Below are 144,179 nucleotides of genomic sequence, written 5' to 3'. Positions count from 1 at the left end.
AAGAAACACACGAAGAAGAAAAAAAGGCAAAAAAAAAAAGGTGTGCACAAGATGTCTTTGAGGGAAGTTTCCAGAAACTGTCATATGGCACTTATACTCACATTGGATTGGCCAAAAGTTAATCTCATATTATACAAAACTGTAAGAGATTACAGAAAATGTATCTTTCTCTGCTCTACCTAGACATTATCCTAGAGTATTTATTAACACAGAGACCTATGAAACCAATGTCCAAAAGTCAAAGTGGACACAAACCTAGTTCTTTACCTTTGAGTGGAAATACAAATTCTGTATTAAATGTCTCTCTCGTTTTTGGTCCTGGCAATCAAATCTAAATTGAAGCTAAAATAAAGGGAAAAGCATTATACTCTGTTGTTATGGTAACTGGAATGGTTGAAATGTATTTATCATTTTCACAGCATAAATGATACATTTCTAACCACGTATTTTTAAAAATTGCTGTAGGGGTTGCTTAACAGTCCAAGTATGAAGAAATATTTGCATCCCTGTTGGCAAAATCGTAGCTTTTACTAATTTGACACAATTTTAGCAGCTCTGTAATTTATTTAATTTAATTAATTTTTTATCTTGTTTTCACAGTGGGTAATTGGAAACAATATTTAAAAGTCTAAACATGAGAAATTTAAATTTGAGCTACTTATAATTTTCATTTGTAATTTACTAACAGAATACATAAGTTATTTCACTGGATATGAAACATCTTGAAGAGAACACGGCCAACTACAATGTCACTAGGGATTTAAAGTAACGTAATCCACCGATTAAGGTTATGTTCATATAGGTCACAAAATGTTGCAGTCCATATATTTGGTAAAACAACATTTTGATTATGACATGTGAGTATGGATAAATGAATATGAAGTTGTAAAAGATAAATCAAGTTTTAAACTTCTGACCACAGTTGAAACTTCCATATTTTAAAAGCAAAATTTTAAATATTTAGTTTTTGATAAATGTACTATGGTTGTATAAGATGTTAACATTAGAGAAAACTGAGTGAAAGATAGATAGGAACTCTCTGTACTTTACAACTCTTGTAAAATCTCATATTATTTAAGAAAAAGTGTTTTTTTAAATGTCCAGAGTTAAAATATATTACAAATGTTTATTCGAAGTTTAATAGGTGTTATAATAATCCTATATATAGACAGAAAGTAATAATATTGTAATAATATAGTAATAATATTACGTATAGACAGAAAGTGAAAACAGTTTGACTAAAACTGTTAAGTCGTTCACATTCAGCCTTATCAACTTTACCTCAAGTTGGTTCATATCACTTCCCATCTTAGACACGTGGTTACTCTCAACTTTGAAGCAAATAGCGGGAGCATTACACATCAAGGATTCACCACATGTCAGGAAATTATAAAGCCCCATGACCTGTGAGCTCCTGTGCCCGGATGCCTTAGAGAAAGCACATCCTATATTCATGAACAGCGATTTCTGGCTTTGAAAGGCAACTGTGCAAGGAGTCATCTCAGCAATTCATTAAAATGTTAAAAAGCAAACACACTAATTCAGCTTTCTTCATAACCCAAGTTTTTCCCTACTTTCTTTTTCACAATGAAAGCTGCCACCGTTTTCCCAGATGCCCAAGAGAAAAAATTAACTCAGAAATGTATTTTTGTTGCTGAGATACAGGTCTGTTGTTTATATGAAACCCCTCTTTTCCATTGCATCTTTCAGTTCAGCTTGCTTTCAGTCTGGACCATTTGGCATCTGCTCCCACATAGTCTCTACCTTTTATTGTTATTCGCACGATTCATTCCATGAAGCACCATCAGCTCTTTCTAGTGCAGATCACTATCTCTGGGTTTTCTAGAATGTATCCCTCCCAAACACACATACACACAAGCATACTCAGAGATTTTAAGAAAATACAAAACTCCAGTATTCAGTTGTACTCAACAAATCAAAAGCATATTTTACTCCAAGCTATGAACTAAACACTTTTATTCACACAAAAAGTAAGATGAAATATCTGCACTTGTGAATACAGTAGGGGAATTGATGACCTAACACTATACTCTTTCCTCTATTGTTCAAATTTTGTATATTTTTTTGTCGTTGTTGTTAACCCTCACCCTAGGATATTTTCTCCATGGATTTTTAGAGAGAGTGGAAGGGAGGGAGGGAAGAGGAAGGAGGGGGAGGGAGAGAGAGAGAGAAACATTGATGTGAGAGACACATCAACTAGTTGTCTCCTACACATGCCCCCGCTGGTCCGGGGATCCAACCTGCAACCCAGGTACATGCCCTTGACCAGGAATCAAACCAGAGACCCTTTGGTGGGTGGGCTGATGCTCAAGCCACTGAGCCACACTGGCCAGGGCAGATTTAGAGAATTTTGAGGAAGGCAATTCAAAGTATGGCAGGATCAGGGATATAGACTCTTTCATAGAAGGAAAAACTTACCCCCTGCCCGCCCCCCCCCAATCAGGGCTAACAGGAAGAAGCTGAGCAAAGTGTAAAATATTCTTCCCAGTTTTACCCATTGTTTAAATTGTCCCATCTCCCCTGGGGCTGAGTAAGGGTTAGGGAAGAAATTCAGGCAATTTAGTGAAAATCCCTCCTTATGAAAACCCCAAAAATGTGGGGAGACTGTTTGTCCCTAGCAGTAGAGATAGCAACCTTTTCCTTCACCACCACCATGAAATTTAGAAAGTTTATGCACTTCTACTGTTACCTGCTAACACCTTGGTCCCTGTTATCTGACGTGAATCTCAATGCAATGCGTTTATGATGAAGTGTTTTTTCACCCTCCCCCTTTCAAATTCATGTCCGCTTTTGATGATCTTACAAATAATACTGAAAGAACTGGTTTACTTAAATTATAATTCTAGCTCCCTCACTACCCGTTTGAAGGTACAAATGCCTCAGTTGTGCATACTCACCTCCCATGTCCACAGAGAGGGTGATGCGTGTGAAAAGGTGCCTAATTAAAAACCACCCAGAGAGGCTAAATCCTACTTTTTCCCTGCTTTGAGACCTCTCTTTTAGGCCTGGTTTCAGCTACGAACCTCCCCTGGCATGTGAGAGGAGGGTAGCCTTCAAACTGAAGTTTGGGGAGCTGTCCTTTCCCGCGACATAACTCCCCTTTCTCCTTTGGATCTGAGCCACAGAACCCACAAACAGGGGCCTCCGCAGGCCCTCATATTGTCTAGGGAACAAATTGTGGACCGTAAAATACCCAGTGCCGTTTAAGTGTATACACATGCACAGCAGCTCAATGGGCTTTTCACTGGATTAACAACACGCTGTTACGCTGTGATACTGGCAGAAGGACCTGCCACTTCAAAGCAGGGGACATTAGTGCTGGAAAACGAGGGGCAGTAGCTCTAGGTTATGCCCACGATCCTTTTGTGAATATGTTGTCTGCTTCAGGCCTAAAGCAGAACAAAAGAAGGTGTGGAAAGCAACAGGACCCCGGAGCCCGGCCTGTGTCCTTCGCCTCAGACTGTGCCCTTTGTGGCTCCGGTTCCTTGTCTGCAAGGCGAATGTCATCACGAATACCCGCCACAATTCAGGGCACTGAATGAAGTTAATTGAAAGCACTTAGGTCACAGCCTGAGCCGTAATGAGATATCGATAAGCACTTATTACTGGGGTTAGCGATTCTTACTTTCATTTGGGTGATGTAATAATAGTATTTATAACTTACATACTCATAGGATTAATATAAGAAAAAAAGATTTTTCATAAAATAGTCCAAGGTGCTAAAAGATACTGACATTAAAGTAGTAAAATTGTCATTTAACTTGTGTTTATTTGACATCAGCCTCCCGGACATTTCAGTGAGTTTAGTGCAGTGATCCTCCAAGTCTGGTTCCTGGTCCAGCAGCGGCACCATCGCATGGGGAATGAGTTAGAAATGCACATTCTCGGGCCCCAGCCCACGTCTACTAAGAATCACCAATTTAGTGCAGTTAGAGGAAAATCAACCAAAACACTTTACTTGTAATAATCATTTGGGGGGAAAAGAAATCTAATATCAATAAACACTTCACCTATAAATGTTTCTTAGGAAATCAGATCTAACTTTATTGTTATAAAGGTGTAAGTGTTTTCACAGTGCATTTCCTGTATTGTGTTCTATATTTAGGAAAATGGCCATCTCTGGTCCCTAATGTACACCCAGGATCAGCCAATTTTCTACCCATGTCTTTTTCACACCCCTTTCCACCTGGACCCCTCGCCTCCTGCCCTGCACTCACAGAGCCCTTTGCCCTGGAGCCCTTGGCCTGCTTTGCTTTACCTGCCATGCAGTTAAGCTCACCAAACAGTCCTCTTGTCTTTCCCAGCCCTAAGAGCTGGAAGGTTCCCTCCACTGCTGCTAGGGAATCCAGAGAAACTCAGTAGCATCACCCCAAAGTCAAGTTTCTGTAATGGATGGAAGATTCTCTATCTTAGCCATCCGCGGTGACTCTGTGGCCATGCTGTTCCTTCTGCCTACAACAGTATTTCTTCACATTTTTACATCTTTTCAGTAGATTCGCTGTTTAAATATCACTTTCTCAGGAGTCCTTCTCTGACCAACTCATCAAAAATAGCCACTGTCCTCCCTCCAGGAGCTCTCCAGTCCAGTTCTCTGCTTTATTTACTTTTAAGTTAATTACTTCTTTCTTATATCACACAGCATTTTTTTATGGACTGCCTCTGACACTAGATTGTAAATAGGTCTTTGCTCCAAACCAGTACATGGCATGTAAGAGACATACAGTGAACACCAGCATTCTAACTTAACACTTTGAAATGCCTTTTTCTGCAAAAATAGTATATTTGCAGTGCTTACAGGCATTTGACAAAGCACTGGGTAGAAAAGTAATAGGATATATTTCCTGCATTGAAAGAGTGTGCAGCAGAATAGTCAGGTTTAGTAACAGAAAAGTATACACAGTGGCTTGTGGATTCTAAGGCCAAATTCTCAGATCAGTAAAAGTTTTTAATTGGGGATGATAAAATTTGAATCTATTTTAAAACTCCTAAATATGTTTTCAAAAGGCAATAAACATTCATATGTTCTATAAATATCATAAGTAGCATGCTTTACTCAAATTAGTTCAGACATTTTCATATTTTCAATAGCAAAATAGATTTGTCCCATTTATTCTTTCTTTTAAACAAAAAGTTTATTAAGTTAAAAGCGTTACCAAATATGTCTTCCATCTTTTTGTTGAAGTCCCTTAACATCCTCACAGACTTCCAACATAAAAATCAGAAAACCATTTTGACTTTTCCTTAACTTCTCACATCCAAGCTATCCTTAAATAGCTATCCTTAAATCACATCCATAGTATCTCCTTTGTTTCTCAAGTCTATTCTCTCCCTTTACATTCCCACTGCCAGTGCCTTCTCTTTTCTTTCTAGACAATTATAACAACTTCCTAATTGGTTTCCCTGAATGTTATCTTATCCCCCGGAACATCTACCAGATATATCAGAATGTGCTCTGTAAACACAATGAATCAGATTACATTTCTATCTTGTCTGAACCCTTTATCATTCTCCATGTCACTAGAACAATCATACATTCTAGTTTGTCCACATTTGGACAACCCAGTTTTACACCTGCTTTCTTAGTGTGATTATTTATAGTTCCCCCTTTTGCTTTTACAAATGCCTGGTTTGAATAATAAATTATATAATTACCCTTTTCATTGCCTTCATTATTTAGTTCTAATTCTGTAATTTTACATACAAAACCTTCAGGTATAATGAGTCCTTCGTTTAAGAGGGGCAAGATTGACCTCACACCCTGATTCCTCTGCTGGGAAATTGGAGTGCATCCAATTCATGGATTGCGTCTTAAACATATTTGTACTTCTAATATTCAATACCACATCTGGCATTGAATAGGCACTTAATGATGATTATTGAATTTTGAATAGTTGCATTTAAAATTAAAGTGTTTGTTATTAATGGCAGTCTACGTTTATCATCCTTAGATGATTGGGTTTTTGACATTCTTTTTAACATGTTAATTTACTCCTCCCACAAACTTCTATTGGCCACCTAATACATACAAGTTGACCAATGATCTGGCAATGCTTGAAGCCAGAGAAACTGAAAAAAGAGACATAAAACCAAATAAGAGCACAAGTGTTACAAGAAGATGCTGGAATTCGATTTAAGGCACTGTGAAGGCACAAAGAACAAGCGATCAAGTGTGAGGGGATGGAGAGGAAAGAACGGCTTTATGAAAGAAATGACTTGCGCTGCTGGGATATGAGCAGTTGTTTCTCTGACAGACAATTTGGAGGAGGCTCTAACAGGCGTGGGCATGAAGGTATGACACTTCTGTGCACATTTAGGAAGGTGTCACTGTTCGGTAGACCTGGAGTAGGACATAAGAGAAGCTAGACAACTGCATAGAGCTCAAGGCCCGGAGAGGATTATGGCCTGTCCCTGTAAACAATGGTGATTCTTGATGAGGGTCAGAAGAGGAAAGAGCATGAGTTGTATAGACATTTAGAAAGATCGGCCTGGTCTCAGTGTGGTGGACGTATTGGAGGAGGGAAGTATTTGTGCTTGTGCCACAAAGATTATTTCAGAGGTCCAGAAAAGTAAAAAAGGAGTGTGAATTTAGACTCTGCTATGGAAAATGGGAGATAACCAATGATGGGCAAATATTAAGGAAGTAGAGTTGAAGACTTACTGACTAACTAGATATGAAGAACGAATTAACCATAGGATAAATTACAGGTGTTCATTTGGGGGAGTTTGATGTTGATGCTGCAATTCACCAAAATAAGAACATCAAGATGAGAATCGAGTTTTAAAGGAGTAAAGAATAGAGAAAGAGGAGCCTATAAAGAAGACTATCAAGAAGTAGTTGTAAAAATGTTGTAAAAATTTAGTATTGGAAGACTTCAAATGATAGAGGATCATCAATCATCACAGAAGCGGCAGACCAGTCTAGGATTGTAAGGGCTGAAAAGAATAAGAAATATATTCATTTATAGGCATCTGACTTAAGTAATGCCTTTGTCAAAACCATGGCAAACTGTGTAAATTTTATTCGGTTACACCTGCGTTTATTGGCATTCTAGGTTTTAGGTCTGGACAAGGAATTGAGACCGCTGACATGCATAAGACCAAGCTCTGCCCCAAGGAAGTACTTACAGCTCCAGAAGGGCCAGGCTCACATGTAAGCCAAGGTAGCCACTTTATTGAGCAGTCTCACCTTGACTGAACATAAATGGAAAGCTTTTAAAACTTTTCTTTATTGCCTTTGACCATACCATATGCACTTTCTCTTTCCCATCTCTTAACAGAATATGGGTAAAAATGATAAGCTTCAGCTATTAAATTTAGTCCAGGGGACTAGCCAGATGTTGTTCTGTTTTTACAATTCCCTGAAGAGAGATGCTGAGTTGCTGAACATATGCCCTGGATCCACTCCTAATCCAATTACATAAGGCCAGGGTGCAACTGGAAAGGGCACAAAGCCGTTCATGGGGGGAGGCTATGGACAAAGCAAAGTCTCTTCTATGGGGTGTAAATAGAAAGGAAATGGTGAGGCCACTTTCAGACAAGGAGAGGAGAAACTTTAGACAAATGAAGAACTTGGGCTTAAGTGCAGGTTTAAGGAAATTCATTGTATGTTGTTCTGGGGACTCCAAATTACTGGGTTTTGCTTTTTTAATTTTTGGCGCATAAATTGCAAGGATAATGGAATGGCAGTCAATGTCGGGGGAAAGGCACCAAGTTATGCTCTAAATTTTCATTTCTCATTTTAAAATTATGCTTGATTTTATTTATGAAGACTTATTTATTTATCATGAAGACGGAATCTATTAACAGGCAGAATAAGTAACTATCTACAGAGTATAATAGGAGAGTATGTTCTAATGGTGGCTGTTAGAGAGGGTTTAATTGCCAAAGAAAACCTAGGGGACCCAAAATGATAATACTTACACATTAGGTTTTATTGCCAGAAAATGATACAACATAGCAACCACATTAAAGTAAGTAAAGCATCGGAACCAAAGATCGTCTCCCAACAAGGGGTCCAGAGAGGTCAGCTGTGGACTCTTACCTTCATCCCTCTGAACCAGGAGGTGAAAACAAACAGGGAGCATGAGTCACTCTAACTCAAAGAAGAAATTTTATATAAACACTGCCCAATAATGGCTAATTCCAGTGATCTTGGAATTGGCCTTACCTGGGCTAGAGTAAGAGATCTACCTGCATGCCTGATACCTGGTCAGGCATGAAGCATACTGATTAATAGTGTTGCTCTATAACCATGAGTCTGAGGTAAGTTCCAGAGGGGTTTTTATTAGCTTCAGACTTGTTTGTTACTAACTGTGTGATTAATGATTTCCACCTAGTCTCAGTGAGACTCCTGGAAACTTATACCACTGGGGATCATTACCTAAAAGAATATGCCTACGTGACCAGCAGAGTAGAAGAAACCCAGCCTAATTTCCATTTTATATGCAGAGGAATTCTGTGCACATGTAGAGCTTTCCAAATGCAAGTGAGAAAGTAGACAGCCCATAAGAAGGGAGAACAGGAGCCTACATCTGACCTCTATGCACCCCTTATTAAGGAGATGGTCTTTGGCTTTGATGCATTTACTTACTTTAATGTTTTGCTATCTTGTATCACTTCCCTACAATAAAACATAAATTTGTAAAGATTGTCATTTTGGGTACTATAAGAATTTTCTGACAGCTAGAGTTGGTGATAATATTGAATTTAGCTGTAGTGGCAAGTTTTTCACTTTTCTAAATAAACATGCGTGTGCCTATGTTACCTGACAGGTCATAAACTTTCCAATAATGTGCCAATATTTCAGGTTGGTTGATAAACTGGTCTGGACTGGTCCAAATCTTAAAAGCATAATATACTGGAGGGTCAGTGTGAATTAGATATGGGGCTTGGGGAAGAAGGTGTTTGGAGATGGAGAAGAGACGCTTTCTGATGATCCTGGGTGCTGACACCACCATGAAGGTGTTGAGCCAGTAGTCTTACAAGGAGTTATTACTTTAGGGGAAAACAAAGTCCTACTTTAACCACTGGAAATGTTATTTTTCTTTCTTGTCAACATTCCGTGTTGGCTGAGAACCTTTCTGGAAGTGGCCATTTGTCATTTTGATCACTTAAAATCTAGCCTTAAATCTAGCATTATGAATTCAGTGCTTTTACAGCTAGTTCCTCTAAACTCAGCATACTCCCTGAATAGAAACTGCCTAGTTCTTTGTCCTGTGGGAATTCCTCATATTTTAGGTAAACACTGAGTATTAATGCATGTCAAATTTCCTTTTGCCCTGTTGAGATTGTCAACACCTGCTAGCTCTAAAAGTTAAATGTTAAATCAGGTGAAAACACTGCAATTTTTAAAAAATTTCAGTGTCAAAGGATTGAAGACATAGTTTGAGAATTTTAAAAGTTCAAGTGTTTTGTCAATAAATAATAAAGAGTAATTTATTGTTTTAAAAAACAGCCACAAAGAATGTGTGAGACAACAAAGCATTCAAGTGATAACTCTGTGAAATTACTAAAATGAGTTCAGAGAAACATAAGAACTACATATTAATATACTTGATGTTTATGAAGAGGGTATGAGCTAAAATTTTTCTCAGAAATTTATACTAAAAATGTTTGCTCAGACACAAATGAGAATTTAATTTGGTATTCTTAATTAAAATCATGTACTTTAATTCAGACTATGCCAATTAAAAAGTGAAATGGATCTACTGTGAGACTGGCCATTTAAAAAATTAATATAGGTGATGAAAATGGCTGTTGTTGTGAATTCCTACTGATCACTGAGTTGACCATAAATACATGTACATATGTATCTTTATATGTGTATATGCAGTTCGGGCAGCTTGCAGCCAGCTTGTGAATTGCAGCACCTTATCTTCCCCCACCAAGGACACTTGAAAGCAAGTGGTTTATACTCTCCTTCCTAACCAGAGACTACAGAGCTTAAATCACCCTGGCCTAGGAAAACAAAGACCCAATTAATGCCATTTGTGCCAGCTAAACCCAAGGACAGAGGAAGTTGGGGAACAAATAGCAAAAACTGCATTAAAAGCAGAACGATGTAAGATAAAAGTAAAACAGTAAAAAGACCAAAGAATAATCCCCAACCCCCACATACACTCATTTTAATGCATCAGCATATTAAAAATGCACCTGGAAAGCTGATGAATACTCTACTGAAACCCTCCCCTAAGATTCTTGCCTGCAGGAAAAAAAACACCCAGAAGGATAAAAAGCCCTCAGGACTTTTTATTTCTAAGGGTCCCCAGGAGACTTGCAGCCAGGGGAGCAGTGGGCAGCAGTAGCTCACCCCAGGCTCAGCCCCTGATCTTCTCTCCAAGGCTCCCTTTTCTCTGACTTCCCAGTGAGCTAAAGCAGCCCCGCCCAGGCTCACTTCTTCCCTGTAACATTTCTAGAATGCCTAAGCAGAGCACTGCCGAGGCTCTGCCCTATTGTTTCTGCTGCCCGAATTTCTCCCTTTGTTTCACTGTCCCCAGCTATAATAAATGTACTCTCAAACCCATCTGGACTCGTGTTGCGAGCTCTTTCCTACACACTACAGGACTCACACACTACAGGCCAGCCTGGGGCAGACCTGCTCTGGGCTGGCCCCTGTCCAGTAACATAATAACCTGAAAGCTTTGCTTATTCAATCTTTTTTTTTTTTTAATGTTCTTAAGATAAACATTTTGTAAACTATAATTTTATTTTCTTTAGTTCAACCATCTTTTATTCAAATCACTGAGCATGTCAATAACGTGTTAGGAAAACAGGGACAATAGTAGGTTTTTCAACAGAGAGAATTTAATATAAGAATTGGTTAAATTATGCTGAAGGACTGAAAATGACATAATGGGAGAAAACAAAGATTACTAAGTATGAGAAGCAGGTATCACCCCCTAAAATGGAGCAACCAAGGCCAAAGGTTGGGGTTATCAGAACCTAGTATCTTAAACCAGGACTCCTTTAGAGTTGGCATTCGTACTTCTGAGGAGAGGGTGCTACCAGGCTCCTGCTGGCATCTCAGGAGCCCAGGGCTCCAATCAGGCCCATGAGGAAGGGGCACTGCCTGGGTGGCTGGTGCTGATAACTCAGAAGCCCAGGGTAGAGTCCCACATCGTTGGGCCTCAGACAGCTGAAGAGAGAGTGCTGCCTTCTTGGTCCTGGAAACCCTGACAGCTGCAACAAGGTGGTTTCTGGAAATACAGAAGACAGCTAGAGGCTGGATCCAACTGCTGCTGGCCTGGAGGAAGACGCTGGAGCTGGAGTCAAGTAACCATGGCAATATCAACCATTAGATAGAAGGATCAAGTTTCATCCCCACGGCCCTCCACCAGGCCTGGGAGGTGCTCAGCGGGCAGAATACAACAAAGCCACCTGGGAAGGAACGTGGCTTGTGGATCCTAGCCGCAGTACCAGAGAGAAAGGAAAAAGAGGACTTGGACTTAGGGGCACTAGCTTCGTAATTGGCACAGTGACATGGAGTAAGCTCAGAAAAATATTTCTCATCATTTTTCCAGCAAATTCACATATTCAGATACTGAGTGCTTATTTTGTGATCAACCATCAACAAAGAATTGAATATCTGGTGTTGATGAACAGCAGATTAATATCTTAGTGTAATTTCCAATTCATTTTAAATGTCTTGCTTTAAATACAGAGAACTGTTAAATCATCATCACCAGTTCTATTGATTACTCAAATATGAGAATGTAGTTGTAAAGCTGGCATTAATTCTGGTAAATTATTATCTTTTATCAAAACTTTAAATATTCATTGATAATCTGTATCTTTTCTTTTAGGACTCTATAAAATAAAAAAATACTATTATTATAAATTATTAGTAATAAATTCTTATTATCTACTGCGGATATGCTCTGCTGTGGTGTTTGTTCATGCAGCAGTATCCTGTATTTTGAATCTGCCCAATGCTGAAATCAAGCTCCTCTATTTACTGTGTACATTGATGGAAAGTGTGACAGTAATTTGATTATAAATATTGTTTTTAGTATATAAGGAGACTACCTTCATGTTGCCAAAATTTTCCTGCTTCTGTAATCATCTCTATTTCTGGTGCTCTTTTTTAGCACCTATGAGGCTGCATTTATTTTAAAGTTTCACTTGAATCACCATTTTGTCACTGAGTATACAGACACAACAGGACACAAAGCACATTCTATTGCAGTTGTAAAGGCAGGAAATTTGAGGAATATGGTATAAAACTAACATGGTAACCAGAGAAGTCTAATTTTTCCCAAAGGATCCATGAACCTACTGGATTGAAGCTCTCAAGTTTTCATTTTCTTTGCAGGGTCCCCAATAGTTATGTCTTTGAACAATGTTTCTGCTATGATTGATAGTTTCAGAACCGAGTCTAAGAAATAAACAATCTAACATCCATCATAATAAAAATGGAGAAAGATGAGTGAGTTTCTCAAACTTGTCCTTTCTCATTCTGGTAAGTTCCTTCACCCTACAAAAAATCAATAATTCTCCTGTCTGGATAAATTGGTTTCATTAATAGGAGAGTAAGAATAATAAAGTTAGTAAAGGTGAAACCTGTGTGTAAGAAAAGGGAAAGAATTAAAGTGCCTAAACAAACCTATTCTAATGAAAATACCAAACAGTGAAACTAGAACGATACAATGATAGTTAAAATAACATTTTGAATATTTTCACAAATGCAGCAATCTGTATTTAGGAAGCTTTTGGAGCAATTGCCAGGTTCTAAAAGTAAGTACTGTTCAGACCAGTGCAGAACCCTAGCACTGACAGGAGTCTCTTGGGTAAGTAGACTATTTCCTTCAATAGGAAACAATGAAACCAAAGGATAAGCTGAGTCCTATAAACTGGAGATCAGTGGGTGAAGAAGTGTTTGGGGAACTCTTGGGTGCACATTCCAGGCACTGGGGATATAAAGAAATGTGTGGCTCTCAACTCTTCAGTTAATAGCCATCGATTTGAACTGAATATTTTAGGAACACACTGGTCCACCATCAGAATCTCAAGACCCAGAAAAATACATTTAAAAGACTAGTCCCTTAGAATATAAGCGGTGTTCTCTATTGTCTACACCCTCTTTAACAGTCAACATGCACACTTTGTACTGAATTGTCTGGGCAGTTTAGAATGGGAAGGCCTATAGAGTAAGAAGTTCAGGAATTAATAGTGGATGCTTATGATCTTCCAGTTGGTTATAATAAGGGTGGTAAAATCAGAAAACACATTTTTTATAACCTTATTATAATTCAGTTCTTTAAAATCTCAGCCTTAAGCTTTATTATACCAATGCTTTTTTAGGTTAACTTCCCCACTCTTACTTTTTTCAAAGAATGAGAGCTGAAATGGTAACAGTCATGTAGTACTGGTGAGTCTGGTTTCAGAGCCTTAAGTTGAAGCTTAAGTAGAACTTTATTTCTAGCTGTGCATATTTATCTTATATATTCATAGTACCAGCTTTTGTTCTGTACCCCCAGGTATTGTTCTCCACCCTATGACACCCTGAGTACAAAACAAGCACTTTTAAAGGAGAGGATACGATGGTGGTAATTCTATGTACTTTATTTCATGGTGTATTTCATTATGAGAGAGTGGACAAAGGAATTGGTATATCTGGTAAAAATATGGCCTCCACATCATCCATGGGGTGATAGTGGTTGGTTAATCTTAGGCCAGTCACATTTCTTCTACAAGCTTCAGACTCCCTGGACAAAGCTCATTGTCCAGTTTTTATTTGAAATTTTAACTATTACACCACAGAGTGGGTGGCTTAAACAACAGAAATTTACTTCTCATTTTCCTGGGACTAGAAGTCCAAGATCAAGGTGTCACCATGGTTGGCTTTATTGTCACATCTCATCTCCTTGGCTTGTAGATGGTCATCTTCTTCCAGTGCCTTCGGCTTGTCTTCCTGTGTGTGTCTGTATCCTGATCTTTTCTTCTTATATGGGCACCAGTTGTACTGGATTAAGCTCACCTCCGTGACCTTATTTATACTTAATTACCTCTTTAAAGATGCTATCTCCAGAGAGAGTTATATTTGGAGATGCTGGAAGTTAGGACTTCAACATAAGAATGTGAGAGGGACACAATTCAGCTCATAACGCTTGGGATGTTAACTCCACTGGTTATTTGTGTCTTGGTAAATGAATTTCTACTACTTACCAAGACCAATATTTTATGAAGAAAAGTCATAAGAAATAAGAGGAAAATACTGAAAGAAAGAAAGAATAAGATGAAAGAGGGAAGTAAAAACCCTGGCTAAATGAGAGGCCCTTTAGTTATGTGCAGCTTCTAATTTCTATCATCTGTGTATTCAGAGAGATTTCTGTATGGCTCTTCACCTTCATCAGGGGTCTCAATATGTCAATCAGAAAATGCAATTCACACGTGGGAAATTGTCTCATAATGCCCTCTCTAAATCCATAGAAACAAATTAATTTGCATATTTGGCAAGTGTTCAAAAGCTTTAACACTATTTCAACACTGACAGAATCATTTGAAAGGATTTTAGATGAGATTGTCATATTATTACTGGCTCTCATTAGCAGTCTAAAAAGTATAACATTTTTTCTATGCAATTAAGCTCTATTTGGAAAGTGTTAAATTCACCCCCCTCCCCCCCAGGGAGAAAGAAAAATGTAGAAGAAATCTTGAGAAGTAGGACTAGAGTGATCATGAGGGTATAATTCATCTAGGCCATAACCAATGCTTTAATAGAGAAAAATATTCTTTATAAAATAATTCCATGGATGTTGCTAGCTAATTATTATAAGCAGGAATCAATAGAATACATATTCTACAATGTTTTCTTGTTTGGGTAGGAATGAAAGAGCACACTCATTTCTCTGTTAGGGACCAGTGACACCGTATAGATGTTTCTCCTTGGAGATCAATTTCTGAGATGCTGAACCACAAGGGAGAGAAGCACATGCCCTGTTTCACTACTTCTCTCTTTCTCTGCCACTCTGCTAGGTGGATTTCAGGCCATGATAGTACAAGATGCCGGAAGGCCTCTACTCTTCGGATAAGTCTCTCTGTACCATTGCAAGATACATCCTGTAGCTTTGTGGTAAAAATAGGGGAACATCACCACTTCCAATATTCTCAGCCAAGGTTCTAAACTTCCTGAAGTAAAGCACTGTATTTTAAACACACTTATGCTATACAACTCTTTTAACTACATATGTATATATGGTTATTAATGAAATATTGTACACATTAAAATGAAGTTGTAAGCTCATTCACTATTTCAGATGTTGACAGCCAAGATGTTCCCGGAGGTACTGATGCAATCTGATCAATGTTTTTTGAAATTATTCTAGGAGAACTGCCTTTAATGACAGAGAAGGGAAGATAATTATTTTAAACAGAAGAAATTTTAGTGATTTCAAATATTTTCATCTCTCATTTAACTTTGGGTCTTCAAATTTGTTCCAAATGCTCACACTTGCTTAGATTTCTATTTGGACATATGATGGTGTCTACCATATGCTATAAATGGTGGAACTCTACCTCTTTCAACCTTACGTCTTGATGCCAATCACTTATTGAGAGTTGTAATTTTAAAGACAATAAAATTGAATGTTTTTAAACAGATTATTTTGAGAAATAAGTAATAAATACAAGATACATTTGGGCCAATTCTTCCTTTCTTTTAGAGTCTTTTTGATGTTTGACTTTTGTTTTGGTGTTTTACTACTTGACTAAAAGTTTTTATAACCTGACTCTCTTTATCCGATAGTAGCTTTTCTGTGTCCAGAACTAAATCCATCCTTTACTTCTGCAAGCAATATTTTGTCATAGTCAGCACTTGTTGCAGGAAAAGAGCAGTAAAATAATTATTCTTCTTGGTTTTCCCCCTAAAATATGCTTTAAAAGTTAAGTAGAATCAGTTCTTTCAGATATCATCATAATAATTACTTACATACATTAGCTCAATACATTTTTAAAAATTTATGAGGTAGATATAGCTAATCTCTCTCTTTTTTAAATGTATCTTTATTGTTGAGAGTGTTACAGGTGTCCCATTTTCCCCCCCATTGACCCCCTCCACCTTGCTTCACCCTCTCCTCAAGGCCTTCACCCCATTATTGTCTGTTTTCATGGGTTATGCATATATGCTTATAACTTCTTTGGTTAATCTCTTTCCACGACCCACTCCTCTTCCCTCTTCTCTCTTCTCTCTTCTCTCTTCTCTCTTCTCTCTTCTCTCTTCTCTCTTCTCTCTTCTCTCTTCTCTCTTCTCTCTTCTCTCTTCTCTCTTCTCTCTTCCCTCTTCCCTCTTCTCTCTTCCCTCTTCCCTCTTCCCTCTTCCCTCTTCCTTCTGACATAAAACAGTCTGTTGCATTCTTCAGTGTCTTTGGGTCTATTTTGTTTGTCAGTTTCTTTTGTTCATTAGCTTCTTCTTAAAGACTCTTCAACATTTCATATAATACTGGTTTGGTGGTGATGAACTCTTTTAGCTTTTTCTTATCTGTGAAGCTCTTTATCTGACCTTCAATTCTAAATGATAGCTTTGATGGGTAGAGTATTCTTGGTCGTAGGTCCATGTTTTTCACCACTTTGAATATTTCTAGCCACTCCCTTCTGTCCTGCAAAGGTCCTGTTGAGAAATCAGCTGACTGTTGTATGGGTGCTCCCTTGTAGGTAACTAAGTGTTTTTCTCTTGCTGCTTTTAAGATTCTTTGTCTTTAACCTTTGGCATTTTAATTATGATGTGTCTTGGTGTGGGCTTCTTTTGGTTCCTCTGTGCTTTCTGGACTTGTATGTCTATTTCTTTCACCAGGTAAGGGAAGTTTTCTGTCATTATTTTTTCAAATAGGTTTTCAATTTCTTGCTCTCTTTCTTCTCCTTTTGGTACCCCCATAATACAAAATGTTGGGCTGCTTGAAGTTGTCTCAGAGACTACTTACACTATCTTCATATTTCTGGATTCTTTTTCCTTTTTGCTCTTCTGGTTGGGTGTTTTTTGTTTCCTCATGTTCCAATTGCTGATTTGATTCTCGGCGTCCTCCACTACTGATTTCCTATAAATTACTCTTCATTTCAGTTAGTGTAGCCTTCATTTCTGACTGGTTCTTGTTTATGTCATTGATGATCTCACTAGTTTCCTTAAAATTCTTACTAAGATAGTTTACATTTTCATTAAGTTCTGTGAGCATCCTTATAACTATTGTTTTGAACTCTGTATCTATTAGCTTGCTTGGTTCCATTTCATTTAGTTCTTTTTCTGGAGATTTCCTCTGTTCTTTCATTTGTGACATCTTTCTTTGCCTCTGCATTTTGACTTCCTGGTGTTTGTTTCTATGTATTAGGTAGAGCTGCTATGTCTCCTGGAATTTTTAGAGTGGCTTTGTGTAGTAGGTGTCCTGTAGGGCCCAGTGGCTCAGCCTCCCCAGTCACCTGAGCTGGGCCTTCTAGGTGCTCCGCTGTGTGGGCTGTGTGCATTGTCCTGTTGTAGTTGAGCCTTGGTTGCTGTTGGCATCACTGGGAGGAATTGACACCTAGGCCAATTGGCTGTGAGGACCAGCTATAACTACAGCTGAAGGGTTGCTGTGCTGAAGAAACCCCTGTGGAGCAGGATTTACTTCAGTGGGGCTTTGGTGTTCACTGAGTCTGCCCCTTGAGTGTGTCACTCATGGATGTGGTAGGGTTGTAATCCAGCGTAGTTGAAGCTGACCACTGGGTGCACTGTCTCTGGGGCCTCCCAGAAGGTCCAAAGTCAGCCTCTGCCTATGCCTTGCCCAAGGCCACCCAGCATGAGCTATACAGCAATATATAGGTTGCTTCTGCTTGTGTTGGACTTGGAAGTGTCCAGGAGAGGCCAAGCTATGAACCAAGGCAGGCTGCCACTAGGGCCAGGCATGGGGCCACTTATTGAGAGGTATGGGCCACACTGAGACCAGCTGCTGCTTGTTTGAAAGATTTTAGGAAAGTCCGAAGCATGAAGCTAGAGAGGCCACTTGCACAGAAAAGGCACTGGAAATGGCTTGGATGAGCTTTCAAGTAGGGAGGGGAGGGGTCTTAGGGATTCACTAGGGTGGGGCGAAATGTGTGAGCTGGGGTTGGTGAAGATTCAGAAAAGGCACCTGCTGGCTCTGTGGAGGGGGGCTCATCAGAGGAAGAATGGCCTCTACCAGCTCTTCTTTCTGGGAGAAAGCTGCCCCACCAATTCTTGGCCTGATTCCAGGCAAGTTAGTTGCTCTCTGAATGTCCCAGTTTCCTTTCCAGCTGCTGCCCCAGAGCTGGCGCTCAGAGAGTGTGTGCATCTGAGTAAGTCTGTGCACTGGCCCCTTAAGAGGAACACCAAGGACTCCAGTAGCCTCTGTGTCACTCAGCCACAATCTCTTCTGGCTTTTACAGCCCAAAGTTGTGGGGATTTCTTCCCCCAGCACTGGAACCCTAGGCTGGGGGGCCTGATGTGGGGCTGGGACCCCTCGCTCCTCCGGGAAACCTCCACCACCGAGATATCCCTCCTGGTTTTAAACCATTACACCTGGGTGTGGGACTGCAGCTGTGATCCTATGATTCTGTCCAGATTCTTCCCAGATTCCACCCCCCCCAGATTCCACCCCTCCTCCCAATCTCGATGCTTCTTCAATTTCCTAATTGTAGGACTTTTGTTCAGCTACATTTCAGGTGGTTCTGAATGATGGTTTCTCTGTATTTTAGTTGTAATTTTGATGTGGTTGTGGGAAGTGGTGGGTACTGCAGTTACCTACAGTCCCATCGTGTTGTCTCTAATCTCTATTTCTGAAAGAGCAGAGAGAAAGTGGAGAAAAGGTCAAGTGTAGGTATTTACAGTTGTATTGTGTGTTGTTTATGGAGAAAGAGTATGGAAAAAACATGCTTTGTCATTTACTAGTTGTGTCACATATCACATAAGGAATAAGTGGCCATAGATAAGTACTTGATCAGAAAGTTTTGCATGCACTGATAAAAACATTTTATGGCACATTCAGGAGCATTCTTCAAATTGCATAAACTAGCAAAAATACATTTATTTGAATATATAACATTTTCTTAAGATATATTTCTAGATGTGAAATTGCTTAGTCAAAAGGTAGTGGGCGTAGTGAATGATTTTGATATATATTTTTTAATTGTCTTTTAGAAAAGTAATTTTTAATACGAGAGTCAACAGGCTATCACATGTTGCTGGGCATACTGATATTTTACAGGAGTATCTTGTTTTATTTCACCCCACTTTACTGTGCTTCATAGGTGTTGTATTTTTCACAAAATGAAGGTAATACCCGCCAGCAGCAAATGGATTACGACTCATTTTATTATAATGCTTGATTTATTGCTATGGTCTGGAATTAAACCTGCAATATCTCTGAGGTATGCCTGTACTTGCTTTATTCCAGTTCCTGGAATTAAACCTGCAGTATGTCCTAGTTATGCCTATATTTGTGTTTTTTCCTTTTTCTTATATGTATTTACTTACTTTTTAAAAATTAGCATGTACTATTTGTGTAACAAAAATAAAGGAGATTAATATTTATTATTTTGGCCAGTCCTGTCTGACTGTTCTTTTTACACTTTAAATGTTCCCTAGAGGTTAAGACCATAATCCAAGATGATTAAGGAGATTGAATTCTCATTTAATTGATTGCTGATACTCACACAGAGAAAAACTAAGCCAGTAAACACAGGGCTGTCTTACATTTGAAAAGACTTAGCAAATCCTTTCACTACTCTTCTTTCATCTGTATTATAGGTTTATGTGTGTATTATAGTCTTTTGTCTGTATCTTAATGATCTTGTAGGTACATCTATAAATGTAAGTGACAAAACCATAAAAATCCTGGTAGAAAACATAGGCAGTAAAGTCACAGACATCTCACATAGTGGAATTTTCACCAATACATCTCATAGGGCAAGAGAAAAAAAGGAAAAAATAAACAAATGGGACTACATCAAACTAAAAAGTTTCTGCACAACAAAAGAAATCATCCTTGAAATACAAAGGAACCTCATGGTATGGGAGAACATATTTGTTAAGGATGTATCTGATAAGGGGATAATTTCCAAAATATACAAAGAACTCATACAACTCAACAAGAGGAAGACAAACATCCCAATTAAAAAATGGGCAAAGGACCTGAATAGACACTTCTTCATAGTGGACATACAGATGGCCAAGAGACATGAGAAAATGCTCGTCGATAATCATCAGAGAGATGCAAATTAAAACCACAATGAGATATCACTTCACACCTGTAGGAATGGCTGCCATCAACAAATCAACAAATGACATGTGCTGGCGAGGGTATGGAGAAAGGGGAACCCTGGTACACTGCTGGTGGGAATGCAGACTGGTGCAGCCACTATGGAAAGCAGTATGGAGTTTCCTCAAATGATTAAAAATTGACCTGCCTTTTGACCCAGTGTTCCTACTTCTAGGAATATATCCTAAGAATCCTGAAACACCAATCAGAAAGAATAAATGCACCCCTATGTTCATAGCAGCACAATTTACAATAGCTAAGATGTAGAAACATCTCAAGTGCCCATCAGTAGATGAGTGGATCAAAAAGCTGTGGGACATTTACACCATGGGATACAACGCAGCTGTAAAGAAGAAGGATCTTGTACCATTTGGGACAGCATGGATGGACCTGAAGAATATTATACTAAGCAAAATAAGCCAGTCAGAGAAAGACAAACATCACGTGATCTCACTTATATGTGGAATCTAAAGAACATAGTAAACTGATGAACAAGACAGATTCAGTGACATAGAATCATTGAACAGTCTGATGAATCTCAGAGGGAAGGCGGGGGTGGGTGGGTGGGGAGAGCTTAACCAAAGAATTTATATGCATAGTTCCTTATTTGAAAATTAGCAACACAATTTGAGTAACATCATTGATTTTCTATATGAATTAGTTTGGTTTTTTTTTATCACATTATGTGAAGACATTTAAACACTACTTTTTCTTTGTTATAAATGTATTTAAAGACATATTTGTAAGACATTAAGTAAATTTCCCACAGACATTGGAGATCTGCATATTCAACTACATCTATTTCTGAACTTTAAATATTGATAATATAAAATACAAATTTACAACTTTTTTTGACCATTCTCAAAGGCTTAATAGCCACTACTATAAAAAAAAAAATCCTTTGTGGTTAACCTGATTACTTGTAGTTTCTCTTTATCCTGATAAAAAACTCAAAACATCTTTTAGTCCAACAGAAAATTTAACTGGAGTTTAAATAGGAGTAGACTGAAAAAAGAATCAGAGAAACTTAAGGAAAGAGGAAAGATAATGGTTTATCATAGAGAAGTTAATTTAAGGGGAACTCAATATTTAAATATTTATGAAGAATAATTAGACTGAATATATAGGCAAGCTCTTGTCCCATTCTTGTGAAGATAATTAAAGAGAAATTGAACTCAATAGATTGTTATAAAATTTAAAAATAAAAATAAATTAAAAATAGATATTGATTGTCTACATGATACAATATAGCATTTTATAGGAAAATGACATGATGAATTTGTATTTATTAACAGGGATATATTTCAATATTAAAGTATTTATTAACTAACCATTAAGAAGTAATTTCTTCTCTGAATAATTTCCTTTTCTTAATCTCTTAATAATAAGGTGGCATAACAAGCTTTCCAACATTAATAATATGCTTTCTAAATAGTGTTGAAGATAATTTCTTAAATGCAACTTCATGCTCTAAAATTATCTATAGACGGAAATATATTAGATGCCTGGATAATTTTGATATTATATAAAACATGCTCATGTTATTAAATTGTCATGATTTCTCTATTTACAAAGGCATTAAAATTTTAGTTCAAAATATTACACAAAACATTATAAATTCCCTTGAAATGATTTTTTATCAATTTATTTTTCTGTCTTTCTGAACACAAATGCAATTAAAAGTAGAATTAGACCTGTCACTGTTTTATCAGTCTGTCCATTCTTCACTAGCCTGGAACATTAGAGGCTGGGTTTATCTCTGAATTGGATATTCGATCTGAAGTCTTTCAGAGCTGCTGTCAGGACAAGTCTGGCAAACTTGGAACACCCTTTGTTACATCATTTTATTTTTCTACCTTGGCAAATAAACAGAATTCATAAAGAGGTCTGCCAATGCCCCTTTAAAGAACCTAGGTTCCAAGAATGTAAAACTGTTAATATAAAAAGAATGCTAATTCTATCACTGTCCCTATATTTCTTGAGGCTACTGATGTAAGCTGCAGTGAGTGATGTTACTGAAATCCACACATTAGAGAGAAAAAGGAATCTTTTGCATATTTTACATTAGTGACCCCTATCAGTGCTTCTTGAATGTCCCCACTCTATCTCCTCACAAATTCCATCCCTGGTTGGAAATTTTTTACCTACCATAGGAAGCCAAAATTATTGATGAAGCGGCATCAGGTACCTTAGGCAGGTTTGGGGTGGGATGGGAGGTTGGGAAGGGCTGGGAATGTGGTTAAAAACTACTGCAATGAGGAAAGTATTTTCTAGGACACCCTAAAACATGGGGGCTAGATAATAATAATAACTACATGTATTGAGAGATCCCACTGTGCTTGTTCTTTGCTAAAAACATATTGTTTATTCACTAAAACCATATTATTTATTTTTTATAACAATCACACACAAGTAGAATAGTATCCCCATTTTATAAACGAGAAAATTAGAGTGGCTACCATCAATAAGTCAACACACAAGTGTTGATGAGGGTGTGGAGAAAAGGGAACCCTCATGCACAGTTGGTGAAGACACTTTGAAAAACAGTATGGATGTTTCTCCAAAAATTAAAAATAGAACTACCTTATGACCTAGCAATTCCACTTCTGGGTATTTATTTAAAAAAATTCCAAAACACTAATTTGAAAAGATATATGAATCCCTATGTACATTGCAGCATTATTTACAACAACCAAGATATGGAAGCAACCTAAGTGTCTATCAATAGATGATTGGTTAAAGAAGAGGTGGTACATATATACAGTTAAATATTACTCGGCCATAAAAAAGAATGAAATCTTACCATTTACAACAATGGGGATGGACCTAGAGGGTATTGTGCTAAGTGAAATAAATCAGACAGACAAAGACCATATGATTTCACTTATTTGTGAAATTTAAAAAACAAAATAAATCAACAAACAGAAACAGTCAATGAGATTAAATTTTAAAGTTATACTTAGAGAGTTAAGAATTTACTCATGGCCATGCTTTTAATCAATGATGAAAAAATTTATTAATTTTCAGTTCCCTTCTTTGTTCTTGAGTAGTTCTGCCTCCTTAAGAATACAGAGCTAAGAGACTACAGGTAGAACATAAGCAGTGTCACTATTAATAGCATCAGTAATTTTAAAAGCTTATTGAATGCCTACTGTGTGCAAGGCACTTTCAGGGGTGAAAAGGAGAATAAAACATGGGATTGTAATTGTAACTTAAAATGATGAAAAATTGTTTTACAGTTTTTCTTTTTCTTCCTTTGAGGTGGGTGGTGAGAAATCATCTCCCCCTACTTAAATGACCAAGATTGAAAAGGCAATTTCAAATATGAATGCATTGTTTCATAATATTATCCTTGATTTCCATTGCCCTACCCAAATTCAAAGGCCATTTCTAACATAGTAAGGTCTCACCTTTCTCTCCTTTCCTATATTATACCCAATCTGTAAAGTTTCAGAGAATAACTGCCAATTCCAGAGGCAAATATGCCTCCTGGGACAGTTCTGGCTAGATTCTCTCTCCTCTGCCACTTAAGAGAGAGACAGTCTAGGCCTGTTACTCAAATTCTTTGCGCCTCAAATTCCGTCTATAAAAGGTACATGATAAAACTTAACTTACCCACTTGTTATGATTAAATGATACAGTACATTAGTCCTTTGCCAAGCATGAAGCACCATTTAACAGTGTGGAATCACGCCATCCTATAACAAGCACAAAAAAGTAACAACTGATCAAAATAATTCTTTCCTTGGTCTTCAGTGAGTGGGGCCTAAATAATCTATTGTATTGCCCTCTTTGATTTAAAGGCCTGGATCTCAAGGAGGTCCCTGTTAAACTATAAATACAGGGTGTTCCCCCAAAATGTATACACACTTTGAATGTATAAAGTCACTGTTTTTTAACATACAGCTCATTTTCAAAATTTAAAAGGATCTACAGAAATGAATAATTTTTATTTTTTGTCAATACCTGTTTTCAAACTGATGACTGTTCTCATCCAGTCACTGCTGACAACATGAAGCAATGAAATCACAAAGATCAAGAATCATTTTGGTTGGTATTTGTGTGCCCTCAATTCATTGACTGTTCCCAGTGTTGTACCATAAACTTTATCTTGTATGTATCCCCATAAAAAAAGTCTGTCTAGTGGCACTTTAAGGTAAAGTTCAAAGCTTAGTCTGGCGTCACCCATTATTTCAAATCAGTTAAACCCGGAAAGGAGTGAAAATTAAGGGAGTTATATGCTGTTCAATTGCATATACATTTTTTTTGGGACACCCTATATATGCCATATGAAATGATATATTAAATAATTGTCATAAAAGTCTATCAAGGTACCTAGTTGTGATGGGTCACAGTGGGAACCATTTATTATTGGCAGTAATAAAAAGAGACAAGAGCAATAAAAAGAAACAAATTGCTGATACCGTACATGCAAAACACGGTGAGCTTCACACATATTATGCTGAGTGAAAGACAGCAAACAGATAAAAAAAGTTCATACTCTGATTCCATTCTTGAAACTCTAAACTATGTACAAGGATACGAGGGAACCTTCTCTGGTGATGAAAATGCTCTATGTCTCCAAAATGATGTGGGTTACAGTAATGCATGTGGTTTTCAGAACTGGTTTAAAGGAACTACTTAAGATCTCAGCATTTCACTGTATGTAGATTATACTTCAGTGTTTGTTGTTTTTTTTTAAAAGACCATCTAAAATTATTATTTTTATGGATGTATGCTGAAATATTTCCAGATGAAAAAGATATATGTAATTCTTGGAATTTAGTAAAAATTGGAGAGGGAGTAGTGATAAAAATTGGGAGTGGATTGGGCATAAAGATGAAACGTACACTGAACCATGTTGGAAGTTGGGAGACACTCACAGGGGAGTCTGTTCTCTCTACTGTTGCATGTGTTTTAACCCTTTCCGTAATAAGAAGTTGAAAAGTGAGGCATCATCTGGGTTCACCTCGTTACAAGAGAAAACTGAGCAGAAGGACAAACATAACTTGTTCAAAGCCAGGCAATAAACCAACTTTCAAGTTTAACCTTCTTTCTCTGACCCCAATGAAACCAAACATGAGTGTCTTGGAAAGGATACTTTTAGAAAGGGCAGGCCAATAACAGCAGGAACTGTTCAAGCGTGCGGGTCCTTGTTTCCTGTCCCTTTTGGTTTCAAACGAATTGTCTTGTAGATTTAAATTACATATTATTCAAATTTCAGACCCAAGTGAGAGCAAGGGTCAGAACAAGGAGCCCCCCGCCCCTCCCCCTAAACAAAATAAAAACACTGCGAAGACTCTTTCCTTCCAGCGCTAAAATCACCCTCGCAGGCAAAGGAAAGCGGAGGCATCCAGTGGGAGGGAGGAGCCTGCGCCGCGCTGCGGGCGCCGCGGGGGGGCGGCTCCGGCTCCAGCTCCGCGGGCGTGTGGACGAGTTAAGCAGCCCGGTGCTTGTCTCGAACCCGCGCTCACCCGAGTCTGGGGGGTGGGGGGGCCAGCTCCCGGGGCCGCCCACAGCAGGAGCCGGCGAGGTGAGCGGCGGCCGGATAATAAATTGGATGTGACGGTGCAGGGGGTAAAGCCACGCCGGACTTGTCCTCTCCTTGCAGGCGCCCTGAGTGGGGAAAGTCAATTCCATCCCGAGAACGAAACGCCTCGGCACCGCTGGGTTCCGACGGCTGGGGGCTATTTACCCGTCGCTGAGCTGCCGGGAGAACCTGGGGCTGGCGGGCCCCGATTGGTGGGAAGGAGAGTGGTGAGAGTGCGGTGGGGAGGGCGCAGCCTCCTCCCGCCTCCTCAACCTGTAACTCTTCCCGCGAGTCACCTCCCCTCCCGCGGGACCCCTTCCAAGGTTAAGAGCAAACCCGAACCCGGAGGCTAGTGAAGCAAAAGCCTCCGTGAGGCCGTGTCCTGCGACCGTGAATCCGATTTCAGCGATCCGAGGGAAGCGTGCTCCCGGCGGTGCCGAGGGGCGCACCTTTCCGAGCCGCCCGCCTCCTCCAGCTGCTCCCCAAGAGACTGGCTCTGGCTTTGGTGGTTGATCCCAGACACCCCCCCCTCCCCAAGCCCCTCGGCTGGCTCTGACGTGGGGGTCCCGGTGAGGAGCCAGAAGGGAAGGCAGAGACGGGGGGGGGGGGGGATGGGAAAGATGTCAACCCGACTCTGACCGCTCCAATCGCCACGGGAGTCCCTGCGACCCTGAACTTGAGGTGAAGCGCAAGACACCCCCGCCTTTCCTCCTCCCAGGACCCGGCGAGCGCTTGGAGTTGAGGTACATTCTCCCACCCCAACCTCACCCCCACCCCACCCCCACCGCACCCTCCCTACCTCCACCCCCACCGCACCCCCCCTACCTCCACCCCCACCGCACCCCCACCCCCACCCGAGAAGAGGCGTGAAGCGCACGCGGCGCCGAGAGCAGCTTGCGCGGGGCGAGGGGCGGGGAGAGGCGCTGACAAATCAGCCGCCGGGGCGGCGAGCGGAGGGGCAGGGGAAGGAAGGGAAAGAGAGGGAGGAAGAGGAGGAGGAAGATCCCGACGACCAGAAGGGGACCGAGAAAGGGGGCTAGCGACGGAGCGCGGCGGCGCGGGTGAGGTGCGTGCGGCGGTAGGGCAGGCCCGGGCACCGAGCCTCGCCTTCAGCATCCTTCGCTTCCTCCCGCCTTCCCTTCCGACCCCGTGTCTCTTTCTCTGGGATCCTCTCGTGCTGGGGACAGGGAGTGGCGATTCGACGACGGGCTCGTGGGTTCGCCTCCGGCCTCCGCAGCCTCTCGTCGCTGGGCGGTGCGGACTGCAGCTACCCCCGGGGACCCTTCCTCTCCTGGCGCCGCCTCCGCCCTCCTCGTGCGCTCCTACTCGTCCCTCTTTCCATTTGAATAAGATTTGGGAATTGTTTAAATATATTTTATTAAGAGGGAAGGGGAGACCCGACATCTGCGGAGCAGAGAGAGTCAGGTAAGCACCTGTGGTTCTAAACGGGCCGCTTCGTAAATCCCGGAGAACACCCAGGGGGAGAGGAGGCGTCGTGGACGCCCGGCGGGCGGGCTGCTGCTGCCGGAGGACCCGCTGTGTCAAGTGTCCCTTGGAGTCGGGTGCTCATCCCTTTGGTGAGCGTGAGGAAAGGAAGTTGACCAGGCTTTTCTCCGCTTCCGAGGTTTCCCTCGCAAAGGCTTGAGAAGCCAGGCTTCTCCGAGACAAGCCTTTCCTTCGGGAAAAGCTGGGATGCTGGAGGGGGAGCGAGCATCCAACTTTCCCTCTTTCCTTAAATGCCCAGCTCTCCCTCGCAGTTCTCTCCGTAAAGTAAACAAGCTGTGCCTGGCAGATAATTACGTGGACGCGCGGAGAGGGCAAGGCAACAGGTGGTAAGGGGTTAACAGGTGCGGGAGCGGGTGGGGAGCGGGCTGGCGCGCGCGGAGAACGCCCCCTCGGGTGGCGGCGCGCGTCTCCCCGCCGCCGGCGGGTTTCAGCCGGAGCCTGCTCGGGGCAGATAGCTGAGGGCGGGGGCGGATGGTGGCGTGGATTAGAGCTGGGGCGGGGGGTGGGCTCCCAGTTGGCCTGAGGTTCAGCCACACCCAGGGTGAGTAGTTGTCTTCTGTCCCCTGTTCCTGACCTACCTTTAAGGCCTCTTCTGGGATTCATTTTCAGTGTCCCTGACCCCGTGCCTCCAGCTCCCTTTCTTTTCCTGTGATCTGTCTTCCAAACGTACTTCTAATATATACTGTCACCTTTTGGACCCTGGGAAGTTGAAAGAGGGGGTCCATCTTTTCATGCAACTCCACTTGGGAAATGCAGTGAGAACAGCTGTGATGATTCATCCTAATCCATGTTTAGGCGGCGAGACTTGTACTAGCCAAGATGGATGGGGGAATGCTCAATTTTTAATGCAAAAGCTAAAAAAAGGCTTCTTTTGCCCAATGGTTGAAATAAGGGTGCATTTAAAAGAGCCTCACACTTTTGGGAGTTTTACTGATCTTTCAGGGCGCTTCTAGTTTTTTGTTTTACCTCAAAGTTCTCCTTCAAAGTGTATTTTTTGTTTTCCAGTGTGGTGTAAAGGAATTCATTAGCCATGGATGTATTCATGAAAGGACTTTCAAGGGCCAAGGAGGGAGTCGTGGCTGCTGCTGAAAAAACCAAACAGGGTGTGGCAGAAGCAGCAGGAAAGACAAAAGAGGGTGTTCTCTATGTAGGTAGGTAAGCCCGGAGTGTCATTTTGATATTTGTTTATGACTGATAAGTTAGGATGATTGATGCTCTTAATGCTGGTTTTTCTCCCTTGATTCATTTTTGCATCATCACTTGTCAAAAGGATGGATTGAGTCAGAGTTATGTATGGGTAGGTGAATGTGTATATTTGAGCTAATAGTAAAAAGTGAATGTAATCTGTTTTTTCCAGATTACTGAATTTTGCAGTAATACTGAGGACTTTTTTGTTTCTTTGAAAAAAAGTTTATGTGCATAAATGACTATTTAGGAGGATTTAAAAAAAAATCAATCTTTTAAAATATAATCAAGAATATTTTTAAGAATCAAAATCATTCATGGGCCTTTGGTTTCTTTTGTCATCATGAATAATATTTGCTTATTTTAGAGTATTCTTTTAAAAAAATAAAACTTCGATATGGCCCTGGGATACCTAAAAAGAGACCTGAAAAGGAAAGGACAGGACAGTCTTTGGTGGAGTGATTCCTTGAGACCACAAGGAAGTGCTTCAGGCTTGCTACTAATATCTCAGACATTTATATAGTTAATTTACCAAACGATACACAGAACAAACAATGAGATTGTGCTTATCCTTCCTACCTTTCCCTAAATTCCCACCTTGGAGTGTTTATGAAGACCTTGACTCTCGTTTTCTTATCTTAATCTGTGTTAGGTGGGGTGTTATTTTACAGACTTGAGATTCTTTGGAGGAGTAGACACACACATATATACACACTCATCTACAGACACACACACACACACACACGCACGCACACACACACTCATGCACCACCCTTTCTCCTCTGCTCCTCTGAGCTCCTCTACATTCTCTGGTGGCCCCTGTAGCAGCAGTGGCCACAGGATGAGCAGAAAGGCGGAGCAGGGCATATTGAGTGGTGGGGTGCTATGTGTCTCCAACATAGATGGGCTGCAGAAAAGTTATTAGAATGACTTTTATGAAAGCTTCTGATATTATTTTTTCCCCTCACTGTTCATAGACTCTTTTATATTGGTTGTTCTTAACACAAATCTTCAATTTAATTACTTCCTTGATCTTAGAACATATTTTCAGAAAATCATGGAATTAAAGTGTTATAAGAGAAAAAACTGATATTAATTTCAAGCTCTTTCTTGTGAAGTGTAAATTACATCTTTTTAGATGGAATTTGGAATACTGAATCAGTGACGTGAAGATAATCAGTATCTTTATATTTGTCCTCAGTTTTCCAAGTTGTATATGCTTACAAATATTCTTTGATTTTAATTACTTTATAATTTAGTAACTTTAAAGGTTTTTTAAAATAATGATAACATTTACTTGATTAGTTTGTAGTGAGTTTAGAAACTGTTGAATATTAAATTGGTACATTTGCTCTTTTCTGGGTAATAAACAGGTTTTCCTTACCTGGAAAACTTTTGTTTTCATTGTTAATTATGAGTTGGGTAAATAAAATTTTATTTTCAGTGATTAATTTTGTTTTTCACTCTGAGATTGTTATATAAAATTGTAATTTGTTTATATGTCACATTAAAAACTCATCTTTACTGTCTGTTATGGTATTTAACATATAGGATGTTCTATAAATTATTTATTAGTTATGTTCTGATGTCTAATTAAAAGTTAAACTCAAACACAGGGTTTAGGATGAGAGGTGACCATGAGAATAAACAGTGGTAGAGTGCAGTAGTTGGCAAACTTTTTTCTGTAAAAGGGTAGATAATAAGTGTTTTAGGGCCATAATATCTCTGTCTTAATTGCTCAGCTCTGGTGTTGTCATGTGAATGAGCCACAGACAGCAATTACTGTGACTATGTTCCAATAAGACTTCATTCTTACCAAAATAGGTGGTGAGTTAACATAGCTTGTAGGCTGTAGTTTGCTGATTCCTGGTAAAGAAGAGAGGACATGAACTTTATGTTAGACAAACCTAAGTTCTAGTCCAGGCTACACCACTTATTACCTCTAGGACACTGGGGAAGTTACTTAACATTTCTCAGTATCACTTCCCTCATTTGTAAAAATATAATTTAGACAAATGCAGCTACCTTGCAGAGTTTTTGTGAGAATGTCATGATAAAACAGAGCATATGAGTAACAAAGCATACTTTTAAAAAAATTAAACACTTTATTATTTAGAGCGGTTTTAGGTTCACAGAAAAATTGAAGAAAGGTACAGAGGTTTCCTCACCCCACACATGCGTAGCCTCCCCCCAATCAACATCCCTCACCAGAGTTACATTTGTTACAACTAATGAACCTACATTGACAGAGCATTATCAGAGTCCATACTTTACCTTAGGGTTCATTCTGGGTGTTGTACATTATATAGGCTTGGACAAATGTATAATAACATGTATCATTGTACTATCATACAGCGTAGTTTCAATGTCCTAAAAATCCTGTTCTGTTTATCCCCTCCCCCAGCCATTGGCAACCACCAATCTTTTTACTGTCTCCATAATTTTGCCTTTTCTAGAATGTCATATATTTGAAATCATATAGTATGTAGCCTGTTCAAATTGGCTTGTTTCACTTAGTAATATGCATTTAAGTTTCTTCTGTGTCTTTGAATGCCTCATCAGTCATTTCTGTCTAGCACTGAATAATAGTCTATTGTCTGAATGTACCACAATTTACCCATTCAAACTGAAGGACATCTTGGTTGCTTTCAAGTTTGGGCAATTATGAATAAAGCTGCTCTAAAAATCCATGTGCAGGGTTTTGTGTGAACATACATTTTTAGTTCCTTTGGGTAAACACCAAGGAGCATGACTGCTGGATCATATAGGTAGAATATGCTTAGTTTTGTAAGGAGCCTCCAAACTCTCTTCCAAAGGGCCTCAGCCACTATGCTTTCCCGCAAGCAATGAATGAGAGTTCCTGTTGCTTCCCATTCTCACCAGCCTTTAGTGTTTGATTTTGGCCATTCTGATAAGTGTATACTGGTAACTCACTGCTCTTTTTGTTTGCATTTCCCTGATGAAATATGATGTGGAGAATCTTTTCATAAAATTATTTTCCATCTATTATCTTCTTTGGTGAAGTCTCTGTTCAGATTTTCTGCCTGTTTTTTTATTTTTTATTTTTTATTGTTGAGTTTTAAGAGTTCTTTCATATTTTGGATAACGATCCTTTTTCAGATGCATCTTTTTCAAACATTTTCTTGTAGCCTATAGTTTGTTTTCTCATTCTCTTAATGTTTTCTTTCCCAGGGAAGACATTTTAATGAAGTCTAGTTAATGGATTCTTTCTTTATGGATCATGTTTTTGGTGTTGCATCGAAAAGTCATTGCCATACCCATGGTCATGGAGGTTTTTCTCCTGTGTTATATTCTTGGAGTTTTATAGTTTTGCATCTTACATTTAGGACTGTAATACCTTTTGAGGTATTTTGTTGTTGTTTGTTTTTGTGAAGGGTGTAAAGTCTGTCTAGATTCTTTGTTTTGTTTTGTTTTGTTTTTTTGCATGTAGACTTCCAATTGTTCCAGCACCATTTGTTGAAAGGATTATCTTTGTTCCATAGCATTGCTTTCAATCCTTTGTCAGAATCAGTTGGCTAAATTTATGTGGTTCTATTTTGGGACTCTGTTTCATTGGTCTATTTATTCTTTTGCCAATATTACTCTAGCTTTATAGTAAGTCTTGAAGCCAGGTAGTGTTACTTCTCTAACTTTGTTTTTATACTTCAATACTGTATTGGCTCTTCTAGGCCTTTTGTCTTTCCACATAAACTTTATAATCTATTTTTCAATATCCACAAAATAACTTGTTGGGATTTTGATTGAGACCAAATTGAACTATAGATCAAGTTGGGAAGAACTGACATCTGGACAATATTGATTCTTCCTGTTGATGATCACAGACTATATATTTATTTAGTTTGATTTTGTTAATCAGAATTTATATAGATCTATTCTGTTAAATTTTATACCCAAGAATTTTATTTATTTTTTTGGTACTAATGTAAATGGAATTGTGTTGTTAATGTGAAATTCCTCTTGTTCGTTCCTGGTATATAGGAAAGTAATCGATTTGTGCTTATTAACCTCATATCCTGCAACCTTGCTAAAATCAATTATTAATTCCGGGAGTTATTTTTTTATTATTCTTTTGGATTTCCTACATAGACTATCATGTTATCTGTGAATGAAGATAGTTTTTCTCTTTTTTCCCAATCTATATTCTTTTTATTTTATTTTTTTGTCTTATTGCATTAGCTAGGACTTCCAGTATGATGTTGAAAAGGATTGGCGAGAGAAGGGTTTCCTTGCCTTGTTCCTATTCTTAGTAGGAAAGTTTCTAGTGTCTCACCATGAAATATAATGTTACCTGTAGGTTTTTTGTAACTATTCTTTATTAGGTTGAGGAAGTTACCCTCTATTTCTAGTTTACTGGAAGTTTTGTCATGAATTTTATCATATTTATCACAAATTTTGAATTTTGTCAAGTTCTTTTTTGCATCTGTTGATATGATTATGTGATTTATCTTTTTAGCCTATGGATGTGATGAATTACTTTAATTTTCAAATGTTGAACCAGCCTTGCATACTTGGAATTAAACACTAGGTCATGGTGTTTAATTATTTTTTATATGTTGTTGGATTTGATTCACTAATATTTTGCTGAGGATTTTTATAAAGCACATTTTTATATATAGGAGCCATGGTCATTATCAAACAAATTTTTCAACAGAATACTTACTTAGTCAACGTATTTTCTTTTATATTTTTATCCTTCATTACAAAATCTATTATCAATAACTAGTTTGAGAAATGACTAAAGAAAATTTTCTAATTTAACTGTGGCTGAACAAGTTTGGTACACTGTTTTCATAAACCTCATGAGAAAAGTAATATTTTTCCTTTATAGTATTATAGTTTTGAAAGCTGTCTTTGATTAATTGAAGAACTACCAGTAAAGGAAGGAAATAATCTTCAAAAGTGTTGTGAATATGGATCGATATCAAACTCTTACAGCATGCTTCACCTGCACCAAGTTGAGAAAGTCAACACAACATGAACAACAGTAGTTGAGTCCTTGCAACCACCAGGCACTACTTCCAAACTTTTTTACTCTGCAGTTTTGTGAAGTTCTGAGGGAGAAGATGGGATGCATGTGGGCCACCTCAGCTCAGGGAAACTATTAGTACTTGTGTTCCTTCAGCTTTTATATTTTTATAATCATATAGCCACTTGGCACCTGTTTTGTAGCAATATCTTTTAAATTACAGGTTCCTCATCAAAGTTTAATTATTAATTATATACTAATAATTAATTAACAGTAAACAACAGGTTGTTTGTTTGATAAGAAGCAATCTTATCAAGATTCTCATTTATCTTTGATTTAGGATGCATTCCATGACTTAGCCAAAGGCCACATTCTCAGGTACTACAGAGTAAGAGAGGAAAGACTACAGACCAACTGTTAAACATTTCTTTTTACTAGGCATTTTTAAAATATGGGTTGCAAGAGTGACAGGTAGGTAGTGATAAGAAATATTTTCTCAAATACAGGCTGTTTTTACCTAACATAGTTCCAGGATACACGGATTCAGTCACCACAGTTAATTCAGTAACACCAATCCCTAATAACACAGTTCAAATTTCTGTTACCATAACACATAAACTGTGACTGATTGCATAAAGTACAAACTGCTCTTAGCTCTTCAGCCCACAGATCACTATATAAATAACAGAAACCCATTATGACACATGGCCACATCACATTGCTTCTTTCAAAGTCTGTTGGTGATTGGTCACTGCACATCTGCTATTTGGTTCATACAGACAGCAAAGCCCATGGTTTTATTGCTGGTGCCAGTGAAAAATCCATGTAATAATTTATGAAAATGCGTAATTGAAAGAAGAAATTGGCCCTACGTGATGAAAGTGCAGCAAAGACGAGCGAAAAATGCTGGCAGTAAAATTAGATTCAAACATAAATTTATTTATGCATGAAATAGCTTGCTGTGGGAATATCGAGATTGCTACAGTTCAGGAGGCTCTAGGTGTGCAGCCAGAGAGACTTATTGAAGCTGACAGTATCAACATACACATAAAAGCGGTCCTGATGAATAAGGTGAGCATGCCCCAGGGGAAGTGATGCCACAGAAACACTTGACTTGAAAAGAACAGTCAGAGGCATATCATGACATTAAAAGTACAAAGGGTAACATTTTGGAAACTGATCCAAATTTACAGATTTTCTAAGGCTTAGAAAAGATGTTCACTCTATGTAGGAAGTTATGCAATGAGAACAAGAATACAAGCAGTGTTGAGACTACTTGTTAAGTTTTTTACAAAGAAATAAAACACTTTAATTCTCAGTGTATTAAATTACACTATACTAAGCAAATATTAGCTTTACTAATTTTTCATTCCCCTGTACATTTATAAATGATGAAGAGAGTTTGTAATGTTTTGACAAAAAATGTTAGAGGTCATGGAACAATGGTAATTTTTAACCACTGATTAATTGTAATTTTCATCTTTGATTATTAAGAGCATGTTACACAACTTCAACTCAGCTTGTGAACCGTCATTTTTTATCCCATAGTATTGTTCAAAGTAAGCATTACCTGCAAAACACACACACATTATATATATATATATGTGTGTGGGTATAATATATACATAATATAATATATATATAAAAAATACTATCCTATATTCTTTAACATATTTAACATCTGCACAATTTTATTATTTATTTATTTATTTATTTATTTTTATTTATCTTTTTAAAAAAATATATCTTTATTGATTTCAGAGAGAGGAAAGGAGAGGGAGAGAGAGAGAAACATCAATGATTAGAGAGTCACTGATCGAGCCCACAACCCGGGCATGTGCCCTGACCGGGAATTGAACCACGATCGCCTGGATCCTAGGTTGACACTCAACTGCTGAGCCATGCCTGGCTGGCCTGCACAATTTTATTTATATAAATTTATAATTAGGTGATTTTTCATTTGTTTTAAACTGCAAATCCCTTTACAAATACATGCAAAGAATAATAGTTCTATTTAAAAGTCTTTACTATGTACTAAACACTGTTTTAAACTTTATATGTATTGTTCCTTTGACCTTCAAGTTGACCAAATGATATATATTTGATTAGTATGTGGTGAAGAGATTTAAATCCAGAAAATCTGAATCCAGAGCTTATGTTCGTAAGTACAAACTATAGTTTATATGTTTTGAGAATTTTTATGAGTTTATTTGAGCCAAAATTGATGACATATCCTGGGGAGCAAGATCGCAAATGCTCCTTTATGTTTTATTTTTATTGGAGGTCTTAAATATTCACAAATTGGAAGTTCTTTAATATATTTAAATAATTTTATTAAATGTAGAAACTTTCCTTGACTGTTTTGTAAAATGTAAATTTAAATATGATGCATGCAAATTTTACTTAATGCCATACTTATCTATTTTTATAAATATATTTGATGAACATTTTCAGTATGATCCTGCAAATTTATTTAAATCTTGTCAATCATCATATTATTTAAATCATAGATATGTATTTCTAAATTTTAAGTAAATTTGGGGCTAGAAACTGCCTCAGACCAGTATTTCTCAGATATGATCTATGAATTATCCGTATTAGATCATGAGGGTTATCAAAAATGCAAATGTCTGTATCTGATATTTACTGAATACTTGAGTCGCTGACTCAATAGTCAGCATTTTTACCTCTCTCCCATCTAATTAATTCTACTGTACTGACCAGTTTAAGAACCAGATTCTTAGAGATTGTTTAATTAAACTTATGTATGAATTTTATTGATGAGGAAACTGAGGCTCCCTTACACTTTTTTCCTTTGATTCTAAATGTGTTATTTCTAGCATACTTAGTAAGGGTTTGCAAAACAGTGCATTTTTAAATGAAAGATTGGTAACCATCTTAATGTCCAAATATAGGTTTAAATCATTTCACAGATTTTTTCTTTATTTCTTTATATTCTTCTGTGTCTGATAAAATTGTATTATTTCACTATTGTGCAGTTTTCAAGTGAACCTCCAATCCATTGTTATTTTTCTCAAAAAACATTTTATTTAAAAACTGGTATGAATTACAATGAAAACTATAATGTTAGAGAGCTTATAAATAAAATTGTTAACGAACTTAATTTTAATGAGAAATATTAATGCATCATTTATATAAAAGCTAGTCAAAATTTAGCTTTCCCCATCTTGAAACTTGTGATAGTAATACTTGAATGATAAAACACTCTATGCCTTCAAAAGGTTTACTTGGAATAGTGTTAAGAGCATGAATTTAGAGTCATTGAGACCTTACTTTGAATGTGCTTGTAACCAGTTATTACCTGTGCAACTTTAGACAAGCCATTTAACTTTTATTTGTAATTTCTTCATATATAAAATGAGTATAATACACCTATAAGAGATGGATGTTACAAATATCAAATAAGGTGATATAAAGTGACTTTTACAACAAATGTTGATTCCTTCTTTCCCTCCCCCTTCTATTTGTGTTTCATGGGTTAACTAATCTCTGTTGTACTGTACTTGAGTAAAGCTTCCACAGTTCTGAATCCAAAATCATCTTCCCACCCAGATCCAGTGTTGTCTAACCTTTCTTTTTCCCCTCATAAGTCGACCTATGAAGTGGAACACAAGGGGTAAAAAATCATCATGTGTGCTGAAAACTGAGAGAGAACCTCCTGTTAGCTTGACTTCCTTTTACTTCTAGTGATAGCTGAATTTCCTTGGTTTGGGTTTTTTGCCCCAGGATATCTTTGTATATGGGCTTCTACGGATTTAAATTTTGTTTTGATTAGTTGTATTTAAAATGAGCTATTAGCCATGTGAGTCCAATTTGAGACTTATGTTTTGAATTTGTTTGTTTTTATAGGCTCCAAAACCAAGGAAGGAGTAGTTCATGGTGTGACAACAGGTAAGCTCCTTGGTCTATATCTGGGGACAATGTGGAAAATACCTTGTACACTGTGTAGCTGGGCACTAATCATCCAGAATGTAATTGTAAACAACCACTGTGTCTGCAGACAAGCAGTCTAAGGAAACACCAGCTCTGTTTAATCCTAATTCTTTATTAAATATTTTTTAGATAAGTAATATTTATTATAAATAATAAAACAATATATTTAATTGTCAAGAATGATGACTTTGAATTGACCAACTATGTTAAATTTATAAAGTAGTATAGAATTTGAGTATTCTGACTCAGTTAGGCCAGGAATTTTCTACCTGTAGTATCCAAGGAAAATAAATTATTTCAGTTAGATTATCTCAAGATAAAATTTAGAAAACTCTGTCTTTTTTTTATCTCAGGACATTATTATTTCAGTTGTCAACTTCATGTATCACATTATAGGAAAATATGATATTGTACTTAATCTGGACATCTGAATGATGTCTTTGAAGGTACTTTAAAGATCAAAAAATAAATTATGATATAAGCTTATTCATTTTCCCCTCCTGAATGTATGGTGTAAAGAACTCCCTATTATTGGAGATTTTCTGAAGTCTTTGATTCTTATTAACTGAAAATTACTACATGATATTGAATACACTTAATTTTCAACATGTTCTAATTTAAAGTTTCTTACTAAATTGCCTTATCATATAAATTTATTTTTCTCAAATTTTTAATTTTTATACCAATTTAAAACTAGATCTTAATTTTATAATTTTGCTTAATGTCAAAGGTTAAATTTACTATATCTATTCTAAATGTTAGTGCCACATTTTTTCCTGGAATTTTATTGTTAAGTTAGTTAAAGTCAAATATAAATCTAATTATTGACATTAATATATTAATCACAGATATACAGAAAATTCTTTTTACTGCATTCAAAATTATTTATTGAGTATCTATTGTGAAATATAAAGAAAAATAAAACAGGATCTCAGATTTTAATGAACTCAAAATACACTGGTGGAGGTAGATAGACATACTGGGAAATGAATAGTAGAGATATATTTAAAATTTATGGGATCACAGGAGTAGGAACAAGGGCACTTGTTGAGAGGAGAGGTTTTAGGAAATTTGATATTTGAGGTGGGTTTTAACACCAGCTTGAGTTTGCTGAGTAAACAGGGGGCTATCTGAGAGGGATGAAGGCTGCTCGCCAGATGGAGCTGTATGAACCGAAATGGGAAAGACTGGCACATTTGCAGGAAAACATAAGTGACTTAAAATTTTATACTCTCAGTTGGTTGGGTGGAAAGTGTCTTTTTGATCCTGTTATAAGATTTTTCCCTTAATGAAAAAAACATTTATTAGATGCAAAATGTACTAATTCGAGTGCGTTTTTTTTCCTTTCATTTTTCCTCTTTGCTCGAAATGTCGATGAACAGAGAAACTGTGTAAAAGGCCTGAACAGGGGAAAATGGGGGTCAAGGTTAATGGGCAAATCCACTAGATAAATCAAGTCCTACGGAAATCTTTTAAACATATCTATTGTTACATGTGTACTCTGTCATTCTGTAACGTAACTAATTTACTTATTCTTGCAATGATAAAACCTAATGAAAGTATAATAAAGTACAAAATGCATTTTACTGTGTAGTTTATATGCATTAAAATAGATTAAGGTTTATACATCTATAAATAATTAGATATTGTAAAAATAAATTTTCATGGCTGGCAAAAAAATTCGGAGCCTATAAAAAGATCAAAATTCACAACGATTTTCTAGATCTTTGTGATTATTGTAACAAAAAAATGTTCATTATCAAGCAAAATTTTCTATTCAAGTTCTTGGGGAAAAAATGACAACCTGAAGCACATAATTCACTATTTTTAATGGATCAACATTCTAGAAATGTTTAAAAATGTGAAGTTGCAGTCACTGCCTTTTCACTAGCATTTAAATTGAACTTTGCATTGTGAATAGGCATTACTCCTCAGGAGGCATCAGCCATGTCCCAGAAGTGGTAAAAGGCAAATATCCAGCCACACCCGCTGTGTGCTCTTCCTGGTTTTAGGCCTTAGGGCCACTTCACCTCCCTCCCCCAGGGCCTAGGACCAGGGGAAGACTCTATCCTTATAGACCACCTCAGCTTCCACGGCCTACAAAGTCTATTTGAAACCCACTTGCTATGTCCACACTGTTTAATCATTGCCTCTCCCAGCTGGTGACATGAAATCTGTACAATAATCATATGACTGGCACGTAACACTGGACGGCTGACATGGTGTAACCCCTTGGGTTCCTCAGACTGGGACTTACCTGGAGAGAACGCATACAAGCACAAAGCATAACAACAAAAATGTGTCTCCATTTGCTTAGGAGGTAACCTGAGAAAAAAATATCATGCCAAACCCGAAATTCCTGAGCCGTGGGAAAACAGACAAAAAGAAAATGAGTTTGTGGGGCAAAAAGAAGGCAAACATTGCATCACTAGAGATAAGAGATGCAAGGCCTTGGTTTCATGAGCATCAGTGTTATCAGGTTTAGATGAAGAGGGGTGGTTTCATTTCTCCGTTATCTTTGAAATTATTACAAGAGCAGATTCTCTTGTCTTTTGCCACTCTTTCGTAGAACTCTTTATTTAATCAAAACAAACATTTTTATTTGTGCTTGCTTTATTTGGTAAAATGCATGGAGGGAACATGGAAAGATTAGTTCAGAAATTATATCAGATAGTGTCTTGGAGAATTTTTTGATATAAGATGAAATCTCTGCTTCTGAATCCAATTTTAAACTATTGATACTGTTTTCTAAATTTTTAACTTATTTTTAAAGATCTACTGAAGAACCATATTCAATTTTTTTTGTTTTGTGGAAAGAAATTTTTAAGTGTGTTCAGCAAACCTCTTCTTTTCCACACTTTGCTTAATGTCTAGCACTTTTGTTCCCATTACAATTATTGAAAATTAATCATATTCAAAACCCTTCTGTCTCAACTACCTCAAGTTTTATGGAAGGGTGAAAGGTCCCTCATAACCATCCCCTACTCCACTGTTTATTTCTGGTAGTAACATGTATGAGCATGTTACATGTAACATGTTGAAAGCATAGTGAAAATGAAGCTCTTGAGTGAGATAAAAGAATTGGCACCGAGCCCTGGCCAGTGTGCTCAGTAGTTAGAGCATCGCCCTCGCACTGGAGGTTCACTTGGCCAATTCCCAGTCAAGAGCACATATCTGGGTTGCAGGTTTGATCCCCAGCCCGGTTGGGGCATGTATGGGAGGCGACTAATTGATGTGTCAGGGGGAGATGTGCCTCTCTCTCTTTCTCTCCCCCACTTCCTCTGTCCCTTCCACTCTCTCTAAAAATCAATGGAAAAAATATCCTCAGGAGAGGATTAACAAACAAACAAAAGAATTGGCACTGAAACTGAAAAAAAGAAATAATTTTCATGTTGAGTCTGATACAACTATAACTGCACCTGCACACAAGCTTTCTGTAAACTTTCCTTAATAAAATGTAAACCAAACTCAATGGCTCATGGCTCTAAAATTGTGATCATTAAACTTGAAGAATCTTTTAGTGATTAAAACAAAATATCTTAGCAAAAATTCAATATTTGGGTCCACGCTCACTTTGAAATCTCTATAGCTTTTATTTCTTCTGACTCCTCAGGTGTCTATGGTATGTGTAAATATAGGTCTTTAGAACTTGACAGCTAGTGGAAGTACAATTATTTTAAGTTGCTGTCCTTCCATCATCTCTTAATCTGTTGTTGCCCTTGATTTATCCCAGTGGCTGAGAAGACCAAAGAGCAAGTGACAAATGTTGGAGAGGCGGTGGTGACAGGGGTGACAGCAGTTGCGCAGAGGACAGTGGAGGGTGCAGGGAACATTGCAGCTGCTACTGGCTTTGGCAGAAAGGACCAGTTGAGCAAGGTATGGCTGTATACATTTTATGTTATATTTGTAAGCTTGTGAGCTCACAGTGCATTTCCATGCAAGGCTCTAGGCGGTAATAAGATGCTTACTTGGGGAGGGCTGACTGCCCCTCCCCATTATAAAAAGTACAACCTTTATAGGGTATTTTCTTTGAGGTGCTAACCCAGATAAATGCCATGAAGATTGTACAATAATCATGATTGTTTCACTTTCTGGGAGAAAGTTCATGAAATGAACAATGTAATAAATGTCAAAGGAACAGTGACATTTCAGAAAGAATGGGTGTTTTCATGTTGGCTATGAACCTTGGAATTTCTCTTTATTGGAATGTAACAAATCACATTGTGCACAATTTCAAAATTTTCAGAATGAGGATCATTTACTTGATTTCTTTCTAATGACATCATCCTCTATTAAATGGCATGTTTAAATACCATGGAACAGTTTATTGCCAAATATATCTCTGTGGGAACTGAGGTACTTAAAGTGTATAACCAGAAATCATGGTTTTGGGGTGGTTTTAAAATTCTCAGAAGAAATTTGACTGCATCTTTCATGCAGCTGTGACTCTAGTACAGTTACATAAAAGGTACCATGACTCATTTTAACCAGGTAGGTAATAGAAAACAAGGTGTCAACTGGAAGATAAAACTTAATAAATTTCATGACCCCAGCAGCAGAATGGTTTTGGCTTTTTCCCAGCCTCAGTGGCCTCCTTGCTATCCCTTGAACAAATCAAGCATGCCCTTGCCCTGTTTTCTGCCTCTGTCTGAAAAAGATCTTCCCTAAGATCATATACTTGGCGACCTCCTTCATCTCCTCCAGTCTTTGTTAAATGACAACTTCTCAATGAAGCCTGCCTGCACCTGTTTAAAATTGGCACCATTCTTCTCACCTCTTGTAGTCCTAATCTCCCTACTTTTTCTCCCTTTTTTGCCAGAGCATTATCACCTTTAAAATAGTAAATAAGTTATTTTTTATGTATGTTGTTTATTTTATTTCTCCTCTCCTAAAATATAAGCACCATGAGGGTTGAATATCTTTTGCTCACTGATATTTTACAAGTGTCCAAAAACATGCCTGACATGTAGTAGACAAGTAATGAATATTTATTATATTAAGGAAGAAAGGAAAGAAGGAGATAAGTAAATACGCAGAGTGACTTTCATTTCTGTGTCGTTAATAATTATAGAGATAGTATAGTAACTGTGGCTATTCGACCAACCAAAAGTTATTATCAAATTAGTTTTGAAATAGATACCCTGAAAACTGCAAGAAAATAGCTTTATTTGCTGGCAAACTGTTCTGCATTCCTCCACTCCATGTAATCCTATGTAGCCAGCCTACCTTGATGGATCATGAAAACATTGATAATAAAAAGACAAGACTAAAAACCGGTGATATATTTAGATTTTACCGTATGGGGTTCCATTGTCTGGGACAATAGATGCTAACTATGGAAAATCTGGACTGGGCTTTTAGTGAAGTTCTTCGGCTAACGCTTAAATGTATGGTTGATAATGGGAGTAGTCCTTTGTGAAGGATATGCTTTTCATATAATTATATTATTTGTGCTAATAACTATAGTAATCACTCTTTTCTATCTGAGATGATAATTACATTTATAGCTTTATTACATTTCAAAGGCTAGGGGAGACTTCAGATATTAGTACAGAGAAAATTAACCTGTTTTGTGTCCCAGACTCTTTGCCAATCTAAATGAAGCTGTGGACCCTCTTCCTTCCAAAAGCATACACACATACACCAAAAGGCTTAGTGGGATCATGGAGGCCTGTCAACAGATAGAGCCTGTGATTTAGACCCATCCCCTGATTACACAGGTGAGGAAAGTGAAATCTCCAGGGGAAAGTTAGTCCAATGTCACATAGCCAACTGTAACACGCTGGATAGCAGTGGTATTTTCCCAGCCATTATGTCTGTGCCCCAGCCACTTCCTCAAAACCTAGCTTCCTTTGGGTTTTTATAAACTGACTTATGATAACCAGATTTAACTGGAGAAATTCTTTGCTTTAGAATATTAAGAAACCGGTGAAACATGTAATCTCCCTTCCCCCCATTTAAAGCATACAATGTGAATTGCAAATAAGGCACGAAAGTACTTTATTTCTTACAAAATTGGGCTTATGTTTTGCCCTTCTAAAATAATGCTATTTATTTTAATATTTTTAAAGCAGAAATCTAAATGCTGTGACAAAATTAACCATTTGGAGATATTTCTCTTATGGCTACTTATAGGTTCTTACAAATTTCTAACACGAAAACAAAGCCATAAAACCTAGAAATTGCAGCATAGTTGTAGGAAAAAAACCATTGAACTGGGAGTTAAAATGGCTAATTTCCATCCCTGTTCTGTCACTAACTGGCTGGATGACCTTTTGCAGATCTCCTAAGACTTTCTCATCTAATGAGGAAACTATAGTAGAAAATTGTGTTGAAGCCCAATTTAGCAGTAAAGTTCTGAATTTCTGTAACTGAAAGAAGATACCAATAAACTTCTTTCATTGTGGTCACATCTATGGGATGTCAAACAATCTAGGGAGTTTAAATAAAATGGTTAAATTTGTTTATTAGAAAATATGTAATAATTTTATTCAAATTCTGATCAGAGTGATTCTGGTGAATGGAAATAAGCAATTTATTGTTGCTGTAACCATTTGTTACTGACCCCACTGAGAAACTCAGTCTTCATTTAAGAAATAATGCTTATTCACTGTGTGCCAGGAACTTTGCTAGATATTGAGGTTAAAATAATGAGAAAACCAGACCCTGATTTTCTCTTCATTTAGCTTATAGTCTGGTGATGAAGATCAATAATAATCATCAGACAGTAAGTGTGTAATCATTAACTGTGATAAATGCGATGGAGCTCAGACTGCCGAGAATATCCGAAAGGTGACTTCACCAGCTCGTGTGGGGTCAGGGTAAGAGGGAGCATCCCCAAGGCTTCCCTGAGGAGGCAATGATCTAAAAAAGTGACCCACAGACAGTAAACAAGCAGGAGTTGAAGGAGAAGCATTCAGGCAAAAGCAGAAACATGAGGAAATCTCATGTGGTTTGAGGGGACCATGGCAAATCAAAGAGGGCTGTGGCTGGAGCCAGAGGAAATGAGGAGGAAGAAGCTAGAGGAGTGCTGTGCACTGTGGCCACATCACGGTTGGCCATCGCAAGAATGGTGACCTACCTTCCTTCCTCCTTCCTTCCTTCCTTCCTCCCTCCCTCCCTCCCTCCCTCCCTCCCTCCCTCCCTCCCTCCCTCCCTCCCTCGTTTCCTTCCCTCTTTCCTTCCTTCCCGTTTTTCTTGGTCTGTTTGTATTTAAACCAAGAGCTCTAGTAAGCTCATTTTTATTTCTCTCCCACCCCCCACCCTCTATCTTTTCCCTCCCTAAACTTATCTCTTTGTGACATGCTAAATTTGGTGTATTCTGTCTCCTTTTGATGTTAACAGAGAGATATGACCACACATACCTAAGCGCTTTTGTGAATTTGATCATATAAAGGAAGCTATTCTTAGTAATAATTTCTAATTATAAACTATCAAAGGACAAATAAGATGGCTTGAATTTTGAGAATTTGTTTTGTCAAATATTATTAGCTTCTTTATTTAATACATCAGAATAATACATCTTCTGATCTGTATTTTTACCTGTGAGCACACAAGTGGTTATCAACCAAACAATTCATTTTCTGAAGCTCATTCATTTGATTGGCATAGTAGAAACAGACCACAAATGCATTGCTGCAGAGGTATTCAGGTTTTAAGCTCAAATAAACAGTGATATTATACAGAGAAAATTTGTTTCCCATGTCTGTTGAGAACAGGTGATTTGCTACTTCCAGTAATATTATATATAGAAAGTAATTCCAATAAGATTTGTTCCATAGTGCCACTGTGTTCAAACTCTACAACTCATCACTACAACATTTGCTCCATCTCAACTCCCCAGCAGTGTTTTGCATGTGGTCCTGCTCAAATCCTTGCTGAACAAATGAGTGTTTCTTTCATTCTGCCTGGAATGCCCTGGAAGTGTTGGGTCCTCATATCCCTGAAGTTTGTTGTTTTGTAATTTTCTGGGCTCACAGAGAGTGAAAGTCTTGAATAAACTACAAAACCACTCGCTACCTGACAAATAGTACAGCAGCCAGCTTCATTATCACATTCTGTTTAGGCGCCGACCCATCTACAAAGAGAGTAATAGGTTTCATGCAAGAAAATATTTATAGCCTTGGGTACTTGAAATATCCCAGTTCATCCATTTTCTCCAGTTTTTCTTCAGAATCAGAATGAAGTTTTCTGAACTGTGCCAATGTGGAAATTAGGTCAGATTATAAAAGATTTTTAGTATCCCCAGCACAGAAAAATGTTGATTTCAGATGGATAGATGTCTGCGTACTCTGTAATTCTGCCATAATTCACAAGAGAATAGCTAACCAAGTGTGTGCTTGATGAATAAAAGAAAGCAGGGCAGAAAATGTCAGGTTTGACATTGTGATCTACAACATTTAAGCATCCTTCTGCTTGATTCCTTTGACTTACTAGAGCTATCATGTTTAGCTTGATGGAAATGTATTTTTAAACACTTGAGCATTTTGGGCCCTTTTATTAAATGATTAATCAGATGATGGATGTTGCCATCAGCTAAGTCATTATATGTTGACTTCACAAATAAGCCAAAGGTCACAGACAACCTTTCAGATTTCTTTGAAGAAGCATGCACAGATCATAGGAGTAATCTTAACATCGTTCATAAGAAGGTAATTAGAGATGTCAAGATTAGTGAAATGCTTTATTTTACAGTAAACTTTCTCCTTAAATACTTAATAATGATTGATATAGTGTCCCAAATAATTAAAAGTTTGAGTCTTGCCTTTGTGCTTGATCTCAGAAGATAACCAACATGACTTAGTTATATTTATATGTAAACTAAAAGATTTATGGCACTATGAAATGCCCGATTTATATTCCTAGTGGGAACAGCATATACTATTAATAGCATTGTAATCTCTGATTAAAGCACAATGTGGTAATTAAAGAAGAAAACTTAATTGACATAATTTATTTCAAAATATATGTAAAATCAGTAAAATTTTGACATGCGATATGGAAAAATCAATATTTTATACTCATGGGAGCGTCTGGTCTACTAATGTAGCTATACTGTCTCCACTGAGAAACACATCCATTATGATGGACTTTCTTTGTATCTAATAATATGTTACTGGGCTGGGGATGGATGAGTCATGGTTCCTAATGACCCTTAATCCTGCAAGGTTGTAAATAGGAAAGTACACTTTAATTATATATAAAGAGGTAAGGAACATAGGCTTATGGTTATGTTTTATTTTAAATTCAGTAGCATTCAATCATTAATTGGTACTTTATATATGCTGGACTCTCAGCTTCGCACTGTGGGGAATGCAGAAGTGAATGACTCATGGATGGCTCCTGTCTTCAAGAAATGTGCAGTTTGGGGGTGATGACTGACATATTTACCCCTGGGGAAAGGAAACATCTTTTGTCTTTGAGAACATGTATGTTTTGTAGCAAGTATATACCCATCATAGGAAAAAATGGTTTTTGTTAGAAATGAGACTTATTTTTCAATACATAATACACTTCAAATTTTGTTTTTGTCAGTATGCTATGAAATACCTCATACACATAGAAATAAGTGCCATAATATTTTAGCTGTTTAGACATACACAAAAATGAAACACTTCCACCAAGTCCTCAGACCAGTGGTTAATAATCTTAAAGTATTACAACCATTCCATTTATACATGACTACAAATCCAATTTCAGTCTTCCAAGAACTGATTGTGGTGATAGTTGTGTTTGTTAGAGGAATGCGTTATAGCAAGAGTATGATAAAACAGCTTCAAGGCACACCAACAGCTTTAAATCATATTTGTGCAGTTGGTTTATTACTTCATATATGCTTAACTTGAATTAAAATTCTGCTGAATGCCATGTGAGAGCAATGATCATAATTTTATGAATCCATCTTCATTGTGCATGTGCTAACATCTATTGATAAAACATCCCTTCACATATAAAGAGGATGTGATATTTTTATAGTGTTTTATTAATCAGGTGCTATTATATGTAGGATAATTCAAACTTAGGTGGCTCTTTTTTTTTTAACCTCTATTACCACCTGAGTCATATTTTCACATTGTAGTTCAATGGAAAACCTGGAAAAATACCATTAATATTTAGGTTACAGTCATAAAGGTAATAAAATGTGCTTATGTATGTTATAACATACAATAGTTTTACCCCAAACTTCAATGATAATCAACTTGTTTGTTCCTAAATAGAAAGAAATAAGTTGATTTTTTTCCTGCTTCAAAAAATTAGGTTCTATTTATTTATTTATTTTTCAAGGAGATAGTTGATGGTGCATTTGCTTTATCAAGAAAAAATAGAAAAAGGGATTCTGTGGTTCTCAAGTATTCAAAATATACAAAAATCTAGTACAGAAATATGTTCACTTGAATTCAAAGAAATATAAATAGGTAAATGAGATGCCAATTGTATTTTGCATGCAAATACATAATTATGGGAACTGGAGTTGGATGATCCATCTCATCAACTAATTGTTCTATGAGGGGAAAATGAGTAGTTTGTCACCTCAAATATAAAGTAATTCTTTTATAAGGACTTTATTAAATCTTTACTGAACATTTGAATATTTAAGTTACAATTTAAATACCTCTCTATCAGGTGATTCTAGAGTCACTAACAGATATTTATAAATATCCCCAAAATAGTATTTAATTCTTATTAAGACTATAGAATATATTAATGCAAAGAACACTGAACCATAAATTATGTTTGCTGAATAAATAATTAAAAGAATAAGTGAAAGAATAAAAAGAAGGAATATGTAGTTTATCTTCCTGATTAGAGGTGGCCACTGTCTCACCTTTCTTTTGTGTTCTTCATACTAACACAGTATGATGAATCTATTTGGAATTCAATTCACAAGAATAAGTTCAGTTGCAGCATCATGGATAGTGAAGAATAATGTGAACTTTTAATTTAAGGAAATCAAATAGATTTTAACTATCTGCTTACAAGGGAATGGTATCAGCTGACAATCCATAATAGCAAATCACCTCCAATCACCTCCAAGTTGTTCTCTCCCTGTCCTGGATGATGTCATCTCACCTCTCTGAGCACAGATGTCCTCATCTGTGAAATAAAAGTGTTGGACTAAATGAGTTCAGATGTTTCTAGTCTGTGTTTAATGGCTTGAATTTTAGTTTAATTTGTTCAGTTACACATTGCCAGACCTCTGGCAACTCATTTAACCTTTCTACACCAAAGCCTCTCATCTGTAACTGGCCAGCCACTGCAGAGTCAGAGTGCCAATTAAATGAAATAATGCGGACAAAAGATAAACAATCAACTGTAATGCATTATACAGTTAAAATATTTTGCTAAGAAGAGTCTCACTTTTCTCTAAGAGTTGTGTTAGATAAATGATTGTAGAAAGTCTTTTCCATATCTGTTGATAGTCTGATGATTTTTAGTAAGTAAATTATATAACACAGAGAGTGAAAAGCTATTTGCTAAACGTTCCACTTTATTTAACTAAATAAAACGAAGTCACACTACTACTTGTCCTTGGATTTTCCCAAAGTAATGTGGTTCCATTGAATATTACATACATGTTGTAATTAGAAAGAAATGATCTGGGGAAATATGGATAAAGTTAAAAAAGTTTCTCTTTTAAACTGAAAAAAATCTGAGAGCCTTAATATGTTAGGCTTATAGGTACTATTTGCCTAATGCCTTTTTGATGCCAAGCCCCGGGAGAATACTTCTGGGTGTTCAGAGAAACACGGGTTTGACATAACCTGGGCTAACTGAAACTGACCCATCTATTCTTTTCCTCCTTTTCTTAATAATGGCTGGTTTTTAGGTCCTGAATTAGAGATATTTAGAGAGATTATGAGGACTCAGCATTCCATATCCTATTCTTCTACAGCCATTTTCTGTAAGATCCCTTGGGGCAAGGCTGAAGAAACTACCCTCTTCAGTCATAGGAGGCCTTTGTGCCAAATCCCATAAAGCTCCCTTCTGACCTAGACAGGGGTAGGTCTAAGCAGTTTGCAATTGTGAAAATTGGCCGAGGCATCTTCTTGGCTCCTTTATCATAAACCCAAAGGCAGGAAAGTCCTTAATCTGAAGGAGGGCAGAGGGTTTTTCCTCAAGCTGATTTTCCATGCCAGAACTTTCTAGAACGGGAACAGTTCCAGAGAAGGAACAACTCCAAGGTCATCTGAATTTGACACCTTCATGATGAGCACCAAGGCCTAGTTTATAATCTTTAAGACCTTGTATTTAATCTTATTTTAGTTATCTCCAGTGTAAAAGACTTGTGTAAATATCCAATCAAATTCAAGATTTATTTGTTGCCAGAGCTCAATAGGAACTCAGAGTTTCCTCTCCTCCAGTTCACTTTCGCATGTCTGCAAGGGGTAAAGGAAGAGGGATCTGTGAACAAGAGCATCTGTGTTCTCGATGGGGGTTTCATTACGCGTAGCCTCTAATGTGCTGGGGTGACTCTCCGATGGGGTATGTTACACGGTCTAAACGTGCTTGGCTGGTCCCCTCCTCACCTCGGGTCTGGGCTAACCACCGCTCCTGTCATTCACTGCCTTTATTTTCCATGTTTCTGTTGGCTGGCCCCGGCCTACTCTTTTTTCCAAGGCCTGATCTGGGCTCATGAGAAACCTGGGAATCCCTGCCACTCCAGCCTCAGTTCTGAGGAACCAGGGTATGTAGGGGAGCGAGCTGAATTCTCCAGCGTGGTATGGCAGCCCCCTGTGACTGGGTGGCGGTTTGCTCACGCTGCGCTGACACTGGGAAAAGCAGCAGGTCCTGCTCCTCAAGCAGCAGCCCACCGGGAAACGGGACACGAGCCTGCCCTGCTCACAGACATCTCCAGCCTCAGGAGCTACCACCTGTTCCACAGAGACAGTTCTCCACTAGTGCTTTCCTTTAAATCTCTTTGCCTAAAAACCTCTTTTCCTTCTTTCTTTTTATACTTTACTGGTGGAAAAATAATGAAAGTGTCTGGCTAAGAATTTAGGTTTTTTGTCTCAACTGTGAGCTTATTTCCCAGCAATCATTGCACCTTCTACTTAAATGTGGGGTAGGGAAGGGATCAGCTATTACCCAGAGTTTCACATTTCAGCAATTTTATGTTACGAGATGTCCACTCATTCACTAATATTGTGGCTGGAGAGTAAATTGATACTGTTATTGCAGACATAGTGAAAATCTATATTGAAATTATGCATATCCTTTGACTTAATAATTTTACTTCTAAGTTTAAATAAGCATATATTTAAAGATAAGGATGTTCAATCCGGCATTGATTATAATAGAAAATAGAAAATAAATACTAGAAGTTTGACAATCGGGACTTAGTTAAATGTACTATGATTGAGCCATACAGTGGTGAGCAGCCATTAAAATGCTGAGCAGCCATTAAAATGTTGGTGTAGAAGAAGAATTAATGGAGTGGAAGGATGCTCTCACTACCTTAAATGAAAAGAACAGATTACAAAGCAATATAAACAGTTTGTATAGCATAACCTATTTTTATTTTTATTTTTAAAAATGTCTTTATTGATTTCAGAGAGAGGAAAGGAGAGGGATAGAGAGAGAGCAAAACATCAATGATGAGAGTCATTGATCAGCTGCAGCCTGCAACCCGGGCATGTGCCCTGACCGGGAATCGAACCCCAATCGCCTGGATCCTAGGTCGATGCTCAACTGCTGAGCCAAGCCCAGCCGGGCACCTATTTTTATTTTTAAAACATCCGTACATATGTACATATAAAGATCCGAAGTAAGTGCACCAGGCTCTAGGGTTTTTCTCAAGCTCTCTTTGCATTTCTGCCTGAATAATTCTTTGCTTTGGGGGACTGTCTCACTGTAGGATGTTTCCCAGCCCCAGGCCTTACTTATTAAGTGCCAGTAGTGCTCCCCAGGCATCATAACAACTACCGAAAGCCCTTTCTCCTTTTCCTTGAGGACACACTGCAACCAAGTGACTATTTCTGGGTCATGGATCACATTTTATCATCTCCCTTTGCTTACTTATATTTTATAAAATTTTCTTTAGTAAGTATATATTTATAACAAAACCTAATAAATAGTATTTATATTTCACACTATTCGACATTTAGGTGACTAAGCATTCTGCTGCTTTAAGCATAATTAGCACTTGAAGATGCTATTTTTTCTTCTTGGTGTCCCACTTCCCACTCACATTTATTCAACTGATTCAAAAAAATTATCTTTGCTTCATAGGTACTTAAAAGTACAGGTATAGTTATAGTATTTGCTATTTATCCATTCACCTATTTATCAATTCATTTATGTGACCCACATTTGTTAAACTTTACTATGTGTAAAATACTCTGCTAGGCATCATCAGAAACACTGATATTATAAGACCAAATTCTTGCACTCTAGGGTCTGATAGCTGGCTGTTAGTCATGATCAGTATGTGTTAGTGTGTTAATGTTAAAGAACTTGCTTAAAGATTTCTTCCCCAGTCACCTTCTCTTCCAAGTTTCAAGAAAGACTGTCTCTGAGTGAGGTATCTCATAGCACTCATAGTCTCTTATTATTTCTCAAAAAAATGTGGTTAGAGTATACTTCTTTCATTTATTACTCTTGATCCCAATTATCAAACCAAATTAAAATACTACCATTTCATCAATTTTCTCTTTTGCTATCTAGTAATACTATGTACCAAATCCAAATTTTAAGATAAATTTTACCAAGATTTTTCAGGAGTAATGGGTTGTAATGCCCAAATGAATAATTTATTTGCTTTCTCATTTTTGGCAAGTGTATCTAATCATTGAAAAACTTACAATATGACTTTGCAAAATCTAATTATAAATCTTTTGGACTCTAAAAAATCTGCCATCCTCTTATATTCATGTATCTTCAAAACTTGGCCTTTCTTGTTGTAATATGCTTTATCCACAGTGTGCCAAAATTTCTGTGCTTAGAAATAACCTTTCAATGTTTTTGTTAACATATATGATAATATATAGTAAGCTGTAAAAATACACTTTTTTGGTAGACTTTTTACTGTAGTCATGTTAATTTTACTGAAATTAGATAATCCTATCCACAGTGTATAGTTTATTTTGCATATAAACAAAGACTTTGTACTGGGACTGGGGCTGCTGTTATATTCTTTAGACTTCCCTATAACCTCTGAATATCATCTTGTTAATAGGTACTAGTTTTTTTTAAAGGAAGCTAGGGAGTCTGATCATCCCAAGTGCCTAGTGTCATGTTTTAAAATAAGTTATATTTTTGGACCTAAGACCTAAGTTTTTTGAAACATAACAAGGATTGCACCATTGATCTTACCATATCTCTCTTCTCCACGGCTACCACCTTAAGCCAGGCCTTCATCATTTCTCACCAAGACTCCTTCCCTGGCCCCTTAACTGGTCTCCCTGCCTCCACACATACATCCCAGTTAGTCTCTTCTCAGCCAGTCAGAGTAATTCTTGTAAGACATAACCTGAATCATTCCTCCCCTGCTCTCAACCATGCAATGGCATCCTATTACACACAGAATGAAATACAAATTCTTCTTTTGATGTAAAGGCCCTGCAATATCTAGCCCTCACTGAGTTCTTGTGTCCTTTCCCTCTTCTCCTTGTACACTGCCCTCCAGCTATGCTGGCCTCCTGATGTTCTTCAGGGCTGCTGAGCACATTTCTGATACTCAGTAAGTGCAGAAAAATAAATTATATTCATTTCATTGTAGACTGTTTCTTTTTTCTGAAAGCAAAGATAAATGATATAGTCTTCTTTAAAAACAAAAAAATGGATTGCCTAGAACCTCTGCTTAATTTTGGAAGACAAACTGCATGCAGTATACTATAAAATGGCAACGATATCATTCATTCCCAGATTTCCATGTGCTTTTGGTGCACATTAGTAACTTAGTATATTGTAGAATATGAACCTATTCTAATAAAATTACTTACATCTTTCATACGTATTATAATAGTTATTGCTTTTCTACACTTTTAAAAAAATCCTCACCCGAGTATATTTTTTTCACTGCTTTTCAGAGAGAGTGGACAGGAAAGAAAGAGAGAGACAGAAAGAGAGAGACATCGAAGTGAGAGAGACACGTCAATTAGTTGCCTCCCTCACATGCCCTACCTGGGCCAGGGATTGAGCCTGCGACTGAGGTACATGCCCTTGGCCGGAATCAAACCTGGGACCCTTCAGTCTGCAGGCCGATGCTCTAACCACTGAACCAAACTGGATAGGGCTTCCACATTTTTATAAAAATGTATTTGATTGTATGTGGACACATGAAATTAACTTTCTCCTTAAGAACAAAACAACTGTTTCACTCATGATATAAATGTTGTGTGTCATGAAACTGCTTATCACTATACATTAGTCCTATTCCATGAAATATTTTCCTAGTAAACCACATAAATTATATTGACTATTGGACAGATGGGCAGAACCACATGCATCTAATATTAGGCAGTTGGTGAGCATAAAATGCCAGAAAGAAGATTAGGAATATCAAGACAGGAAGCTTCCAATTGCTCTTGAAAAGGATGATCCTTTGCTCTTGACTCTCCACCATGTGTTTTCCTTTGAAAGTAATGCCTTCTAAAATAACTTCTCTTGTTTTATATCCAAATGCATGCTCAGTGCTTTCTCGTTAATTTATATATTAATAATACAATGAAATGTTTAGGCAGATTGACAAAGGAATTCCCCCATTCTTCTGCCTTTTATGCAAGGATGACAGCTATGAAATGTGTGTTTTCTCAGCAAGGAATGTAACAGTGTTGAGTTGCAAGAAGATGAGAGGGAGAGAGAGGCTGCGGACTGAGGCATGGTGTGGCATTTGTTACTGCCAGGCCTCATCAGCTGTGTGGGCCTCTGGGAGGTACTGGCTGAGATACCAGGCTCCTTTATTTATTTCCTCTGGAATACTGCAGCAATAAAGATTTCATTAGAAGCAGAGAAAAACATTAAAGACTAGTTAGCTTTTGTGAGGCAGAGCAGTCATCTCTAAATATTGATCGAAATTCAAGAAGGCTTTGTAGCTTTTATCCACAGACTCTGCTGCTGTATCTAAAAAATTCTGATCTCAGGAGCTATTTTGGGGTACAACAGATCTTAACAACAAACGAAGATCCATTCAAAGCAACAGATACATTCTGCCTACTGTAATGTTGATCTGGTTGAAACCATTTTGGTTTAACAATTCCTCCTCTGTAGGAGGGAATCAGTAGATAACTTACAGCAAAATTACGACTAGCTTCCCATTCAATGAAAATTAGGCCTATCTTTGCTCTTTCTTAATCTAAAATATACCTCTCAGATCTAGACGGCAGTGAAAATTGTGTGAGCAAGATGACTTGAGGGCCACAGCTCTTTTCATTCCCTAGTCTCAGACCTCTTCTAATTAATAGAGTAAAATTGGAAGAGCCCTCAAGCAGGCCATTGGGGCCCCATTCATTCTGCCTCACAAAGGAAGAAGTAATGGCAGCTACAGGGATGCTGATTGTATTCACTTTTTCTTGCCCGGTGTGAATATTTGCTTGGAATTGATACTCCCCATCACATTAAAAATGTTGGAAAATTGTTTATGTAAATCAGCATGCCAAATTTTGTTTGATTTACTCATTGTATTTTGTGTGGAATTATTTCAGTCCCAAACTTTCATTTCAGTTGTTCTCTACTCAGACTTTTAACTGAACCCAGACCAGCTAAACACATGTCTTTTACTGTCATGGAGATTAATCTTTCTTTTAAAATCGATTTTAAAATTTTGTTAAAAATGCTTTTGAAATTTTTTTCTCCTTATTTTCTTTTTAAATTAAATTTATTGGCATGGTATTGGTTAATAAGATTATATAGGGTTCAAGTGCACATTTCTATGATACATGATCCGTATATTGCATTGTGTGCCCACCACCCAAAGTTAAATCATCTTCTGTCACCATATATTTGGCCCACTTTACCCTTTACCATCTCTCCCAACCCCCTTCCCTCTGTTAACCACAATACCATTGTCTGTGCCTCTGAGTTTCAGTTTTATATCCCACATATCAGTAAAATCCTATGGTTCTTATATTTTTCTGACTGACTTATTTCGCTTAGCATAATAGTCTCAAGGTCTGTCCATGTTGTTGCAAATGGCAGCATTTCATCTTTTCTTATGGCTGAGTAGTGTTCCATAATGTATATGTATTGCATCTTCTTAATCCAGTCCTCTATCGAAGGGCACTTTTTATTTGTGCTTTTCACAAACTTAGCCCCCTTTTTCTTTAATTATATACCAATAGTCTTCATTTTTCAGATTGATTTTCAACCTGCTTTTCATGCTAGCTCTTATGAACTTCTCTCTCAATTCTAAATATTCCTTTCTTACTTTGTTTTCTGTATGCTTCCTTTTCACAGTATTGAAGAAGATTTGTTTTTTTAGAGTTTATTACTTTACGGAATGTGTTTTAAAATATTTTAAATGCCATCACCAGTTAACACAGCATTGAAGTTTTCCTGTTAGAGATACATTGTTTTCTGTATATCTCACTGAGAGAGATTAGGTTAAGGTTATAATGTAGGTTATCATGATAAGGTTATAATGTACTCAGCTGATATTAACTTTTCTAACATGCATTGTTTCTGAGAATGCCATTGTTTGTTTTATTCAGGTGCATTTCACACAAGATGAGAATCAGTACCTGTTATTTTAGGACTTATTATTGCATAGGTATTAACACTTGTCATCTTTTATCTGTCCAGTTCAGATTCTTTATGTGATTTAAGTTAGACATGCATTTATATTTTAAGTTGTCATTTAAAATTTTTTTTATTGATTTCTGGAGAGAAAGGAAGGGAGAGGGATAGAGAGATAGAAACATCGATGAGAGAGAAACATCATCGATTGGCTGCCTCCTGCATGCCCGTACAGGGGATTGAGCCCAGAGCCTGGGCATGTGCTGTGAGCAGGAATCTATCCATAACCGCTTGATTCCTGTATTGAACTCAACCAATGAGCCACACCTGGCCGGGCTGTCATTTTTTTAAAACATTGTATTTTGAATGAAGGTTGAAGGTGATCCACTAGATAGCAACCAGTAATAATTTTAACAGCAACATTATTTAAAAAGTAACCTTATAGGCACATACAGAACATAGCGAGCCCACAAATATTATATGAGGTCCTGTTTACATCACTACCTCCTTTTACATCTAACACTAACCTAATATTTAATAAATTTCTGTGCAGCATCATATGCTGTGATATATTCTAGGATGCAAGAATGAATAAAAAATATTCTTAGATCATAGGAAAAAGGAACATAGCATCTCTTTAAGAGTTATTCTTACAAATCTCAGTAAAGCTAAAGGAGTAGTTTTCCCAGATCTGTTTTAGACTCTAGACACTTAGTTCAATATATTTTCTCCTTATCAAGCTGGAATCATTCCAAGGTTTTAAAATTCTAGGCAACCATGAAAATAAGACAAAGAGGATACTAAATCTGCCACAAATGTGATATTTTTCTCAGTCTTATTTGGTACTGAAGGTCACGAATAGAACGAGGTTTTGTGTGTCTTATTTTTTCTGTTATCTTTTCAGTTGATATAAGGGGAAAAAAACCACAAAACAAGCGACATGAGCACCAGACCAATGTCTAAAACTAATTTTTGAGTAAATAGGAATCTTCCTCTTAAGGATCTCCATGTATTTAAAGAGATTCCACATTTTCTCACTGTCAATGAGCTGTGGAGTAACCTATTGTATGTGGCACAGCTTGAGTTCTAGAAATGGCCCCTACAGTTATATAAGGATACATAATGTAGCCTCCTCTAACTTTCCATGAAAAATGGAACTACACTGTATTGATTAGCTGTGTGACTGAACAGATTGGTTCATTATACAGTTACATCATCTGTATATAAAGGGGATAGTAGAATTCATATCTCAGAGGTGTGGTGGAGTTCACATGTGATGCATGTGGGCTCGGAGCCTGGCACAAAGAGCTTAATAGTGATAGTCCCCTCCTCTTCTTCCTTGGTATTCCAAAGGGCATTCGTCACATCCCATCTACAATAGTGATCCAGGTGTACTGTGGTTAGTGTGTGCTTCCCTGCCAAACTGTGGGATAATTTGGGGTCAGGCCATAGCCGATATACCCCATATTTTACATAGTACTTTATGATTTTCAAATTGTTGGCATAGTGTCAAATACACAGCATAGTTTTTAAATGCTTGTTGTTGTCATTTGTTGTTACAACAGCTTCACAGTAAGATGGGCAGAAAAAACTAATATACTTTTCATTTTACAAACACATTTTCAAGGCTCCAAGAAATCCAATGAACTAAGGTCACATGTATAGTGAGTGACTCAGATGGAACAAACTGAAGGCCCCTGATTCTAAGTTCAGTGCTTGCCCTACTATATCCTAGAGACTACTACATATTCCAAGAAAGTTTCAAATGTTTCATTACATAATTCTCATCTATATGCTTGTACATATCAGAAGAAAGTGCCTTGCTATTCAATATTGCTAACAACAGGTACTGACAGTCACTGGTACTTAAATATTCACCAAATAAAATATTGATATCAATGCAAGAATGGGCAAGGAAAGATTTATATTCTGTGTATGTTGCAAATCAGTCTTTTCAGTTATTCATTAGCTAAACAGCTTAACTGCTAGAAAAGTCTTTATATTTAGCATATAGCCTTTTTGTAATTTCAACACATTTCCTCCTCGCTTCAACATAAAAGCAGAATCTCTGGTCCTCTGATCTTTTCTTGGCCACTTGCCTGACCATAAAATAGCTAGCGAACTATAAAGCCCACTCCACACTATGAGAATCCAAGACGCTAACAGCACCTAGTGCTGGTGAGGGTGTGAGGCAGTAGGAACTCTCATTCGTTGCCGGTGGGAACACAGACTGGTGCAGGCACTTTGGAAGACAGTGTGCAGTCCCTTGTAACATTAAACATAGTTTTACAGTGCAATCTAGCAATCTCACTCCTCGATATTTACCCAAAAGACTGGAAAGTTTACATGCACACAGATGTTTATAGAAGCTTTATGTATAATTTCCCAAACTTGGGAGAAACCAAGGTGTTTTTAAGTAGGTAAATGGATAAACCGTGGTGCTTCCAGACAATACAAAATTATTTGGTAATAAAAGTAAATGAGCTATCAAACTGCAGAACACATGGAGGTACTTTAAACGCATATTTCTAAGTGTAATTAGCTAGTCTGAAAAGGCTACATACTATAGGATTTAAACTATATGACATTCTGGAAAAGGCAAAACTGTGGAGACAGTATAAAGGCCCGTGGGTTACCAGGAGTTCGCGGAAAGGACAGAGGGATGAAAGGGATGAAGAGGAGGCACAGAGCATGTTGAGGCCAGTGAAACGGTTCCTCATGACACTGTCATAGTGGATACATGACACTACACGTTTGTTAAAACTTACAGAACTGACAACACACACAGTGGACTCTATAAACTATAGCAGGTCAATATCGGTTCATCGATTTTAACAAATGTATCACACTTCTGCAAGATGTTAATAATAGAGGAAATTGTAGGGGGAGTATTAGGGAACTCTGTATTTTCTGTAAACCTAAGGCTTCTCTAAAAAATAAAGGCCATTTAAAACAACGTAAAGCTCAGATTAGATACAGCCTCAGTACAGTAGGAATCTTACTTCCCACCATTTCACCTGTCTTGCATGTATTTCACTTCGATAAGACTCGCATGCAAATATGCGATTTATGGGAAATTATTTGAATTTGAGAATAATCCTTAATTAATGTGCTTCTTCTAAAGTAAGCCAGAATAGAGAAGTAAATGTCCATTTAATCACGGAAGATTGATGTCCATCAGATCCTCTGGGAATGCAGTTAGAACCTGGGGGACACATGCTGTGCTTATAGCTCCCACACAGCACCGGGAGGCCTCGTGGTTTATTTTCCTACCTCCAGATTTCATTTAATGACACATTCTACTAATACTTATTGCGAGCCTCTGATGTGGCCCTCTCTAGGCACGGAGGATACTCTCTTTGTCGTCATGGTGCTTCAATGTACAAATGTCATTTTCACCTATAGTCTTACTTGTTTTTCTTCACCTCAGGAGAGTATAAATTCTTCTGAGGAGAAAGACTACATCTTAATCACCTTTTCGACCTCCACAGAATCTAGCACAGTGTCTTCCGAAACAAAAACAACAGGCCCCAAGAATGTGTTGACTCAATGAGCGACTGCATGACTAAACTAATGAACAAACATCTATTTATGCCTCCCTGCTCATTTACAAGGTGCAGCCATTTAATAGTGAAAGTCTTATTTCTTCATGATCTCATTACTTCTCCCTTGGAATAGTGCTGTTTTACAGTTCCACTGAATTGCCACCCTTGCTTATAAATTCATATCCCCATTTTACATGAGGGTAATAAGAACAAAGAAGTGTTTTTGATGATCTTTTTACCCATAACTGGCTTTCATCTATCAAATCAAATATAAAAAGCAATATAGCTATCAATCAGTAATTATTATAAGGCTCTATTATAAAACATCACAATGATTGGGGCTGATATGGAGAAAACACCTCAATAACTATTAGGTATTTTGCATTTCTGTAAATATTTTGATATGTACTTACCCTGTATTAATGATAATTCCTGCAGGAAACAGATGGTGTACATAAATTAGGTAATTTGCAGAGACTTTTAAGTCACTAATTATGAAAGTTGGCATAGAGTTAGGAAAAACAGAAGAAATTATGTACTACAGTAGTAACAGTAGGCACCATTGCAGCCACTAGGCCTAAAGGAACAGGGGCAGATTCTCAGGACAAGGGTGTATGTGGAAGGAGGAGAGAGAAAGTGAGTCTATACATGAAAAAGCAAGCGCTGTGTGAAGGTGGCTCCCTGACAGGAGCTGGGATCTATGGAGTAACAGCCTGTCTGCACTGACCTGGCAGAGAAGTAAATAGATGGGGGAAAAGTGACCTAATCTTATTTTCCTAACTCCCCATTTTACCTTCCTGGTGCTCCGTTGGCCAACACATATGGTAACTGAAAGGAAATGGAGTACATTGATGTAGCCCAGTGGTTCTCAAATGGGTGATTTTGATCCCCATGAAAACTTTTTGCTGTGACAACTCTGGGGGAGAGGAGAGGGAGCGCTGCTGGCATCCAGAGGATGGGGGCCAGGGATTTTGCTAAATATCCTGCAATGCCCATGACATCCTCCCATGACAAAGAAGTATTAGTTCAAAATGCCTTTAGCGCCAAGGTTGAGAAACTCTGATGTAATCCATACAAGTCATCTTCCCAGAGTATAGAGCAAGAGAATAGGGTGGAGAGAGTTTCTGAAGGGGAAAAGGAGAGAAACAGCATACTCTACAAATAAAGCATGAAATAGCAGACATGAGAAGAAATAGCTCTGGAAATACAGAAGTCTCAAAAATATGTCTGGTAGTGTCTTATGGAATTTAATAAAATTGAACTCAGGGTGCATAATATTTAGCAGACCAGGTTTCCTTTTAGAGAAACCCTTGTGGGATTTATATAAAGATTTATTAATAAAGGGCACAGGCTATACTCAGTTGACTGCCCGTCGTGTTATGCAAAACATGGACAAGAATCTAATAAAATAAAAGATTTCATGACTACTTGGGCAATCCTCCATTGCTTTCATTTATGTACTGTTAAAGGCTGTAGTGCACATAGGAATATAGCCACATAAGGCAATAAACTTGACATTTATGCAGCTTTATATGTTTGCACACACCAATATGCATAGCCTTTCTATCTAGTTGATACTTAATTCTCTTATTCATTTCTAGTTTATTCACAAGAGCATTCTCTACAAAAACTGTTCCTCATATCTTTACGACTTATTTTAAGCCTTTAATCTGCTGTATAGGTTTCTGGCTTATTCTCTGAGTTTTGCTCTTTTTTCTCAATAATATCATATATTTTCATGATTACTAATCCCTTTGTACATTTCTAGTGGGATCTCATACCTAGGATACACTCTCGTATTTCTCTTTATACACTGAACGTTTTTACTTAGGTGTCATACTTTGATTTCAACAGGTCTAAAGTTGAACTTAATGTTTCCCCCCAGCAAGGACCCTTTCCATATGAGGGATCACCACTGACAATGGAATTTTTCCAGGACCCACAATGTTGATCTTCCATGTATTACAATCCCCTCTTTCCCATGTTTAGCCATAAAATGATTCTAGATTCTTATTCTCATCATTCTCCCAGACTCTTTCCCATCTCTTCCATTGTGTTTGGGAAGGACTCTCATCAACTCCTGCCCACTTCAGTGCCGTAGGCTTGCAATTCTCCTATCTGTGGCTTAACCTTTTCCTCCAGTGAACTTTCAGCTACCATATGTACCACTTCATACCTTGCTTTCCATTCAAACATATTTAACTGACTTCTCATTTATTAGGAACCAACATTTATATCATTAAACTGTCTACATTATATATCTTAGTGTCTATATTGTATCTTTTGTCATTTGTTTATTTGTACATTTATGAGTTGGCTGACCTTTGAACACCAGGAAATTCAATATCTGTCATATAATGTCTCCAATGCTGGCTTATCCATTGTTATCAGAACAAATCAGGATTTTTCTACCTTTGTATATGTATATATATTCTTTGCCTAAAACCCATTCTTAAATCTCGAAAATCTTAAGACACTCACTTTTTTCCAAGATCACAAAAAGCCCTACCACAATTGTTACAGCACCGGTTGCCTGTACTACTCCTGTTGAACTTGTCAGAGATGGCTGCTCGTGTTAATTATCTTTTCAGTACAAAATCTTTACTATTTACAGCTTCATTGTAGTTACTTTAGGATTGGATTATAATATTTTTTCCTCTTGGGTTCCCTAGTACAATTCCTTGCATATGATAGGTATTAAATACATGTTTTATGCTGAGCTCTACACCTGCATTGCCCCATATGATAGGCACAAGATTTATGTTACTAGTAAGCACTTGCAGTGTAGCTAGCCTGAATTGATATGTAGTATAAAATAAGTAGGAAGTGTCTCAGGCTGCAGCGCAGCTCTGAGGAAGTCTTGGCTTCCAACAGGGAGCTCTGGTATGAGATTGCTTGTTACAGAGAAATGCACGAAGCAAAAATGTTCAGGCCCTAGTTATATTGCTGTTCTCAGTTACCGGCTGTAGGCTGTCCTGAGTTCATAAACCCAGTGGATCCTATAGCTGCGGCAGCAGGTAACTGACAGCAATTCTTGCAGCTAATTGGCTTTTGAATAGAGATCCAAGTGGTGTACCTTCATGGCTACCACCCTGGGTCAGGGCCGAGGTTGCAGAGGGGCTTAACAAGAAAAAGGCATGAAGCAAATTTTGGGGAGATAATAAAAATATATTATTTCATGAGTATAGTGGTGAATATATGGATTTTTTAATTCACCAAAGCTCTAGAAATATACATTAACAGTGAGGGCGCATTTTTGTAGGCAGATTATACCTCTGCATAGTTGACTTTTTAAAATTACAGACTTTGCCCAGCTGGTGTGGCTCAGCAGTTGAGCATCGACCTGTGATCCAGGAGATCACAGTTCGATTCCCGGTCAGGGCACGTGCCCGGGTTGTGGGCTCCCTCCCCGGTGGGGGGCGTGCAGGAGAGGCAGCCGATTGATGACTCTCTCATTGATGTTTCGATTTCTTTCTCGCCATCTCCCTTCCTCTCTGAAATCAGTAAAGCTATATTTTTAAAAAAGTGTTTAAAATTACAGACTTCCCTTGATATATGAGAATAAGCTTAAGACGACCTCCCCTCCAAAAGTTGTCTTGTGATCAGCATAGGAGAAGGTACTTTGAAGACAAAACCTGTGACATTGAGCAAAGGAGGGAAGATGGGCCTTGTCCTAAGTTATCCTAGTATAAAATTTTGGGTCTTTGAAGGGGCTCTCCTATTTGTCCAGGTGAATAAAATACCGAAGATCTATTAAGGGGTCTGGAGAAATAAAATGCGAAGGTTCTCTTTGCTCGATGACACGTTTAACTTTCAGAACACGGGGAATGAAGTTGTGTCGGTGATGCAGGAGTGCTTTTCCATCACTGCTCATAGGATGGATTGATCTTCTCCTGTAATGAGTTTTCAGTCACCTTCACCTCTTCCTCTGCCTCACCCACCTCCCTGACTTGTAGTCAGCCACCAGTTTCACATTCTATATTCCATATATCTGTATTCATCTCTGGATTTCAGAATCTCTTAGGTGGACAATTGCAGTTATCTCCATCTAGTGTCTCTTTTCCTCTCCCTGCTGCCATCCAAATCCAGGGCTCATAATTGTCATAGTTGCCCCCAGCTTAACACCCATGGGCAGCTCTCCTTCAGTTTCAGGACACAAGCCCCTCCATGAGCCAGCTCAGGCTCTCTCCCACCTCATCTCTCGCCTCTATTGGCCCATGTTTTGCCCTCTGGGTTGGTTGGTGCCCCCTTAGCATATCTTTTCATTAATATTGTTTCATGAATATTATGCCTTTTAATACATAGTAACTTTGTTTACTAAATTATCTCCAAAATTTTACAAGGAACTTCCTGAAAGCAAGGATTGTCTTTCTCATTTTTAAAAATGCTGAGGCATTTTACAAATTCCTTGAACAAAGAAGAGCTCCAAATGAAAAAATCAACTGCTGTTTAGTTGGTTACTTCTCTTTTGCTTTGTATAGTTTTTAATAAAGAGCAAGTTATAATCTTTTTATTATGTAAGATAAATAATGCTGAATTACATAAATATTAGAAAAATTGGAGATACTTTTTTAAAAAAATATATCTTTATTGATTTCAGAAAGAGGAAGGGAGAGAGAGAGAGAAAGAGATGGAAACATCAATGATGAGAGAGTTGTCATTCAGTGGCTGCCTCCTGCACGCCCCCGACTGGGGATCGAGCCCGCAACACGGGCATGTGCCCTGACCGGGAATCGAACAGCGATCTCCTGGATCCTAGGTTGATGCTCAACCGCTGAGCCATGCTCGGCCGGGCTGGAGATAAATTCTTAAAAGTTTTCTTTCTATAATCTTGCTATATTTTTTCCATAAGGTGCAAAATAATAGAAAAAAATTAAAACTTTCAGTATCCTTGCATGACAAATAAGGCCCAGGAACTATTTGAATTCTCTCCACCATTAATAGGGGCAGATCTCACTCTAGAAATGTATGTTCTACTGTAAATTAGTTTCATTGGGATACCTACCCCACAAAGGCTTCCAAATTGGACTTTGCTTTTTTCCTGGTGGGTTTTCTTTTTCTTCTCTTGGAATATTACAGGACATGACTTAATTTTTTTTGTTCTATCCTTCCATATATATTTGAACCAATTTTAGGTATCAGTCCTCCATCTGAAGAGACTCTAAATAGGAAGTACTTCATGTGAAGTGAGCAGCTGCTTTTTATCTCTATCTGAAGATTAGTTAACTCAGGGTTCTTTCTGGCACCCTGACAATAGAAGAAGGAATATTATGTCCTTTGCATGGCTTGGCGGTGTTTCTAATTATAACACTGTATTGCAGTGGTAATTGAAGCAGTTCCATGGGAACATGCATTATGGACTTTTTAACAGTTGTTAAGTCCACTCTTTATAGGCCAAGGAATCCCCAAATGATAATCATGTGGGGAATGTGTCCTAGGTTGTAATGTGATGAAAACTAAAATAGCTCCATTTTTAGGATGTGGGAAATAAATGGAGGAAAAGTACATTAAAGTGCTTTGGAACTTCTATTTCTTTCTTCACAAATTCTTCTCATAACTATTATTTTTACTACTCTTCATTTAAGTAAAAATAAAAAATATATATGTATATATATGCATACAAACATACACGAAATACGGGTCTACAGAGGATACAAATATTAAAGTCAAGGGTAATTTATTCTCCCTCACTCTCCAAAACACCCACCCTACTGGCTTGGCCTTGCTTAAGTCTTCTTTCTTACTCCATCACCAGTGTCCACTCAGGACTTCAAAATAGCTCACCTGGTCTGTGATAACTTCCAACTACTTTCTCTCGCTATTGCATATTCCTGCTACACAATATACTCTTGTATTAGTCACACACTATAACCTCTAGGAAAGGGCCTGTCCTAAGGTCCTTAATCTGAGACTTGTGAACATTTCTTAGATCAATAGATAGTCTTCAGATCCTCGGTGGGTCCCTGGATATCTCTGCAAAATGCTGTGAATAGGTAGGGATGTGTAACCTCAGGGAAGTGTTCATGGCTTTTATCAGGTTCTAATAGGGTCAAATAAAACCAAACACTAAGAACTTTTACAACAGGGGGAGTTCCAAGCTTCTTCCATCCCCATCACCAACTCAACCACCATTCTACCTCCCATATTGAATTCTGCAACTGAATCTTTAAGAACATGACAGAGCCATCAAAATAGTGGGCATAGCCTTAAGTGGCAGAATGAAAGGCCCTTAAGGTTCTTTTTCTACATGCAACTTAGTTCAACAAACATTTCTTCAGCTCCTACTATGTACCAGTCACTATTCTAGGGATGAGAGATACAGAGGTGCTGTAGGGGCTATAAAGAAAATAGAATACTTTTTATTAATAGTAATAACCGATAATATCATTTTTTCACGCTGTGGGTCAGGCACTATGCTACTGGGTATTTACAAATATAACCTCAGTTAATCTTCAAAACAACATGTTGGTTTTAACACCTCCAGTTTACATGTGTGGAAATTGAGGCTTAAAATGGCTATCTTCCCACAGCTAACACAGTTACTAGGTGACAGAAGAGGAAAAAAAGGCTCATTTATTCCTTAACCCATGTTGACTGAGTGCCTCTTATGTGTCAGACATTGTTCTGAGACACTGGGATATACCTGTGAACAGAACAAATGAAAGTTCCTGCCCTCAAATAATTAATGTTCTCACAGAGGTTAGACAAACAATAAGCATAAAAAGTGTAATATATAGGTTTCTGGCTCATAGTAACAGCTGTGAGTGGCCTTAAGAAGAAAAGGCAAGACATAGATTCTCCCCTAGAGCCTCCAGAAATGAACAGTCTTTCCGATAGCTTGATTTTAACCCAGTGAAACTCCTGTTAGAGGTTTGACCTGCAGAACTCTAATCTAATGAATTTGTGTGGTTTTAAGCCACTAAATTTGTGGTAACTCATTATAGCAGCAATAGAATAATACTATTCAAATATTTATATTATAAAGTAATAAAATATAAGTGTGACAATACCTAAGGGATTGTTGTCAATGCTAAAGAAGATAAGGGATTTAAAGCACTGAGGACATGTTTGACATGTTATAATGTTATCATCATTATCGAAATATAAGCACTATAAAATAAGTGGTTTACATGTAAAGAGAAGATTTCTTGCTGAAATAGACATTATAATACAGTGTATACAGGTAGATAACAGCTATCAAATAAGGAAAACTAAATGTTTTATTGGGTAAAATCTAATTCAAAAGAGAGTGGAATAAGAGACCCATAGTAGGCTTTTAAAAGTAAAATGCAAGCAAGCTAAAGGATAGATTAAACTCCGAGTGCTGTATATATAAGAAAAAAGAGATGATGGAAACATTAGGAGACTAGATTGACACACTTTGTATACTAGTCACAGTCATGACCAGAGAATTAACTATGGGAGTAATGAACCATACCAGAAGTAAACCAAAGAGATTGTATTAATATGGGGGAGAGTGCACAGAATGGCCGACCTTGGGCTGTTATAAAGGAATTTGCTATCCATTGCTTTACTAGATTTCACCGGGAGAAACTGAACAGGATGGGCCTAGGAACCCAGCTCTCCTACCAGCTTATTCTTAGGCAAGTCCCTCAGACTCATGTACCCCGTTTCTATTAGTTAATACGAGGATGTGTGTTTTAGGATCTCTAAGGGGTTTTCCAGCTGTAAATTTGTATAAATTTCTTTTTCTTCAAAGTTGAAATTTAGTTGTGTATTACAAATATTCTAAATATATGGGATGTTAGGAAAACTCATTTTAAAAACAAAATATTAAAAAATAAGCATTCTAGAAATAGACATAGGTAATGTTTAGATTTTTATGTCTATTTCTCTTCAAAAGTGTCCACAATACCAGTCATCCAGAGGAGAGAAAACGTCCTGATAGTCTTAGTACAAGTTGGAAAGATTTGGTTTCCTGAAGTTGGAAAGCCCTTTTCATTTTTCCAAATGAAATTCCAAAACTGCTTGTTTGCAAGACCCTTTTACCTGTAGGAACCACTGCCATATAATATATACAAGCAGTCAATTTAGAGTAGGTGTATTTTCAAGGAACTGGACATTTTTAATCAGTATGATTTCTAGGCAACAGTATATCATTAACTTTCAAAGTAGTTGGGGTTAAAAACCCTTCACCGGGCTAAGTGGTGATGATGGGGGAGGGTGGCAAGGAAAGGAGGTTTATATTGTGTTTTCTCTGTGGACAGAGAAACACATTCTTCATTTTTGTCACACTACTAAGTCACAGCTGTTGCAGAATTATTAATGTATTCTTCTGAGACGAGCAAAAAGCCACCAAAGGAAATCAATGACTTGTTCTCCCCACACCCGGAAGACAGGGTGAGAAACATTTATACGAGTGACTTTGGTTTTGACCTGTGCAGTAACTCCTCTTAAGAAAAACAAATTCATTCAGTGACTCTCCTACTTAATCTTTGACCTTTACCTTATAAGGGATTTTTCCATATGACTTGCTGAGCTGTCTCAATTATGTCAGTGTATCCCCTGAGATAGGTGAGACGAGACCACAACTATTACATAGCTCAAAATCTTTAATAGCAATTATATTGCAAAACATTAGTTAAATATGTATAAACACACATCATTCTCACTAATGTCAGAGAGCATGCTATAAAATACTGCATGAGGCTCTTGTATAGTAACTATTATTTTGAACTAGCTTGCACTTCTCCATTTAGTATATTAAATTAATACCTGATGTGTGTGTGCGCGCGTCTGTGTTTGTGTATACACAGCAGGCGTGCCTCCCCTTTTCCCTGAGGTCTGCAATCAGTTACACAGGGTGCTGCTGGAATCGTCTTTCTCCCTTCCATCGTCCTTAGCCATTGCTTATACCTCTTACAACATTGCTTGTAGCCAAAGACGTGCTCCCCCCGCCCCCGCACCAGCTGCTGCTAGACACCTAGGACACGGATTTAGGCAGCATTCACTGTCTCCCAAGAACTGGACCAAGGGCTCAGCCCACGGCTGCTCAGTCCCTTTCTGTAGTGACTCCCCACTTTTTACCCAGGATCCCCTCTCCCTGCCTAGGACCTCGAGGCTTCTTATCTTACTGTTGAGAACGAGCAAACCTCCCTGCTAAGGAACAGAAGGACCAGCACAGGTAGAACTCGCGGGGAAACCTGGGTCTTGAGAGTGGCCTTAATGTCTCTTGGTTAGATATGTAGCAGTGATAATACCATGTTATAGTTTTGCGACATAATGAAAAGAGAGACTGTTCTGGACTTGCCTTGGGAACTAAAATCATCCTTAATGTGATTCGTGTGGCAAAATAAGGCCTGTGTTTCAGCAAATGACTTACAAACACATTTTTCGAGGAAACACATCTATAATTGAGGAGACAGTGCTCCAGGTAACAATGTTCTCTTCCTGTAATAATCGTAAATCATACTTTGTTTTTTGTATTGGTTCTTTTTAGCCCAGTTTAGCAGTAGTATTGTATATATTGAAGCAACTTTTACTTTTCTGTTAATTTATCAAAGTATATTAATCAAGATTTTTGTAATATTATTTAATATAATGAATAGATGTTGAAAATCTAAAGTATTATTAAATAAGATATTGTTAATCGGCTCTGCCTTTTTTCACTTGTGAGAATTTTTGGCATCTGTTGTGAATATTCAAGGAAAGGAATGTATTTTGAGCAGGAATGTTATACCTTCTACGTAGAAATGAAGCATTAACTGAAACATGAGACAAAATGTTTTTGCATGTGCACCCCACACTTCTTATAAACCTATTTTCTCCTGTAGCTATACTGCAGAGAAAAGCTTTGTTTTGACAAAAGAAATCTTGTTGACTGACAAGTATTTTAGAAGCTATCAGTGTTTTGGTTTATGATAAAGGAAATAAAGAGATAAAAGCGTTAAGTGTACATAAATAAGGCCTTGTTGGTAATCTGAGTTATGCTGCTGAACATTTGAAAATAATGTTGAGTGTTCAGACAGCCTTTAGACTCTCTCAGCCTAGGAAGTTATTTTACAACCCAGGGAACAAGAAATTTAGATTTCAATCTGAGTGAAGAATTCAGCTTTGCCTGCAGTTCATGATGCTGGTCATCAAAGAGACTTATAAGTCTAGGCAGCCAGCTCTGATTTCTCAGCCCCCTCAGCTATTCTTTTCAATTCAGACAGAATGTTAAGTGAAATATAAATATCCACATTAGGTAGTCTCTGAGGGATGTTTTTACTAGTGACTTGGAAAAATGTTACTTGCTGGCATTTTCTTTCATGTAGCATTGTATTAGAAATGAATTAATTCATCCATCTTCCCTTGCTCTTCCCATTTTCCTTCTCATTTTTCATTTCCCTCTTCTCTTGGAATGGAGACATGCAAACATGGGTCCCTGATATCTGGACGAGCCTGAGGGAAGGGTTGCCATCAGAAATCATCTGCAGTGTCTCAGCAGCCAAAAAAGTGGGGGGGGCGGGCAAGGAGGGGAGGCAGGCACAATGAATGAGGCAGCCAGCGTGGTTATATTATTTGTCACACTGAATAAAAATAAATTTTTTCAAATTGATTTTTCAAAAAAAATCAAACAACAAAGATAATAAATTAACAAATTAATTCATTGTGACACTTGTACATTAAATCCCATAGGATAAATTTGTATAAAAATACTTAAATTTAGTAAGTTTATTTCTTAGTCACATGAGTCCATGGTTGCTATTTTGGGCTGGTAGGTGAGTTTCCTCTGTAGGGCTATTGAGGGACCCAGACTCCTCCCATCTCGTGTCATTTTTCTCTACAGGTACATGTCCACCCACGTCAAGTACAGCTGTTATTTCCTCTCCGCCTCCGTTGGCTATTAGCGATAATTAATTCAAGGTGGATGGGAAAGTGTAGCATATAGCTACCTGCCCTGTTAAGGAAGGGGAATCAGCTTTTGGGGGACAGCTGGCAAACTGGTACAACCTACTAGTAAGCATTGTGTGCGGACAGATGCCAAGTAGGAGGAGAACCTCTTCCCTGCAGCAAACATGTTGAACACCTTTTCTTTGGTTGGAACTGAGCTAAGTTATAGAGCTATCAAAATTTTATAAGCAGACATAGTCACTTCTGTCAGTGAGCTCAGAAAGGATGAATGTCTGTAAAATAATCATACCCACATAGGGCCTGTGTCACTTAGGTAAAATGAATATTCACGGGTACAGTTTTAGCAATAAATTTCTGTGGGATGGTTAAAAATCGTCTTTGAATGTTATTATGTCAGGAAGAGGCAGAAGATGTTTTGCCTTTGGAATTAATAATGATAATTTAAAACAGTCTTATTTTTTTTTTTTTTAGTTTTACTTTCCCATGTTTAAACATTTTTATATCTGCTAACATGTAGGGGGTAGAGGCTGTGCTTTTATAACCATGACAAGAATAGAACATGCTAGTAACATACATGCTACTTGGTTTTTTTTACTACTAGATAATCATGTTGACTGTCTTGAACTGAACTAGGCATTAAGATTTATCTGTCTAAGTGTGCAGACATGGCCAAAATGTGGAGAACCCATCTGCCTTGTAGGTTTTCTTATCTACTCTTATCCAAATGCTCCTTAGATTTTTATTAGAGAGTTTATTTTGGAGATCAGACACCTTGGCTGAATTAGCATCTTTATAAATAAATCTTTATGCACTATAAATAGACTTTTCCCTACTGGGATTTTTTCAAGTATTTAATATCCATCTCATGTACAAGCTTGAACTTGTCTTCTTGGAAAAACTTCACTCTTAGCATCGAATGCTAGAAGAACTTTGGAAGCTTCTATGGATGTTAGCTCAGAATTTTCTTTTACTTACTATCTCTAAGTTATCTTTCCTCGGTCATTCCTCTTGGATTATCATAAAGGAATCCAAAGTATTATTTTGGTAAGTAAAGTGTATTTATAAAATCAAGTGAAATATTGTCTTTGGCTTATTCCTAACCTTTTAATAAACTTAATTTTAAGGCCCTTGTAACTTAGTCATTTAGTTGTGATATGAATGAGTAGTTCTACATTAAGTTCTTTGTTCCTACCAGAGTATCATACTACATTATGACTGATGATGGAGGTAAAGACCATGAAAATATATTTGTATTTTCCAGCTTTATTGAGATAAAATTCAGAAATCAAAATTGTATATATTTAGGTTGGTGTATAATGTGCCAATTTAACATACATATATATTATGAAGTGATTACTACAATCAAATTAATTCACACATTCATCACCTCACATAGTTACCATTTTCTTTTTTCTTATACATGTGATAAGAACACAAGTATACAATAAAGCAATAATACAGTGTTATTGGCAGAGAAAGGCAAACATCACAGGATCTCGCTTATATGTGGAATCTAAAGAACTTAATAAACTGATAGACAGAAATGGTTAAATGACATGGAAGCATAGATCCGACTGACGAATGTTAGAGGGATGGAGGGGGCGGGTGGATGGAAGGGGAGAGATTAAAGAACTTATGTGCACATATGCACAACCCAAGGACACAGACAATGGAGTGGGGAGGGACTGGGGAGGGGGCGGGGGCGGGCTGGAATGGCTCTCTGGGGAGAAAAGGGGACATCTGTAATAATTTCTAACAACAACAAAAAATACAGTATTATTAACTATAATCGTCATTCTGTATATTACATGTCCAGAACTTACTCATCTTATAACTGAAAGTTTCTACCTATTGATCAACATCTATTTTCCCTTCCTCCCCAACCAGTGGAAACCACCATTCCACTCTCTAGTTCTATGAGTTCAACTTTTTTAGACGTTAAGTTTCACCTTTAAGTGAGATCATACAGAATTTATCTTTGTCTGGTTTATTTCACTTAACATATTGTCCTCCAGTATCATTCATGTTGGCACAAATGGCAGAATTTCCTTCCTCCTTGAGGAACAGTATTCTATGGTGTGTGTGTGCGCAGTACACATGTACATATTCTTTATTCATTCATCCATCAACAGTCACTTAGATTTTATCCATCCTTAACTATTCTGCATAATGCTGTGAAGAACACAGAGGTACAGACATGTCTTTAAGATAATGATTTTATTTCCTTCAGATATCTCCTGTAACTTATGCATATCACTTTCACACCATCATAAAGTTAAAAAAACCTGTAAGTCAAACACTTTCGTAAGTTGGGAACCATCCGTGCAGTATTTTATTGCTTGTGGAGCACTTTCACATATGTTTCCATTTGATTCCCAAAATAACCCTGCTAAATAGATAATGCTATCTTCTTATTACACATCCAATTATATACAGAAGCAGGATTGCTGGATCATATGGCAGTTCTGTTTTTAGTTTTTTGAGAAAGCTCCATACTGTTTTCCATGGTGGCCGCACCAGTCTGCATTCTCATCAATAGTGTACGAGGGTTCTCCTTTCTTCACACCCTTGCCAACACTTTTTGATAATAACCACCCTAACAGGTTTGAGATGATATTTGTGGTTCCAATTTGCATTTCTCTGATGATTAGTGATAGTGATTACTTTTTCAAAAAGCTGTTGGCCATGTGAATGTCTTTTTTGGGGGGAAAATATCTATCCAGGTCCTTGACCAATTTTTAATTGAGTATTTATTTTTATTTTTTGCTATTGAGTTGTATAAGTTCCTAATATATTTTGGGTATTAACCCCATAGTGGATATATGGTTCACAAATATTTTCTCTCAATCTGTATGTTGCCTTTTAGATTGTTAATTATTTTCTTTGCTTTACAGAAGCTTTTTCATTTGATGTAATTCTACTTGTTTATTTTTGTTTTTGTTCCCTGTGCTTTTGGTGTCATGTCCTAAAACAAAAATCATTGCCAAGACAAATGTCAAGGAATTTCCCCTATATTTTCTTCTAAAAGTTTTACAGTTTCAAATATTACATTTAGCCTTTAATCCATTTCAAGTAAATTTTTTTGTGTTATCACATAGGGGTTCAGTTTTATCTTTTTGTGTGTGGGTGCAGTTTTCATAGCACCATTTATTGAAGAGACTATCCTTTCCCCATTGTGTGCTGTTGAAGCCTTTGCCAAAGATTATTTGATCAGCCAAGCTGGTGAGGCTCAGCGGTTGAGTATTGACCTATGATCCAGGAGATCTCGGTTCAATTCCTGGTCAGGGCACATGCCCATAGGGGGCATGCAGGAGGCAGCTGACCAATGACTCTCTCATCATTGATGTTTCTTTCTCTCTCTCTCCCTTTCTCTCTCTGAAATCAATAAAAACATTAAAAAAAAGAGATTATTTGATCATATATGTGTGGGCCTATTTCTTAGCTCTTTGTACTGTTCCATTTCCTTTTTTTTCAGCCCAGTACCATGCTGTTTGATCACTATAGCTTTGTAATATAGGTTGAAATCAATATAGTGTTATGTCTCCAACTTTGTTTTTTTCTAAAGGTTGTTTTGGCTATTTGAGGTCTTTTGTGGTTCTATAATAGTTTTAGGATTATTTTTTTCTGTTTCTTTGAAAAATGCCTTTGGAATTTTGATAGGGATTGTATTGAAGCTGTAGGTTTCTTTGGGTAGTATGGACATTTTGACAATACTCTATCTTTCATTTATGTCTCCTCAATTTCTATTATAAGGGTCTTGTAGTTTTCAATGTACATATCACATTCTTGGTTAAATTTATTCCTAAGTATTTTATTCCTTTTGTTGCTATTTTACATGGGATAGTTTTGTTAATTTTTTTTTCTTTTTTTTTGGCTTGCTTACTATTAGTGTATAGAAACACCACTGATTTTTATATGTTGATCTTGTATCCTTCCACTTTACAAATTCATTTATTAGTTCTAACATGGTTTTCTATATGTAAGATTATATCATCTGCAGAGATAATTTGTCTTCTTTCCAATTTGGATGCACCCCTTGTTTTCCCCTTGCCTAACTGCTTTAGATAGACCTTCTAGTACTATGTTGAATGGAAGTGATGAGAATTGGCAGACTTATCTTTTTCCTGATCTTAGAGGAAAAGACTCCACATTACATCATTGAGCATGATGTTAGCTGTGGGCTTGTCATGTGCGGCCTTTATTACGTTGAGATAAATTTCTTCTATACCTTGAAAATATATTTAATTTGAAGTTTATTATCCAGTATTTAGTACATGTGGCAGCATAAAACCCTGCTATTTGGCTCTGCTACAACCTGTTTATGTTCCCCTTTTAAAAATTAACAGAATAATAATTTTAATCACAATTACACATAAACCCGTACCCATATCCAACTAACAACTGGGCAGACCATCATCCTGCATTTAGAGTGATATAAAGAACGTCGTGGTAGAGGGAGTTCTGTATCTAGAAGCAGATAACATGGATTTGAATCCCAAATGTATCCATAACTACTGCTGTGCCTGTGATTAAATCATTTGCCCTCTATAGGTCTCAGTTGTTTATCAATTGCTCAGTTTATGTAAAACAGCACAGTTTATTTGTAATTTTATGTATTATGAATAATGTTTTGATGGATGTCCTTAGATTTAAATCTTTGTTTATACCTTCATCAATTCCTTAGGGAAGATTGGAGAAGTAATTATTGAGGATATGTACGTACGCTGCTAAAAATATTGAAAGCTCCTAATAATGTGTAATAAATGTATTATATTTTGTAAATATTTTTTAATTTATCCATCTCTTTTGCTCTTGCAATAATTTCCTGAACAAACACATATGAGGTCACTAAATAGAATAGAATTTTACAGTCTTAAAACTGTATATATCTTTTGAAATTGATGGAGGTAGCTGATCTTATAGAAATAATTTAAGAGTTATAATTAGTATCACATAAGTTAAGAGGGCTGTGACTTTATTCATATCATTTAGCCTCCTTGAGTCTTATGTATAAGAAGAAGGTACTATTACCCATCTAACAGGGTTACGGTGAGAATCAGATAGAAACACAAGTGAAAATGCTTTGCAAATGGTAAAACCCTGTACAGATGATTCCCGACTCATGACAGTTCAGTTTATAATTTTTCAGCATTATGGTGGCGCAGAAGCAATATGCATAATAAATTACATGAGAAATTCAACACTTTATTATAAAATAGGCTTGTGTTAAATGATTTTTCCCAACTGTAGGCTAGTGTAAGTGTTCTGAGTCCATTTAAGATAGGTTAGGCTAAGCTATTATATTTGGTAGCTTAAGTTTATTAAATGCATTTTCAACTTACGATATTTTAAACTTACAATGGGCTTACCAGGATGCAACCCATTGTGAGTTGAGGCGTACCTGCACATTTTTATTAGTATCATTAATTTTTGATAAACAAAATGGTAAATTTTATTGAATGACCTTTAATTTCAATTTCAGGTTATATTGGTTTCCCTCTAACATTTTTTAAGATTCATGAATAAGACATTCCTATTAGTAAACATACTAACTACTGCCTTTCTATGAACATATTGGATATATTTTTACAGTAATATTAGAACATGGTGAAATTTTGAAGTTCTTTAGAGGACAGATTTATGAACAAGATTAAAAACAATAAAATGAACAAATGGACTTATATGAAACATCTCCAGAAACATTTTATCTCTAAGAAGGGCCAATTGCAAGAAAAATCTGACTTGTTTTTCATGGACATGTCAAAATAAATCTAGCTCATATGGTAAGTTTTAAAGAAGAAAAAGGGATAAACCATCTGAAAATCTCTGGCATCCTGCCCAAAGTATAATTTGTCATTTTATACCACCTTCTGGATGTGATTGATTGATGCTAGGGGCATAGTGGGGACTGGAAGGCGAAAACCAGAGAATTCAGTGTTCTTGCTTCTGAAGAACAGCTTGTTTCTTTACCCACAATCACATTTTCCCACCCCAGCTCTAAACCTGTGTGATTTGTGGGATCAGTCTCTTTTATGTTGCTAGATTCACCTCCTCTTTCCACACTTATCTCAGAAGAGTAAGCATTGCTTGATAAATATTGGTTGATAGCTTCATTCCATATTTCTAAAAATGAGTTAAGATGAATTTATGCATAGCGATTTGAATGATTATTCAGATATTTCATATAAAATATGTTACTTAAAAAGGAAAATGGTTGGGTTTTTAAGTGTAATAGTCAAGTAGACTGATCACCAATTCTAAATGCTATGGTCATCTCATTACTAAGCCTTTTATATTTCGAAAATGTTGAAGACTCCGTTCTTTCCTTGATCTGTTTCATATTTTTAAGCAATGAAAATACCACTCCTCTGCGCCCCTTCCCAACTCATCATAGAAGGCACTTAAAAAATATATATAAATGCCTCCCTCCTTATTTGGAAGACAGCTTACAGTGATGACAGCCAGTATAAATGTCTCTCTCCAAGGCAGAAATTTCTCTGTTAGTAAAAATATCACATATTATCAAATATACAAAAATTTTCTTCAACAAGAAACTATCAAGCTTTTTTCCTTCTCCTTATCTTAACAATCTGATTGTTATAGCCTCACCTTATCCTAGTGTCTGTGTTTAAGTCCGTTTATTCACAGGTGAAGGAAGCACATCACATGGCATTTGTCTAAGAGATTTTAACTGCTTATGCAAGATAGCAAAGGGTCCCCAGTCACAAGCACCCATCCATCCATTAACCTCTCCCCCTATCCATCCATTCCTTCAGCTGTAATTACTGACTCCTATTGAGTTGCCCTTGGATTCAGATGCTGTCATTCTGTCATGGAGGAATAGTGGGAAGAGCCAGAGCAAACTCTTTTCTTTTTCTTCCTATTTTAAAGTATATTTACTTTAATCTTGTCTAGCTCTGACCCTGGACTCTTCAGTGTACTTCAGGTTTCTTATTGTTTAAAGTTATTTCTGCTGCATACATTATTCACTCTGTGTGTTTCTACACTTATAAAATTAACTCAGAAAAATGACCCAAAGATTACTATAAGCCACAGACCATAAATTTTAATACATATGTCAAATTATAGTTTAAAGTGTTTCAAATACAGATATTGAAAATAGATACAGGTCTCATATAAATACTGTAAGTAGTTTTTATTGTTCTCCTTCCCATCCATTCTGCAAGTCAGTATTTTTAAAAAATAAGAAAAGAAAAAGCTGCCTTAGGACATTCATTCTGGCAAAAAGCCTATCATTATAAATATAGGCCTCTCCATACAGTTCATAAACCCACAGTTAAGTATATGATTTCCTAAGTATCCACTTACATGTTAGACTTTTAAGATTTAATGGCAAATGGACTGACAATAGTGCAGTGAAGGTCTGGGGAGAAGGTGGGAGTGGGATGGAGGGGATCAATGGGAGAAAAAAGGGGACATCTGTAATACTTTCAACAATGAAGATAATTTTTTAAAAATATGTTTTTATTGATTTCAGAGAGAGGAAGGGAAAGGGAGACAGGGATAGAAACACCAATGATGAGAGTCATTGATCAGCTGCCTCCTGCACGCCCCCTGCTGGGGATCGAGCCTGAAACCCGGGCATGTGCCCCGACCAGGAATCAAACTGGTTCATAGGTTGATGCTGAACCACTGAGCCATGCCGGCCATGCTAAAGATAAATTTTTTAAAAAAGATTTAATGCAAATATTATGCTTTTATTCTTCAAAGGAACATTTAAAAATTTTGGTAAAGGCATGTATTGAAACTAGAGATACAGTAATGAAATGTTTAAATCTTATTTTTATCCCATATGTGAATGAAAAGTGATGAAAAGTTTTTTCCATAATGTAACCTTAACTACACTTAAATTTGGACCACAAAAATAGAATATATATTTCCATCATTCAAAAGCCATATCTATAAAATAATGCTAAAATTGGGTATGAAAGCAAAATTTGACTTGATTGACATTGACCCATTAACTTGACAAGAACAACAGTTATAGTTAATGATTTGAGATCACCTAGTCCCAGTAAGAGTGTATGATCCGTCAAAAATACATGTAACAGAACATTCCATTCCAAAGCTGCAGAATAGGCATACTCCTCAAGTGCACATGGGACATTCTCAAAGATAGACCACATGCTAGGACACAAAACAAATATCTACAAGTTCAAGAAGATCGAAATCATATCAAACATCTTTTTGGACATTTACATCAAGGATACTATGCAGCTATAAAAACGAAGGATCTCTTACTCTTTGAGGCATCATGGTGGGTTCTGGAGAGTGGAGAGTATTATGCTAAGTGAAATAAGCCAGTCAGAGAAAGGAAAGTGTCACATGATTTTACTCATATGTGGAATCTAATGAATCAAATAAACTGAAGAACATAATAGATCCAGAGACATAGAAACATGGAACAGACTGAGGGATCTCAGAGGGAAGGCGTGGGTGGGGAGAGATTAACATAAGAATTATATGTATATATGCATAACCCATGGACACAGACAATAGTGGGGTGAAGGCCTGGAGGAGAGGTAAAGGGTGGAAGGGATTAGTGGGGGGAAAAGTATTTGTAATACTTTCAACAATAAAGATAAATTTAAAAAAATAAAAAACTTATGACTTAAGAAAAAAACATATATTAGGAAGAAATGTGTATTTTCTCAAGTCATCTCTGTAAAGACAATTTTTAAATAGTAGAAGTTTGACCTTGGAAATTTATTGTAGACCCAATCTGTTTGTCTTTTCTCTTTCCTGTTGGAATGTATCAAATGATTGGGATCTGGAACTACCATTCTCAAGATTTTTCTTAACATCCTGTTGACAACTGGAATAAACATAATTTTTTTGTTTTATTTGATTCTTCCAGTAGCCGTTGGTTAGAAATAAATAATAATTTAACCATTGATAAAAGCCAGTGTTAGAATTAGCCTTGGAATTCTAATGAATAAAATAATTTTAGTAAAATTTGTATTTAAGGAGTTAGTATGACATGTTTGACCATGCATGTAGAAACAACCCACTCCATACGGATACTTGTATTAACCAAGGAATTACCACAAGGGGTCCCAGTGGTGCTCCAGAAAGATCAGTGGCAAGAGAACTGTTCTAAAGGTATAAAGAATTTTTTTAAAACAGGTTTGTAAGTGTTGATTCAACTACAGGACATTTTCAGTTGGCAATAGATTTCAAAAATTAAACAAGTTCAGTATATAGGTCACCAACCTTGGATATATTTTTTTTGCTGTCATGACTATTAACCATCTGTTCTCAAATATAAAGAATTTGTTTTTTTCTAGATCATACTCATTCTCACATTACTGAAGTGATTTCACATATTTAAAGACAAAAAAAAACTGTAAAAGTAACACTGTCTATATTATTTTTTTCCCACATGTATCTGGAAGAAAAAAGCAAAAGTTAATACTTAGCAATATGTGCTTTGAGAATTGTTTATAAAATAAATATTAGGAAGCATTTTCCTTTTATGTCCTTGTTTAGAAACAGGGTATAAAGGATTTAAAAAAATAAGATCAGTATATAATCCTAAAGGAAAGTTGGGTGCCACTGTGTTAGGTAAAATACTGCACCGTTGTCTTACTGTATGGAGTAATTTAACTGAGAATGTAAGAGGAAGGCCTCTTGTTTAATATTAAATGTGAGCTGCAGTCAGGATGCTTTATTCATTGGGACGTGTAATTTGCATTTTCCATGAATGGTGTTGAATGGTGCTGATATCTACCTGTCTGTGACCACAGCTTGTGTTGGAATGCCACCGCCCAGGCTTAGGGGTGCTCTCCCCGCGTGTGAAAGAGCATGGTGTGAAGCTATGGGCCTATAAAGGCTTTGACTTTGTCAGCAGAGTTCAAACTAGGAAACCACATGATTTCCAGTTGTTTTTTTCACACTTTTTGTACATTATTTACACAAACCTTGTTACAAACTACAACCAGCTGGTCAGTCAATCAACTGACTTGTGAATTTTGTATTAAAAAAGGGCATCCGTGAAGCCCTATATGTGAGGCTCTCTCTATAAAAAAAATATAATTCAGCAATCATTTTTTGGTCCTCTACTTACCTAGCCTTAAAGTTTTATAATATAATTAATAAGGGGAGATGAGTTAATAAAACAAATCACTTAATAATATAATTCATATTTTAATAATTTAATAAAATAATAGATTTAAATCAACACAGTAATAAATAAAATATGAGTGTGATAGATAATAATTTTGGAGAATAATAAATATTATAGTAAAGGGTTTGTTGTCTGAGAACTAGTCATACAATAATGAGGTTGATGAGATTCTTGAAAACTTTTAATGAGAGAAATAATGTGATAAAATTGAAGCTTTCAAATAAATTAATCTGATGGTAGTGCAAAAAATGCTTTGAAAAGAAGAGAAATTAAGAGGTAGGAATGACAATTTGAAGGCTATAATAGAGTCATCTGAAATCTCAGTATTTTGGAGTGATTATATATTCTAACTGGCAGTCACATACTTAAAGGACAGTGTCGTTAAGGTAAAAAAATTATCCTAACAATGGCCCACACATAATAATTTTAAAATAGTACTCCCCTATTTTATGCAACAGATTTAGAAAGACTTTTGAAAAATGATTTGCATATCACTAATTCATGGACTTTTACAAAATGATTGACTGGTATAGTGTTTCTTAAGGCCACCATTATAAATAGTATGTGAAACATTTGTATTGGTTCTGAGACATTGACCACAAATGTTGTTTGCACTCAGAAGACTCTCTAGAATTTTTATCAGCTTTAACAATTGTTATCTTTGTATTTGAGTTTGGATAAGGGATAGACAGTTCATAATAGGCAGGAAAATGAACAGCATCGCTGGTATATAACCTAGGTCAGAAAACCCAGTGGCACCAGAGGTCTACACTGAGGGTTTGCCAAAATGTGGCAAAGCATGTGAGTTGGGATCCATGGAAGGTCTTGCTCAGGAATCCAGTTAAGAAAACACACACACACGCACACGCACACACCCCAGTAGGCATCTGTGAGGCAGAAAGGGAGAGAACCATGATAATATAGAAAAGCATCCTGTGTGGCCATAAAGGAGCAGGTTTCACTTTCCACAGGAACACGGTGTGGACCTAACCTAGGTGAATACAAGTACTTGGGCATTGAGAAGCAGGATTCAAAGCAAGAGCCTAGTTTTAAACATTCAGGCACCTCGGGCAGAGGAACCACATCTCTGCAATATAGGCTTAACCACATCCCTCTCAGGACAGGGCCTTGTTTTTCATCCAGGGGTTTGTATGTGTGCTGTGGGACACAGATGGCAAATACATGAGTCTATGAGCCAGGCTGCTACCATTAGCCTATAAACAGATAAATATTAAGGGAGATATAGGAAAAAAGAAGACACCCGACTCCCAGTGATCAGTTCCCAGGCACTTCCCCAATGAACCTAATAGGAAGGGGACTTGATATCTATTGGGTTTCCCGTCTTGACTACCAGAGAGAAGTAAATTAAGGACATATTATGGAGAGAGAAATAGGAAAAAGACCCATTACAGTGATATCTTACTTGGCATTTTAAGCTGCTTAAGTGTCTAGAGCATTTTAAGCTGCTTAATTTAGGCTGGTTTTGGAATATGGAGGTGGCTGAGCCTCGTGGGAAGTCAGTGTTCCAGCAGTTAGAGCAATTTCAGAGAAATGCTGTTGGGTATTTTGTTGGTTTTGATTATAGTCTCATAGTAGTTTGAGGCCCCAGATATTAAATTGTTGGGAATATTTTTTGATTTTAGTCTTTTTGCTTCTAATTTTTATTTTTATTTTATTTTTAAAAATATATCTTTATTGATTTCCGAGAGAGGAAGGGAGAGGGGGAGAGAGAGATAGAAACATCAATGATGAGAGAGTCATTGATCGGCTGCCTCCTGACTGGGGATCGAGCCCGCAACCCGGGCATGTGCCCTGACCAAGAATCAAACTGCGATCTCCTGGATCCTAGGTCCACGCTCATCCACTGAGCCACACCTGGCTGGGCTCCCTCTAATTTTTAAACACAGTTTTTAAGATTTAATATAGTTCACAAAGATAGTTTCTGAGCACGAGCTTCTTAACACCTGGGACTTTTTGTCTCTCAGTTTCTTTGTGATTCCACAATAGAAAGTCATAAAATGTTCAGACCCACTTAACCCTCCAATGTGACCCAGTCCATGCATTCACAGGACGTTCGTGTGGTCACACTATGGGTTGGAGATACAGAGAGGAGCAGAGGTTGTGACGTCTCAAGGAATTATAACCCAGTGGGATAGGTACAGGGATGGAATTAGGAGCAAAGTGATAGGGAACACTGAGAATGAAGAATTGAACCTGGACAGAAGACTGTAGAAAGTGTCACAGAAGTGTCGTTTGAATCCCAGCAGCTTCTACCGAGGCTTTTCTTACTTGGCGCCTGGTGCTGCTCTTTCCTGTGCCTTCTCTTAGCCAGCGCTTCCCTGCACTTCAGGACTCCTGCTGGCGTCGCCTCCTCCAGGAAGCCTCCCGTCACCCTCTCCCAGCCTGCTTCTCACATACCCTTCCCCTTCCTCTGCTCCGTGGCACCTGTGCACGCCTGTCATTGCACTAGCCCAGCTGTTTTACACTGATCTGCTTGTCTAGCTGCTCAGTTGTCACTGAGAGCACCTTTATGTCCTCAACACCACGCTGGGCCACGTGAATTTGAACTCTAGCCGGCAGCAGTGTGGATACACTGACAATTTTTCAACAGGGGCGTGGTGAAATCACATTTGGATTTTACGAAGAAAAATTCTAATGGTATACTTAGAATTAAGAGAGGATAGTAGAGATTGAAATTCCAATTAGGAAATGTAAGCACAAGTATAGGTGAGAGATCACTGAAGGTCTGAACCAGACTGGGAATGTGAGAACGGGAAAAAGGGTAACAATTTAGGTGTGAGAGGGGCGAGGGAGGTGTGAAGACTGACTAAGCGTGGCTCTGTTTTAAGGCGTGAATAAAAATTGGAGTATGTGAGCTAATCAGGTCTAATCTTTTGAACAAAGCAAAATGCCTGCAACTTTCCTCTTCAACTGTGGCCTGAAAATATAAATCTTCACTTCATAGCCTCTTTCATATGCCTGATTCGATTAAGGAGCTCGGCTAACCCCATTGCCTCCGAACTCCAAGCAGCCCCAGGCCAGCAAAACACGTGACTTCTACTGAACCGCAGAATCCTATATGAAAAGTTTATTGCCCTTTTTCTCTAATTCCGTGACTAAGTGTGGGTAGAACTTTTACCCATGTTTTAATAAACTTTTGCTATAACCATAGATCATCATAAATAATACTTCAAGTAGACAAATTATTTTCCTAATCTCAAAAATTTACAGCTGGCTAAAGTATTTTCACCATAAAAAAAAAATGTTATAATACATATTTTTAGAATTAGATAATGTTTTTAAAAATTGTTATGTAAAATATTTCAGATCACTTTATTAACTGATAGAATTACAAAAATGCTTCACCTTTGCTAGCTACTTCTAATGATGCTTTTTATATAATTTCACATTTTTATAGCACTACTGCTGATCTTTTCTCCAAACCTTGCTCAGGCATACTTCTGTGCACCCTTAACCACCATCCTGCAATCTACATTTACATGTGAATAAATACTATTAGTTTGAGGTTATTGCTAATACAGTTGTAAGAGTATGCGTACATTTTACCTCCAAGTAAAAATTTTATTTATATTTTATGTGCAATCACACAAGTATAAACTTCATTTTCAAACCTATAGAACAGTGATAAATGTCAGAAGACTCTGGGTTGATTATTACAAATTTCAAATCTTTTATTGGTGGCTTAGGGAATATTGTATAAAGAGACTAAGAATAATAATTGAGGCTGGTGGTAGCCGCCAGAGGGTCAGAGAGATGCCGAACTATGTACGATCCAGTAAAACATCTGTGATCTCTTGTAATGTTTTCCTGCAACTTTAAAAGACAAAGAAGAAAACTTGGGAAGCACTAGATACTTACAGCTCTGGATCTTGAGGAATAAAATTGGAAATGGTCAGGGTACTGGCCCCTAGTCCAGGCAGGGCCGTCTTGGGACGACTTTGCAATGCTGACTATCAGGGGGGGTGAAAGAAAGTGGCACTTGCTTTCAGTTCCCTTTTCTTCAGGCCACACTTCCCCCTCCCCAGACTAATATCTGTAGATCTGAAGCCTGAGGAAAGGTGTCCATCCTGCTTCTCTTTCTCTTTCATAACCTGTCAGTATTTACATTGGGGAAATATTCCTTAATTCAGAGCTTGGCTACGTCTATTCTTTTGGTGAGGTAGATTTCTTCATTTATTTTTATTACACAAATATTTTTGAACTGTCACTCAGTACTAGGTGCTATAACACTTACAAGTGCTTTTCACGCGTCCATTTTCTGAAGCTCACAGCTTAAGAGAAGGTCCATAATAAATGAGAATTATGAGTTCACTTAATCATTAAACATATCCTGAACATCTGTAGTTTGTCAGGGACTGTACTAACACTAGCGATTCAAAGATGAACCAGAGAACCTTATCACAGTGAAGAAATTTCTGTGACAAGGTCTGTAATAGGAGTGAAGTAGGTCGCGGGACCTGGTTCACAGGAGCAGGGTGTGGTTGAACGAGAGCCGGGCCTTGTCTTCGCCTTGATGGGGGCGCCCTGACAGCGGAGTCCGGAGGAGAGCGGAGGGGGCAGGCGGTCTCTTTGGGTGATCCCAGGGACCAGGAGAGAGTGCGGCACGGAAGGAGAAAAGGCCAAGCCAGAGGTCGGTTATTGGGGGCCGCTTCTGAAGAAGCACACGGACAGCTTCCCCGGCTGAATTACCTCCCCGAATGACGAGAGGAAGAAACAAGCATCCATCAGTTCGTGCCTCCCATTCATGGAGAGCCACCAGAGGATACTACGAGCTCCTGCAGCTCTGCAGGGGTCCCGGCCTGTCTTTGGCACTGGAGAAGCCCCTGGGCAGAAAGCATGAAGGACAGAATTTTTAAAGCGAGACGCTGGTACACAGTGAATCAGAGCCCGTAAGAAACTGTGCATCCGGCACAGGCTGGAACCTGAGGCATTGGCAGGGGACCGTGAGCAGTGGCACTGCCGATGTCCCTTTTAATCTGCCCTGTAGTCCTTCCTGTGTCCAGGTGAGCAAAAGCATGCTGGACAAGTGGGTAGCATGTGCAGAAGCTTGGGGCAAAGAGCTCAAGTCAAATTCAGGAAGGGGCAAGATGTCTCTGTCTGAGTCACACAGGGCATGCTTGTGAGAGGAGTTGAGGTGAGAAATTAGATGGGATTAGATCTCATTCTGGAGAGAGTTAACCTCATCCCACAGGGACGAAAAGCTTCTGAAGGGTCTTAAGATTTGTATTTTAGAGGCACTTTTCCACCAATATTGAGGTCTGACTTGCGTGCAGTAAAACTAAAGGCAAGAAGACCACTTTGATGTTTGATGATTCAGATACAAAAGAAATGTCCGCGTGATCCAAAGCAGGACGCTGCTTACCATCTTACCATGTGTAATCAAGAGGACTTAGCGGGCTGGGTAGAAAAGGAGCGGGACGAACAGAAAGTCATTCGTTTTGGTTTGCTCCCCTCCTTCTGAATGTGGGTGAACTCTATGAACACTTCTACCAGAAGAGGCTGGGCGCTCAGACTTGTCTCTCTGATGGAACAAACAGACCCTTATATGTTTATAAATGTGCAAACATTTAAATATTAGGAAAAAATGTTAAAGCATGAAACAAATTTCCAGGGGGGCGGAGACCTGGTTCTTTGCTGGCAGTGTGCTTAGTTAGCTATTTTTTGCACATGTCCATATCTAGACTCATATTTGAACCAGTTGGAAAGTGTTTCTCTTTCTCATTAGTATTACTATTATTATGTGCTTTACTGTTTACTATTGCCAATCTAAATAATTCTCCCTGAAAAGTTTTAAATACATTTTTAAACATGCAATCTGCATGGCCACTGTGTAGTGGCACAAAGAAGAAAATGCCATCAAATTTGATAAAAATCAATCATTTATTCAGAGAAATGCTGAGATGACTTTTTTATTTGTGTCATAGTGGATTTTTTTCTATGACTGTAGGAGAGACCTGGAATTAGGAAAAGATGGTCAGCTATAAGTCTGCTACTAATGGATAAAAAACTATAATAAGCCAGTGTAGGATGTAATACAAATGTCACCATTATTTGGTATTATTGAAATATTAGGATTAGTTGGGATGTTTTCCTGTTAGTACTGGCACATTTTTACTAAATTAGCATTTTTGTTAATTTTAATGTCTAAATTTCTGAATGAAATGGAAGACATATTATTGAAAAAAAACTTACTTAAAAATCAGATTTTGTTCTTCTGTTTTTGGTTCTTGTTTGTATTTTTTTAAATCCTCAACAGAGGATATGTTTTTTATTGATTTTAGAGACAGAGAAAGGGGAAGAGAGAGAGAGAAACCCTGATCGGTTGTCTCTCATATGTCCTGACGGGAAATTGAACCCACAACCCTTTAGTGTATGGGCCGATGCTCCAACCAACTGAGCGACTTGGCCAGGGCTAGATTTTGGTTTTGTTTTAGAATGATATATTAATGTGGTGGGATAAGTCCCCCCACTCCCACTTCTCCTCTCCCACCCCTTGAAGATGCCCACATCCTAATCCCCGGAACCCGTGAATATGTTACGTTATGGAAATGGGAAATGAGGTACAGATGAAAGCAAGGTTGCTAGTTACCTGGATTGGAGGGGGGGAGGGTACCCAGGATTTCCCAGGTGGGGCCAGTGTAATCACAAGGGTCCTTATAAGTGAGAGAGGGACACAGGAGAGTCACTGTTCTAGTGCCTCTGCGTGAGAAAGATTCAACCGGTCATCCCTGGCTCTCCAAGATGGAAAGGGTCATACGCCAGGGAATGTGGGCAGAATTAGGAAGCTGGACAGGCACAGAAATTGTTTTCCCTCTAGAATCTCCAGAAAGAAATGCAGCCCTGCCGACACCTTCATATTAGCCTGCTGCGACCCATTCAAACTTCTGACCTCCAGAACTATAAGATAATATGCTCCTATTGGTTTAGCCACTACATTTTGCGAATTGTTTTAGCAGCCATAGGTAACTAATATAATAAATTTAAAAATCATAAAAAAAATTAAGTGGGCATAATACTAAAAGAAATTAGAAAAGATCTTAAGGATTTTGTTGCCAAACTAGGAATTTAAAATTTATTGTTTCTTTTAAAACATAATTCTTTCAACTATGTGAATACCCTTTTTATCTCATAAGAAATATGAGTATTACTTGAAGACTTGTGAAAACAGAATGAATTCTAATAATTTAAAATGTAATTCTAATAATTAAAAAGGAAACTGGAAGAACATAACACATGGAAAGTCTGTCTAATGGTCTCTGTATATCTACTTATGTAGGTGTTAGTGGATTCAGAAGTAGGTTATGAAATAAGAACAGAAGACAAAACTTGAAAGGAAATATATATTCAATGAAAATGCAATACAACTTTTATAGGCCAATAAATGCTACATCTTTTGAACTTTAGGCCATATTTATTATTGAAATTTTAGTAGGGACTAAGTTAAAGATGGCTCTAGATTCTAACTTCTAATCAAAATCAGCTAAGATGTGGAACAGCTGTTTCATATGTAAGGAAAAAACAAAGGTGAAAGAAATTCAGCTACATAGTTACACCATGAGATGGCACATACTCCATAACTCTTAAACTTTACTAATTATGCATTAAAGGAAAATGCTTAATTTAATTGTCATTTGGGGAAAAAACAACTTTTACATAGTGTTAAAATAATTGAATATCAGTATTAAGTGTATGAAAGAGGCAAAGTGTTTTTTATTCATTTGTCCTGCATCTTTTAGAAATAAAATTCAACTTTCATTTAATGTGTAAAAAATACTCTAAGGAAAATCTAAGATTTCAATTTTAAGTGATTCACTGTTCTAGAAGTTTTTTTGCTTAAAATGTTTATGCTCTGTCTTCCACCAAGTGTAGGGTTAAACAAACAACAATACTTTATTCACCTGGACTTTAAGGTTGAAGAAACCAATTAAGTGGGTAGAAAATATTACACTTTCTTACCTATGTCTTTTTATTTTAAATGTAGAAACAGAAATTGTATGGATTTAGTTTGCCTTGGAATTTCACAAATGTCAGTATTTTACTCTCGATAGCAACATGGAATAGAATCTCAGTAACTGAAGAAAAATTGGGCTCTGAGATTTGTTTAAAGATTATTTGGCTGGTAGCCTGTTGCTGAGGGAAGAAGTAACTAATCTCAAACATGTCTTTGGAACCAAATGCCATATTGTCTGTCAATTTGCTTAGTATCACACACCAGGCTTACCCTGCAAAATGACTCCAAACCAAACACCCAAAATCTTCAGGTTCTGGCTGCAGAATTCTGTTCTCAAAGAGTAGGAAGTGAGAAGCAGCATCACAATTACATGTAACCCCTCTTATTTTTCAGAATAAGGGTCCTTTGCTTTTATAGTCATTTACCATTCAGGTTTTCTTTACATTTCGTAATTTTCAAGATGATCACTTCAATAAGAAGCAATATATATGTGTGTGTATGTATATATACACACACACACACATATATATTTTAAACACTTGAAAATTTCTTAAAAGTACTACAGATCTTGTAAAATAGATGTGGGAAAAAGGGACTGAAAATATTATTTTCCTTTAGTGCTCTACTTTAGCGTCTGCCTTTAAAAAATGTTCTGTTGTTAACACTCAGTTTGGTGCTAGTAGCTGTTACCAAGGCAACTCTGGAACTCCACCCAGATAAAAACAAATCTTTAATCTTGAAGATGAGTTCCTGTGCCTCTGAACTTGGAGTTGAGGCTTACAATTGATTAAGGCAGAGAAGATTTGACAATACACAACAAAATATAGATATGTAAAGTAGAAGGGAAGGGCTAAAGATCGCTAACCGCTCCACTTTTACCATTTTATAGATATGTATTTATTGCTAAACATTTTTATTCTTTTAGATCGATAACTTTGTAAAACAATTGTTTCTTCATGTAAATATCAGGTATATTTTCAATAGATTGAGAGACTTTATAAAGTCAGTTTTGTAACCAGCTATTTGTTTACCTTATTTCTTTCCTAATCTCACTACCTAATATTTTGGATAGTGAAAGTTCTCAGCAAATATTAAAATATTTGTGACATCAGTCTCTTTTTTAAATTTATCTTTATTGTTGAAAGTATTACAGATGTCCCCCTTTTTCCCCCATTGACCCCCTCCACCCAGCATTCACCCCCAATCTTATCCTGTGGAAATACTGGTCAGGACAAAAATGTGTGTTTCAGACTAAAATAAAACAGAATACCAGTTTTTCAAGGAGGAGAAGAATCTTCTGTACTTAAAATAATTTCCTTCATCCTGTACTTTCAAATCTGCTCTTGCTTAATCAATTGTAAGCATCTTGAATATAATTTAGATACCTAATGGCAACTCACAGAGAAGTAATGATAACGTAAAAGAAGATATCTACAAAGAATTACAATAAATTCTCATTGCTTTCAAAATAGCTCCATGCTCATTTTTTGTTTCCTCAGGTTTTTGTGAGAGGAATATCTAGCCAAAAAAATTTAGTTCTGTAAACACTTCAAATGTCATGATTCTTACCCACGTGGGCAAGAATCCAAGTTATTTAAGTAAAATGTTTGCACTTTGGCTCTATGTTTGCCAGCAGAGGGGTAACAGGGCTCCTGAGTACAACCACTGCTTGGCCACCTTCTTCCCTGACCCTGAGGATGTTCTTAGATCAGCAGGTCCTTCCTCCACATGCTCATTTGTGGCTCCTGGAGAGTCTAGGAGCCGGGGATTTGTGACTGGGAGCAGAACCCCTTTCCTGTAAAGAATTCACAACATTACCACATTAGAGTGAGAAAGGCCATCAATATCTTCAGGACCAAGGGGGTCACATGACTTGCAAAATTATAAAGTTGTCGTCTGCCAGTTGCTAGACACTTTATACTCAACCAAGCAACAGAAATTCCTCAAGTGAATTCCTCCCTCCTCCATATTATTTTCATTCCTTGGATCCCCATCTGTTGCTACAGACAACAACTATGCTGTAAGGATGTCTTCATGTGTGTATTGTCCCTACTCAACTTTGAGATCCTAGGTAGGTCAGCAATAGCATCTTATTCTCCTAGAAATCTCCAATATTTCTCACTATCTGGTCACAGGGAGATGTTTGCTGAAGAGCTGAATAAAAAATGTACAAGGGACAGAATTGGTGTTGTTAAAGAAGATGTAACAAGATAAAGTGTAGCTTTGGAGGGTAAATCTTCAGAGCAACCAGTAATATTCATCTCTTGGTTAGTTGGCTTAGATTTCTCCCATCGAACCAAACATACAGCATAATACTATTTCCATAGGCACCTGAATCTAACACATAATAATAAGATATACTACAGATTTAATAATATTTTTGGAAGAGCTTGAAGAGATAGGCAGAGAAGAAAATATATATGTTAATTTTAAAAATTTACCCCAATATTAGAAACCAAAAAATATATGGAAACTTGTGGGTCATTGAATGAAAAAAAAACCCACAATATTTTATTTTGATTATTTTTTAATATGTTTTTATTGATTTCAGAGAGGAAGGAGAGGGAGAGAGAGAAACATCAATGAGGAGAATTGTCGATTGGCTGCCTCCTTCGCGCCCCCTTACTGGGGATCTAGCCCACAGCCCAGGCATGTGCCTTGATCGGGAATCAAAGTGGGATCTCCTGGTTTATAGGTTGACGCTTAACCACTGAGCCAAACTGGTAGGGCTAAAACCCATAGTATTTTTTGTTGTTGTTTAATCATCACCCGAAGATATTTTTTTCCATTGCTTTTCAGAGAGAGTGGAAGTGGGGGAGAGAGAGAGAAACATTGATGCGAGAGAGACACGTCGATTGATTGCCTCCTGCACTTGCCCCTACTGGGGCCGGGGGTCGAACCTGCAACCAGGATACCTGCCCTTGGCTGGAATAAAACCGGGGACCCTTCAGTCCACGGGCTGATACTCTAACCACTGAGCCAAACCAGCTTGGGCAAACCCACAGTATTTTAAACTACTGAGTTTACTATAATTTGGAAGCTAATCATTACAATCACTGCCATATATGGAGTATTGAATATGTTCTAGACACTGAGTTATGGCCTTTACATGCGTCATCTCATTTAATCTTCACAATAAGCTAGGGTGTAGGTATTTTTAGAAGTTAAATAACTTGACTTTGATCAAAGACCTAGTAATTAAAATGCATAGACATGTTGGGCTCCAAAGCCAATGCTTTTAAACACTATGTTCCTTATCTTAGCTCTCAAATTTATTTCTAATCCAGTCATTTAAAGGCAAACTTTGTATCACCAATGTATCCACTTACTAAGCTTTATCTTCAAATGACAGTTTTATCTTAGTTCATAGATTAATGAGCCTGGCATTTTCCACCTTATGTGACAAGGACTGATTATAGATATGCAAGGGTGTGGTTATAGATACATCTGCTTCCTGGGCTGCTTCACAGTGGTGGAACATAACCAAAACTTAAACTTAAACTTAATGTGCAGATACCCATAGGGCTGTGGTGTTTAAATAGAAATAAACATACCTACAATAGAGGAGAAAGCATGTGAAATATTCCAGTGAACAAAAGCCATTCAGTCTCAGACTTGGAAAAACCAAAACCAAAAGACACTGAAAATTCTTCGTGAAAACTTCATAAGAAGACCTCTTTGTTTAAACCAATTATGTTTTATAATTACTTAAACACTGTTTGTCAAATATTCGATATTTTTCCTGAGATTTATTCTGCTTGTTTTTTGTTAATAGGACATGGTGTACTTTTCGTTTGCTCAGATTTCTTAGGAGACACACAGTAAACATTAAAACACCAGTCTTGAGGTTGGATTGCCAGCATTAGACTCTGCTGTCCCATTTAGTGCCTACACCATCTGGGCCAAGTCACTGTGCCTCTCTCCTCAGTCTCTCAAACGGAGGGCAGTAGGAATACTCCTCTCAAATAAACAAGCTGGAATGTGTTTAGAAAAGCACCACAGAGCACTCAGTGAATGCTGGATTTTATTACCTCTCTGGAAACGGAGAGTGGAATTATCGAAGTTATGGCCCTAAAACCCATCTAAGTGACAGAAATGGAAAAATGACTGTCTGTTTAAGAGAGCTTTTTGGAGTCTTGGCATGTGCTTCTAGGACAAGACAGCTCAACTCCAGCTACCAGTGAGAGAGCAGATCTGAGTTCCTACCTCAGGGTGTCAGGCTTTTTGCCTTCATCTTGAAATAAAGAAGCTTCGCTGGTGAAGAGGTTGAGTCTGATCCAGCCCAGGTGCCTAGCCAAATGAAAGCAATCGCCCCCTCTAACCAGTCAAAGTTCTTATAACTTCCATATATATTTTTAAGTCTAGGGAATTCTGTATTATAGTGGGTTTTATGACATACACCTGCACTTCCTAGGTATAAAATATTCAAAGCCAGGAACCAGAGTCAAAGCCACATCTTGGATCAGCACCTTGCCAAGTCAACTGTGTGTCACTTGCATAAAAGTCCTAACTGCTTCTCCCCTGGCTCTCAGTCTTCACTTGGCAGCTATTCATGAAGCACCTGCTGTGCACCACCCTCTGTGCTCGTCCCTGCTTGACCTGCCTTTCCTTATAGTGTCTTCTTCTGTTCCCGACACTTCTCAAGCCATAAACAGATGAGGTAAAAAAAATGAAAATATTTTTGTCTTTTCATCAAAACCAGTTTGTCTGACCTCCTTGAGCATTAGCCTAGGTGAGCCTTATGTGACTCCAGAGCCCTCCTCACCTGGGCTAACCTGTCCGGTATGAAGCATGGCTTGTGACAGGATTCCAGAAGAAAATCTAAGGAAGATACATTTTAAAATTAGCTTTTCTGCTGAACTAGTAGAGGTAAAGAGTTATGACACCTATTTTATTTTTGCAAGTAGCCTCTGCATATTGCATGATTTTAATTAAATATAGTATTGTGGGGGGGGGGGAGGGTGCTGAGCAATGGACCCGTTAAGTTACGGAAGCATAGCCACGATAATTAGTCATCTAAATTGGGTCAGCATCCATGGTTCTCTGAATGCTGCTTCAGTGCAAAGTGGAGTTTTACTTGGAAATATAAGGAACCATTTAAATAGGTCAAACATATTTTTGACCAGGTTTTTGTTGTAAAGAACATTATTCGAAACAAGTTTGTCAATGACTGAGATATATACCAGTGCACTGGCAAACACTCAGCCCACCTGTTCAGTCACAGCCCAGTAACCTCAGATTTCATCATTTTCTCTCTTATTTCTATGATCCAGATGTGTTGGGTGACTGGGAAAAGGGAGCTCTGTTGCTTGGGGAAGCAGCCACAGAGAGCGCTTAGCTCAGGCTGAGTGGGACTGAGAACAGGGCCAGAAGCAGACCGCCTTTCCCGGGCAGTTACAGTGACGGTGCTAAGTGTTGGAGATGCAGCGGTCAGCAGCCCCCCTCCCCCCTCCCCTCCCTCCAGTCAATCACAAGGGCCTACAAGTTTCACTTTCCAAATATTTTATAATTCTGTCCCTCCTCCCAACCTTATCACAATGTAGTTCAGGGCCTCCTCCTCTCTCCCTTAGTCTTCAGTAAGAGCTGCTCAGTTCTGCATATCCCCCACTATAACCCTTCAATGACTTCTCATCCCATGCAAAATAAAGTCCAAACTTCTTATTAACACATAGAAATTGATTTTCAATAAAATGGAAACCTGGAGCCATGACTGCATGATAAATAAATTTAAAGCTGAAGATCACAAATATAAAGACTATGTAATGAATGAAAGGATTCTAGAGATAACACAGGAAGCCTTAACGTATAGTGTTTGACAGCTTAACCTTTGCTGTCAGACCATTTACTGGCTATGAGACCTCGGGCAAGATATGCCTCAATTTCTTCTTGTGTGAGTTGAGGATAAAAATTACCCCTAATTTCATAGGACTTAAATAAAGTGTTTAGCATAGTGCACTGCTAAGGGTTAAATAAGTGTCTAGTATAACAATTACAAATTCAGTGGTGGTTATATATTATAAATGGAAGATTATTGACTTTACATCCATGTTTAATATATTCTGATATATGGATATATACCTATAAAATAGGGGCTAATAGAATGACCTGGAAAGAATTGGATACAGGATGAGTAAAGATAGTAATGGAAGAATAAAAGAAGGCTGCGGGAACTAGTGTAGGGGAAAGGCAGATCAAAAGCCTACTCAGGTTTTTTTGGCCTCCTTTGCCAAAATGGATATGAGAAAGTTGGGGCTTAAGAATTAGGGCAATTGTAGCATCTGGTTTCCACAGAATTCTTATCCCTAAAAAGAATCTATAAGAAACCCGCAAGAAAAGAGGCAGTCATGGGTAGCATTGCATTTCAAATCATCTTTTAATTATTAAAATTATAGCTTAAGTTTCCAGCAGGAAAAATAGTTTGCAGATTTTTTAAAAAATGGGTTCCAAACTTGTGACCAATAACGTCAGAATAAAGCCTATTAAAAGCTGAAATTCCATCTCTTTAGAGATCAAGTACATGATTTATCAATGTCCAAACAAACATTCAGCTAGTACATTTAAATTCATCATTTCAAAATGTTACTTAATGATGCCAATTAACAGTACAATGTCTCTGGATACTACATAGCCCAAAAATGATTTGTGCAATTTGATTGTCAGCAAAACTAAGCCATGGGAAATGTTCATATGCTGCATGAATTGATACAGAAATTGAATAGCAATGAAATGATGTCTGTTGGGATTAAAAATAAGTGAGAACTTTCATATACTTGCATTTCCTTTTTCCTCAAGGTATTCTTGTTTGAGATAGTGCTGAAGGGTAAGGTGCATATAAATAATCTTTAGTGAAGGTTAAAAGAGATGACATGCTGGTTCCAGCATAGCTATTAAAATAAATTAGTTTGTAGTTAGGCAGCGGTATACTAGTAGCCAAAGCTTTGGTCCTTTTATCATTTTCCATTTGATTTTACATAGTGGGAATTTTAAGGTTGAATTTCCTTGGGTACCTATAAGCTGTATTAAAAGACAGTCATTTGTTTGGGTCTGCTGATTTTTATAATTATAACCACTCTTACAGGTTTCTTGCAAGAGTAGCACATATGATTTATACTGTATTAAATTTGGTTATGTTGTACATTAATAGGCTTTTCCTATGGAAAGCAAATAGAGGGTGGGGCAAAAGTGGTTTATAGTCGTGAGTTACATGAAACACATAGTTTATTCTTGTATTATTATTTATTAATTATTGTAATATTTGCTGTATGAACAACTGTAAACCTACTTTTGCCCCACCCTGTATTGTTCTGAAGTTTCTTAAAAAACTCATCAGAAGTGTTACAGCTTTAAATAATATAGAACTTACATTTAAAAAATTACGTTACAGCCCTGGCCAGTGTGGCTCGGTTGGTTGGAGCATCGTTCTATACACCAAGGGGTGGCGGCTTCCATTCCCAGCCAGGGCACATACCCAGATTTTGAGTTTGATCCCCAGTCGAGGCGTGGGTGGGAGGCAACTGGTCAATGTTTCACATCTATGTTTCTCTCTGTCTCTCTCTCTGTTTCTCTCTCTTTCTCTCCCCGCCTTTCCTCTGTCTAAAAATCAATAAAAAAATTTAAAAAGTTACATTATGAAAACTCATGTCCTCTGAGTATATTAGAAGCTATAGATAATACATCTATCAAGTATATGACTCTTCAGCACCATCTTACCTTAATGAATAATAAAATTTTAATAGTGAAAATATCATTGTTAACCCTCCATAATTCAGCTAACTTATAGATTAACTCTAAACCCATTTTAAATTCAACACTATAATTTCCCAGTCAAATTTTACTTCTTTATTTATTCAACAAATATTTGTTGAGTTCCTACAATGTATGTGGTATCATAGTCTAAAGTTTGCACTGTATGTAGGCTTATCCTTGAAATATTATTGAATATACTAAGAAGAAACAGAAGAGAAAGGGTCTGAAGAAAGACCAAGGGTTAATTCATTTAAGTGATATTTGAGGATTTATTATTTTTTTGCAAAGTATAAAGTTACCACTTTTATTAAAAATAGATATTTCAGATATAGGATGTGAAACTCAAGATCCAAAAAAGCTCAATGAATGGCTCTTAGCTACACTGATGACTGTTCCATGGTCCCTGAGCAATGTTGCCTCATAGCTGCATGCTTCACATTTCATGATGGTTGATTCCTTCCATTCTCATTAGTGATTTTCTGAGCTTTGGGATTTCCTGTAGCACCTAGGTACAAAGACCTGTTCATCTAACTAGAAAAAAACAAAAAATAAAATGTAACAGATGTTCATGAAATATAATTGGCTTTGTCACTTTATTATAGCAAAAAAATAAAATAAAAATGGATGCTTGAGAAATTAAAGCTGATGTTAGACTATATAACTGCTTTTTAGCTGGAAAATATCTCATGCCAAGTTTTATATACTTTGGGGTTGAGAAAGGAATGGAACTTATTTTTTATCCACTGTCATCTATTTTCTTGGACAAGTTCTCTGATGAATGAGCACATTGTAAATATAGTAGACATGTAATTACAGGCTTTCTTGACCCAGTTCCTAAATAGTAAACGTCATTTTAGGAGTGCCTCTAAAACTTGTCCTTTTGCTGCAAACCATATCTAGACCCACATCTAGTCTACTTTCCACTCTCATTCCCAGCCACTGTGACCATACTGTTCAGATAGCACTTCTAGTCCTCTCTTCATATAACTCATACCAACTGGGCCTTAGGGTACTTACAGGCTGTGCCTACCCATGTTCATGGTGTCTGTCAGTTATTATGGCTTTATGAGGAAAGGAAAAACTTCTAGGTAAAGTGTTCCGAGGAAGACTAACCCACCAGACAACCTACTGACTCATTCATCTGCCCCCTCTTCACTTCAAACAACCCTTTTTTCTTTTTAAATATTTTATTGATTTCAGAGAGATGAAGGGAGAGGGAGAGAGAGAGAAACATCAGTGATGAGAGTCATTGATCGGCTGCCTCCTGCACACCCCTGACTAGGGATCGAGCCCGCAACCCTGGCATGTGCCCTGACCGGGAATTGAACCGAGATCTCCCGGATCCTAGGTCGATGCTCAACCGCTGAGCCACGCCAGCCAGGCAAATAGCCCTCTTCTTAACTCTCTCCTGAAGCTGGCACAGATCAAAGTCAAGTTTAAAGAGTTTGTGGTTTTTGGCAAACCACTATTTTTCTTTGCATAAAATCTCAAATATTTTCTGCCTAATGCAAATAGATTATTATTTACATGTTTTACTTAGGACAGTAAATATAACTTTCCCAAAACATTAGCAATTAAGTAGGGTTAAAAGGATAAATGAAATGGGAAATGTGTCCAACTATAAATTAAGAAAGTGATATTATAGAAATACCTTGTTAATCGAAGAGAAGGTCTCTATCATAAATGAAAGCATTTAAAAAAATTTTTTTTTAAAGAATGATTTTGGTCAGAGGTCTGGAAGCATGAATAAATGTGACTGTAATTTAGATTGTTCCCTCTGTGTGGACATAACCTTTGTCTTTCTCATAAAACGAATGCTGAAGTAAATGACCTGCTTTTTTTCTATAAATGTTTCTAAATGGATTCCTCAAAAGAAGGATTACTGATAAGGTTTTCTTACTGTATGAGAATATGTAGTGTCCCAGTGAATTCAGCATTATTTATTTCCAGGGCCCTTAAAGGAGGGAGCCGTTCCCAGTGTAAATTACTCCACAGTTCACGATGTTGACTTGTAGGCGAAGATGCTGATGTAGCCTGGTGAAGTCTTTGCCCACTGGTTTGCGAGTACACAAGCACAGTTAGAGAAATGTGTAACCTATATCTAAATTCTGCAACATACTGTATCATAAAAAGACGAGTCACACAGATTAGATGACGGGAAGGGATTGAGAAGCTCGGACTGTGCACTGGAGCGTCACTGCTGTTCACCACAAATCTGTTTCATGCGTTGTCCACTGAAGGTGAATCCACTTGAATTCTCGTGGCTGGATAATGTTCTTTTTCTGGGATAATATTTTATCTGTTCATAGAGGGTTCCAGCAGTGCACAGAATGGCATTGACCAGTGGTTATTTTCCACGGCTTCCCAGACATCTCTTTCATCATCCTCTCTGAATGTTTTCAAGATCATTCTTAAAGTATAGCCAAAGACCATCCTCCATGGTAGGACTCACATACACAAAACTTAAAAGCGGTTCTAACTGAAGGTCATTTTATAGTTCTCAGATGTTAATCAGATGGAAAACAAACCTGCCACTGCATAGAACTCAAAACACCACAGCCATTTGCCAAATGAGATCTTTTTAAATGGGAGTGCTGGCAGTTAAGATGAATGTTCTGTGACACTTGAGAGAATCTGGGTCCCTGAAGATTTATACAAATGTTTAGCTACTGCCAAACCACCTCTTCATAGGTGACTCAGTAAATGTGTGTTTTTGCATCAGATAATGGCTTACAAGTTAATCTCTTCTAGCTCCTCATTACACACACACACACACATACACTTTCTTCCCCATCAGTTTATAAAGTGAAAAGAAGACTTTGATTTCTGACTGTGACATTGATAATATCACAGGCCATCTGCTCATCTTCTGCTTGTCACATTGGCAGAGTTTACAGTTGCAAAGACACTAAAAACTGCATATATTAGAAAATTAGCAGTTTTATAAAATAAGTTTTATTGTAATTTTTATATTATCTACTTTATTTTTATTTCATGTTTTGTAGTATTTGGTAATAGAATTGACCAACTCAATTTTGAACTCAACTGTTCAGGGGGTTTGCTGTGATAGTTACTCTAATACCTAAATTTCAAATCTTCCTTTTCTCTCGTAAGCCTGCTTTACTGTAAGTACCATGGTCAGCTCCAACAAATTCCCTGTCACGATTCATTGCATTAAAACATTGTTTGATGAATTTTAAAAAAAAGAAAAAGATAATTCAGATTCTTAGATCAAATTTGGTGGTAATATATGCTATAGATCTCCTCTTTAAAAAATTATTTTTATATTTACATGAATTTTTACAGCTGTTGATTGAATTAAACAATGTTCAAATAAAAAACACACACCACCACATTGTTTTAAAGGCTGTTTCAAGCCAACTGCCAGTTGTGAGTCAAGCACATCTTAAAAAGTGACAGAACGGTAAATGCCAACCTCTCAAAACACACGTTTTCACTCAAAGATAGCATTTTTCTTTCCTGATATATTGCATTATGCATGTATTCTTTATAGTCATATAATTTTTACAAACCATTTCTGCATTTCCAAAATAAACATCTGTATTTTAATCTTTCTCATTCCTTCAAAAATGTCCTGTGTAGAGATATTGCTGCACGTGTGTATATTTGTGTTTAAGAGACTAGGGGTGAAGAGAAGTAATAAACCAAACCATCAGTGTGAATGTGTGTGAAGTATTTAAGGACTATGGACTGAAACAGTTTCAACAAGAAATACAGTTGTGCCTCGGTATCTATGGGAGGCTGGTTCCAGGACCCCAGCGGGTACCAAAACCCACAGATGCTCAAGACCCTTATAGAAAATGGCTTAGTATTTGCATATATAGCCTGTGCACACACCCTTCTATGTACTTTAAATCATTTCTAGATTACTTGTAGTATTTAATACAATGCAAATGCTGTATGTAAATAGCTGTTATATTTTATTATTTAGGGCATAATGACAAAAAGAAAAATTCTCATGCTCAATGCAGATGTAACCCACATCAGCAACAACATAACTTTTTTTTCTTTCTGAATACTTTTTTCATATTTAATTGTTTTTTATTAGTTATTTGGATTCTTTGCATTTTTAACGTAAGTGCAGCAGTGAATTATCCACTATGTTTAATTTAATTTTCTTAATTAGAGGTTCAGCTAGTCTTAGCATCCATCTACCTACACATTGCCAAATTATTTATAATGTATAAGAGGTACTGTTTCACTGAATCTTTGCCTTGCTCACATCTTGAACAACTGATACCCAAGAAATAGAAGTGAGGATGATTTATCTAACATTACAAAGAGATAAGATTTTTCACATATGTACATTTTTAAAAGATAAGCAACGCACACCGTCAGCACAGAAGTTTAGAATTGCAATCTTTATGAATATGTCTTATCTGCTGTTGGGTGATTCCATGGATGCAGACCTGTGGATACAGATGGCCAACTATTTTTCCAGTCCAGAGGGCCTTAGTCTCAAGATAAAAGTATTTTTTCTGGTGTTATACATCTGAATTTATTGAATGACTACCTGGCTATCTTTATTATATACACAGAATTTATATTTTTGGTCATCTATGTAAATGGTGCCTAAAAGATATTTGTAAGATAAATGACTAGCAAAAGGAACAAATGTCTATACCAGTGATTTGCAACCTTTTTTATCTCATGGCACACATAAACTAATTACTAAAATTGCTGATCTGCCCGGCCGGGCGTGGCTCAGTGGTTGAGCGTCGACCTAGGATCCAGGTGATCGGGGTTCAATTCCCGGTCAGGGCACATGCCCGGTTGTGGGCTTGGTCAATGACTCTCTCATCATTGGTGTTTCTATCTCTCTCTCTCCCTCTCCTTTCCTCTCTCTGAGATCAATAAAGATATATTTTTAAAAAAAATTAAAATTGCTGATCTGACCAAAAAATAGGTATAATTTTGATTCATTCATACCAAGACAGCTATTGTTATATTGGCTGTTACCATTTTTTTATTTGACTATCTAAGGCAGGGGTGGGGAACCTTTTTTCTGCCAAAGGCCATTTGGATATTTGTAGTTTCATTCATGGGCCACACAAAATTATCAACTTAAAACTTAGCTATGAAAAAAGCACCTATATTTATTGAATTTCGAGTCCTGCCTGTGGTTGCCTTGGCAGGGCCAGACCAAATGATTTCATGAGCCATATACAGCCCATCAGTGCCCCTGACTAAATAGTCAGGTATTACATGTTTTAAAAATTCTGACACCAGTTGAAAATCACTGGCATATACAAAAACACCCTTTATTTGGTGTAATTCACTATTTTGAATTGCTAGTAGCCTCTAAGGATGACAGCCACAATTATTTGAATAAACTATTATATTAATTATTAGAACATTAGACAGTTTTTAAGTCCAAATAATGCATAAAACTCCTGTCCCACGTTACTGTTGTTTAGGGTATCAGATACTGATTTATTTAATGATTATTCCTCTTAAGTTTTTGCTTACCCATTTGCTGAATGTCAAGATAAAATAGTCAAAGGGGGGAGGGTATTCAAAATCCCAGACAACTATACTTAAAACAAAACAAAAAAATGCATCATTTGTAAATATATATATTTTATATTGCATGTCGTCTAGGGCTCTTAAAATGTATTATTCTTATACATCTAGGTTTCTTATAATACGCATTTAGAGTTGAGTACTTTAAAAATATAGTTGTTTTTAACTTGCCTTTGAAAATATTCAATTAAAAATAGAGTAGCAAACCCTGCATTCCACATTTATGTCCAGATATTTACTTTAGCAATTTTACAGGCTCCATAGACACCTATCTACCATTTACTTTTTGAAATATAAGAAATATATGGCAAAAGCCATCTTTCAATTTTCCCTAAACTCTATATATTTGCTTCTTTTCTATACCCTTGTGCCAGGTGATTGGAAGAACTATATTCTATCTTAAGCACTTAGGAGAATATTTAAGCTTAAATTCTTTTAAAGCTGTTATTTTCAGGACAAATTTAGATTGTATGCCTTAAGGTCATATTTATAGTTAAGATTTCAAACTATTGGTAAAGTAATATTTACTTTTCTGTTAATGTATTAAATAATCTAAAATTATGAAAAGTGCTCACACTTTTCCCATGCTAATAATGTGGCCATGTAGAGTATACTTTGTGGAGGTTAATTCATATATTAGCCTTACTTAGTAGCACTGATGAAATGAAAGTATAATGTTGACAAGTATATGCTGAGATTATTTCCTATTTACATTTCATGATAATTATACTGAAAACAAGCATTCAGAATCTTCCAACTTAATTTCTTTTTCATTTGTGCAGATCTGTGTCTTTTTATTTTCAAAATAAAAAGGTGACTTCTTGGTTCCACTGAATAATTTTTAGCATGATGACATGGATGAGTGAGCCTTACTGCTCTAAATCCCCTACTGCTGTGCAATATGGCCACAATAGGAGTTCACACGCTGGTCTGACTCACTCTCAGGGCTATAAATGTTTTAATTTGGGAATGCTGGAATCTGGAAACAGAGCTGTCCACAGATGCTGCTGCTTCCTTTGAGGCTCACCTTTACAAGCTGATTAATAAGAACTTAGATGTTAAATTGGCACTTAAGGAAACCTTACCAAGTCTTGATATTTTGATTCTGTGGGTTAATAAAAATCCTTGGAGAAATGAAAATCTTGGTCATCTGCAGGAATATCCACAAATATCAAATAGATTTTTAAAGTCTAAAAACATTTACTATTGTTATAAAACATGTTAAATGTGATTTGAATATAAAATATTACTTTCTTTAACTTGTCTCCATATTAAAAAGTAAATGTTTACCAATCTGTTTTAGATAGTGATCCTAGTGATTAAAATGGAAATACGCCTGTTATGTCTCAGTTAAAAATAATCTGTACTGTCAGTTAGGAACAATTACAGTTTCTTCATTGACTGAGGTGTTGTTTCAAGTAGGCAGATATATTTAAAACAACAACAACATTGTTCCCATACTCTGTTCAATTTCCATATAGCTAATTTGTTTCATTCTGGAAAAAAATTAATCACTAGCCACAAACTTGACCATATTCACTTGCCTCTCAAATGCATCCTAAGATCCATAGAGGACTAGGAGAGAGAGAAGATGGTTTGTGTTAATCCATCAATATCACAAGGGGAAAACAGATACTGAAAGCACATGTACTAACAGCATCGTATGCATGCAAGTGAGAGCACATTAGTATTGTCAATCCAGTTGCAATTTCTCACGCTTGAGAGTCAAATGAAATGCTTCAATGTATTGCGTCATTGGAGTTAGAGACTAATTATAGCTAGATTTAATGGCTGTGCTGAAATAAAGCTAGTTAGAAAACAGATTCAGTTCCCCGATGATACCAAGTCTGACTGATGACTCACCTTAAATTTGGGGAACATTCATCCTCACTTCTTTGTCTACTTGACAGCTTGCCAGTATCCATTAAGTAGCTACAAGGGCAGAGAAAAGCACTACCTAGGTGCATGACAAGACCCTGGGATGGATTCATGGCTTTTGATAATTCCTGGATGCTGTTCTCTGGTCTAATATAGAGATGCATCTGTAATGTCTGATAATCACTGCCGGTAACCATCGCAGGGGTCATTACTTAACCTGAGTATCTTCACACCTGCCAGCCCGAGCATGAGCATGATTGCCTTCCACTGCAGAGCTCCATCTGCAGGGCCTAAGCCTCCCCTCGTCTCCCCAGTGATGTATTGCAGTCGCCACAGGCATCTCACATGTGCTCAGGAACAAGTCTGCTCGCTTTCATCTGCTTTCTTTTTGAAATCTGCTGCTCTCAAATTACTAAGGGAGGAATCATGCCACTTCCACCCTTGCCAGTGACCTTCTTGTGCCCTGAGTTACTTCAGTTACCTCAATCAAAACTGTGCCTTCAGGTTGTGTTGCAGTTCTCTCTCCCTCCCTCTCTTTTTCTCTTTCTCTCTCCTCTCCCTCTCCCCCTCTCCCCCTCTCCTTCTCTCCTTCTTTCCCTCCCTCCCTCCCTCTCCCTCCCTACCGTAAGATCCTAGAGCCATGATGGAGAACAGATACTATCTTCCCCCTCACACCTTTACACCAGTACTTCATTCTCCTGAGACCACCTCCCTCTCATTTTATTTCCAAGCAATGCATATAAAATAGTTGCATAGTGAGTATGTAATAAGAACAAAAACCCATTAGCCATTCAGATTTGGTCAGACTGTCAGTATATGGAAGTTTGTACAGGAAGGTCAAATTTAAGTTGAGATCAGAAGGGTGGGAAGGGGCCAGCCTTGTGACGAGAGAGGGAAGTTGGGGAACGGTGATTGGAATGCAGAGCAGAGGCGTCCAGGGGCAGGACAAGATCACATGTGAAGGTGCTCAGGGTGGGAGAATCTGGTGTTTTGATGGCATGACAGAGGCCAGAGTAACTAGACTATAGTGAGTGTGAGAGAAAGGGAGAGACGAAGGCCCCAGATGCAGACAAACTGTCCCAGATTATAAATTATAGTGAGAAGTTTACATTTTATGTGTAAGCTTTAGGAAGGCATTGAAGTTTTATATGATAAGAATTATTAACATTGTCCTATTTATGTTATTTGTGATTAGTAACCAAAAATATGTAAGAAACAATCACCAAGCCCCCTCCCCTGCAAAATAAAAGAGTGACAGTAGAACCATGGTGATGAGTTTGGTCACAAAATGTGTCTGTATCCGTTTTCTCAATGTAAAACCATTTTATTATTTTAAATTTTAATATAAATGAATATGCATGAGCTTATCAATATCAAGGTTTATTGGGGAATATTACTACATGCAGTCTTTATTGCATGAATGCAACTCACTAATGGGAAACATCTCAATACCTTTTGAGATAATGAATGCATATTTTTCATTTTCCTAGAATGCTATGAGAAGAAATTGCTAGGAAATGTCCATGAAACACTTTGAGTTTCTTGGAAGAAAAGAACTCTGTAATAGGAAGATTGTAATTGGTCGGCCTTGATAGCTCCCAGAATCATCACTCAGAAATTAGCATTCAACCAAATTCTCAAAAGTATTTGCTTTCATGATTTCTGCAAAAAAAAAAAAAAAGAAAGAAAGATATTTTGTATTTATTTCCAAGAGCACAACCAATGTATGTGCTCTTCTCCAACCACTAAGCCACACCAGCCAGGGTAAGATATTTTGTATTTAAATTACCGTATCCATCCCAGAGTAAAGAGATTTTAAATCTGACTGAATTTTGTTTTGAAAAAACAAAGTATATTTATAACTGTTATATAAAATGATTCACACTACATGTAAAAAAAGATCTTCTATTTGTGCCTTCATGTGTCTGCCTGTAGCAGCACATCCCTTTGTCGAAGGTCCTCAGATCCCCAGAGCTTACTAGAATAGTAGATGTTTTAGGTATAATTTTCATTTTGTATAAGCTTCTTAAGATAACAGATCATTTCCACAAATAACAATAGATAATTGAGTACATTTCATAGTTTTGTTCATTACTTTTTAAAAGGGTTTTGTTCATACTATTACCACATATACCCATTTCTTTTGACTTTAAGCAGTAAAGTCCAATTTTTTTTCCTCTCTCAGAATATCTCCCTCCCCTTCCATCGGTTTTATATTTATTCACAAAGGACTCGTCTAATATCAGATGCTGTTATCTGTGTTTTTTCCTGGAACAATTGTTAATTAATCTCTTTGGGCTTGTAGACTGGGGAGAGGAGCGAGAGAGTGAGTGGTTGTCTGGGGAGTTAAGCTCATCTCCATAGGAGAGCAGACAGATGCTCTACATGAAAATCTTTTGAAAAAGGAAATGGAGCAGCCACTTCCCCAGGGCTTCCTCAGTGGTCAGACTCCCTCACTGCTTTAGATCCCCTGGCTTTTGTCCTTTGGGGCTGCTTATTGTTCATATTTTGGCATGCTATCCCGTACTCTTCAGAAAAGATGCTTGTGTTCAGAGACATACTTTCCCTGAAACCACCAAAGTATGTAATACATTCCAAATTAGAAGGGAAATGAAGAGACAATATAATTTATAAAAATACTTAATAGCAACACCCCATGGGATGTGTGTTTTAAAAAAATCCACCTAATCTTCTTGTTGAATGTCCTATTTAAGCATCATTATATTAAGTATGGCTAAGAGAGATGGAAAAGAGTTCTTATTTTTAATGTATTTACTTTTAAGAAAGTTTTCAAGGCAGTTTACTTCCTGAATTTAGGTAACAGGTTATACCACTTAGGAAGACTAGAAACATGAACCTAAGGCATTTTCTGGGTTTTGAAATAATCTCTCGCTCGCTTGCTCTCTCTCTCTGTCTCCTTTTCTTCCTCCCTTTATCTCCCTTCCTTTCTCTCTGAAGTAAATCAATCACTAAAACATTAAAAAATATTTTATCCTAGATAATTTAATAACTATTGGGTGAGTCTGTTAAAAGTAACATGTGGTAATCCTCTTTATTGCCAAGTTTTTAATAATTTTTGTCATGAGCAAGAGATGGTGTTACCAAAATTTTAATTGATGACAATGGAGACATCACATAGGCCCCCAAAACTACCTCCAAGAAAGCACTCTAGTCTATTATATACAAGGTGTCCCAAAAAATGTATACACCCCCTAACAGCTGATAGCTCAATTTTGAAAATGAAATTGTATTTTAATAAACATTGCCTTTATAATTATTCAAAGTGTGTGTATACATTTTTTGGACACCCTATATATACATATGTGTGTATTTACACATATATTTATATATAATATACATTAACCAAACAAAACATACTGAGAGACTGTTATTAATTGATTTTGGAGAAGGTGGGATGCCCTAGAGAGAGAGCGAATGGGAGAAGAAACAGAATTATAACAATTTCTTGCATTGCATTCATTATTTTTCTTTTTTTAAAACCCTTTAATGGATGTCAGTTAGAAGATACCAGTTTCTGGGAAATGTGGCAAGATTTAAAACCAAACCCAGAGGGAACTAGAGACTTATGAATAGATTTTAGAAGGAAAAAATGTTTCTTCAAAATTTCTTGTGCTTGTGTTTGAATCATGCAGTTATAAAAGTTCCCACATAACTGTTACTAAATGTACTCCTGAAAAACACAGGGATACAAACTATTACGGAACTCCACTAAAATTTTAATGTTTTTAGAAGGTAGAAATATTTTCTCATTTACCTGGAACTCCAGCCATGAAAATGGACACTGGCCAGCATTTCCAGCCACCTGCACAGGCCCCACACGTTCAAGGCGCTTTAGGAGGCCACAGCGCCTGGGAGTTCAGAGCATGGCTTCTGGAGCCAGGGTTCCTGCTTCCACGTCCCGCAAGCTGAGAGAATTTGGGTACATTAGTTATGTCTGTAGAGTTGACCTTACCCTAGTACCTACCTTCTAAGGTTACGGTAAAGCCCCTAGTGAGTATCTAAAAAGTAGTAAATCTTCAAAAGATATTAGCTACCATTGTTGTGTAGATTGTGGTTTCACTTTATAGTCAAGACACACTCAGTTTAAGTATTGTTTATACTCATATTTCTGTAATTCTGAAAGATCGCTCTCTTTAATTAAGTACTTTAAGTTCTGTGCATTCCTTCTTTATCCAGATTTCTAACCTGCTGTGAGAGTCCCATAGGTAACAGCAGGAATCGCACATGGGACAAATGTCATGGGATTTAGGAGCTTCTTTTGAAAGGAAATAAGGGCTGGGGGTGGAGATCACTGTGCCTGCCTTGGATGATAAAGTCACAGGGATCAGGGCTTTTCTAGAATGTGTGGCCTGGAAAGCTGATTACCTTTTTATATTTCCCAGAGAAAAGTGTTTTGTTTTATCAGAAAAACAAGACCAGCCAATGCATATGTAAAATTTCACAACAGCAAATAAGAGAAATAATAATCACTTTTAATCTCTACGAATCACCCAATTAACTTATTTTTTAAATTCAAATTCCTGTTGGTTCACCCCCAAAGATTCTGAATAAGCAGTTAAGGGACCAAGCCTGGGAATCTACGTTACAGTGAGGACCTCAGGAGATGCCCATGCATATTGGTCTTAATGCTCTATAATTAGCTATACAGAAAAGGCATATAAATAAGCAAAACTTAAAATGTGGTATAACATTTTAATATCAGACATTTTTACCTATTATATAAAAAAAATGTGATATCTTTATGGGGCAACAGTATTTCTTTTTACTTGGTTCTGAATCTTAATTATTGCTTTAAATCACTGAGGGATTCCTATTTCGAAACAACTTAATTGAGTCAATGTTTTAGTAACTTTTGATTTTCTGTTTTTCCCCCTGGTGTCTTGTATACATTTGTGTTGTTTTTTTAACTTGGCATTATGCTAGGTACCAGGCAAAGAACTGTAGAAGATAAAGATGGGTATGTCACCCCTCCTGTTAAAAACTCACAACCCAGTAAAGGACATTCACCTACACCAGTGATCCCAAAACGTGGTGGTTTATGCTCAGCTAGATCCACGGGGTGTTTAGGGAGCACATAGGAAAGAGATTAGCTCTGATGGAAGAACTCATAACAAGTTGCAGTCATTCGATGAGCATTTACAAAGCACTGACTAGGTGTGTGCACTGTTCTGGGATCTAAGGGTGGGGGGATGATGAAGGCCTTGGGTCATCCTGTGACTCTGACTTGTTAGGATCCTCGTAAATCCTTCTCTTCTAGTGGGCATGTGAGATTAGAAATGGTAATCAAGGAAATGGTGAGAAAACTCAAGCAGTTCTTACCACGTAGCTTGCTTGCTTCTGTTTAATTTATTTTAACACACACAATGTAATAAGAGATCCTCCAAAGCCTAGGAGCCGGGTATACGTTGGTCGGCGTTCGGCGTTCCTGTAGCCAGGAGCTTGGTTCCCTCCCATCACCACATAACCCAGGAAGGCGCCTCTAGGCAGACTGTAGGGCTCTCAGGCTAATCCATTATCGGGTTGGATTGTCTCACTAAGCTTTCACACCTTTCACTGTCACACAGTATAAATATAACTTTAGCATCTTTATTGCAAGCACCTGATTCATATTTCTTCACTAGCTCAGTTGAAATTGGATAAGTACATTGCAGGTTATAAAATATGTGCTAAGTTTTTAATGATCTCCGTTTTAAAAATGTTCAGAAATAAGATTAAGGCACATTCCAGAGACCTATTTGAGGATATCTGTATATCAGAAAACTTGGCTAAGAAGCAGCCTCACTCTTCATGCACTTTTTTCTCTTCTGACAATGAAGAACTAGAACTGCTTAAAGATGCAGACAGCAGCCCGTCTCCAGTTGATCGCTTCATAATTAACGTGGTGATCTATGTAGAGAGAAGAGACAATTGCAAGAGTCCCTTAATAATTACCCGGCCAAGAACTTCAGATAATTACCGCAGGAAGATTTTCCAGACACAAAACGCCCTGCAAAATTTGACCTCTCATTTTGATTTGGACAAATTAATTTAAAAACCTTTCTTTTGTGTTGATGTTTATGGTTCACAAAGTCAGCCTAATGTCAGACGGATCCCTAGAAATGAAAACATTACTGAGTCACAGTTGGAGGGTTTCAATGTACTCACCCAGGCTTTTAGAAATACCATAATGAGAATAAGAGGATTGAATGAAAAAAAATCAAGAAATTTGTGGGTAGAAACAAGAGAAATGTGAAGTGGAATAATAATAAAACATATTTGAAATAAGATGTGTTAATTCTTGGCAAAGAAAAAGTATCTGACAAGGATATGTTCCATTTGTAAAAATGATCATTAATTAGCGGTCTTGCCAGAGGAAACACTGGAGAAAACTCTGAACCATCAAATTCATGAATATTCAAGTTCATGAATATTCAAACCCCCCTTTAGCAAAACTTCCTGTTTGCTTAATTTCATAATTGATAGTCCAAATAACATTCATTTTTCTCCCATTGCAATAAAAAGAAGCTTAAGTCTTTTGGTGAGTTTCTGGACTTTATAAATTCAGTCAACCAGAAACAGGTATAAAACTGAATAAAAAATTTTGTTTTTGTTAAAAGCCAGCTTGCCCTCATGATCTTTCTAAATCTTAAAAAATCTTCCATTAACTCTCTTTTACTTGAATAATGTCCATGTTTTCTGAAAATGATAAACTGTACCTCCTTGGAGTGCCTCAAGATCGAGTATATAAACCATCCTTAGTCCTTAGAGACTGAGCTCAAAATAGTCCTCCCTGATACCCAACAGGGACACTGCTTTATATTAAGTGGCCACAGTGTTAACTATAGCCAGAGACAATACTATATTTTCTAAACACCTTATATTTCTTAAGTGACTGACATATAAATAAGATCATAAATAGACAAGTGCATAGATGTTATATTTTCAACTCCCTATCCTTTATTCTGAGTTATTTCCCTATTTTGGCAGCCCTCCTCTCCGGTGCCTTGTGCTCCATGGTGGTGTGTGTTCACACTAACCACAACAGTTGTCTTACCTGCCAGAAATAGCTGTGACATTTAAGAGAGGACCAGAGGAGAGAGCAGAACTTAACACCCAAGGCTGAATAGCTAATAGTGAAATTGGGACATCAGTTAGAGAGAGATTTAGGGTTAATGAATATGCAGGTTTATCTTTAAGTCATTTATGGAAATGATTTCTGTTCTGAATATGATTAAAACTAACCCGTGTCAAACTTGTTCATTAATTTATTCACTTATTCAATACATGTTGTGCGAGTGTGTGAAGAAAATAAAACTAAAGGTCTACGCTTTTACCTTTAGGTAGTCACTGAATACTTGTTTTACAACACCTGTGTGTAGCTGGTGGGAATATGTGTTTTGAAAGTCTAGTTTTATAGGTATGCAGATGAAATGTAGGTAATTAACAAATTATAATTTATCAGTAGATTGAAAGTGGCTTCACATTTTGTAACTAGTGATACTCTCTTATAGCATGCTGCCCTTTTCCTGAACTAACATGTTTATATTTTTCTTTTGATGGAAACATTTATTTAGTAGATCATTGTGGTTTTCATACTTGCTCCAAGGACTCTATGAATTCCTTTGATGTGCCGACGTCTCTTGTCCCAGGGAGAAAGGCAATGATGGGCAGGAACCACTTTTATCTCTCTATACAGAGATTTCTTTTTAATTTTGTAAGAAGCAATAGTTATTTTTACTTTGCAATAATTATGCTACGATGATGATGATACATAATTATAAAATAATTGGGTTGTCAAATCTGGGCAGGAATTATTATGCTGAAATAACAGTCATAGAGACGCTTCATCCTGTAATTTTCTGGGCATAAACCCATGAGAACACCAACACAATTCTACCACCTGCCTTTTGTTTTGTTTTGCTTTGTTTGGAACTTTCAGTGGTTTTCAAATATTCCATTTGCCTAGGAAAATTCAACAGAGTCAGCTGCTGTTCCCCAGGTTAAATTTGCTGAGTCTGCTAGGATAGTAAATTGTGTGCACGAGCTCTTCTGCTCTAGTGGACTTTCTAATAAAATCATCTTTGTGCTGCCTACATCTTGGTTTCCATAGAGATGGGATGCATGGGTACCTCACACCAAATTATGGTTTGAGATATGAAGAATGGGATAGGAAAGCCACAGCTCAAAAAAAATGAGAGCAGTGGAAAAGTTAGGGCTAGAGAAGACCAAATAGTTCCCTGGACTTAAAATTCCAAGTGCTTGCAAACAAGAAAAAAGTAACTTTGACATAAGATTGACATGAATAAAGGAGACTGTGCATAATGCATTTTAGAATGAGATAAACAATTGAAATTTGATCTTTGTTATTAATTAAAAACAATTTGATATAAATTTATTCAATTATTCTGAATAAATATGTTTTGCACCCTCCTTCTATATAAACTTTTACTTGTTTTGCTTACCCTCATTTTAGGTTCCTCTGACTTAGGAGTTTGATTGAATAGAAGGTAGCTTTTCTATAAAAATATGGTAATATGTATATATGCTTTAAAGTTAGCTTTTAATGTAACACAGCTGGGCCACCTAAATTACTCGTTTACAAACTAGCTAGAGGCCTAGAGAGTCGCCCTAGAGGAAAAACTGACAGTAGGGCTCTCTGAGGCAGAGGTGTGTTTTTTTCTTCTTTATCTATTGAGCACTATTACATTGTTGCTATAAAACCATTCACAATGAACTCACTCCATGTGAAACTTAAGCTAAATCCTTTGTCTGCTAAAACTAAAATCAGGATACTGGGCTGGTTGGTTCAATTAAAAATTGATGGTACCCAGATTCCACTTGGCACTCCTTGCTTCTCAGCAGTTGTTTTCTTTCTTTCTAATTGATATTTTATCTTATTTTTCAGAGTGTCCATTATAAAACTTTTCCACTTTCCTTAAGACCACAACCCTACTGGAGCAATTAAAAACTTATCTTTAGCATAACACTGATATTATTTGAACCCAGTTTGACTATTCACCGTCTTTGTGACTAGCAAAAATGCAACCTCTGACATTCATGTTTCTCATCAATATAAAGGGATGATTAGCTACCTACAAAATTACTCAATAAATGTTTTCTCCCCTGCCTTTCCCACTCCAAAAACCTTCATCTTTATAATCTCATTACCTATTTTACTTTGAAAATAGAGACTGCTGCAGACTCCTTTCTGTCCCCTCTCTCCACCTAGAGATGTATGTGCATGTTAACACACCCACCTCTCTGTATGTAGACATCACCTGCAAGCTTGATTCCATGGCTTAGCCCCTCATTTGAGATCTTGCTCTACCAGCCAGCCCTTCTCCACCTTGTATCATGAAACTCTGCTTGCACTGACATCATTAAGAAGTCTCATTTCTTTAAAAAGAAAGCAAAGCAAACAAAAGGCCCCAAACGAAAAGCCTATACTCATCCCAAATTCCATCACCCTCAAAATTAATAACTTTCTCTACTCACAACTTATCAGAATGTCACCATCACAGCCATCAGTGGTCTTGCTTTTATTCCTTTATCCCCTGAAATCTGACTTCTTCCTCCATCTTTTTCTGGACTATTCAACAAGCTTAAACATTTATTAAACATATATGTATCCCCCGTGCGTAAAATACTTAGTGCTGAAAGTGAACATGTGTGGCTCTCTTCCTCATTTTCTTTTTCCAGTTCTGGAAACTGCCGGTAGTATATCGGCCATTAATGAAAGGCCTTTTTCATGTAGCTTCTGAAAGATTATTGCTTCCTGTCTTTCATCTTCCACCCCTTACTCCGCCTTTGCTTTTCCCTCTTTTCCCTGCCTTGCCTCCTAACTGAAAAGGCTGTTCATGTGATGCCATATTGTTTTTCTTCACTTGCCTCTTTTCTCTTAGTTTTGTGAACTCTGATGACTTCCTCAAATACCTCTATGGAGTAAATATTCAAAACATATCTATAATTCTGAAGTCTCATCTATCATCTCATATTTTCAACATATTTATGGGGCACCTCAGGCTCAACATAAAAAATGACTGTACCCGGCAGGCATGGCTCAGCGGTTGGGCATCGACCTAGGATCCAGGAGATCGAGGTTTGATTCCCGGTCAGGGCACGTGCCGGTTGCAGGCTCCATCCGCAGTACAGGGCGCTCATCATTGATGTTTCTGTTTCTCTCTCTCCTTCTCCCTCTCCCTCCTTCTCTCTGAAATCAATAAAGATATATTTCTTTAAAAATGGCTTTGTCCCTAAAATCTACTTTGTCCTATTTTTCTCTATTGCAGATAACAGCTTTCTTCTTCCTAATAAGTCAAACTCAAAACCTAATTGTTGTAAACCCATCCTGTGTTCTCTGCCCACGTTCAAGCAGTGTTGGGAGACCAAGGCTCTCACATCTCTGCACATTTTGCAAGCAAGGCACTAACTGCCTTTTGGTTGAGACTGTATTTCAAAGATTTTTGTATAGTGAACAGCCTTGGAAGACAAATAGTTTCTTCCTCTAAAGTAAAGGGCAGGTGTGCTTAAAGCCTTGGTTAGAGATAGTGTCTCTGGAGCAAAGGAAAGACATGTTTACAACCTGTTACAAAAGATTCAGGATCCCTAAGCCCTAGATTCTTCTTCTATAAGGCAACTAACTCACTGGCTGTGTAGGTGTCACCTAAACTTACCTGTGGGAATTCGGGCCTGTGGAATCAGCTCAATAAAATGATGATACTGTGGCTACTGCTATCATTATGAGTAATAAAGTCATCTGTCTCTGACCCAAGACTCTTGTGTCTTTGGCAGGCTAACTTTTTAGTTTGCAAGTATAAAATCTTAGACTTATCACAGTTCTTAAACAACAGATGCTATATTCTGTCCATTCATCTTTTACAGTATCTTAAAATACCAATTCCTTTGCTCCATTTCCACTCTCATTCTTCTAGTCACCTCATCACCTCTGTCTGGGACTGATTGTCTACACAATCCATTCATCTCTGCTTCCCTTCCTTCCAAATGTTGTGCACATCATTTCCAGAATATTCTTCCTAAAACAAAATTTGTACCATATCACTTTTTCACTTGATAACACAGAACAATTCTTAAATGTTCAAACCCCACATTGAACATCAGGGCATTTCCCTATTCTCTAGCCAGACAAAATAATTTCCCTGACACTGTTTTTGTCCATAACGTGTCCTCTCCCTGATGTTCCCAGTCATCACAAAATCATTCAGACCCAGTTCTAATGATGTTTCTTAAGCCAGAAGTCATCCCACTCCATTCTGAACATTTTACTTTTACCATCCTTAGGCCCTGTATCACATTTACTACCTTGTGTTATACCAGTTTCTATGTATCTCTTTTTCATTTATCCAGATTTGAGGTTGCTTGAGGTGAAGGGACCATGCCTTCTACAATTCCTGTTATAATGCACTATTCATAATAAGTTTTCAGAGGAAACTTTTCTAAGCAATCCAAAGAAAGTAACAGCCACAACTTGTGTGACAAAGCTTAAAGATGAAAGAACTTACAGAGTAGAATAATTGCAGCAACTATTGAAATTGGTTACTGTGGGACATCACCCCTTTCTCGCCTCCTGTCTGTCATGGATGCTAAGCAACGATAGTCCAGCTTGGAGGCTGAGATCCAGATCTTGAAAGCCCTTCACACTTGACTCTTCCCGGTGGTAAGAAGACTCCTGGAACCTCAGGTTATCACATGCCCCTGACTGTACTGTGCTCCTGCTCTGGCTCTCATAGCCTTTCCTAGTCTTTACTCTCTGAGATGGAGAACACATCTTTATCTTGCTCTTAGAGAAATTTCACTTGGATTTTATAGCCAGTGGTCTTGAAGCTATTGTCTTCACTCTGCTTCGCTGCCCTGTAAGTGCCATTCACCTTTCAAGTACTGTGTTTTGCCTGAGATATCCCCCTCTCCCCCCGTCAGATATTAAGACCAATTTCCCAACTATTTTTGAAAGCAAACACCTGGATCCTGACTCACTAAGATCTTGACAGCAGATTTCCTCTTTCCAGGAGGCTTTTAGCATTCCCTAGGTTCCCTAAAATATAGAAGCAGGCTCCTTATTTCTCTCTTTGTCGAAGCCTACATTCCCCACTGGTTCAAGTTTTAAGGCTCACCTCCATATACCAGTGCATTTGCAAAGATGACAGGACTAGCTGCTTCTGAACTCAACGCAAGAGTGGATCTTTCTCAGGTTGACCCGCCTCACTTTGATGTCTTACTCAATCACTACATAAGGGGCTGGTCTTCAAGAATCCTATCTATACATATTTAAAATAAGAAGCAGATATAATAGTGAACATGTATAATAGTGAACATGTATAATTTTTATTAATGGAGGAGGGGCATTAATCTTTAGATGTGAAACTGAAAATAGTTTATTTCCAGACTCCTCATTGTGTATTAGCATTTGCAACTAGGTCTGTATCCAAGTAAGGGGGGGGAAGTTGGCAATGTTTTTGTGCTGTGAACTCTAATTAGGTGAGTCATCTGATTGCATGGCACTGTCATAAATATTGCAGACACTGAGCTGCTGGTTATACTTACCAAGGAGAAGGAAGATTTAAGATAGAATACTACCTCTTCGCTTTATAATGAACATTTCTTCTAAAAAAAAAAATGATTTCACACTGACTTCTGACTTATAGACCAATTATTTTGTAATTTATTGTCGAATGTATTTAAAACTGGGTTCATAAATGATACTGATAAAAAGCATACAAAAATAACCCCCAAATAGAATTAATGTATTAGCTTTACTCTTTTCTCCAAAAACAGTCAAACTAGTTTTTATTTTACCCTCCCTTTCTCTCCCCCTCTCCCCCTCCCTCTCTCTCTGTTTTCCTCTCTCTCTCTCTCTCTCTCTCTCTCTCTCCCATCCCCCCCCCCAATGGCCAAGACCAAAGAAATAGTTAGAAAGGCAAAAGGGAAGAAAGTAACTAATATGCTAATAGATTATCCTAAGTAGAGCATGAATAGCTATGTAAGACTGGTTTCTCTAAAAGCTTTTAATTAAAATAGATTTGCATTTTTATTCCAAGAAGCTTTCCTTGTATGTATGAACTATGTATATAGTGTCATCTGCTTATTGTATGACTTGCTGTGTTCATCAATTTGACTGTTCTCAAGTGATCCAGATGGTTGATGACATAGTAATTTGTAAACTTGCTGAGACACAATCTGAATAGATATATGACACAGCTGATGAAGGGAGTAGGTCACTTTACCAATGAGAAAGCCCAGCGTGTGACCAGGAGCCATATTCTTCTTCCGTCAGCCTTGTTGGTAGGTTTTGCTTGTGGTGGCATATGTAATTTATGATGAAAATCATATGGTATAGTTAACATCTTAATTAGGGGATTCAAGATAGTCACAGGAGGTAACCCCAGAGATAATCAGTGGGCTAGTGTAGTAAGTGTGTGTGTGTGTGTGTACGTGTTTTCTCTCATCCTAGAGCATGTCTTGTACAAGTGAGTAGTCAGTGTTGGTAGAAAATTATGGATAGGATAGCTAAAGCACAGAAGACACTACATTATCAAAACTTGAAATGTTTGGTTGAAAGTTAACATAATCTTAAATATTGCTACACTGAAATAGCAGTGCAAAAACACTCAATATACCGTAATTACAGACTTGTCTCTGTGACTATACCAGGCTTATCACTCTTTAATTCCTGCTGATGCCTTGCCCTTCTCCTTCCCCATTCTCTTTTACATCTATTTCACTACACAATTAGAGGTTGCAACTCTTTGCCCCTTGTCTACATTATTGGTTCAGAAGGAACACATTAGTTCAGTGGACACCAACCACAAGTCCCCTACCCAGTAATGCTGGGTCTGCCATATTTGATGCATTTCTAAAGGTACAAAGCAGTGAGTGGACCAATTCCATTGATCACTTTAATTCTGCCCTACATCTAAACCATAATTGCATTTCACTCAACAATGAAAATTAAATTTTAAACCATACATAACTGGAAAATGAGGTGGGGGGGTTATTCAATGCCTCTTTAGTATGATGATTATTCTTTGGGTGTTGGTTATAGCAGAACGTGCCAATTTTCATGGTTTTTCACGTCATAGCGGTTAATTACTAGGATGCATTTAAACACTCTTTATGATATATTAACAGTAAATGTAGTCATTACATTACTATCTTTATATATATTTATATCTACATATAACACTAAGACTTAAAATATAGTGGCATTTCTTAACTACCTATGTTGTTTTGGTTTTAAAGATTAAGTACTTGCCCCAAGTTTTTTAAAAATTTTAATTTCTTTATAAAATTACTTAGCTGTTTTAAATATTCAACCTTTTATTTTTTTCATTCTTTCTTTTTTATTGATTTCAGAGAGAGGAAGGGAGAGGAGAAAGATAGAAACATTAATGATGAGAGAGTCATTGATCGGCTGCCTCCTGCACGGCCCCTACTGGGGATCGAGCCTGCAACCTGGGCATGTGCCCTGACCGGGAATCGAACCGCGACCTCCTGCGTCCTAGGTTGATGCTCAATTGCTGAGCCACACCTGGCCGGGCACTTTCTTTTCTTAAATTTAACTTTATTGTTGAAAGTATTACAAATGTCCCCTTTCTTCTCCCATTGATCGCTTCCACCCTGCACCCCCCAGGCCTTCCCCACTATTGTCCGTGTCCATGGGTTTGCACATATGCATATAAGTTCTTAGGTTAGTCTCTCCCCACCCACCCATCCCTGCCTTACTTTAAACAAGATTCTCATACCCGCCTACTTCATTTCTTAGTATTCAGTAAAATAAAGGCTACTGCTCTTAGTGTGACACATGATCTACACCCATCACACACTCTCCATCTTAAAAAGGGTTCTGGACATTTTTGGAAAGTCTGTACTATTTTCAATTAACAGGCGTTCTGTGCTTGATTTCATGTCAGAAATGCTGGATTCCTTAAGACGAGTGCTATATGGAACCTTTCCCCCCTCTTAAGTCAGAGTTCTTTGTTTAGCTTCTTCATTTATTTTTAGTGTTACTGTCTCTCTGCTCCACCCCCATGGTTTTAGCTCTTGTGTTCTTTTGGGTTGATGTTCATTGTTCCACAATGCAGCAAAATAGCGGTTCCACGCAAAATATCTCAGTGTGAAAGCCATGGGGAAGAGAGCGCTTCTGCCGCTGTGAAGGTCTAAGGCCTAGATGCCTGGTAGTGAATGAAACCCCGCTATTACAAATATCACCATGTATTGTGTCTCAGAGTCTTTAGGACCCTGACCATCTGGTAAGAGTCCCTTACCAACTTCAAAATGGGAGACTTTTTAAAAAATGTCTTTAACCTATTCATACCGACAGCAAGTGCGTTACTATATTCTGTACCAAATGATGCCACAGCGTTTACAAACATAAGGTGATACTGGGCAGTGTTTTCCAAGGAACATGTCACACATTCATAGGACCCCAGGATGCATTTTTAACAAGGACCACAGACGATTGTAGGCTTTGGATAAGAAGGTGGTTTGGGGAAGCAATTTTTATCTCCATTGTGAGTTACATTAAATATATAATAAAATAAAAGTTATTTAGTTGTCCAAAAATAGTTTTGTTACACAGAGTATTGATCTATATTTGTTAAAAAAAAAAAAAAAAAAAAAACCCTGTCCCCTCTCCCTCTCCCTCTCCCTCTCCCTCTCCCTCTCCCTCTCCCTCTCCCTCTCCCTCTCCCTCTCCCTCTCCCTCTCCCTCTCCCTCTCCCTCTCCCTCTCCCTCTCCCTTTTCTTTTCTTTTCTTTTCTTTTCTTTTCTTTTCTTTTCTTTTCTTTTCTTCTTTTCTTTTCTTTTCTTTTCTTTTCTTTCTTTTTCTTTTCTTTTTCTTTTCTTTCTTTTAAGAATTTCCCTCTTTTGACCAGCCTCTCAGCCTAAATGAGAGATCTGATCAAAGATTTAAGGCATTGGCACTACTCTGTTACTGTTTTGGAGTTCTTGTATTTTTTAAATCTGTGTGGTATTTTGAGATCATGAATTCAGGTTCACATTCCTTAAGCTGGTCATTCTCTTTGCACCTTATGTTCTGTTCTTAGTGAGATCACTGCTTGGCAGTTCGCAGCTGCAAACATGCGTTTGAAGGCTTTGAGAAAATACAGTGCCTCAGAGAGACTGCTCTGGTTATTATAAGCAGGATCGTTCTCAATGTGTGGAGTGCATGTTGGAGCCATGGTTCCCGGGAGCCAAACTAATGAGAATCAAAGACAGAGAAAGACTCCAGTGAAGGAGGCACTTTCTCAGGCCAATGGGCTTTTTCTGTGACTTTATGTAGCTGAGTCTCAACTTTCCCAGAAGTGTTCATCTAAAGGCAGCCAGTGGTGTTGACCACAGCGAAGACACCTCTTTCTTTCAGCTGAAAGATAATGAAGGGCTATCCTATTATCTAGAACAACTTTTCCAGAGAGTCCAGGGATTTTTGTTGGGAAGCTACTGCTTTAGCAGCAGATTCTGCAGTATTTTCAAGAACTAATGAGAAAGTCCTGATCATAGCCTGATTGCACTGACTTCTAGCCAGGGGAGTAGGGATCTGCCAAAGTAAACCAATTTTGAATTATGAATGCCTCTTGGTAATTCTCTGTTGAGTCTGTGGATCAGGACTGGAAAGGTGACAGCCTTAGAGGCCAGTAAAATGTAAGTTTCTGCAGACAGTGCAGGTGGTTTTACTCTGATGATCCTCGCCTTGTGTCCTTTCCCCTGTACAGAGCCTGGGAGCAAAATTTCCCTGATGCGGGGCTGCTAACCAGGGGCAGGAAAATGGACTCCTAGGGTTAGAGGACCTGATAACATAGAGTGGAGGGATAGACTCTTCACTGGGTCTTAACGGCACAGACCAAGCATAATCAGGGACACAATAGAATGTCTTTTTTTTCTCAGTTACTGAAATCTATAGATAATTCAATTAAAGAAAAAAGTTTTGAATGCCAAAACTCTCAGGATAGTGGTTAAGAGCACAATGTCTGAAGTCACCTGTGACAATTTGACAGAGTAAATCACTAAACCCTTTTGAGACCAGGCTTCCCCAGGAAGATGTGCCCGAGTAGTCTGTCCCTTAGACCTGTAAGCTGTCTCCACTTCATGTAACTCAAGATCTTTACAACTGTTAATGATAATTTATTAATAAAAGATTAATGTACTTTTATTTTAATGTATATAAGATGTTTTGAAAAATGTTTGTGACTTTAAAAATGGAAAAGTGGTACCTTATCATATTCTTTTTGTGCTTCCATTTAAATACTAGGGTGAAGAAGGAACTGCACAGGAAGGGATTCTGGAAGATACGCCTGGGGATCCTGACACTGAGACTTATGAAATGCCTTCTGAGGTAAAAGTTTATATGCATAAAACTCCAAAGTAAAGTTTAGGAGTTTAAGTGAGGTCTTTATAATAAGCAGTACCCAAATCTGTCAGTCTCAGATTTCTCTTACGTTTCTCCTTAGTGAGAACCACTTACTCTCTAGTCTAGATGAACAAGTCGGCCAAATCCAGGATATGTTTTATGAGGACAACTTGCAGGATAAAAATGGTTTTTACACTTGTGAAGGGTTGTTAAAAAATAAAAGCAGCAACAACGAAAACCATATGTGGCCCACACCCTAAAATATCTACTAACTGGCCCTTTACAGAAAAAGTTTGCCAACTTGCTTTGGAGAATTATTTTATTAGAAGTCCTGCATTCTAAAATAAATTTCAAAATGGAAAGCTAGAGAAATCAACTAAATGCCAAAAGAAATTATTACTTGTCATATATTTTCAGTGGGATCTTTGCATAGTAAAAGAGTTAACCAAAAAATTATACAGTAAAAAAATGATAAATGATTAGCAACAACTGATATGATTCAGTATAGCATTTTAAAAAGCATAATTTGATTAATTGTATTTAATTGGAAAATAAGTTCCTTTAATAGAAAGTGTATCACAAGTGAAATTATAAAATAGTTTCAGATGAGTGAAACTGACTCAGAAGAAAACAGAGAATCTGAAAAGATGTATAACAAAGAGACTGAATTATTATTAAAAACCTACCCACAAAGAAGATCCCAGCACCAGATGGCTTCACTGTGAATTCTGCTAAACTTTTAAAGAATAATTACAGTAACACCAATTAATTACAATTAATACTAATAAAATCTTCTTTCAAAAGATAGAAGAGGGGCATGCCCCAACTAATTCTATGAGGAAAATATTACCCTGATACTGAAACCAGATGTAAAAAAAGAAAATGTCTGATTGTTTCACTAAAAATTGAATTTAAGTGTGTCGTAGTTATGTTATACATTATTCTTCAAGTCATCATTAAAAGGCCTATTGATAGTAATCCCATTTACAGAAATTGAGATTCCATTGCCTCTCTGCCTAATTAGATTTCACCAATATTTTGGGGTCTTTTTATGCATGGAACAATGCTAAACACTACAGAAATACAAATAAGAGCACTTGATAGCACCAGGACACAGAAGTATACACACTCCAGTAGGTTTGCTAAAAACAAATACATATTCATTCCTTCATTTGTTTATCATGATTCCTTTTAACAAACATTATTGATTTGTCTTCTTTGTACCAGGTATCACAGAAGCAAACATATACAAGCTAAACAAAAAAGGTCTAACAGTTTAAAGGGTCTGTTGAAATCAATTGGGAGAAGTTCTATAGAGGAGGTGATGTTGATCTGGCAGGAGGTGGGACATATGATGGGCCAAACTGAAGAGAGGACATTCTAGCACAAGGGAATATCAGAAGTGAAGGCATACAAGCCTGAGAATGCGTAAAGCTGTGTCTGAGGAACAGTGAGTACTTAAATATGAGTCACACTTAGGGAACACGGAGAATAGTGACAGATTACAGCTTCAGCGATGGTCAAAGACAGATTGCAGAACAACCTTTTCATTTAAATTTATGCTTGAGTATTGAAGGTGTGATTGTTTGATTTTGAGCAGAATCCTGATACCATTAGAGTTGTTCTTTAGATGGACTAATCTGACCATTTTAGTTAAGACCATTAATATTTTTATTGTGGATGTTATCCATATACTGCATAGCTGGGCTGGGTTGGGAGAGCGTTCTTTGGAATAGAAGTAATAAATGAAGCCATGGATGAGATGGAATTTCAAATGGGAGAGTAAAAGGAGAGAAAACATAACTTGCCTTTAAATGTCTTAGTTTCCTTCTAAGAATTAGAGCATTTTAGCCTTGAGAGAAGCATTATAGGCCACTTGATTTGATTCTCACATTTTACAGTTTAGGAAACTGAGAGCCAGATAGGCCAGCTAATTTGTCCTGCAGGGTGAGGTCATATGCTCATTCAATGGAACATGCACAAGTATAGTTCAGATACCCTGACCACCAGCATGATTCACTTTTCTATTTTATGGGAAGACAAAAATGTCAACAATTATATTGTGTGTAGCAGAATAGTTCCAGAACTGCTATGAGTATGACCTTTACTCAAAGTGGCAAGCCATTTCCTATATCATTCCCCCTAAGTCCTTGAGTACTGATCACTTACACTAACTCTGCCTGTTGTCTTTCTGATTTTCCTAATATTAGGGAGGGTATCAAGACTACGAACCTGAAGCCTAAGAAATATCTTTGCTCCCAGTGTCTCGAGGTCTGCTGACAGATGTTCCATCCTGTACAAGTGCTCCGTTCCAACATGCCCAGTCATTTCCCCAAAGTTTTTACAGCGTATTTTGGAGTCTTCCATCAGCAGTGATTGAGTATCTGTACCTGCCCCCACTCAGCATTTCGGTGCTTCCCTCTCACTGAAGTGAATATATGATAGCAGGTCCTTGTGTGCTGTGTGGATATTGTGGCTTCAAATATAAAATGTTAAAACATATTAAAAACACCTAAGTGACTACCACTTATTCCTAAATCTTCACTATTTTTCTGTTGCTTTTGTTGAGAAGTTGTGACTTATTATCATATATTATAAGATTTTTAGGTGTCTTTTAATGATTCTGTCTAAGAATAATGATGTATTGTGAAACTTAAAAACATGTGAGCATGAAACTATGCACCTATACATATTAACTAAAATGTTACTGTTTTGTGGTGTGTTTTATTAATTTGTGTTTATATATAAATGGTGAAAATTGAAATAAAATGTTATCCAATTACAAAAATCTTATTTTTTTATCCCATCTCACTTTAATAAAATCATGCTTGTAAACAACATGAAATGAGAACTGACACAATTAACTTAAATATGTAGTTGTCGACAGCCATTTGAAAGATCTGGGGAAATTTTAGAGGAGTTGAACAGCTGGGATGGACCACTAACCCTTTACTCTGAAAATTACCTGAAGCAGCCCAAAGTATGTCCTGACGTGCACAGGTGCCTTAACAGACTAGACTGAAAAAGTGGTTCCATGGAAGGATGAGTGTAAAATTGGATTTTTACTACATCTCCTTTAGATATTCATAAGACACATTAAAGGCTCTGAGGGAAGCAACCTAATTTTGTTTAACCCTTTTTTTTTAAAAAAAAAAAATAAAGATCTCTGGGAACTACCTTAAGAAATGTTAATTCTCCAGATTTATAAAAATCTCTTAGAACCCTTTCAATTCTACTAAATTCTTGAATTCCAGAATATTTCTTTAGGAAATATTTTTCTATGTAGGAAAGATCCATGAAGTCCTCATGGGCGCTGACAGTAAACTTGACAGTGAAAACAGTATATAAATTAACTAAAAACTTATTTGGTTGTTCATTTTAATTTTTCAGGAGGAAAATGGCATGCTCACTTTTAAAAGTAGTTAGATCAATGGAATAGAATAGAGCCCACAGAGAAACCCTTGCTATAATTAATCTATGACAAAGGAAGAAAGAATATACAATAGGAAAAAGGCAGTCTCTTCAATAGGTGATGTTGGCAAAACTAGACAGATACATGCAAAAAAATATAAAACTGGATCACTTTCTTATACCATATACAAAAATAAGCTCAAAATCGATTAAAAATGTAAATGCTTTATCAGAAATCATAAAACTCCTAGAAGAGAACATAGGTAGTAAACTTTGACATTGCTCTTAGCAATATCCTCTTGGATATATCTCCTTGAGCAAGGAAAACAAAATAAACAAATGGGATTATGTAAGACTAAAAAGATTTTGCACAGCAAAGAAAACCATCAACAAAATGAAAAGACAGCCTACTGAATGGGTGAAGATACTTTTAAATGATAAATTCAATAAAAGTTAATATGCAAAATATATAAAGAACTCATGTGACTTAACTGCTCCCCCCAAAAAACATTCCAATTACAAAATAGGTAGAGGACCTGAATAGGCTTTTCTCCCAAGAGGACATACAGACGACCAACAGATATATGAAAAGATGCTCAGCATCACTAATCATCAGAGAAACACAAAACCACAATGAAGTATCACCTCATACCTGCAGAATGGCTGTCATCAATAAATCAACAAGCAACAGGCTGGTGAGATGTGGAGCAAAGGGAACTGCACACTGTTGGTGAGATGATAAATTAGTGCGGCCCTATGGAGAACAGTATGAAGATTACTCAAAACATTAAAAATACAGCTGCCATATAATCCAGTAATAACACTTTTGGGTATTTATCTGAAAAAAACAAAACCACTAATTTGAAAATACATATGCACCCCTATGTTCCTTGCAGTGTTACTACTAATAGCCAAGACATGGGAGCAACTTAAGTGTCCATTGATAGGCAAATGGATAAAGAAGATGGGGTACATTTATACAACGAAATGTTACTCAGACACAAAACAGACATCTTGTCATTTGTGACAACACAGCGTAATACCCTCTAAGCCCATGTAAGTGAAATAAGTCAGAAATATAAATAACATATGTTCTCATATGTACAATCAAAAATAATAATAAAAAAAACAAGACTGAAACAGACTCATAGATACAGAGAACAAGCTGATGGCTGCCCAAGAGGAGGGGGTGGGAGCATGGGAATAAAAACTCACTAGCAGAAAGTCTAATTTTATGAAAAAATATTCTAAAGTTCTAGGCAGATTATACGTAACTGTGAGTAATTGGATGTAGGTTAGGCACTGGCAAGGAAGGAAGGAGGAATGCTTGTAATGGCTGTAAATAAGAGCGCCCACGGTAGAAACTTCCTATTTTTGTCTAATTGGAAAGAGGCGACCACCAGCCTTAAGCTGCCTGTGTAGCCTCAGCCTGGAGAGAACCGGTAAGGCCCTCGTTTCATTTACATTCATTCACGAGTGTTCCTAGTTAGGAAAACAACATGGGAAGTTAAAATATCTTGGCACAAAAAGCATTCTAGTCCTAATGTGTGCCTAGAAATTCCATGGGAAGGTGTTCACCAGGATTGGTTCTGTGCCCATCGCCTAAGCGAAAGGTTGTGTCAGGCACGAGCCTCTTTGGGAAGCTCGTCTCACATCCGCTGCTGAGACATTAGCCTGACAAGTGCCCCGAGGGGCGGCCTAGTCCCAGGTTTATTCTGAGACTTCCTTCCCCCAAATCTGAGTTATTCAGCCTCAGCTGACTCAGGGAGGGCGCTAGCAAAACAGGTCAGGGTGGGCTTTGGCGCAAAATCGGCAGCACAGGGACCTAGCGCCTGGTTTGGCGCTGCAACTTGGATCTTTTTCAAAATCTCCCCCCAGCGTGGCGTGCGAGTTGCTTCTTCATCCTTCTGGCTCATCCAGTAGGTAGCTATTAGATTAAACACACACACACACACACACACACACACACACACACACACACACACACACACACACCCTCAAGGGTGACCATTAACTCTGAGAGAGCACTGTCTGCACCTACACTGAGGAGGAAGAAAGCATTTCCTAACTGCCAGCTTGACAGACACCTCTGTCCACACGCGGACGGCGGTCTGTTTTTTCTGGGCTGACTCCATCCCACTGTGTTCTTTCTGCCTTGGACAGAAATGTAACAGGGATTGTGTTTCCCTGTTTGCTCTGTCCCTGGAATTGGAGATGTTTTTTTAAAAATGTGTATCAAATATTGGTCTGATTTATCAATATCAACTCATTATTCTCAAAATAACCCTAAAAAGTGCTATTATTCTCATTTCCTTTTTTAATTTTAATAACCCCTTTTATTTAACTCAATATATCAAAAATATTATTTTTACATGTAATCAATACAAAAATTACTGCTGACGTATTTTAATTTTTTTTTAGTACTAAGGTTTGAAACCCAGTATTTAGTTTACATGTATAGGGTTTATATCTTATTCAGACTAACTAACCAGATTTCAGGTGCCCAGGAGGCACATGTAGCCTGTGGCTACTGGACTGCACAGTGCAGTTGGAGGGGGGGAGGTTCGACTCTGCCACTTGAGCTTCCAAATCCCACAGTGGGTGTTGCCAAAAATGTTTGCTCAAGTACCCCTGAAACAATTTTAGAAATATGTGCATCCTTCTACCATCCTCTGCCTCTCACACGCACTGTTAGATTGATAACCAAACGTTTTCTAAGATTAAATAGTTGTAAAGATATACATTGCAGTGTATTTTAAACACTGACTTTTTAAATTTTTATTTTTCAGTTACAGTTTACAATATTAATTTGTATTAGTTTCAGGTGTTAGACAATCATATACTTTACAAAGTGGTCCCCCCATATTTTCACCTGGCACCATACATAGTTATTACAATATTACTGACTCTATTCCCTATGCTGTACAGTCTGCATTTTATACATGAGCAAACTGAGGCACCTACAGGCTAAGTAGCTTTCTCATAGTCACACAGCTAGTAAGTGGCAGGGCCAACAGTCCCAATCAATATAGGGACAGAGCCTGTGCTCTCAGTCCTGAGGTGACATTGTCTCTCAGAGTGAGGACACACAAATATGTAAGAGAATCTTCCATAAGTCTAGGAAAAGGGTAGTAGACTCACTTGTCTACATATAATTATTAGTATATTTCTATTTTTCTTCAGATGACTATTCTGGAATAAGTGATTCTCATATATATAAAGATATATTTCCTATTCTAGGAGAAATAAGAAATATTTCCATTGATTCCATTGATTAATATTTCCTTATGACTAAACTGTACATATACTGACCATAGGACTTATTTATTTTCAGAAGATAAAAATGTTAATATAATAACAGCAGTCTATAGTAAGGCAGATTTTGTCATTTTTTCTGTTGAATGATGGGTACTAGGCTTCTGTCAAGTGGTATATATATATATATTATATATATATATATAATATATATGTTAAATTTTAACTATGATTTTCATTAACTTAATAATTTAATGACTGAATTTATAAATGAATACACCAGAAAAGGCATAAATTAACTAACTATATTTTAAATAATGTTAATACCTTAACATTTTTTAATAAGCTCTGATTTTCTAGGTGTATTTTTTGGATATAGTAATGTTATATTTTAATCCTTTCATAAGTTTAGATTTGAAGAATCCAAATGCAATAGAACAGATATAACACAATCTACTTCAAAATATAATTTTAGTTCTAATATCTACTGTATAATTATCTAAGATTTCCTTTCATGTTTTTTGCTGCTACAGTAGTATTTTTGATTTTTAAAAATCCAGTGGCACAGGTGGTATATTGGAAGCATTTTCAAAAAATCCTTTGAAAAATCTGAGTTTGAGCTTTTAGTAATTTTACTGATATATTTCTAAAGTTAGGTAGGACTGCATAGGAGATTTCCAAAGTTTGTCCTGCAACTATAGATTATTGTACTCGGATAGCTTCTCTTATGAACCTTATGAAAATGTATCCTCAGATTCCCTTAAAGGTCAGTGACCAGAAATTCCCATCGTTTCTATGGCAACACAGCAAGATATGGTGCCTTGGAAATGTGCTGCATTTTAATTAGGTCCCTCTAGGGCTTCCTAACTGCCTTTTGCAGGTAAACTAAATACCAGGTTGCCTTATAACTCACAGTAAGATGAAAGCTTACCCAGTCTGCAAAGGTCAAAGCTAAGCTGGGCTCCAGTAAAGTCGAACCTAAATAAATATAGTAGCAAGTTTATATGTGTATCTTAAAAGAGAATACAATACTCTTTACCTACAGTAGTCAGGGATGCTTGCTTAATTAGGCTGGCAGCAGTAGTAGTGAGGATCCTGAATTCTAAAACTAGACCATGCAGGCTTGACTCCCAATTGTGTCATTTACTACTATTTTTATTTTGATCTCATAGTGCCTCTGTTTTCTTGTCTGTAAAAATGCAGGTGATAATAATAGTACCTCATTGCATTTTTGTATGGATTAAATGAGTTAATATAAGTAGAATATTTAGGACTATACCTGGCCCATAGTAAGGAATCAAAGATGTTACTAGTAGTAGTAGTACTAGTAATGGTAGTAGTAGTCATAGATCACACTGTATCTGTAAAAATAAATAAGAAATAACAAACATTACAATGTTTAGAAGTATTCATTTATATCTTCTCTTAATATAAAACAATACTAATATCCAAAGCATCCTTGAGAAAGAAGGACAAAGCTGGAGGCATCATAATCCCTGATTTCAAACTATATTACAAAGCTATAGTAATCAAAACAGTATGACATTGGCACAAAAACACACATAGATCCATGAAACAGCAAACACTCCATAAATAAACCCACATATATATGGTCAATTAATTTATGACAAAGAAACCAAGAATATAAAATGGAGAAAAAACAGTCTCTTCAATAAATGATGTTGGAAAAACTGGACAGCCACATGCAAAAGAATGAAACTGGACAACTATCTTGTACTATACACAGGAATTGACTCAAAATAGATAAAAGACTTGAATGTAAGACCTGAAAATATAAAGCTCTTAGAAGAAAATGAGCATTAAGCTCCATGACAATAATCTTTGTAATAATTTTTTTTGGCTCTGAACAACAAGAGAAAAAAGAAAAAGACTTGTGAAGTGAAAAGTTTCTAAAAAAGTAAAAAAAAAAACTTCTTTAGAGCAAAGGAAAACCATCAACAAAATAGAAAAGCAACCTACTGAATGGAAGAAAATATTTGCAGATTCTTTATCTGATAAGAGGTTAATATCCAAAATATATAAAGAGCTCATACAATTCAACAGCAAAAAAAAAAAAAAAAAAAAAGATTGAAAATGGACAGAGGATCTGAATAGATGCTTGTCCCAAGAGGACATACTGATTGATGGCCAAAAGACAAATGAAAAAATGCTCATCATCAGTAATCGTCAGGGAAATGCAAATCAAAACCACAATGAGACATCACCTCACACCTGTTAGAATGGCTATTATAAAAAAGACAAGAAATAACAACTGTTGGCAAGGATGTGGAGAAAAGGGAACCTTGGAGATGTAAGCTGGGAATGTAAATTGTTGTAGCACTATGGAAAACAGTGTGAAGGTCCCTCAAAACATTAAAAATAACTACAATATGATCAAGAAATTCTGCCTTTGGGTATTTATTAAAATAAAATAAGAACACTAACTTGAAATGCTATATGCACCCCCATGTTTGTTGCAGCATTATTTACAATAGCCAATACATTGGAAACAATCTAAGTACCCATCAATGGATGAATTGATAAGAAAATATTACACATACATGCACACACACACACACACACATATACAGAGGCACAATGGAATATTAGTCATAATAAAGGAATCTTGCCATTTACTACAACATGGGTGGACCTTGAGGATATTATGCTAAATGAAATAAATCAGACAGAGAAAGACAAATGCTGTATATCACTTACGTGAAATCTAAAAAAAACGATGGAACTCATAGGTGCATAGAATAGATAAGTGGTTGTCAGAGGTGGGGAATGGGAGGTGGTCAAAATGGGTAAAGGGGATCAAAAGGTACCAACTACTAGTTATAAAATAAGTCCTGGGGATGTGATGTACAGCATGGTGACTACAGTTAATAATACTGTATTGCATATTTGAAAGTTGTTGAAAGAGTAGATCATAGAAGTTCTCAACACGAGAAAAAAAATTTCTAATGGATGTTAAGCAGATTTATTGTGGTAATCATTTTTCAATATATACAAATATCAAATCATTATGTTGTATACCTAAAACTAATATAATGTACATCAATTATATCTCAAATATTATATATATACACATACATTTATATACATATACACACACATACATATATATATAACTGTATTCAAAATCAGGGTAATGATAGTGACACTTTGGAGACTTAAGCAAAGGCTATTTACTAATATCTATGTGAGCATTTTAATGGTTTAATAACCAATATAGATATTACTATAATATCACATACCAAAAAAATGTAACAGTATAATTTATTGAGACGAATGTGCATCAAATCCATAAACACTATCTTTTTTAGCCTTAGCTATACTCATCAAGTCATGTACCTGCATCCAAGTGAGACATCTCTGATATTTCTGTTTATACACTGAATTTGGTTCTGGCCACTAGAGAAAAAGGAAATACATAATAGAAGTAAAACTCACTGGTCTGAAACAGATTATTATCAACCAGAAGGGGAGAAAAACCAGCTACTTGAATATCCATTAATTTCCCACTGTCTTCCCCTATATTCCTGCCATTTGGTAAATCTCATTTTGATCTAAAAGAAGGAAATATTTTACCTGACAACTTCTGCATTATACTAGAGACAACAGAAATATCAGCAATTAAAATGGTTCAAGGGAAAACGCTGTTTCTTTTCCCTTTATATGTTTGGAGAGTCCCTGGAAATCATTGCCAAGAAAGAGTGAATGAGCTGGTAAGACACTTGCCATGGTTCTGCTCTATCTGATCATCCTGCGCAGTAGGCATTGAAAGTCAAGCAGGAGGAGGACAATGCAGATTCGCCCTTTTACCTTCTGGACTGTTAGAAACAGCCTAGAGTAGCATAAAATTATTATTCAACATTTTTCCTAACAAAGATCAGCTCTGTAGTGAAAATAACCAAAAACTAAATCCAGACCCATGGGCATCTAGAACATATCATTTGTCACATAAAACCTTGTCCAAATCTTTATATACATGGTCAGGATACGTCTTGAGAGGCTGCCAAGTATTTGTAATTCAGCAGGACTGACTCCCGCTGTTGAAGATGGAGTGCACGTTGAACGATGAGAAATCTGGCAAAACTTCTTGGCAAAGCTCCCTGGCAATCAGCCATGGGCAGGCACCCTCGGCGGCTTGCACCAAGCCTTTGGCTAAGTCGTTTGCTTAAGAGGGATGAGCAAAAGGGTGAAGATAAGATAAAGACCTTTTCCTCAATTTTCTTCATCTTGTCTAAATCCAAAGACAATACATGATTTGGAGCAACTGTAAATTATATGTTGTTAATAACTGATGCTGAGCGTTGATTATCACAGCAATGTCTGGAGATGGAATATTGGTGGGCACGTGGTGCCATTCGGAAAAGGAGTCCAGCACAACTCAGTCATGTCTAGGAGCAGCCATTCAAATTAATAGTAAGAATTTTTGATCTAGCTGTTTTGTAACTACCCATGCTGAGAATAGACATTTAAATTCTACACACTGCCGTTTTTTTCACTATCAGACCTAGTTCCAGGCCATCAGACAGCTTTTAGTCACAGTTTTCATGCCAACAATTCTTGGATGTACTAGAAACTTTGCTAAAAGCAATTCTTTCTAGAATAACAACAATTTCCACATAATAGGCACCTTTTTATAGATGATAACTCATATTGACAGCTTGTAACTGACCTGACTTCCTTGAACAGTTTCTTTACCAACAAATCTGTCCATTTCTACTCTCCCCCACACTCATTAAAAGCCTAAGACAGACCAATCTTGTAACCTTGAATGTTTCACTGTGGAATGCCTTAAATATGAAGGTGTTGATGTTCTAATATTTAACACTTAATGTCTGTGTGTTTCTGACTTCTGAATGCATTTTTTTATTTATATCCAACTTACACCCCAAAATTCAGACCTGATTTACAACAAACCAGCAAACCACCAAACAAATAAACCAAAAATCACACTGGACTATAAAATAAAGCTGAAACTTTTAAAATGAGAAATCATTTGTAGAGAATGAAAAAGTAACTCTACTGAGAATATGTGTGGAATAATACATTTAAACCCTACATCTGGATGTACATTTCTTAGAAGCCAAATCTGAATGGGTAACATGAATAGTATATACTTTTCAATGTCTGAAGGAAAAAGATATCTTGCCATTGTTCTTGTTTGTGATTATTTTTATTATTATTATTTTGCAGAGGAGCAGAAGAGCCATTCTAATCTTTCTTATTTTTGTGCCTGGTAGAAACTAATCAAACAACTCCTTTATGTTATTTTTTAATTGTTGTTATTGATTTTTAAGAGAGAGAGGAAGGGAGAGGGAGAGAGAAAAAAACATTTATGAGAGAAATATCTACTTACTACTGGGAACTGAGCCGAAACACAGGCATGTGCCCTGACTGGGAATCGAACTAGGGACCTCTCAGTGCTGGAATGATGCTCAACCAACTGAGCCATGCCGGCCAGGGCTCAAACAACTTTTTAAAAAACATAACACAGTCAATGGAAGTCTTACAAACCATAACTTCCTATAATCAAAGACATATTCTTAGCTAGGCTCTTTGCTGAGGAAGAAATAGAAGTCCCAGGCCATCCTAAGGATGGAAGACTAGACAAAGTACACTGTCTTCTCCATTAATGCAGGCCCACATTTTGGCCCAAACAGACAGGGGTAGGTGTTTTAGTTTGTCATCTTTTCTAGGTTTCTAGAAGCAGTGAGCCAACGTCTCAAGTGCTGCCTACCCAGTGACAGAAATAGAAGCACTACTTTCCCTTAAGGAAAAGGCCCAATGGAGTAGTCTGTACAAATAAGGAAGGTATCTCATAACATTTAGGCATAGAAGGCTAGGATACTAGTATAGTAGTACAGCATATAATGGAAGGAAAAACATTGTGAAATTTCCTCATCTATGGAAAGAAGGAAATACTGGGAAGAAGTCTAAATATATAGGCAACAGAGAAAACCATGCAACAAATGACAGACAGCACACTAAATGCCCATTAAGAAGTAGCCAGAAGCATGTAGGTAAAATGCAGCACTAAGACCATAGGAAAAAGCACTCTTTATTCAGCAGTATCAGGGAAGTCTGACAGCAGGCGGCATCATAGCCCCGCCTCAAGCCAGGGGGCAGCAGTGGGGTTCTGGAGCCTTTGGTGAACTGGCAAGATCAAGGTCAGGCCACAGACCAAAGGACCAGAGTTCTGAAGAGATTAACAGTAAACTCTATTTAAAATGCCTCATCACCATTTCAAGTAGGCAGCCCGAAATGTCAGCCTGGACTCAGAGGCCTTTGGCAAAATAAGAAGCAAAGTTCTTACCATATTCTTGATACTCTGAGAAATTCAAAGTTTTTAAGGATTGTGTTGAGAATTTTGTTCAGAACAACATGATATCATGAAAATCTTAGGCCAAGGTGAAGCAGAAATATTAAAAATGCTATTTGGGCCTCACGGTCTCTGAGATACAATGCATGCTTTTGTTCACTCTTTGTTTTCTTTCAGGGAAACATCAAAACCCCCTTATGTATGAATTCCAGGAAACTGAGGGATGGGCATTGTGCTTTCTGAAAATCCTCAAGCACATATTAGAAAAAGTTCAAATTCCTAGGCACATAATTAAATTTATGTGGTTATCTAGTTAGTTTTCTTTTTGGTGGACGCCTTCACCCTATTAAGTTCAGACAGGAGCTGTGAGGGGGATTGCTATGGTGATATTCCCCAAGTGACAGCGAAGAGAGAACAGTTCAAAAGAGTTGAAATTGTCAAATGGTACAAAAAATTTAGTTGTGAGACCAGGTCACGGTGTAGGATCTAACGTAGATGTAGGAAGAAAAATCAATCTCAGCAGTTCCATACCTCAGAGTCTAGCAAACCATTAGTGCTGACAGCTCTCCCAGAAGATTGACTCCAACTTTCCTCTCCCATGAGCCCTTCCAGGAGTAAAGCAGCCCTGCCCCCGTGTGATCACAGAGCTGCAGACTGGCTGAGGATCAGAAATCACCCATCTTTGTAACTGTCCAATGCCTTCAGTTTAGAAACAAGCAAACACCCAAGATTGCATGGTCTTGACATTTTGGAAAGAATTAAGCTTTCAACCAATAATACTTTAAAATATATATATATATCTTTATTGATTTCAGATCAATATCTGAAAAATATATATCTATCTTTAAAAAAAATATGTATATATCTTTATTGATTTCAGAGAGAGGAAGGGAAAAGGAGAGAGAGAGAGAGAGAAACATCAAGGATGAGAGAGTCATTGATCAGGTGCCTCCTGCATGCCCCCACTGGAGGCCTATGCCCTGACCCGGAATCAAGCCGCAATCTCCTGGATCATAGATCGATGCTCAACCGCTGAGCCATGATGGCTGGGCGAATCAATAATACTTTATTGTTACAAAAACTATTACAGGTGAATTCCACCCTATCTCATGGCAATATTCCAGTAAATCTCTCTAGAAGGAATAAAAAAATATTAACACTAAAATCCAACATACGCTGAAAGCATATATTGCTAAAAATGTTGACAATTCTGCACAACAGACTGAAGATTCAGTAATGTCTGCTCCTGTGAGCCACTATATTCACTCTTACTGCCACGCCTTTCGTATTGCTTGTGAGGGGGAAAAAGTTGTGATTTTAAGTAAGCTAAGAAAAGAACAATACATTTACATATAAGTGTACAAGAAAAGAGACATAAATTCCCTGCCTAAATTTTAAGCATACACAAAAAAGAATATTTAAGTTAAGGATGACCCATATACCTGCACAAATATAATTTTACCAAGTTCCTTACTGAACATATTTTGGGCCCTCAGAGTGCAGTTCCAGGTAGAATTTTGCTCAGAATATATACCTGAATGATTGAATCAAGCTATTAGACGTTATTCCTAAACATAAAATATCTTCTACCAGATATTTTAAAATTGAGGTGAAATGAAACTCATTTGTACACTGGCTAAATATGGAAACATGACTAAAACTTATGTCATTCAGGTGTATAATTAATATCTTATAAATATAGCATAGATAACCTACCATCAAGTAGAATGACATTTACTTTTGAAATGTTATTTCTCTGTTCTTTAAACCATGACCAAATTGTCTTGATCCTTTAAATAAAGAAATTCTAGGTCATTGGGGGGGAAAAATTAGTATTAATCTTTAAGTAAAAGCAAAAACCTCAGTCATCTCAGGACACCATCAGTTAGAAAGAAAATAGCACTTTTTTGGGGAGTGTGGTTGACATTTTCCACATATTTCAAGGTTTTACTGATCTAAAATTGTAGCAGATGGAGAAGCAGGCAAGTGTGAACTCGGCAAATATACAAGAGACAAGATTCTAAACTAGGCCAACCACTTAGGACTTTCACAACTGAGGTGAGGGAATGGAAATACCTTAGAAAAGATATAAAAGTGTGTGTGTGTGTGTGTGTGTGTGTGTGTGTGTGTGTGTGTGTAATGCATTGAAAAATCATGAGTGTTTTATATATAACATGCCATGAATCTAGATCCTAGGACAGCAACAATAAGCACAGGAAAACAGAGGAAAGAGTTAGACACCACAGTAAAAAGAGGAAACAGATCCTTGTCACCGTGCAAACTAACTCAGTGGTCCCTATGCTATTAACCTCAGCAATATCCTTCTCTAAAGGCAAAATCTTATTTATTCTGACAACCTCATTCTAAATACTTGTCTTATTTTGAAATCATTAAAAAAACCCCAAAACTGTATTATTTCCAAAATCAGGATCCCTGGATTCAAGTCTTACCTCTCCCACATCTCAGCCATGTGACCCCAGGGAATATCTTAGTCTCTCTAAGTATTAAATGTAAATTGGAAATAATGGTATTTATATACTTTACTGTAAAATTAAATGAACTCTGCTATAATTAAATTACCATTAACATTGATTAATTCTTCATTTCCATTTTCTCATCTTCATGGTTTCCAAAAAGTCAGAAATTTAAGAATAAAGTGTAATAAAATTAAAATGACATAGTATGATTTAAATAAATATGCAGTCCAAATAAATATGTCTGTTTGGGTTGAAAGTGTAGTAATTCCTTATATTATTATGGTGAATATTAGAAAAAGGAAAGGGGTAAAAAGGGCAAAAAGAAACTGGAGGAAAATATTTTAAATAAAGATTCCAACTTTATTACCAATGCAGAAAGACCTTCCTGCACATTATGTTGGAGAGAATTTGATAATTTCCAAAAGTGCTTTTTTATTCAGTAAGAAGTACTTAGACAAAGTAGTTTAAATTATAAAGCAAAATCTATTTGTTTACTTATACTATCCTAAAGTACATAGAGATAAAAGGAAAATAATAGAAAGACTATGTACACACCATCCTTAGACATATATTTGAAGTAGGCTGCAGTTCAGCTAAATACAGTATGTATTTTTTATGCTTTTGGCTACAGCACAGAACAGAAATGAGTTTACAGACTGAACTGACAATATTATGTTTCCAAACATCGGTAATATAAACAGAGAAAATTTTAATATGTCTTTGAACTTTATCCACTAAAGAAACACATTTAAAATTTTGTATTCTAATTTTGTATTTTAAAATACATAAGAGGGGGGATACCGATCTTGGCTATCTTGTTCTTGGTTCTCTGATAATATTTATTATCTTTCCACTTACAGGTGGGTCAAAAGAATCACAACAAAGGCAAAAGGCACATATTACATTCTGTAAGAGACGGTAGTAAAACTCTGCGAAAGTGAAGTTATGAACAGAGGAGTATTCCCCATGGTAGCAGCACCAAAAAGAAAGTTTAATTTTGAGTAAGCCAAAAGGTGCAGGTGTCCTTAACATGCTGCCGGTGATGGATTTTAAGTATCACTCTTAAATAATATGCAATTTTTAACAATGTATGTAAAAATTAATGTCTATATAACTTTTCCTAGCCAAAAACATGTATAGGCCTGGCCAGGCGCGGCTCAGCGGTTGAGCATTGGCCTAGGGTCCGGGAGATCGGGGTTCGGCTCCCGGTCAGGGCACAGGCCCGGGTTGCGGGCTCGATCCCTGGCAGGGGGCGTGCAGGAGGCAGCCGATCAATGACTCTCTCATCATGGATGTTTCTCTCTCTCTCCCTCTCCTTTCCTCTCTCTGAAATCAATAAAGATATATTTAAAAACAAAACTAAACTAAAAAACATGTATAGTCTTCATCCACTTTTAAAATGCATATGACTCAGAACAGGTGAAAAGATGAAAGAAAAATATATAATTTCTAGAGATAATCAGAATCACTAATTAAAACCTTATTTCCAGAAAATCCATTCTATAAAACACTAGTTCCTAGGGAATTAAATAAATATAAAAGTATTTAATGGATAAATGAAACTTATATACTACGGTATTTTTCAGAGTCATTAACATTTTAATGAATGTTGTTCATCTCCAAGAGTGTGATGTAAAAGGCAGAGCTTCAAAAACTCGCCTATCCAGGAAAACTTTATCGAGGAGTATTGCCCAACTGCAGCTCCAATATTTTATGGAAAATACTGGGAGAAATGATAATTTAAGAGTGAACTTCCTGGGTAGACATTCAGTGATAGATAACAAAGGAGAATTTTATAATTCAACTCAAATCAATTAATTTATAGTGAGCAACACAGTGACTGAGCCTTTGACACCATGTTATTTTCCAATGAGCAATAACCACAGGTTTATACAACTAGGTAAGTTAACTGGTGGGTCTCGTTTGGATGAATAATTCTTTTTTTTTAATCATCTGGGCAAATTACCTTTGGGAAAAAATATATATTGCTTGGCTCTGTTGTCCCAGCATCCTTACTACTTCCTCCCTCTCTAGTCAGCAGGTATACAGAAAAAAATAGAGATCAGAACAGTAAAAGACGGGGAAGAAGAAAAAAAGACAGATGTTTTACCTGCAAGCTCCAGGATACAGTTACTGATGAAATTGTGGCAAATGTAATAAGTATAGCCAAGAGTTATATTTTATATGTAGGATTACCAGGATTTGAAATTTAATCCATTCTAAATCTATGTCAAAACAAGCAAGCAAAACCAAAAAGAAAGAATCAAACACTTTTCTAATTAAACTTGAACGATCGTAGATCTCCATTGTCATACTTTCTAAGACTCAAACAGCTTATGTAACTGCTTCTAATTTCATAAAGGGATATAGGATAGATGTTCTTTATGAATGAATCAGAAACATTTTATTTCTACAAGAATCACGGCTGTAACTTACACAGAGAAAATAAGATTGCAGGTCATCTTCTCCTTCCTACCTACTTTATCAGCTGTTCAATTATATCCAAGGACTCCATTTAAGCTAACAAATGATTATTTCTTTTATTCCCTCAGCTCACACTAATGTTTTCTAGCTTCCTTGGTCTCCCCTAGCTGCACCGTCTTGTTTTTGCCTGCATCTGTTCTTCATTAGCCTCCCAGAGAGATAAGTTTTCATTCAACAATATTTATGGAGTACCCATGATAGCATGAGGCTGAATATATGCATTTGGGAAGATCTGTTTCAAGATCAGAAGAAGCCAACAATCTCTCAAGGGAGCAAAGGACAAAAATAGCTGCTACTTTATCCATCAACAATAAGATGGATTTTTTTTGATAAGTGGCTTTTTACAAGTGTAATAAATGAGATAGGGAATCACATAATTCCTGGTTTGTAAAATGCTATTTTGATAACATCTAAAGGTTGCTCTGGAAGCTATTACTCCTTATTTGTAAAATTGCAAGAGTTTGTACATATAAAAAAGAACTATGAATATTCTTAGTGAATCTATATTGTTAAAAAGCTCTGTGTTAGATATGTAACAATATTTAAAATGCTGAGCTGAGTTTTACTATACAGTCTCCTTTAACAATGATCTTTTACACTGCTGTCATTAGAACATTGAATTATCCAAAATTAATGTAGTATACTGAACAGTAGAAATGATCTAAGGATATAGTTGTTCCAAAAATATAATAACTGAATTTATTTAAATTAATTAGATTTTGACTGAATATCTTCTGCATAGTTAAATTAATACTATCAGCAATGTTATTTCAGTAAACTACAATATTAAATGTGGATTTCCTAGTATGGATAGTCTTGATATTTTGTTTCATTGTGGTTAATGCAAACATTCTAATTTGAGTACAAGTTTCAGAAAAAATTATTTGTCATACATTAATAGTAGGCAGGAGATATGTAAAATGACATTAATGTTTACAATGGAAAAATGTATATGTATGATAGAAACAGACTTTAATATATTAGTTGAATTTCACTGGGTCACAAGAACAGATACCAGCTGGTGTTAGATTAAACAAATAAGCATACTTTTAGGAAGATATTGGCACATCTCAGAGAAGCTTAGGTAGAGCTGAGCAACTGGCTCTCAGGTAAAGCAAGTATCACAGCAGGTTTCAGCTACCGGAGTTCACAGGCCTCAGGGGTGCTGCCATCAATAAAACTCAACTACCAGAAGCTCCCAGCCTCTGCACCCTTTCAGTTCAACTTCTTAAATTCCTAGGATTATGTGATGGCCACTGCTTAAAGGAACTGTTCACTCTGGCTCAGTCAGCCACAGTAGAGCAAGTGGGGCAGATGGCACAGCCATCTGATGGAGAAGCCCCCACCTCTCTTCTGAATCAGAGGCAATATCTGGAGAGTGAATGGTTGTCACCAACCCAAGAGCTATTTCACTGTCTACAGCCAAAAAGGAAGTGTGATAGTTTCCCAAATTAAATTTTAATGATTATCAAAGTTGATGATTCTAACTTTAAGAATATTTGTTGTTGTTGTTGTTATTGCTTCTTGCCTTTTGGCTAAGATCGAGTATAGTATCTGTTCTTATCAGTTTAATATCTGGTATGTTCTCTATGTGAGAACAATATATTAAATGGGTTTGGGGGGGAAATAAAAGAATATTTGTTTAGGGGCAGGTTATTTCTCAGTTCAGCGACATAACTTAAATATGTGCTCAGTCTTCCTTTGTAGTACACAAGAGAAAAATATTACATAATGCATTCAATTTTATTTATATAAGTAAACACTGGGGTGGGGAGGCAAACTTCACCTTATAGGCTTTAATGTTTCTTTTTTTCCCTTCTTTGTGCTTTTGCAGTCTTGATGCAAAATGTCATCATTCAACTGTTAAATTTTATAGAAAGTTAAAAACTTAATGGTATGATAAAAGAATAAATTAACTTTCCTACAGGCTAATGCATATGTCAGGAATATATGGGTCTGATGCCTTTTTAGGAATAAACCAGGGTTTCCTTTTGCGTATTACAAGACCTTAGAGCTTCTGACTACTCCTAGATCAAAGGATTTTACTCTGTTACTGACCATACTTCATGAAGCTGGTAAAGTTTTTCTTAACTTGCCCTCCAGGAAAGTTAATAATCTTGTCTCAGCCTTACTTGCTTTAACATTCAGAACTTATCAAGGAATTCACTGACTATAGAAGTGGCACATAAATAAGCAAAGAACAAAAGAAAAGAGTGAGTTCTTCAAATAATTACATAATCTGCCCTTGATATTAAACACCGCAAATTATAATTACTCTTCTGCCTATTCTATGGTGGCATTATGAACCGAGCAATAAACATTGTAGATAGTTCTTTATGATCACTGTGAGAGAAGAACTGACTTCAGTGGCCGTTGTGAATGATCTCTGTGGTCAAAAATGGCTAAATTTGTTTTTCTGCCTCTGATAATAACCAGGCACTTAACTCATTTAATGAATTCTTTTTGTTGGATCATGGGAGTGGAGACTGGAAAGCAGGAAATTGCAAGATGAACAGACAGGCTCTCATTGTCTGGCAGGTGACTGCTGAGCTGCAGCAACATCAGTGGGGCTCAAACAAGAACAGAAATGACAAAAAATACAACGGATTCCTTTGTACATTCAGCAGCGTGTCAGATTCAGGGCCAGATACCAGCAGTGGACGGAAGACAGGAAACAAGCATGGATGTCTGTGAGAGATGAAAGCCTTGCTGTTTTGCACACTGGCAAGTGACATGCTTGGGAACACCAGGGATTTTCCACAAGGCTCCATCTTTTCTGTCCTTTCTTTCTTTGGAAGAAAATCAATTAAACTTGAAGCCCTTGACCTTCACCCTCAAGGACTCAAACTAACTAGAATGGTATCCCCTCTGGGATAGCATGCTATGTTGCCTTGAAAGAAACTGCACTGAGAATGAAAGGCAGAGGTTCGGTGAGTACAGATAAGGGAAGCTGAGAAAACGGATTCTATTACGTTACACAGGTTAAGGCAACATTACCAGAATTTTGCTGGTATCTATTGTGAGTCACATCAATTCAATTTTAATAGGAAGTGTGTGTGTGTGTGTGTGTGTGTGTGTGTGTGTGTGGTGATAACTTCTCCGTGTAAGTAGTATGATTGATACAACTAACACTGATGCAGTGGATTCTAAAATGAACCTACAACTATGTGTGACTATAGCTTATTTCATTATATGCAAAGAGGACTCCGTCAAGAATCCTAGGGTCTACTTCCAACAAGCTTGAGCTAAAGCTAGGGTTTAGAAGTGTCTAGATCAGACTCTAACACATCAGGTTGACCTAACGAGGCCAGTTTCAGATCAGTGGTAACCACTGGCTTTGCTGCAATCTATTTCTTGTTGTGAACCAGACCCATTCCAGTATACAGAACTTGATTCCAATATATAAGCAATTAAAATTAGCCTTGTTCTATTTTTATTCTATTACAAAGAAATAAATTATTGGACTTAGTGAAAATCATCACATAGGCCCTAAAAGAAATTTAATATTTACATGTTTAATAAATCAACTAATGATGCTATGCCAGACACTAAAGTAGGGGCTTCCACTTCATTTTGAATTTTGCTTAGGAGGAAAGAAAAGCATCAAACTAAAAGGTAGGATGTACTTTGATGCAAGTGATCATTATTAAACTTTCTCCAGTTGAAATGGATGAAACACCAGAAAAGGGAACTGCACAGGCTGATACGACATATTAGGCTTTTGGAAGGTTCAGTGGAAGCAATAATTTTAAAGACAATGGAGTCAGATGGCTCTTGCTGAGTATAATAGATGCATTGGAGAAAGACACTGAAAGGCTGAGGGTAATTTTACAAATCAAAGGCAAAATGTAAGCCAGAGATTCTTCTAGGCTGCATATAAACTAACTCTTAATTTTACAGTGCAGTACAAAAAAAAGCAGAGGATCTGGGCCAGTAGCAGACCTCTAAAAAAGGTTGAAATCTCAACTACATCAAGTCAAGGCTCTGGATGGATAGCATTGGGACTCTGGGACATGGGATAGGGCCATGTGGTTAGAAAATAGTATTGAAGACTCAGATCCCATTGAAGCCTCTGGATTGACAGGAAGATTCCATACCTCTCTGTTAGAGGAGGAATCAAAAGGTCCCACTTTTTCCTTTCCTGAATATAGGGCTGCGGCCTCTAGATTGTATTCCTGTAAAACTGTAGAAACTAGCTCTAATCTCCTCCTAGCCATCAGGCCAAGAAGTAGCATTAAGTCACAGCAGAGCATAGCCAGTGAGGTGCTGGAGCTGGAAGAAAAGAAATGTGCTATATCTCAAAAGAGCTGTATGATTTAGACAGCATGTACCAGCAGGAGCCTGGAAATGTATGGGACTGAATTCTGAGGGTGCTAGACTATGGAGTTGGTGGGTGGGTGAATGTAACAGAAGGCTGGATAATGAAGACCTGATTGACATGGGGGTTTTCTCCCATAATATAGGATCTAATAATCTGGCAAGGACATCAGAAGATGATGCTAATGTACTAATTCTTAATATGCTAATTAGATGGTTCTAAATCTAATTTGGATGGCATTTAGAAGTTTGAATAGAGGATTGACCCATAGTAAGTAAAACAGAAATGGAATAACTGCTGTAGCAGTGGAGGTAGGCATACTAGAATGGGTATCTCTGTAAAGTTAGAAAATCTACCAAGTGATGATGTAACATGGATGGAGTTGGAGGACACTTCTGCCAAAGTGATAAATTATGCTCCAGAATGTGAGAGGGTCACCAGCCTCATTTAAAAACAAAGGAACAACTCAGTGGTGAGTTTTCTCTGTGAGGGGAAACAGTAGGAGATTCTGTTACAACTGGGCTCAATAATAGAATTGGAAACGAAAGAGTCCCAAAATAATTGAGGCCAACTGTTGGCACTTAACTGTCAGAAGTTACAATAAACTCAATATCATGTTATTACAGTGAACCCTATGAGCTGCAAGATTGGAGTGGTAGATGGGGGGCTTGAACAACAGGGCACCGCAGAAATGGTTAATAAAACATAGTTTCACTAGGTAACCTAGATGCGTAACCAGCAAGGGTATTACTAATTTCATATA

The 144,179-nt window shown here is 37.2% G+C and overlaps 1 protein-coding gene across 7 annotated transcripts; it reads left to right on the top strand.

The window, feature by feature from the left end:
• The first annotated feature begins 25,651 nt into the window (after positions 1-25,651).
• SNCA (synuclein alpha) lies at positions 25,652-123,979 on the top strand. 7 transcript variants are annotated; one of them, XM_081118558.1, is made up of 6 exons: positions 25,652-26,528; positions 28,297-28,442; positions 37,334-37,375; positions 41,151-41,293; positions 121,039-121,122; positions 123,348-123,979. In XM_081118558.1, exons 2-6 carry the CDS (start codon positions 28,322-28,324, stop codon positions 123,378-123,380), a joined length of 423 nt encoding a protein of 140 aa, XP_080974684.1. In that variant the 5' UTR covers positions 25,652-26,528; positions 28,297-28,321; the 3' UTR covers positions 123,381-123,979. The 7 variants fall into 7 exon arrangements, with proteins under 7 accessions (XP_080974684.1, XP_080974683.1, XP_080974687.1 ...); XM_081118557.1 differs by having other exon boundaries at positions 26,512-26,851; XM_081118561.1 differs by lacking the exon at positions 25,652-26,528 and adding an exon at positions 26,734-26,846.
• Positions 123,980-144,179: the final 20,200 nt, after the last annotated feature.

Source organism: Miniopterus schreibersii (genome assembly GCF_964146895.1).
Source record: "Miniopterus schreibersii genome assembly, chromosome: 1".
NCBI lineage: Eukaryota > Metazoa > Chordata > Mammalia > Chiroptera > Miniopteridae > Miniopterus > Miniopterus schreibersii.
Note: the sequence above shows the minus strand (reverse complement) of the source record. Positions and strands in the feature narration are given on the sequence as shown.

Excerpts from the sequence above, each read along its gene's own strand:
- SNCA (XM_081118558.1), top strand. The coding sequence starts at position 28,322 with ATGGATGTATTCATGAAAGGACTTTCAAGGGCCAAGGAGGGAGTCGTG. Across the intron at positions 28,443-37,333 it reads AGAGGGTGTTCTCTATGTAG|GCTCCAAAACCAAGGAAGGA; the intron begins GTAGGTAAGCCC and ends TTGTTTTTATAG. Across the intron at positions 121,123-123,347 it reads CTTATGAAATGCCTTCTGAG|GGAGGGTATCAAGACTACGA; the intron begins GTAAAAGTTTAT and ends TCCTAATATTAG.